Genomic DNA, 144179 nt, shown 5'->3' on the forward strand with positions numbered 1-144179 from the left:
TGGCCATTTCAAACTCATTTGTTCTCATCAGTTAGCCATACCCTTCTGAGATTCGAACCTGGGCCGATTGCACATTAGGCAATTGTTCTAACCTCTAGGCCACAGGCTCTTTCTCGCTTTGTTAGCTGAGAGGCAAGGAAGATATGTGTTAAGTGTTTGTTAAGTATTTTAGAATACCTTGCTAGGCCCCAAACACGGGACAAATCTTAGAAGGGTATGGCTAACTGATGAGAACAAATGAGTTTGATTCCAAAAAATTTACACAAATATGAGCTGTCACTGTTGTGACTACAGCCTGTGGATGGCCTTGGGTTAGGCTAAAACAGGCAATAAGATTTGTCCCGTGTTTGGGGCCTAGCAAGGTATTCTAAAATACTTAACAAACACTTAACATATGTGTGTGTGTGTGTGTGTGTGTGTGTGTGTGTGTGTGTGTGTGTATTATATTCAAAGTGATTTGGTCACATTAAGTGAACAAGGGTTTGGCCATAAGATTATGCAACTCTAACTTATTTCAAAGTACATTATAAGACATTTTGCCAAACATTATAATGGGATATCAAAAATGTGTTCCCTTAAAACGAGTGATTTGCGCTCTTAAGCTATTGAATCATTTTTTTATATATATTTTTTAAAATAAACAGGACAGCTTACAACAAAGGGATTTGAACTGCCCTTATTCCTTGACATAAGGTGACAATTAGGACCAGAATTTTCATCGCTAATCAAAGTGTTTGTTAAAAGAGTCTAGTCTGATTTTACAACCATTTTTGTCATGATTGTTAAGCAAATCACTGAGTTCTTAAGTGAATCACGTAGTCGTTAAGCAAATCTGATTTTCCCATTGACTTTGCCTGTTGGAAGCTGGTTTGAAAACTGCAAATAGTGATTGTGTGACTCAAGGACACTGCTACGTGCCTACATACACGCATACATACATGTACATACTGGTTGCCAAGTATGCAAATTTTGATCCTGTAACTATAGGGGTGCTGCAAGGAGTAGTCATAAATCACTTTATTGTTGGACTGAGTTACTGTTGTAACTCTGGTCGCTAAATGAATGGTTGTACATCAAGGATTACTTGTACTCTCTCTCTCTCTCTCTCTCTCTCTCTCTCTCTCTCTCTCTCTCTCTCTCTCTCTCTCTCTCTCTCTCTCTCTCCCTCCCTCCCTCCCTCCCTCCCTCCCCCTCTCTCCTTGGCAACACTAAGATATGTAGAATTCCACTCTCATGCTCACTGGGGAATTCTGGGAGTTGAAGTCCACACATCTTAACATTGTCAAAGTTGAAAAACACTGGTCTAAGCAAAGAAAGAACTCTGCTGCCGCCTTGTGGGTTTTCATGGGCAAATAAACACAGCAAGAATACAGATTTTCTCTGTTCTTATATTGCAAAGGTACTTTTTCAAAAGGCAATTCAACTGTTTTTTCTCTGAAAGAAAAACTCAGGGAAAAAGCAGTCCAGTTGCCTTTTGAAAAAAGCACCTTTGAGACAGCTATGACCTAGATGACTAAGAATCTCCACAGACATTCCTATATATTGTGCGTATATCTACCTAATTTCTGGCAAACTGGGTTTGCAGAATTTGGTACTCTTTTAAAAGTGGGGCCAGAAACAATAGCGGGATAAAAGAAACATACACCAAGCATCTTTTAAATGGTACTTTAAAGGCTATTTAGCTCCCAAGAAAGTAAATTGCCTCACATTTTAGCTTCAAGGCAGCCTTCCCTGCTTGGCAACTGCCAGTTATGTTAGACCAGGGGTCAGCAATCTGAAACAATGAAAGAGCCACTCGGAACCGGTTCCCTCACAAAAGAAAAAACTGGGAGCCGCAAAAAATGTGTGTGCATGTGGGTACATGCGCGCATGCGCAGAACAGGGTTTGACTGAAGAGTGGAGCCAAGGTGAGATAGGCACCTACCCTGCATATTTGAATTGATTGGTTGAACTTTTTTAGTCCCACTTTTTTTTTGGACTACACATAGCAGAAGACTGGGAGCCGCAGGAGACGGCTGAAAGAGCCGCATGCGGCTCCAGAGCTGCGGGTTGCAGACCTGTGTGTTAGACCAACTTTCCAGTCAATATTGACAGGTCAGTAAGATGTGGGTTTACAGAGCATTTAGTTGTGATCACAGTAGTTCTACCTTGTAAGTTTATGTTCTTGGTGGTGAATATATGAAATACTTCTTATTCTGCAGAGCATTTGACACAAAGAATAAGAAGCTATCATTATTGGCTCTCTATATTCTTTGGAAATCTGAATAAAGGAAGGAAATGACCAGAGGATATGAAAAACAAATCCTATGGAAAAAATTTGAGTCAGTCTGGCCCCTGTAGAAAAGAATGTATGCAGCAGAGGCAAGATCTTCCCCTACCAGAATGCTGAAACAGCTTCTGCATTCCTTGTAGTGTTGGGGGATTGGAGTCAATAGCTTCAAAATTCCATTCTATTCTTTGTTACCATTTTATGACTGTAGATTGTATGATAATATTGTAGCTCAGAAGATGATGACAAAAATGAAGAACGAGTAGTTCCTAGGACACTACCAACTCAGCATACCTACCCCTTGCTAGAAGCTAAATGCAAGGTCAGCTCAACCTCATCCAGCACTAACCACAAAGCAATTAGAAAAATTTTGTAATTGGCTCCAATCAGGTGCAAGTTGTTTCATTTCAATTCAAAGTTGGCTATCAAACTGCTTCCTGGGAGTGGCATCCCGCAATCTTGTGGAGAACTTCAGGCCTGTACTTGTTGCACTCAAAGATTACACTCAAAATCTGTGTTCCCAACCTTGGCAACTTTAAAACATGTGAACCTCAAGTCCCCAGAATGCTGTCTATGGAATTGTAAGAGCTGAAGTCCATCTATCTTAAAGTAGTCAGGCTGAAAACACAGATCTAGAGGAACTTTTTTGTGAAAGCGAATGGCCCATGTTGACTTGTCGTATAAATCTTATTAGAACTTAATTTTAGGAATACCTTTGGATGAACTCCATGCCTTTAGACCAACTTGACCCCTCTCTTTTTTTCCAGAAAACTCTTTGTTATTTGCCAATAAGAGGCAGAAATGTGACAGATTGCTATAGATCAGGCATGTAAGTCGTGACATCATGTGACATTGTGCGATGTATCGTGACTTTTTCCCCATTGCCGGCAATGGGGTGGGAGCAGTTTTAGTATGATGCATCCAGCCAGCAGTTTGACATGCCTCCTATAGATAGATAGTAATAGATTGTAGATTACTGAGTTTCTCTATAGAGGGTGTACAGTCTATGAAATTTATGCTTTAGGGGAGCTAGTTGAGATGTTAACAACAACTACTATGCCCACACAAAAACATAAACCACTTTGTAGGAGGATGAAATTATAAAGTTGCTGGGACACTGTGTAGTTATCAGGAATCAACTCCTGTTTGTTGGCACCTAAGTAACAATGAAATAAAAAAGAATATTCAAGGAGAAGGAGATGATTTTGCATTTGACAGCCTTTTTTTGGGTTGCCTGAACCTAGCCATATTTATGGTAATAATAATAAAGAATTTTATAGCATCCTAAATACAACTTCATTGTGGCATAAGCTTTTATGGATTACAATTCATAAAAGCCCAGAGACTGTTGTCCAGAAAATTTTGCCAATAAATAATTGCCACAAGATTCTGTGTGGTTTCAATTTATATTCACCAACTAATTTACTGGTTACTAAGCTGTAACCAGTTGCTACCGGGGACGACTTCCCATCGCCCATTGCGCTCACACAGAGAGGGCCTCCTCAGGGTGCCATCGGCCAGACAATGTCGGCTGGCGACCCCCAGGGGGAGGGCCTTCTCTGTGGGAGCACCAGCCCTTTGGAACCAACTTCCCCTTGAGCTTCGGATGGCCCCGGACCTCCGGTCCTTTCGCCGTGACCTCAAAACTTTTCTCTTCCATCAGGCTGACCTGGATTGATGATGGGTTTTTAAATATGTTTTAATTTTTAACTGTAGTTAATTTATTTTGGGGCTGTTATTTAATTCTTTTTTAATTTTTGTATTGTTGTTTTTATTGTTGTAAGCCGCCCTGAGTCCTTCGGGAGATAGGGCGGCATATAAGTCCCAAAAATAAAATAAATAAAATAAATAAATAAATATAGGGATGCGGTGGCTCAGTGGGTTAGGACGCTGAGCTTGTCGATCAGAAGGTTGGTAGTTTGGCAGGTCGAATCCCGAGTGCTGCGTAACAGAGTGAGCGTCTGTTACTCATCCCAGCTTCTGCCAACCTATCAGTTCGAAAGCATGTAAAAATGCAAGTAGAAAAATAGGGACCACTACGGTGGGAAGGTAACAGCGTTCCGTGCGCCTTTGGCGTCTAGTCATGCCGGCCACATGACCACAGAGACATCCTTGGACAAACGCTGGCTCTTTGACTTTGAAACGGAGATGAGCACTGGCCCCTAGAGTCGTAAACGACTAGCACGCATGTGCGGGGGAAACTTTACCTTTACCTTTACCTTAAGCTGTAATTATTGCCTTCCATGCTTCTAGACTTCAAGTCAAATTGTATCCACAAAGAGAATGTACTCAACCAGGCACTGAAATGCCAGAAGTTTACTTTAGGATGCTTTGGTTTTTGGCAATCCCACAAACATTGCCCAAACTTGTAAACTGTTCCTCTTTTAAATGGACTAAAAATTTCCTCTACTTTCCCAACATGAGCAAAACAAATACCAAGATTCTCATAAATTGTATATTGCCCTCAAGAAAATGTCTGTGCACTATGCAGCTGCCTAAACTGTTCCCATTATATATTGCAGAACTAGCAGTGATTCATACATTTTGAAATTCCACCCATTCTCATCTCCCAAAGACCATTAAAAACCAATAGTGTGGATGAACCAAATTTACAGTGCATTCCTGTGCATTATTATTCAAAAAATAAATAAAAATGCATTAGTTGTGCATGCCTATGGTCCTGGAGCTTAGCTGTTTTTCAGTTAATATGACAAGTCCTTAAATTGGCTGAACTCAATGGCTTTTTTGTAAGAAAAAAAATACAAATACATATTTAAACTCATTGCTAGGCTATTTTCCATTCTGCAGTAGGCTTGGCAACTTTTTAACTAATTCCTTCCACCAAATATATTCAATAGATGTTGTAAAGGCTTAGATCAATATGTAGGGGAAGGGGGGAACAATTCTTTTTGTTGCAACAAGCCCTCTTTACATGAGTACTTTCAAGTGTATTAACAGATTTATAGGGCTACTCAACTCAAATAATATTACTCTAGAGGTGGAGTACAACCAAAACAAGCAATAAACAGGAAAAAAGAATATGGTTACACAGCATTTCAAAAGCAACCCAATATATTAAATAAGAACTGGCAACCAAACATGGTAATTAATTTTGATAATTAACCAAAAGGGGACTTCTATCAAGCCCAGCACAAGAACATCATAGAACGATCCAGCAAAGTTAACTTCTTTATATGCTCACACCAAATAGACATCTTGACAGACTAAAGTATATTATTCTCACCCTAATCTTAACTCTGAGATATTCTAGGAGTGATATCCTATCTTCTGGGACTATCTTCTTCCTCTGTCCCTGATCCAGCTCTGGACTATGTTGCCTCTTGTCTTACCCCTCCCCACCTTGGAATGAGTTCCCTCCTTCCTGGGAAACTGCTGGTTTACTGGAGTTATCATATCACCTCCCCCTCCTTAGGCACAATCCTCACAGTTCCTCTCAAGAAGAAAAGTCTTATTAGATTTTTTAAACATAAGCAGAGTTGGGGCCCATTGTATATTAGGGAAATCCTTCTGGAGCAGAGGGGCTGCTATTGAAAAGGCAATGTTAAAAAGAGGGGATATGGAGCATGCCTTCCCTATCTAGGGGCAGATGTTCTTAGAAGAACATAGACCCACAGATTGTGATCCCATTCCATGAAGGATGATAATCAGCACTTTGAATCATACCCAGAATCCTGCTGAAAACTGGTATAGCTTATAGAGTAGAGTTGCCACAAAGTGCACTCATAATTATCTATACCACTATATTATTGACCAACTGAAGCTTTTGAATGGTCTTCAAGGGAGGTCTCATGAAAAATACATTGTAACAATCCAATCAGGAAGTAATCAAGGTGTGAGTGACTATGAACAAGGCCTCTGGTCCAAGAATGGGTGAATCTGGAGGACAAGATGCAGTGGTGCAATGACCCACTTTGCCACAGCTGTCATCTGCTCTTCAGGCAAAAGGTGTGAATCCAGGAAGACCCTCAGATTGCACACTCTCAGGACAACAGTGTCATACCATCCAGAACCAATTGGGGAAACACTTCAGTCCCCAGGTCAAGGAAATTAGAACACATCATCAGTCTGTGGGTTAAACCGTAACTTTCCCCCCCACATCTAATCTCTCCAAACACAGATCAATGTCACCCTCATCCACACTCAGCCTTCCAGGCATCCAAAGAACAGCTGACAGCAACCAGCTTGTTCAGCCCACAGACAACATGGGAGATAATTCCCTCAAGCTGGGCAGCAGGACGCATGCATGGAGGAGAATTTTATTTAAGGCCACCATGAAAGGTGTACCACAAAGCAGCCAAGAAGCAGCCAAGAAGAGTTTCCTAGTGATCAGCCAGCAGCTCCATACATCACTGTTGCTTTGCACTGGGCTCCGAGAATGACTTTGAGGAAGAGAAGAAAGAGCAACGACCAAGACAATGGTCAGATAAGAGAAATCTGAGTCCAAAGCAGAAATATAATTGAAAAACATCCCAGACATGACCCTCTCTAATTCTTTCATAGGTAAAAGCAGGGAGATGGAATCTTTCAGATTCACAAGATTCTGCAACTATAAGAGAATAACAGTAGGTTTAGTATTCATAATATTACTTGGTCCATCTCAAAGGGTTTACATCATGCCACCATTGTTGCTGCTGCTCCAAAGCAAATTTGTGGAGTTACTGCCGCAGATCCACAATATAACACTCTACCAAACAGCTTGTTGGTAGCAGCAGGAGTGCTCAATTGAATGGCGGCTCTACTTGCACAGAATGGGACAACGCTGCACAGTCAGCTCGGCAAGCCAGCTCACTGCTGCCAGCTCGCCACTCCGGAGTCTCCTCTGCTTACTCACCACCACAAAATGGTGTCCGCAGGGACAACTCTCTGCAGGCAGCCAAAGGGAGAGCTGGGCAGGCAGGTGAGTGACTGGCTGGGCAGAATGAAGAATGACAGTGGCATAATTTCCACCAGAGGGAGAGCGAGGCAGGCAAGTGAGTGAGTGGATGGGTGGGCAGAGCGCAGAACAGGGACTTCCCATTTTCACATACTCTGCCAACATCAACCCACCAACCTCCAAGCTGTTTGGAATTTGGTCCATTCAGTGATGGCAGCATTATTCAGGCCATTTGGCAGGGCCAGCAGTGGGCAGGGCAAGTGGCGGGGAAGTGGTGAAGGCTAGGCGATCTCATTTTCATACACTCCATCACCACTGCTGCCACCATCACCATGCCGAACTCTGGGATTCCAGGAGCTCGGTCTGGAGGCAGCAGTGGTAACGAGGTGTGTGTATGTGTGTGAAAATGGAAAGCCCTTGGCCACCGTTGCCCCTGCTCTGTGCTCTGCTCACCTGCTTGCTCACCCACCAGCCCACCCTGCTCTCCCTCTGGTTGCTAACGGCAATTTGTCCCCAAGGAAAATTAGCTGTGTTGAGTTGTCCTGCTATGACTTGGCAGTGGCTAATTGGCAGCAGTGAGCTGGCTGCACCAAGCTGACCATGCCAAGTTGTCCTAGACCTCTTCCAAAAAAGAGGTCTAAACAATTTCCAGACACCCTAAACCAATTCTAATCTCAACACCACACTCAAAAACTATTCGAACTCCCAGGTAACAAAATCCTACCAAACCATTTGCACACACTCCTTTATATTAATTAATTAATTAGCCCACCGGCCATACCAAGGTGCAGAGTTCCAAACGCACTTTATTAACTAAAATGTAATAAAAACAATTTAAAATGGAATAGGAATAAAATACAGTAATTTAATATGTAAATAAACATGGTAAAATTATATTTCACAATCACCCCTACAATCTACACCAGTCTCACATATGTCAATCTCAACCAAACAACTTTGCTCAGGTACTGTGCTGTATTAAATGTAATTTTCAAATTCTGGCCGCACATAAGGTAAGCTATTTTGATATGGGGATCCCAGTGGGTCATTTGTTTAGTGTATAGGCCAAGGTATCTGTCTCTCACCCTCTTATACAGACAGCAATCAAATAGGATGTGAGCCAGGTCCTCGATCTCTGCTGCTCTGCAGATGCAGAGTCATAACAGGGGTCCCCAACCGCCAGTCCGTGGACCAGTACTGGGCTGCGGCATGCCAGCAACCGGTTCACACAAACAAGCAAAGGCCCATCCATGGGATGGAGGCAGCACACAAAACCATGCACTCTCCATCCGTGGAAAAACCTTTCTCCATGGAACCGGTCCCTGGTGCCCAAAAAATTTGGGACCTCTGTTTTAAAGGGTGTAGAGTGGAATCTCCCATATCTGACCATTGTGTCAAGCTGTTCAAATCTCACTTGCGTAAATATGTTTTGGCAGGTGTAACTTCAAATAGTTGTCTGCTTGAAAAGTACATTTGTATTTGCTCAGACATTTCAAGTTGCCCACCTTACTAAGGATAAAAAGGTAAAGGTTCCCCCGCACATGCGTGCTAGTCATTTCCAACTCTAGGGGCCGGTGCTCATCTCCATTTCAAAGCCGAAGAGCCAGCGCTTATCCAAGGACGTCTCCGTGGTCATGTGGCCGGCATGACTAGACGCCAAAGGCGCACGGAACACTGTTACCTTCCCACTGTAGTGGTCCCTATTTTTCTACTTGCATTTTGTACGTGCTTTCGAACTGCTAGGTTGGCAGAAGCTGGGACGAGTAACAGGCGCTCACTCTGTTACGCGGCACTTGGGATTCGACCCGCCAAACTGCCGACCTTCTGATCGACAAGCTCAGCGTCCTAACCCACTGAGCCACCACGTCCCTTTTTACTAAGGATAGCTATGTCATTTTGTGCTTCTATGTCCTTAATTCTTTGGGCAGCTCTTTTTTTAGATTGTTCCCCTGTTACGCAAGAGACAGGAAGGCCACAGCTTCTTACAAAATTCCTCAGTTTAGTGAACCAGGAGGTTTGTGATTGTAATTTGATCTACTCTAGTAGATATAACTTGGGAGTCTATCCTAACCCTTTTTTATATGAATATGACACATATTAAAGTTTGAGTCCACAAGAAAAAAAATCTAGGCTAAAGATGGCAGAGAGTTAAGACTTACAGTTGCTCTTATGACATTCCTATGACAGAAAGGTTGTATAGTATGTTCATAAAACAATATACTATTTCATTTCCTTATTAGTAGTTAACTCAGTATCCTCAAAGAATGATGTAACATAAAGGCTAAATAAACTCTGAACCAGGAAATGCCTGACCAAGACTGCAGTTCTGACACAAATGTTATACAAATTATTCTTATCTCTGACCCTAATATTCAAGATAAATACAACACATCTTGCCTGGCTTGATAAATGTTAATATACATTGCTGAGGTACTAGCAGGAAATATATGTTTTAAAAGAACTGCTGCCATTGGTTTGGCACCAAATTGTTCTTCCTTCTTTCAAGCTCCCCCCCCCGTTTTTTTTAACCTTTCAGGCCCTCAATAGAGGGATCCTTGGCTTATAAGCATGCTTCAAAATATAGGCCTTGACCGTAGTAATCCAGGGACTTTGGCCATTGGTGATGTAGGAGTAGCATAAATCAGCCAAATGTCTTCTTTACAGTCAAAGATCGGCAATAGAAATAACCACATAACACCAAAAAAAAATTGAACGAATTGAATGATTATGAAGTTAATTTGATGTTAATCATTGCTTATTTGGTCATTGCTACAAAAATAACTTTGGCTACTGTATAGTTAGTCCTCGATTTATGACCACAGTTGACCCCAACATTTCTGCTAAGTGAAACAGTTGTTAAGTGAATTTTGCTTTGCTGTTAAGTGAGTCACTGTGGTTGTTAAGTCAGTAACACAGTTGTTAAGTGAATCTGGCTTCCCCACTGACTTTGCTTGCCAGAAGGTTGCAAAAGGGGATCACATGATCCTCGGGAACATTGGCAACCGTCATGAATACATGCCAGTTGCCAAGCGTCTGAATTTTGATCATGTGATCATGGGGATCCTGTAAGGGTGGCAAGTGTTAAAAATGATCATAAGTTAATTTTTTCAGTGCCATTGTGTAACTATGAATGGTCACTAAATGAATGGATATAAGTTGAGGATTACCTGTAACAAAGGAAAACCTTTAAAACTTGGCTTGTGTCACTGGCTTCTAGGATGTTTTTCTTCTTCTACGGGCCAAACCTTAGCTACATAAAATATTTTGTCCAGTGTTTTACCTTCAAAAACCTTTAATGCTGGAGAGGTAGTAGTTTACCTCTTTTGATGTTAAAAAAAATTTTTTTTATAGGTTGCCATTTGCTTCATCTATACATTATAAGATTTCCAGAATCATGAAAAATTACTTTTAGATATTTAAAGGGATATACTTGTTCTGGTTAATTACTTATATTCATTAATTTGGCTTTTTGGCAAAAACCACACAGTAAGATTTCTGGTAAGTATTTCCAGCCTGTTTTGAATATGATAATGCGCAATACAGACAGTCCTTGACTTATGACCCCAATTGAGCCCAAAACTTTCATTGCCAAGCAAGGCAGTTGTTAAGCGAGCAATGCACCCATTTTATGATCTTTTTGCCATGGTTTTTAAGCAAATTACTACAGTTGTTAAGTGAATCAGGTGGTCATTAAGCAAATCTGGCTTTCCCCATTGTCTTTGCTTGTCAAAAGCTCCTTGGGAAAGTTGCAGATAACAATCCTAGGGTGCTGCAACCATCACGGTGATTGCCAAGCACCCAAAGTTTGATTACGTCACTGTGGGGATGCTGCTATGGACATAAGTGTGAGAATTGGTCAAAATTCAGTTTTTTTCAGTGCTGTTGTAACTTTGAATGGTTACTAAACAAATGATTGTAAGTCAAGGATTATCTGTAGTTCTCATTGCACATTTAAGGCCAAGAAGTATACCAGAAATAACTGCAGCATGGTCCGCATAAAGCAATATGGGGACTTTGCAGCCTTCAATGTTAGGCATATGAAAACCTGGGCTGACCAGCAGTTCAACCATAGTTTCACAAAAGGGGAGTGAAGTGAGGGACAAAGTGCAGCCCTCTCACACAGAATTCTTATTAGCAGTATCTCCACCAGGTCACTGTCCTGTTTAGCTCCTGAAGGATGGATGGTCTTACACTCTCTGGATAATTGGGTTTCATTTTCAACTACTGAACTCTTACAAGAAATAATGCTTCCTACTGTTCAATTAGAATCTATCTTCTTGTGATTTGAAACCATCAGCGAATTTGCTTCGTTCTGAACTGCCTCATTTGCTCACAGAGAGAGAATGCAGCTCCCCCAAAGTCTCCCTTCAGATAAGAAGTTTATTAGTGGCAGCAGCTTGGGTTTCTCGGCTCCATCTGAGTGGAGGAAGGCAGAGGTGCAGCAGCAGGATTGCTCTCAATAAGGCTGGCGCATACAAGCAAGCACCGCACCCTGGTCTTATTGTTTGAGAGGAATCTTGCTGCTGCGCCTCCATTTTCCTCCACTCAGGCAGAGCCGAGAAACCCAAGCTCCTGCTGCCGCTTGAGTGAGGAAGACAAGGAGGAGGAGGAGAGTGGGAAGGATTTGTGGCAGCCGGCCAGCCAAGCGAGGACTAGGTTGGGCGGGGTGGCTGGCTGGCTGAGGAGGGGGAACATGGCCACTCAGTTGGTTGCCACCGGTGTCAGCTTGGATGTGGGTGCAAGGTACCTGGCCCCGCAATGCCTCCCCACTCATTTGAAGGCTTCGTTCCTGCTCTCAAACTAAGTCTGGCGCATGCAAGCAAGCCGCTCAACCGGGCCACGCAGTATTGGTTCCTGCGCCCGGCCGACTCCAATTCCATGCTTTGCCCCAAAGGCATGCAAATGAAGCAAACACTTCTCCCCCCAAGAGAATAGAAGCTTCTGGGGGCCATGATCTCTTTTGCAAAAAATGGATGTTTGAACTCGCGCAATATTATGGCACCTAGGAATTTACATTGTCAGCACAAAAAGCATTTGCAAGCTTTTCTCGTCTCCCTCAAAGGAAAGAAACAGCAGCAGAGAGGAGACAAATTTTGCAAGGTAAGTGACTGTGGCATGGCAGGAAGGGAAGGGGGAGCAGTTGTGAGGAGTGGGGAAGGGAATAGGGTGAATACTGCAGAGTCTCTGCGGTTGCTCGTAAGGGCGAATGACTGCCATGGTGCTGCAATAGTCATAATTTTGGAACTTGCTCGTAAACACTAGGGGACGCTGATCACATAACTTTGAACGAGTGTTAAGTGAACACTCATAACTCGAGGATTGCCTGTATAAAAAAGATGTTGAGGCCCTGGAAAGAGTGCAGGGAAGAGTAGCAAGAATGATTAGAGGGCTGGAGGCTAAAATTTTTAAAGAACCGTTGCAGGAATTGGGTGTGTCTAGTCTAGTTGAAAAGAAGAACTAGGGAGGAGACGATAGCGATAGATTCCAATATTTGAGGAGCCACTGCAAAGATGAGGGAGATAATCTTTTTTTCAAAGCACCAGAAGGCAAGACAAAAAAATAATAGATGGAAACTAATCAAGGGGAGAAGCAACTAAACAACTAAAGAGAAATTTCCTAATGGTGAGAACAATGAACCAGTGGAATGCCTTGCCTTCAGAAGTCATGGGTGCCCCATTGCTGAAGGCTTTTAAGAAGAGATTGGACAACCATTTGTTTGAAATGGTATAGGGCAGAGGTCCCCAACCTTTTGGGCACCAGGGACTGTTTCCATGGAAAGAGGTTTTTCCGCAGACTGGAGTATGCATGGTTTTGTGTGCTGCCTGCATCCCACAGATGGGGCTTTGCCTGTTTGTGCGGAATGGTTGCTGGCATGCCGTGGCCCAGTGCTGGTCCATGAACCAGGGGTTGGGGACCCCTGGTATAGGGTGTCCTGCTCAAACAGGGGGCTGGATCTCTCAAGGTCCCTTCCAACTAATATTGCTAACTATCACCAGCAGTCTTCATGCTAGTTGGTGCTCCTAGGAATTGTTCTGCAACATATGATAATACAGATTCTTCATGTTCAGGGCACTTCTACACACCACAACATGATACTGACCTTGCAGGGTTAATTCCCTAGAGCTTTTTCTTGGAAAGAAGAATCTTGGGAATTCTTGAGAGTTTAATGAAAGTCACATTCCTTTTTGCTGGATTACAGCTCCCAGTATTTCCTAAGAAGAAGAAATCACTACCAAACTCCATTGTTCTACGGTGCAGACAGGCGTATTCATTATTCAGGAGATTAACTGAACTTAGTTTTCAGGTAGTAGAATAATACTCACCAGTGAGAGTGGAGGCATCATGCTGATTCTGGAAGTGGCTGGAGGTTGAGTTAGATGTAGCTGGTTCTTTATGGAGAAGAAGTGGGGGATGGCTGCTGTTAGAAAGGCTCTCGCCTTTTTCAGCCTCTTCTGGGCCTGCTGCATCCAGTTTGGCAGGTGTCACAAGGACAATGCAGCTATTGTGCAGGAAAATATAGCACTGCAATATCTTGAATGTAGCAGGACTCTAAAGTATCAGAAGGCAGAATAAGAACTAAAGAATTCTACTTTAAACAATAAAGTTCCGAAACTTAAAAAGAGTTGAGTTCTGGTTGGTTTGTGCTGCTTGTCCTACTTCATAAGCAAAACCAGCCCTGCCATGAGCATTTTACATAGAATGGAGTAGCTGTCTGAGATACCAGATCTTAAGTGAAAAAGCAGTGAGGAATTATTTGATATTGGCACATTTTTCATGTTGGAGATGGAGGGGAAAAAACCTTGTGGGATTGTCTTTACAAATGCCAAGGTAAATCACGGGTTTTATTCAGGCAGTCCTCAACTTACAACCACAACTGAGCCCAAAATTTCTGTTGTTAAGTGAGACAGTTGTTACATGACGTTTGCCCCATTTTACCATCTTTCTAGTCACAGTTGTTATGTGAACCATTGCACTTGTTAAGTGAATCTGGCTTCCCCACTGACTTTGCTTTTGCCAGAAGGTCACAAAAGGTGATCACATGGCCCCAAGACACTGCAGCCTCATAAATATGAGTCAGTTGCCAATCATCTGAATTTTGATCACATGACCATAGGGATGCTGCAATGGTCATAAGTGTGAAAAACTGTCATAAATCACTTTTTTCAGTGCTATTGTAACTTCAAACAGTCGCTAAATGAACTGTTGTAAGCTGAAGATTACCTTACTATATTCTTTCTCATGGTATGAAATCATAAAGAGATTATAATGAAAAACATAATTCATATTTTTAAGAAGTTATGCTACATCTATATTATAAACTACATTTTGCTTATATTTTATTCCATTTATTCCATTTATATCCCGCCCTTCTCCGAAGACTCAGGGCGGCAAGTTAGACAAAAAAAATATATCAGAAGAGTTCTTACAAAGGCAATTAAGGTTCATGACCATAGACTTTAATAGGACAAATTGGCTGATGCCCTCTGGGACAACAAATTTATTTAATAATAATAATAATAATAATAATAATAATAATAATAATAATAATAATAATAATAATAATAATAATAATAATAATAATAATAATAAAAATTTTGATGGGGGCTGGACAGAATTTGCTATTTGGTGCCAGACAAACAAAATGTCTTGGGCAGGTAGTACCTCTCAAATCCCATTTCCTAATCCACAGCTGGATCCGGATGTTCTAAACATCAAATCTCTCTCTCACCATTTATTTGGAGCTCATTCTCTCAACTCTCATGTCACTTATATCATTTGAAACATGAAACTGAAAGTGGAGAGTTCTCACTATATTATCACATGCAACTAAAGATTGATTCAATGTTTAAAACAACACCTACCAACTTACTTGCACCAGCTGGCCACGCAGAAAAGAGATGAACTTTGTTCCCTTGGTCACCAGGTTTCAAGGGTGTGGTGTCGTAATCTGAATCGAAAGACAGAAAATGTTGTCTTCTTTGAACAACTGCAGCCTTATCCAGCCTGGTACTCTCCATGAAAATGGACTTCCTACCTTTTTGACTTCCTCAGTTCTATGCAAATGTTTGGTTGCACAGCTTACCTTAAGTGGTATAGGATCCATACAGCAGATTTTTGAGCCACCTGAATACAGCTACCATAGGAGAGCTAATTGGAATTAGGGATCACTAAGTGAGAACAAAGTTCTAACCTATTTCTCCCTGCCACAAATAGCCATTTTTCTCCCTCACTTAAACTTAGCAACTGCTGTTGCAATGTTGATGCCAATGTAAAACACCCTTCTGTGCCTTTCTAACAGTGGGTTATTGAAAGAGCTGGAACTCTAGTGTAAAACCAAAATGCCTATATCCCTTCAGTATTTATTAGTTTCAACCAGTGCTTTTTTTGTAAAAGAAAAAGGTGCCAGAACTCACACATGTCATACAATCCGCCTTGCCTACCCTACAAGGTTCCATCCAAAAAAGGTGCCGGAACTCCGTTCTGAGCGTTCTATGAGAAAAAAAGCCCTGGTTTCAGCAACATCTGATGGAAGCAGTAATCTCCAGCCAGTGAATAAGCTTAAGTATGGTAGAGCTGTGGGTGTTTTGATATGTTGTATGTTCTAGCTGCCTCAACTTTTCAGAAACAGTTTTTCCTATCTATGGTAAACCAGTGCCCGTCTTTTGGTCTTTTGAAGAGATTTCAGGAATGCCCACTCCTATGGCCAAACAGTAGAACGTCTACCAAGGAAGTGAAATATCTCCCTTGTGTAGTTTCTAAATTTTAGACAGTTTTTTCATCTTGCTTCTAAAGCACTTAGTGAAGAGTTCCTTATTCAAGGAATTTTGCAGAAGAAGTATGGCTATTGCAGAACCATCAAATCCTGGCTTTTCTGATTAAATCAAGCATGGACAACCTTTGAAAAAAAACTCCCACCACACACTTTGTTTTGTCTTGCGATCCTTTCCCAGAAATGCCACTATCATCACCACATTCCCTTCTCTAGCTCTTGAAGACCAAATTTTATTTTTAAAAGAAATGTGTTCTCCAGGATGCAGAAGACACTGGGTGGTCCTGGGCTAAATAATCAGGTAGAAGGAAATGGAGGGAACAAAGGGCTGGGTTTTGGAGAAGGCCTGCCAGTCAAAGCAGATGACACTGGGTTAAAGGGCAAATAACCCTAACCAGCTTGCCTTTATCCAAACCATGTCAGAATTTATGCTTGCATTTCTAATGTGCAGCTGGTAATATCTGTTCTTCAGCTCAGTGTTAAGAGGTCACTCCACCCCCAAAATCCAAGGGATTCTTTACATACAGGTAGTCCTCAACTTATGACTGCAGTTGAGCCCAAAATTGTTAAGCAAGATAGTTGTTGAGTGAATTTTGCCCCATTTTTCAACCTTTCCTGCCATAACTGTTAAGTGAATCACTACGGCTGTTAATATGGCTTTTAAGTGAATCTGGCTTCCCCATTGACTTGGCTTGTCAGAAGCTCGCAAATGTTGATCATGTGAACCCGAAACACTGCAACTGTCATAAATGAGTCAGTTGCCCAGCATCTGGATTTTGATCATGTGACCATGGGGATGCTGCTACAGTCATAAGTGTGGAAAAAAAGGTCATAAGTGACTTTTTTTCAGTGCTGTTATAACTTCAAGCGAACTGTTATCTACCTCTACTGCTAAAGCAGGGGAACATCTCTTGCATAACATGGTTACCAAAAAAAGTTTTGTGAAAACTTTAGGTTTCAGGCATTAAGAAAAAAGCTAAGATGGAATGCAGTACGGCAGGGGTGTCAAACTCAATTTCATTGACGGCCGCATCAGCACCACGGTTGCCCTCAGGGAGCCTGGTGGGTGTGGCCAGTGTGGGCGTGGCCTACTGGGTGGGCGTGGCTAGAGTGCGTATGGCCTACTGGGTGAGCATGGCCAGCTATACTGTACATCATTTGCATCAAGGGTGCCTATGGGGGCCTGGGCAGGAGTGGGATAGATCTGAGGGTCTCTGGCAGAAGAAGGGTCTCTGGGCCAGGGCCAAGGCAGTGGTGGCCATTCCCTCACTGTTTCCAGGATGGCTTCGCGGGCCGGATCCGGCCCCCCGGGCCTTGTGTTTGACATGTCTGCAGTATGGAAATTCTGATGAAAACCTACATACCTGCCATCAGCTTGTCTAAGGCTCCACCATTGAGATCCTAGAAACTTCAATGCTCTATAAAATGAGACCATCCACCTGGCCTTTGCTGCTGTGGGACTGCTATCTTTTTCTTTCGCTTACCTAGTGATTATTCCCTTCATTCCCTTCATGTTCAGGCATACAGAGCTCTGGATCTACAGATCCACTAGCTGCTAACGACTTCTTTTCAGCCCTACAAAGCGAAAACCTCTACCCAAATGTATAATGGGTTCCTTTCTGAACTATGGTCTGCTCCCTTCCATGCACTTACAAGTTTATATCTGAGAAAGTGCAATAAAATTTTCTATTTATATCTTGGAAAGTGGAAATGGGTAACTTCCTGGCAGATACTTTCTACTTTGGCAGAAGCACATGATAGAGAAGTGTACACCTATGAGGTATGCCACTTGTTTATTTATGCAGCCCTGTTGCTTTCTCTGCAATTTATATTAATCTCCATCCTGTTTTCCTGCTTCCTGTCTTCCCTTCAGAGTCATTACATATAGCATGGTGGCTCAGTGGGTTAGGACGCTGAGCTTGTCGATCAGAAGGTCGGCAGTTTGGCGGGTCAAATCCTGAGTGCCGCGTAACAGAGTGAGTGCCTATTACTCGTCCCAGCTTCTGCCAACCTAGCAGTTCGAAAGCACGTAAAAATGCAAGTAGAAAAATAGGGACCACTGCTGTGGGAAGGTAACAGTGTTCCGTGCGCCTTTGGCGTCTAGTCATGCCGGCCACATGACCACGGAGACGTCCTCGGACAAGCGCTGGCTCTTCGGCTTTGAAACGGAGATGAGCACCGGCCCCTAGAGTTGGAAACGACTAGCACGCATGTGCGGGGGAACCTTTACCTTTTATTATCTAAGAACCAAGGAGCACTATCTCCCACTTGAGTTTCCAGTGGTTTCCGCATACAGATAGTCCTCGAGTTACGACCACAATTGAGCCCAAAATTTCTGTTGCTAAGTGAGACATTTGTTCAGTGAGTTTTGCCCTATTTTACAACCTTGCCACAATTGTTAAGGGAATCACTGCAGTAGAAACTCAGTTGTTAAGAGAACCTGGTTTCTCCATTGACTTTTCTTGTCAGAGGTTCGCAAAAGGGGATCCCATAACCTTGAGACACAGCAACGGTCATAAATATGAACCAGTTGCCAAGCATCTGAATTTTGATCATGTGACCGTGGGGATGCTGCAAAGGCTGTAAATGTGAAAAACAGTCATGTCACATTTTTCAGTGCCATTGTAATTTTGAATGGTCACTAAGCGAACTGCTGTAGGTCGAGGAGTACCTGTATTTTTTTTTCTTTTCATTCATCGTCGCAGACTCTGACTTCTTGTTATGTAAATTACTACAGTTGGATGCTATTAAATCCACAGTTCCCAAAGGAGCTTCTAGGAGACAAGCTCTTTTAAGGTCATTTAATAATGGTTCTTCCCCTGCAAGTAGAATTGCAATTAAGTTCCCACACTTTAGAAGGCACTGTGCTTTTTCTATACGTAAACCTGCTTCGCTCCATCACACGTTAGCAGGTTTAATAGGAAAAATGTAATTTATCTTTGCAGCCACATAAAAATCCAAATCAATTATTTTTACTTTATTTTTAATTTATCTGTACCCTCACTTTATTATTTTTATAAATAAGTTAAAGCAATGCATGTACTAATACTCTTTCTTCCGCCTGTTGTCCTACAACAACAACCCTGTAAGGTAAGTTGTGCTGAGAGAGAGGGTATCTGGCCCAAAATCACCCAGCCGGCTTTCATATCTAAGACAAAACTAGAACTTGCCAAATTAGAGCAAAATATCTAGCAAGGCTCTAATTAAATTAATTAAAAATTCATTATATTTACATTAATTTACACTATAGCACTTGTTTAAAAATACATTCCCCCCCATGCCCACTGTGCATCTGTTTAATATTCATTTTGATTCAAAAGTATAGAAGGGTATAATTAAAACAATAATAAACATAGTAACTTAATTACTAAAATTGTAGGGACTAGAAAAGGTACTCAGCTTTTCTATTTATGTTTCAACCAACTATTACACATTGTTTCATTTATAAGACAATTCAAGGTATACATTTATTCAGAAGTAAATCTCACTGGTTTCATAAAGGCTTGTTTTACAGGTTATATGGATGCCTTATAGATTTTATTTTCCTGGGCTCCAAGATCACTGCAGATGGGGACTGTAGCCAAGAAATTAAAAGACGCTTGCTCCTAGGGAGGAAAGCCATGGCAAATCTAGACAGCACACTAAAAAGCAGAGACATCACCCTGTCAACAAAAGCTCATATAGTCAAGGCCATGGTTTTCCCAGTTGCAATGTATGGCTGTGAAAGTTGGACCATAAAAAAGGCTGAGCGCCAAAGAATTGAAGCCTTTGAACTATGGTGCTGGAGAAGACTCCTGCGAGTCCCTTGCACTGCAAGGCGATCAAACCGGTCAGTCCTAGAGGAGATCAACCCTGACTGCTCTTTAGAAGGCCAGATCCTGAAGCTGAAACTCAAATACTTTGGCCACCTAATGAGAAGGAAGGACTCACTGGAGAAGAGCCTAATGCTGGGAAAGATTGAGGGCAATAGAAGAAGGGGACGACAGAGAATGAGGTGGCTGGATGGAGTCACTGAAGCAGTAGGTGTGAGCTTAAATGGACTCCAGAAGATCGTAGAGGACAGGAAGGCCTGGAGGAACGTTGTCCATAGGGTCGTGATGGGTCGGACACGACTTCGCAACTAACAACAACAACATGGATGCCTTATAGAAATGAATCAACAAGCTGTTTCAATTCCATACCAAATGCCTAGTGTGGATACAACTGTAACTGAGCCCCAAAGTTGTAAAGCGAATACGGTGGTGGTAAAGTGAATGCCATGGTCGTTAAGTGAACACCACAGCCATTAAGTGAATCTATTGTCCACAGTGGGCAATTTTTGCTGAAAACTGGAAGTAAACTTTTTTTTTAAAGTCTTGGCAATTTTAAGGTATGTGGACTGGTTGGGGAATTCTGGAAGTTAAAGTTTACAAATCTTAAAATTGCCAAGATTGAGAAGCACAGTTCTACCCAAACAAGCCACAGGCAAGTAGAATATTTGACAAGAGAAGGTAAATCTTATGCACTATACATTCATAACATTTGAGAACTAGAGCAGAGAGGTAAAAGGTAAAAGGAAGTGAATCGCCCATGCTGGTCTTTATTTTCCAATAATCCTTTTTTTTCCAAGCCAGACAGGTTTCTAAGATTGGAATCCACCTAGAACAGGGGTGTCAAACTCAATTTCATTGAGGGCCGCATCAGCATTGCAGTTGTCCTCAGGGTGCCGGGTGGGTATGGCCTGGGTGGGCGTGGCCTACTGGGTGGGCATGGCTAGAGTGCATATGGCCTACTGGGTGGGCGTGGCCAGCTCTACATCGTTCGCATTAAGGGTGCCTATGGGGGCCTGGGCAGGAGTGGGACAGATCTGAGGGTCTCTGGCAGAAGGAGGGTCTCTGGGCCAGGGCCAAGGCAGTGGGGGCCATTCCCTCACTGTTTCCAGGATGGCTTTGTGGGCTGCATGAAACCACTTCGCGGGCCGGATCTGGCCCCTGGGCCTTGTGTTTGACATGTCTGACCTAGAATAATTGGTTTCAAGAAATGAAATTCGAGTGAGATGAATTCTGCAAGAATCATCGCTGGGACCAGAGGTTTAGTCTTCTCTAGCAGAGTGTTTCTGCTAGAGAGAGACGTTCTGGTGAGAGAGAGGTTCCCTGAGGATGGGGACCCCAGCACAAACTCAACCTCTGGTCCCGATGACTCACCCAGATTGGATCTTGCAATGTTATCCTGGGACACTTTCATTCATGGGATGAATTCTGGACAGTAAGAAGATTTTGCTCTTTAAGCTCTTCTCACTCCCTTTCTAACAATTGGGACAGATGCCCAGATAAATCCAATACTCTTGTCTCTTTCACATCATGGTTATGATTCAACCAAGAGGTTGCCCTTCAAGCACAGCCACATTGTAGTCATAAAGCAGGACATCGTGTAACAATGTCAATGGAGATTCTCAATCATCCAAGTCATGATTGTCCCAACATGCTTTTTCCAAAAAGGCAACTGAACTTTTGATTATTATTTTTCTTTGAAAAGAACCAAAGAAGCTTCTTGGATGAGAAGCGAAACACTTTCAAAGGGAAAAAAACGTTCAGTTGCTTTTGGAAAAAGCACCTGTGGGGCATCATGTAACCACATCACTTAACAACAGCAGTCCTCTCACTCCTCATTGCCATTATTAACCAAATTCCGCCAGTTATTAACTGGATCCACCCTAATCAACCTATTCTGGTGTTGATCCATTCCAGCCCTGAGTTTTGGCAAGAAACTCTGCCTTTGTTCTGCATCCCATCTTGTGGGGCAGCATACAGCCCAGAACCATGCAATATTGTTGCTGCTTGCCATGCTGCAGTTCAGGGGCTTCTTGGCATGCCATGGCTCTGGGGGGTGCAAGAAGCCCCTGAGTTGCAGTGTAATTTGAAGCTCTTCCTTCACATCACAAAGCCCTACCCCAGCATGACCCAGCAGCACAGCACAAAAACACAGCTCCCCCAGGGAAACACAGCTATCCCAGTCTCAGCTGCAGCCACCCTTGCCAGCTTGCACTCCGAGCCCTCTACTGCCTTGTATTCCACCACACCAGTGATCTTTCCCATCTCCTTACTTCTGCTGCTGATAAGGAAGGCCTGCCCTGGCCCTTTGTGAAGTGCCTTCTGGCCATGTGGTGCCTCCTTCCCCAAATCTCATGAAGAAAACACATGTCTGGATAAGGAAGCCTCATGAACCAGCAGCTGCCTCTTGAAGGGCCAGGTAGGGCACGCTTGGTCAGTAACAAAACCAAGAAGTTGGCAAAGGTCAGCTAGGGTAGCAGGGGGCATGGACTGCAGGAGGGACTAAATGCCAAAGGAGTGGAGTGGAGTGGAGTGTCAAAGGGAATAAATGGTGGGGGGAGAGTAGTTAGGTGGCTGTGAGGAGTTGAGGCACTCCTGTGTCATAAGTGTGGGCAGGTTGCCAAGTACCTGGATTCTGATAATGGGGGTAATACAAAGCCAGAACTTCAGGGACTGGTCATAAGGCCCTTGGGTCAGTGTTGCTATATCTTCCAATGGTCACTGAATGAATGGCTGTAAGTTGAGGATTACCTGTAATCTACTGAAACATGTAAGGAAAATAGAAACAAAAGCAAAATAAAAAAAATAAGCATTGCACAAGTACATACAAACACACACACACACACACACATTGCATAATGGCAAAACTATATGGAATGCTTTACCAGGCACACTGTCACTCCTTAAGAGTGCTGTATTTAACATCAAACTAGAATTGTTAATAGTATTTAGAGTGAAAGAAAAATGGATAAACAAAGGAGAATCATGGAAAATATGGAATAAACAAAAACATACAAGGTTCAGAAACTCTTGGCCCCACTAAACACACACTCAAACCTTTAAGGAGAAGCCCCAGCTTTGCATTGCAACTGCATACCCATACTTAGAGAGGAAGGCATGGAAAAATACTGTATTTTCTGGCGTATAAGACTACTTTTTAACCCATGAAAATCTTCTCAAAAGTCAGGGGTCGTCTTATACCCGGGTGCTGAAAATTTAGGGACAGGGCTGGCTGGAAAACCTGGAGCGGATCTCCCATTTAGTCTGCGCAGGGAAAGCAGGACCAATTGGAGAAGAAGCTGCAGTCTGTGATTTTTTACAGGGTTTATAGGGTTTCCTGCCTTAGCAGGGGGTTGGACTAGATGACCTCCAAGGTCCCCTCCAACTTCTTCTTCTTCTTCTTCTTCTTCTTCTTATTATTATTATTATTATTATTATTATTATTATTATTATTATTATTATTATTATTGTTTAATCCACTTGCACTGTTTTATGTTTACATGTTTGATGACAAACAGCCTTATGTTTATAAGTGACAGTTTTCCTACTAAGCACCTGCATGTCATAAGCATTTGAATTAAAATTACCATATTAAAATCAAATCTGATGTTTTTTAATTTTTATTTAGTGTGCGTTGGAAGAGGGGTAGTCTTATACGGCGAGTATAGCCCAAACCCTATAATTTAACAGGAAATGTAGGGGGTCGTCTTATACGCCCAGTCGTCTTATACGCCGGAAAATAGGTACCAATTATCAAATTACATCTTAACAGTTCATCTAGCTCAAGAATGTTGCATTAAATGCTTCATTGCCAAGAACAATGTTCACAGTTTCAAAAACATTACTATAATAAAAGGATTCCATAATGAATGGTGATGACTAGCAATGCTTTTCATTTCTGAATTTCCTTTAAACTATTTAAAAGACTGACACAAAACCTGTGTGTGTTCTCACAATTGGCTTGCCCATGGGACCGCACAAGGGATAGTAAGGAAAAAGTGAAATGAGTGGAAATAGGTCTTTTAATCGCCCCAGGGATGTGGATGGTATTTGGTAGATTTATTTGCAATAAATCACAATGGCAGTGGTGTGGGTTCTTCAAAGTAGCAAAACATACCTCTGTGCAAGCCCAGAGAGAAAGCTTATATTCAGATGCAGGCATCCTGTACCTGCATAGGACATGCTCATTGTTAGGCTGGGGAACACATGACTCTCCAACCCCTGTTGTCTCTAATCTGCTCTGGATGATGGAAGAGGAAACCCAGCAACATTGGTGAGGCCACAGGGCCCCTGCTTCCGCATGCTATGAGTGCACATGCTCTAAGCTTCTATTTCAGTCCTTGAAAGAATCTACCAGCCATAGCTTTCCAAGGGCTAAAAGCCTCCAAGAAGATCAGGGAGCAGGAGAAAGGGGTCCGTAAAGCAACAAGCAGAACAGTATTCTTTTGAATTCCCTGTCTTCAGACATGGTCATTGCAATAAAAAGGAAGCTATTTTTGAAGCAGATCCCAAATAATCTCTGACCAGAATGCTCTCTTTTAATGCAGGATATTTAGGATATTGAGCTGAAAGAAGCCAGCGATCCAGATGGATCTCCAAATCTATGCTGGCTGCTGGCAACTCATATCATAATTCTTTGCCTGGGTGGCAGTTATCTGCTAGTTTGGCTGCTATCCAAACGGAGGAGCAGTGGGCTGTCGCCCTCCACACTGTGACTGCTTCTGTCATTCCTATACAGCCAATCTGTAGTAATTATTATTTATTACATATATTTATCACCATGCCTCTCCAACCCTTTTCCCTAATCACAGGAGGAGATGGCTTCTTCTCAAGGAACTGGTAGCTTCAATGAGTCAATTCTCAAAGCTCAATGGTTGGTGCTATGTAGTAGCTTTGCAGATTTTCTTGATCTGGCCTCATGGCATAGTAGCTGTCTGGGAAAAGGGTCAACCCTATTATAAGGCCAGGCAAGGCAAGGCAAGGTAGCCAATATTTAGCACACTTCAGGCAAGTGAAAGCAAGAAAAAAATCCATTAACGTCTACAGCTTAGCTGGAAAGCCCTTTTTGTACAGATCTTACTAAAGTGGAGTCTTCTTTTACGGTTCTTAACTATCAGAATATTGCTTGTGCAAAACTTTCCACCTTTTATATATCCCTGTTATCTAGCAGGTGGTTTTAAAAGCCAAAAAAAAAGGACTTTGGCCAGACCATTTTTCATTGATAGTGGAAGCAGGGAAAATAGCTTCAACCGGAGTTGTTTTTTTAATAGTCCAAAAGAATTATCAGCTTCACCTCCATCATCTCCCTAGTTGCTCAAAAAATAGAGAACCACCTTCTCTCCCAGCTTAGGAATCACAATCTTGAGTGGTCCTACCATCACGGGGGCCACTTCGGCCTTTAGTTTCCACATCCTCTCTAGCTCCTCCTTCAGGCCCTGGTATTTCTCTAGTACTTGCTCATACTCCTTCCTGATTTCACTTGACATTGTCTATCACTACCACTAGTCTTGGTCTTTGTCTCTTTGATTGGCTATTAACTTTCTGTTTATTTGGGTCTGATAGTCCCATAGGATCCCAGCCCCTGTTATTCCCCATGACCTAGTTCCAGCTCATGCACTGTGTAGATATTCCTGTACACATTACCAGTTACTTGGTTGTGCCATTCACTGCATGCTATTCACACCTTGACACTGTGTTGGACTGTCTCTGAGTCTTCACTGCAAAATCTGCACCTTGGGTCCTGTCTAATGTGGTTGACCCCTGCTTCTGTGGATCTAATGCTTAATGCCCATTCTTGTGCTGCTATGTTTAGAGCCTCTGTGATGTTTTAGTCCAGCTCTTCCAACCATTGGTAGGATTTCCCAATGGATAGCCAACCCTGCTATCCATTGATGGTACATCCCATTCAGGGTCCTGTCCTGCCATGGCACTTCTTCTGTTTGATTTTCCTCCCATGTATGTCTGCTGCTGTCTCTCATATCTACCCACAAGTGCTTTTGCAAAAGACAACTGGACTTTATTGCTTTTTCTTTGAAAACATTTTGCTTCTCATCCAAGAAGCTTCTTCAATGCTTCAGAAATGTTTTCAAAGAAAAAAAAACCCAAGAAAGTCCAATTGCTTTTTTGGAAAAGCACTTTTGGGACAAGCATGATCTGGATGATTTCACAGAATCTCCATAAACACACACCTACCCACCCTCTTTCCAGCTGCTATACCAGGGCTGTCAAACTGCCGGCCTACGGGCTGGATGCGTCATGCTGAAACCATGCCCACCGCTTTGCCGGCAATGGAAAAAAAGTGATACATCACAACACATCACGCAACATTGCGAGTTTGACACCCCTGTGCTGTACCATTGGTATTGGACTTGGGATGGAAACCTCCATTCATTTTGTGGAGCTTCTAGGTTTTCACATCAGCACCCTCCAAGTAATGGTATGTATTATATACGTTACATTGTATAACATGCTTCATGTCACATAACATGTAATACACATATTAGCAGACTTGGGGATCCAATGAAAATAGGAAGCCTATCAAACGGCTGCTATATTCCATGCAAGAGCTTAAAGGCACTCTTCTATGGTTTTAGTTACATTTATATTTTTAACTATTTAATAGATCTTAAAGGTTTTTTCCCATTCACCTGGTCACTCTAAACACAAAAAGATACCAGAATTGTGAAGGAATTTTTAACCGATCAGTACTCCATACTCTGAAGGACATGCTAATATAAGATTTTAGACAATCATTCAATTGAACCAAGTGAAATAGCTGTTATGGCTTTTCAACTCTTGCAGACTTACAGGTATATATTTTGGACTCCAATTCCCACAGTCCATTCCCATTAGCCATGAATGCCTGGGGCTGAAAGGAGATGAGGATTCAACACACATGGAGAAACCCAGATTGCTGACTTCTCTTCTGCAATCAAAATGTAACTTTTGCTGAAAAAGATACTAAGCCCAAAGAGGCCTCAATAAGTGCCTGGCTTGTTGATCTTAACCAAATTTACAGTTTCTCGGTGCCAATTTCAGTAATCTATTGCTCATTAGCTGACAACAAATGTTTGGACATTATAAAACTCAGGACAAAAAATGGGTTAAGGGATAGGTGAGAAAATAAGTTTGTCCAGTTAATAACAAAGATGAAAAATAGGGCATTGGGTTGTACAGTGCATTGAAAAGCCACCACATCTGCTGAAGACTTAACTGTAATTCTGATTACTACTGTATGTTTCTAATGATCTGATAAAGTTGACCCTCATCCGCAAAATGTATCCCATAATAGTTTTCTTAATCCTGAAAACACAACACGAATCTGTTAGTTTTCCTGCAGGACACAACAGTAATGCAATTCTCCGCCATCTCCCCAGTGGTTAGAAACAAAGCAGAAACTCTCAAGACCCCAAATATTTCGGTAACATCACACATGTCCTGCAGAATCCAGACTACTACAGGTGCAGCTGGGATTTTAAATACTGCTAATCTTTGTGCTTGCAAAGTGGAAAACAGGAATAGTTCATCAGAGAAAACAATACATACTTAAAAAACAAGAGACTTGTTATTATATTAGAACAAAAAAAATGATGTAATAGAATTACATGAACCTGGTCCTAGCCATGCTAAAACAGAATGGGAAGTTGGAATATTTGAATCTATGGATATATATTTTTTTACATTTTGCTTTTTGTAACCACTTTGTGATTTTTGTTAACCATACTTTTTACTTTATAAGTTTTTTATCCTTTAATGTAAAAGTCTACTAAGCTACATATAAAAAATGTATGTTTAAAAATTTTCGTTCCCTATTTGTTAAATTGGAAACAATTTTCCATTGAAATATCACTTTGAATACAGCAGTACAAATTCAAATTATATGACCATTTTGCTACTCTATACATGTTTTTCCAGTCTCAGTGACTCAAATAGCAGAGATTCAAGTAGTGGGAAACAGCTATTCCCAGGTAAGGCAGAGAGACCACCAAAATCCTCCCAATGTTAACTTACCCTTCTTGTACCACCATTGGAGAAACATCTTTTGGCATGTACGCCCGCCTATATTTCTCAGAGGATTTGATAATGAATGTTACTAATGAACCATGAAAAGCTATTAACTATGCCCTGGCTAATTTAACTTTTAGCTCACAGTGAATGCAAAGCAGGGCTAGTACTTTCTTGAACTTCTTTCAAAAGTAGAATCAGACAAATGAAAACCAAAGCAGCATTTTAGTTTGTAGGGGGACCCATCCATTCTCGGGTTGTTTTGTGTTTTTTTGGCGCCCATTTCTCCGTAGGACAAGAGGGAGAAGCACATAGGCTAATCCGAGGCGCTGGGAGACCGGGAAGAGAATAAATTTCATCTTTAGGCTTGGTAGCCAAACCGCTGCTGAACCTTTCAAGTTTATATATTCCGTTTCCCACCCAGCCTTCTCTTCTTCAGCAAGGAAAAATTGGTGAAGTTGAAGGAATATCCATTCCCGAGTCATAAAGCCATACTAATAAAATAAAAAAGCCGCCACAGTTTTTCCCCCCGAAAATAATTTCCCGTGTCTTTGGCAGCCCTAAAAGCTGAAATCTTACGGTTTGCGATGGAGTTCTAATAAAAAAAAAGCTTTCACCATTTCTGTCCCCCTTGAAAGCTCCCCAAGGGAGACAGTCATACTTAAAATGCCAAAAACGATATAAAAGAGGCTCCAAACTGTACGAATTCCATAAAATGTGCAATGGACTCTCTTCCCCGCTTTTAAAAAGCATCCTTCCCCGACCCCACCCCCCCGCAGCAGAATTCTCAAGTTACTTGTTCTGCCATTTATAGAACAGCAGCCAAATCTGTTTACCTGATCTTTACTTGTCCTCAGTTTTTTTCGTCCTTCTAAGACCGACCGGCACATGCAGCCCAGAAGGAACATTGAGAAACTTTTCTTTCTCTTTTCTTCCTTTTTATGTTTCCAAGACAAAGCCTCTCCTCCAGCAGGTGCGAAGGCGGAGAGGGCTGGTCGCACTGCCAGCTGGGAACTGTAGTCCAATTTCCCTCCAGCTTTTTCGTTGGTATTTTCTTACTATTTTTCTCCCTTAAATCTCTACTATGACTTTTCTGAATCAGGACAAATACATTTAGCGCTGCAAAGTTCCCGACGCTTTGTAACTCTTCTTTTGTAGTATTTTTTTCTTATATTTTCTACTGTGCTTCCCCCCCTTCAATTGCATACATTTTAAATTTAAAGAATATATGAGATGCTGAGATCATTGTAAGTCAGTATATATTTTGAATGCATATGAATTGGGTGTTTTCCTTATTACTGTTATTCTTACTATTGCCACACTCAAACTTGAAATTTGCTTTCAATACTTTGAATATTACACAGAGAGAGGGGGGGGCTTTTTTGTCATAGAACGCTCAGAACGGAATTCCGGCACCTTTTTTGTATGGAACCTTGTAGGGTAGGCAAGGTGGGTTGTATGACATGTGTGAGTTCCGGCACCTTTTTCTTTTACGAAAAAAGCGCTCTCTCTCTCTCTCTCTCTCTCTCTCTCTCTCTCTCTCTCTCTCTCTCTCTCTCTCTCTCTCTCTGTTTGTGTGTGTGTGTGTATGTGTACACACACACACACATAAATATGGTTAACCCATGCATGCAGCTTTATTCACTATAGCATGAGTTCATTAGAAATTAGGAGAAGGCAAAGGGGCTATGCTAGATATTCTTGACCTAGTTCAGCAAACTCAAAAGCTTAAATACCAAGTGATATTAATCTTAATCTTGCATGGATTATTCTGAAATATTCTTCCATGTCTCTTTATTTAAATATGATTTCCACCATTCTGAACCAATATTGACATTCCAGGCTATGTCTTAACTGAGGAATTTTCCCATTTAAGACTACATACACTGACATCTTTCAGCAATGCTAGATTTATTGGAGATTGGAGATGTTTGTCATAATAGTCAAGGGTTGCAGATGGATTGAGAGATACACTTCTAGAAATCTTATGATTCTTGCAGACATTCAGAAGCTAGGGGCTGGTGCAGAGTGCAGTGGTACGGGCAGTTTTTGGGGCCCCAAGGATGGCCCATGTAACACCCCTGCTCCACAAGCTGCCCTGGCAACCAGTTTGCTTCTGAGTGCAATTCAAGGTGTTGGTAATCACCTTTAAAGCCCTTCATGGCATGGGTCCAAGCTGTTTGAGAGACCATCTCATCCCACTGGGATTGGCCTGCCCCAGCTATGCCAGCAGAGGAGGCGTGCCAAGGGCCCCATTGGATGCCAAGGGTATTCAGGCTAGTGGGGTCCAGGAGAAGAACTTTCTCTGCATTTGCAGTGTCCTTTGGAACATCTTCCCAAGTGAAGCCAGCACCAACCCTCCTTACTTTCCATAAGAATTTAAAGACCTGGCTCAGCCAGTTGACTTGCAGCTCCAGTGTAGAGGTTTTCAATTTGGTCATGGCTGATAGATTAACAATTGATCCCATTACTTCCCCTTCTCATCATACTCCCTCCCTCCACATCATTTTACCTAATTTGATTTTTATAGTCCTGCATTTGTATCATTAGATTTTGCCCAGTTTTATCTTTTAGTATTGTAAACCTCCCAAAGTTACAATGTGGTAAGATGGGCAGTTAATAAATGTTATTAATAGATAAATAAAATTCTACTGCAAATGTCCACGCAAGTAGAAACGGTCTGGCTTTCCAAGTCAGGCTTTATCATATATTTGAAAACTGCATTGATTAATATATAAAGGTGTATGACTTTGATATTATACTGTGTGTATCTGGTTAATATGGTTTGTTCAGCACACAATAATTACAAACAAACTATGGTATAATATTTAAAAGAATCCCTTTTGTTGTTTATAAGATTTATCAATCCTACAAACTAATCCTGAAGGGTATTGGCCAAAACGCAAAGACAGTAACAAAGTGATATAAGACCAGTGGTGGGATTCAAATATGTGAACTGGTTCTCTGTGTGGATTCCGCTTCCGGAAGTCCATTCTGGGCCTGAGCAACAAAAAAATTAGCTACCAGTTCTGCCGAAGTGGTGCAAACTGGCTGAATCCCACCACTGTATAAGACATACAATTATGATACAAAATAATCATGGAACCCTATCATTCTAGTGTTGATTGTTGCATGCAGCAACCTTCAGAGAATTCTTTTAAGAGACCCAGGTTTCACTTTTCTTTGAAAGGACTTAATATAGGGCTACTTTTGATTCTAGAAGGGAAACTGTTTCGAAGGAGAGGAATCTTCCACAGGTATTCTCTGGTCGCTCAACTTAGGCAGATACTGTTCCAAGCACCAAGTTATATAGGGCTTTATAGGTATTGACAAGCATCAAGTATTCCATCAAAAACAAACGAAAAACACCAGAAGCCAACACACTTCTCATAGCAATGATCTAATATTTATTTATTGCTTTTAAAATAACAAAAAGGAAAAAAGTTGTAATTATAATGAAGATACATAGATTCTGAAAAGATACTACATAAAAAGCACTTTTTCTAAAAAAAAGTGAAAAAGAAAAATACCAACAGAAAAAAGTATAACATTGCAGTATAAGAGTTACAATTCTATAGATACTTATCTAATGTAAATACAGGTGCACATATATTGATTTCCAATACATTTATATAACTATCATTCATCTTTAATCTACTCCAATTTGTAAAACTGAGTTCCATATTTCATTATATTTGTCTATGCAAAGTTCTACATCTATAGACAAACTACTCGTAGATGGCAAATTTAGCCAGGTCTTCAATCCACTGAATAAATGGGATCAATTACATTTTTATTTCCAATGCTGCTATATCAGTGTTTTGGCCATAGGAAGGGCACAAAGAATACATTTATATTCTAATGTCCATGTTGCAGGCATGTAAATTAAAATAATATCCTCTGAAAATTTAAGGAGGGATATAACATGACAATGGTGAGACAGTCCATCAAACATATAGGCTGTTGCTGAGTTTTAATGATATTAAGTGCAGCTGAAATTTGCAAGAATCAGAACAATCCTATTGCAAAATAACAAAGGGGAATAATGGGGGCATAAAACAAGTCAAGTCAGGGACAATGCTGAATCAGCACAACTATTGTGGAAAAAGAGCCTTGTTGACTTCCATAGCATTTTAATTGGGGTCTGTATTGTTTTCTGTAATAAATGCCTTAGCCCAGACATAAGGGGAAGTCTGAAATTAGATTCTAGCTATTACAAAGTTTGGAATTTGCTAGGTACTCAGATCTGCTTGTTTTTCTTTTCTAACTCTTTATTTTGGTTTCAAATCAGTAACAAATTTGGTTTTGTTCTGTTTTTAATTTGGTATTTAAGTTTGCTAAGTAGTTCAGGCAGAAGCACAACCACTTCTGTGAAAATGTATTTTGCTCCTTCGAGATTTTCTTTTCTTTTCTTTCTTTTCTTTCTTTGCAAAATATTGGCACAATATTTTGTGTGCAAGAATTTCATGTGGATCTCAGTGAACATTGAATTTTTCTCAAGAGAAATGGGGAGGTCCTTTTACTTAAAAAAAGCAGCAATAGATTTATCTCTTAGAAATAAAATTGCAATCCTTATCTCCTCCAAGCAAACTGAACCTTACCTCAAAAGATAGAGACTTAAGCAGTCAATCTTCCTCCCCTAATTTTAGAAAGAGGAACCCTGAAGATTGAAAAAATCTATTAGCCCTCACCACCAAAGGCTTCCCTGGTTTCCATACTCAACCATTTTTTAACCAGCTGCCCTGAGAGAAGAATTCAAGATATCTGTTAAAGTAATGTTTATTGTACTTTTACTTACAATTACTCATATAGTTTTAAGTGACTTTGTGTAGGCTATTAACTTTTAAAGGTGGTACACAGCCTGCAATCAGTTAAAATTTTAAAAAAGGGTGAACAACCTTTAAGTGGCTGGCCACAACATTTGGTTTTCTGTGTGGTGGTTTGTAGCAATGGGTAAGACTAATACAGGTGGGGCTGAAAGAAAAAATAGCACAACCCATCCCAAACTGAGGGGGAGGGAACCCCAAAATAAATATTAAATCAAGAATTAGAACACTTAAAGAATGGTTTTATCACACTGCCAAGTTTTCGCAGCCAGTTCTGCAGAGTCACTGTAGTTTCTTGGCACTCTTACAAAATGAATAAAAACATTCAAAGCTTTGAATATCTATAAAGAATTAAACCAAAATCAAACTGGCAGTGGCATAATTGAAGCACAACCTCTTTTTTGCATGATTTGTATGTTGGGAATCATTTGTTTATAGCACACCTTTATTTTAAATAATTCAAGGTGGTGAAGAAAAAGTGATCAGGAATGGCTACAGGCTGTAGTGGAAAATGTCAAGATGGCAATAGTCATGATGCAAAGAGCTCTCTTATTTTTATGTCCATCACATATATAAAATGGACAGAGCTTCAATTTCACCATTCTGGCTACCAGCTTACCCTTTTTTCAAATTATGACTTAACACTACTTGTGATACAGATGTAAGTCGGTAGCTTATTAAATAACTCTCCAGACCACTTCAGATAGATTATAGGTAATTAACAGCTGGCAGAAATGTGGGTATTTCCCATTCCCCTAAATATGTAATTCATATCACAGCAAGGCCATTTGAAGTTGAAGGTTAGACAGATGGAAGAGAAGCCTTCTGGATCTAATAATAGTCCTCTTGCTTCTATTCTCCTGACCCCAAGCTCAGATGTTTCCCCCCCCTCAAATGAAACAGTAAAGCTAACATGGTGACTGGGGGTTAAATTATATGATTAAAGAATATTAGTTTCAGGTGATTCAAAGAGAGGCTAGTCAAATCAGGAACATCTGGCTGACTCGGGGTGACCTTGAATTATATTCAGAAGCTATTCCTTTACAGGGAAGCAAGTGGGAATTACAACAAAAACATAAATATTGGCCTTTACTTGGTTTTGTTCTGTTTTTTATCCATCAGGGTTATCTTGGTAAAAATAAAAGCAAGGACAGTTGAAATGCATTTTCGTCACATAAAGCCATTAAGGTTGAGTTTCAATTTGTGTCAGCTGCAATCAAATTCAGTATATACCATCTTCTGAGTAGGAAGCATCAACTAAACTGCCAGAGCATTTGACATATTTACTTGTAGTGCAGCCACTTACACATGACTGGGAAAAAGGAAGAAAGGACAGTGCAAATTTGCAGGGAAAAATCAATCCACTTTAAATTTCTATATGCAAATTTAAAATAATGATACTTGTTGTCATTAGAAAATGATGTTCTGCATTGATAGGCAGATCCAAAATCTGCTCTCTTCATTTTTTTTCATCTTTATAATTAGCTAGGCAGCTTTTAAGTAGACAATTATTAAGAAGGGCTCATGCATCCTATCCTACCTTCCTATTCCTTTTTAAATTGGAAGAAAGTTTCATTGATAACAGAATTTGTTTGTCAATTTCTAAATGGAGACATTGATGCCATTTCAATTTGCCTTGATATTTGAATTAGATGCATTTTTTGTGAAGGGTAATCAGAAATGAATTCTAAATATAGCAGTACTAATTATAATTATTCATTTTTCAGAAGACCAAAAAAACAATAAAAAGGGGACCCCCCCATTTTTAGAAAAAACATAATGTCTATTCTTATAACATTCGGTGCCAAAATAATTCTAAGTTTAGAAAATTCCACAGGAGCTATTATTTTAACACAGAACTAGATACAGAACATATAATAATAGAGTTGAAAAGGACCTTGGAGTTCCTCTAGTCAAACCCCCTGCTTCTTGACTATTCCAGGCCAATTTCTGTCTAGCCTCTTTCTGAAAACCTCCAGTGATGGAATACCCATGACATCTTGAGGTAACCCATTACACTGATTAATTGTCCTCCTTAGGTCTAGATTGGATCTCTCTTTAATGATTTTCTGCCTCTTTCTTGTCCTGCTGTAAGGTGCTTTGGAGAATAGGTTGAGCCCTTCATCTGGGTCAGCCCCACAAGTATTGGAAGACTAGTTTCATTTCATCCTAGTCCACTCTTTGTTAGACTACACATACCTAGTTCCCTCAATCATTCATCATATGGTTTAGCCTCTAGATCAGGGGTGTCAAACTCAATTTCATTGAGGGCCGCATCAGCATTGCGGTTGCCCTCAAGGGGCCGGGTGGGTATGGCCAGGGTGGGCGTGACCTACTGGGTGGGCGTGGCTAGAGTGTGTATGGCCTACTGGGTGGGCGTGGCCAGCTCTACATCGTTTGCATCAAGGGGGCCTATGGGGGCCTGGGCAGGAGTGGGACAGATCTGAGGGTCTCTGGCAGAAGGAGGGTCTCTGGGGCAGGGCCAAGGCAGTGGGGGCCGTTCCCTCACTGTTTCCAGAATGGCTTCGCGGGCCACATGAAACCACTTCGCGGGCCGGATCTGGCCCCCGGGCCTTGTGTTTGACATGTCTGCTCTAGATCATTTTTCTGTTCTTCTCTGCACTCTTTTTAGTTTCTCAACATCTTTTCGTATCGTGGTGACCAGAATTGGATGCACTGTTCCAAGTGTGGTCTTATCAGTGCAGTATAAAGTGCTGCTATCACTTCATATGATCCTGAAACTTTTCCTCTATGCAACCTAGATTGCATTAGCTTTTTTTTTTTTGGCAGCCACAGCAGATTGCTGGCTCATATCTATTTAAGTTTCTGTCCAAACTAGCACCCAAGTTAAAACATAAAGTGTTGCTGAATCAGAACAAGAATAGAAAATTAGTAAAGAAAGAGTATTGCTGAGTATTCAGCTGAATCTCATGATTCCGTTCTGATTGGAATCAAATTTCAGACTTTTTGGTTATTGCTGTTCATAGTTAGTGTATTTATTACAAAAAAAACAACAATATAGGCCAAAATTAAAATGGGTTGGAAGCCAATTTAGGACCTTCTATTCATATATTTCTGCTAATCCAACGGTTACTGAACTGCTACACTGTCACATTGTTCCCCCTTGGCATTTAAGGTTTCTTTTGGTTCAGTAATAGCACAGCTTTTGGCACTGACAAGCCATACTTTTAAATCTGTGATGCTGCTGGGTTCTGCAGAGTGATATGCACTATTTTTCCATCTTGCTTACCAGATATTCCATGGAGTTCTTCAGTAGGGTCTATACGCAGCTGAGCAACAAATTCAATCTTATTCTTGTAGCAAATTTCACAATTTGGTAAGAAAGTGGCCTGATTTTCCTTGCTTCTATAAGCAGTCTATGCAAATTTTTGCTTCATCTCATCTCCCGGCTTTTGGACTTAAGCGAGTCATTTTTCTCTCTGCGTCTTTCCAAGCGCAAATAATGTTGGTGTGTTTTAGCTGTTGAAAAAGTGTCCAGTTGCAACGCTGCAGTGTCCCGCCATCATCGCTTTCAATGAGAATTTATTGACAACTGCGAAGTCTTGGTGGCCAGGGAGCTCATAAATTTGCAAAGTGAATGCCACATTTACCAGAAACAAAGTTATTTTTTATTTCTTTCTGAGTGGAGACATGGGCAAGGATTGTTTTCCAGAAGCTGCTAAGACATAGGCAGAGGGCAGTAACTGAATCCCAATTCCTGCCTTCTCTAACAGCTGAATGAGTTTATGGTACTCTCGGCTTCTTCTCAACTTCCATAGCTCATCAGGAAAGACAACAATTGATTGATCATCATCATTGCTGGTTTGAAAATCCTTTAGAGAGATTGGTTATGGGAAGACGTTTGTGTAGAAGGACTCTTACTCATAGATTACATTTTTTTGTGATTTAAGTCACTTAGATCCCAAATGGGTCCAAATAAGCTGTGCTCCTATATACTATTCTCCAACTTAACTTACAATGGCTGAGTGGCTGGAACTCAGTTGCTCAGCTGAGGTGATGCTGCTTAGATCCTTTTCAAAATCTTCCAAACTCAGACTCCAGGATTTGATATATTTTTACTGTTGTGTTTCAAAACAGCCACTATGTGGCAACAGCATACTATGGCTGAACTAATAGTTCAGAGAAACTGTGTCCATTTTTTTGCCTTTCTTGAGGAATTGGTTAAGAGCATCCATTACAAGATTATATCTTGAAAACCAATTTACAGATAGTCCTCAATTTACAACCATAATTAGGACTTGAACTTCTGTTGCTAAGCGGTGTTAAATGAGTCACACTCGATTTTACAACCTTTTTGCTGTGATAATTATGCAAATCTGACTGACTCTGCTTTTCAGAAGTCACAAAAGGTGATCACATGATCTTGGGACACTACATCTGTCCTAAGTGCATGTGGGTTACTAAGCACCCAAAATCTGATCACGTGACCATGGGGATGCTACAACAGACGTATACAAGGACAACTGTAGGTCACTTTTTTCAACATCATTGTAACTTCAAATGGTCATTAAATGAATGGTCATAACTTGAGGACTGCCTGTATCTGTATACTATCAGTGTCAACTAGTGGTGAATCCAATATTAAGACTTCCCAAATAATAATAATAATAATAAAAAACAATAATTTCATGTGGCAGGACTTACAGAAGCCTTCCCATCTTGGTACTCACCAGAGGGGTTGGACTGCAACTCCCATCATTCCCAAACACCAAGGATGGGGCTTGTGCTAATGATTATGAGATTTGAGATCCCACATATACCAAGGGCACCAGGTTGAAAAAGGCTCACCTACCAGATAGTAAAAATATCATCACACTTATTGGAACAAATCACAGAGCAAATGAGTACATTGAATCAAATATCTACTGTTAGTAAAGCAAACATAACTGGAAAAGAATATTAAAACAATAAACTGCAGCGTAAGTAAGAAGCTATCTGTATATCTATCAGAATTCAAACCACAGTAAGATAAAATTCTGAAATAATGCAGCTGTTTCAACTGGCTCCTAATCCAGAGATGGAAATGGCAACTCAGGCTTCCTTCTTGAGGTGACTGTATTAACTACACAAGTTTGAACAATGCTTTGAAAAGTGATGGATAGCTATGCTTCACATGCCAAATTTTACATAAGAGCTGAATCTAGCTTAAATATACAGTGACCAATCCTGTTTTACAGACCAATCATTGTTAATAAAAATAGAAAAAAACTAAAACAAAAGACATATTTTATAAAAAGGTAAAGTGGAAGATATATTTCAGTTTCACCTAAGGAGGAAAAATAATGCAAATAGTTAGGTTATAGGTGGCATTTGCAAACAGAGAGATTCATACATTGTAGGAACAACACACCTGATTAAGTGGACAATGAATACATAGCTCAAAGGGTTCTTCCAGCAATATTTAATTTCCAGTCTGTCCATAGGAGCAGGAATAGAAACAGCAAGAAGGCTGAGCCAGATCCAGGAATGTTAGAACTGCCCTTTTCAATATATTTTGCCCAGAAGCTGGAAGCATCTTGATTCAGCCAAGGTAACATATTGCTGATGGCATCAAAAATAATTCTTTCTCTTGCTGCCACCTGATTAAATGAAACTGACAAGACCTGTTGCTCAGGTGAGAACATAAAGTTAATAACTGGCAGGTCAAGTTAGAACAAGAGGCAGAGAAACATATTGATGCATATACAGGACAGTTCTGGATAAAGCTATAAATTACTGCTGTCAGAAAGAAGACAGCAGTGGGAAAGTCAACAAATAGGTCTGTGCATTCTTGCTGATCTGTCATGTTTATGAAATACATTATGTCACAGGAATATTACAATTTGTAAAAAAATGTTATTTCCCATGCAGCTACTGATGAAACCAGGAGTAACCTGAGGGTTGTGGGGGAACTTGGCATAATGCCCTCTTGCTCCTTAACACAACCTCTTGGTTTTGGGCTGCAGAAGTCTCAAGAATCAAGTTATAGACAGCCAATTACAGCTATGCAACTCTAGGGACTTCAGAGAATGGTGAAGAATTAATAGATGAGGCCATATCTTCACCACGGTGACTAGGATGCACAGGGTAGGTTATCAGCTCCAATGAACGTCAGTGGCAGTGTTTCTCAACCTTGGCCTCTCTATGGTAAGTGGACTTTGATTCCCAGGATTCAACAGTCAGCACACTTGCTGAGGAATTCCAGGAGTTGAAGTCCACATATTTTAAAGTGACCAAGGCTGAGAAACTGTTTGGAGTACTGGGAAACATGGTTTTCCCCAGAATAACTGATGAATGAGACAAAGCTTTTTAACTTTAGCAAAATTGCTGTAGCACGTTTCTTCACAAATTATAGTGCTAGCGCACAATTCATTTGCATTTGCACCTTCTTCAGTTGATGGCAATGATGTATGATCATGAATTTCATTCATAGATACTTCAACTAGAGATGGTCACAATAAACAAAACTTTCCACACAATGCTGTTCAGTAGTCAGTTCAAATATTCAACCTCGGTTATTGATCAAGATCACGCATGTTTTTGTCTGCATTTGTTCAACAAAACTGTACAGAAAAAAAATATTTCCTTTAAAATGTAAGAAATCTCTTGATTTAATGAACAAAAGTTTTCACTTGTACTAGCTAGCTTTAATAACTTCTAGTCAGCTAATACAAAGGCTTTGGGACAACTTACACCAGCTAGCCATATCTAAAATTTCTCATATTAGCTCTTGTTATTGGTAGTATGGAAGATGAATTTTGTTTTTTATGTGCAGATATTGGGATATAAAACATTGCCTATCAGTAATAACAAAACAGTTGCAGAAACAAAAGCACACCCTAACATTAGCTGAAATCTACATTGAAGTTAATTTCAGGTGAATACAGACCTCTTCAGGTCTTATCATTTGAAGTAATAAGAGTTTACCTTGGCAGATAAAATTCTGCTAGCTAAAGAAAAAAGCCACTAAAACAAACAAAACTCTAAACCCCTGCTACACTGAGAGAGCAGCAACTTGTTGACATAGTCACAATTTTGAGATCTGTCACTTTTGACTGAGTGTTGGTTATAAGCAAGCAAATTGTAAATAAATGAAGTTTCCCCATCTGCCATCAAATATCTCAACGGTGGGTTTTCAGTAGTTAAGCTAGTCACAAGCCAGTTACAGCAAACTATCTTGAATGTAATAATAGTCATATAGTTGAGATTTAGGGTATTTTGTAACCCTCCCTGTGTACAATCACTGGGTGGATTTTATATATCCAAAGAGAAGCCAAGAATAGCACAAAAGTATTTCCCTCCAAAATCTTATCTGACAATTATCATTCACACATTTATCTTTCCAAGCAGTCATAAAAGTAGAAGCCAACTGTTACCTCAAAACTAAAACTGGTTTTAGTAATTCTGTCAGCATAATTCTTGGTAGATAAAAGAACTGAGGACAATACTATTGCTTTCAAATCTACTATGTTGCTTTTCTTGTTTTTGTTAAAATTTCAACTTGTGGAGCATGATAGATAGTAATTGAAAAGACCACAGTCAGCATTATGATTTCTTTTAAGCAGCTTTTCCATAGTGGAAAGGAAAACCCTGAAGCTCTTCTAATCTTCCCTTTACTCTGTTATCCATCTTGCCATTCTCCTTCTACTTTTCGATTATACCATGTCTAATTCTGGAAAATCAAATTTAATTCATACCAGTAAGCTGGCAGGAGAGAGTAAATGGCTTGACATTGGATGGCAATGATTATACAGAAGCAACTTTGCTTCCTAGATCCCTTTGATCCTGACTCCTTTCATTTGTCATTCTAGAAAGATTAGTGGCTCACGGGATGGTATTAAAAATACAATTTGCTCCAGTAGACCCAAAGAATGAATCTCAGGAGTGGAGGTGGGGAATAAAAAGCTGGGGAAAAGCATAAAGGTCTACTTCCCTACACTTCATTTCAAGAGAACCAGGTCATTTAGAAGTATAGTATCAATACTGCAACTCTGCTTAGGTTGGTGTTTGATACTTGCTCTTCCCTAGGAAACAATCACAGAACCTTATGGCTGATGTAACACTGGCAGTTGAGGTAAATGTAGAGAAAAGCAAAGAATCAGGAGGCGTAAAAAAGAGATTGCTATCCTATCCCATTAGATCAGGGAAAACTATAAATATCAATAGGTAAAAATAGCTGTTTCATCATAGTAATTCCATAATTTACATAGTCCATATAGGATGAAAATCAGAATTTTCAGCCACCATATTTGACAATGCAGGTTACGAATTTTAGTCCCAAATATCTGGAAGGTATCATGTTGGAAAAGTTTGTTTTAAATAATCACATGTGCTATAGGAAACTGATATTGCAGTGTTTCTGCAAACAAACACAATTAACCCAGGAGAAAATTTTTCTCAAATACTGTGATTCCTATCCAAGGCACATTCACTGGGATTTTTAACGTACAAGTTTAGCACTTCCTTGTGCTTAACATTTTTTCCACTCTCAATAATGTTTTCATTGTCATTGGGAGACAGATGTCTGCTCAACAGGGAATGTTTAGAATAACTTGCTTAGTGTCAGGAAACAAAGTAGAAGTCCTGGTACAGATTTTAGGAGTGTAGGGCATGACAGATTAGTTTTCAGAGAAGAGATAAATTGCAAAGAAAGTTATACAAAAGAACTTCATCCAAATAGTTCCATTTTCATCTTTGCTAGATATTTTGTAGCATTCACAGGTAAGTGGCACAACACCTGAATCAATGCAGACTTCTGGGGTATAGATAATATAGATTAAGCCACATACTCCTGCAGCATAGAAGAGGCAGAAACCATTTGATAACAAGAGTGTCTCTTAAATATTGAAGGGATGGTGATAAAGAGTTACAGAATGGCTAGGGACTATGACATGATTTCAGACTAGGCTTTGGGATAAGTTGTATCTGCAATGTATCTCTCTTCTACTGCAGTTTCCATTTCCAACCTCAAAATAAAAGGGAACTAAGGACACTCTGAGGACTGCAAAAAGAATACACATGGCCTTGGAGCTATAGCTACCCTGCCACTACTTCACGAATTAAGACAGTGGAAAATGTGGGGCACATCCCATAGGAATGCTCTGCAGTCATTTTGGACTATACAAGTAGTCCTTGATTTATGACTGCAATTGGGACTGGATTTATAGCTATAAGTCGTTACAGTCATAAGTCAAGGTACCATGTGGACAGACCTGTTTTTATGACATTTTTGCAGTGGTTGTTAAGTGAATCACTATGGTTGTTGAATCAGCAGCCATTATGCAAACAGTGCAGTTTTAAGTGCAAACCCATTTTTTCAAGAGTATTTTTTGCCCATTGTAAAGGTGAATCAGTTGCCAAGCACCTGAAATGCAGTCACATGGCCCTGAGAAATGAAGGACAGGAAGACAATTTATGATGGCCACAAATGCTTTACAAGCCATAAAACACCAGTTGTGGGCTTGTCTTAAGTTCAAATAGTTAAGCAACCTGCCAAACGTCAAGGATTGTCTTTTGCCATTGGTCATACTCATGGTACTTATTGATGGGAATTGAAGTTGAAAGGATTGTGATAGTGTAAAGCTAGCCATCCCCTGCTATAGGATTAGCTAATCACATGGCAGCTTTCACACCTGGCTTCAAGGGCAAATATATGATTTCACATGTTGGCAACACATCAATATACCAGTTAATGTTCAACAAACATTAACTGCTGCAACATACAGCCGGGTATAGCCTTTCCATCATGCGGATGTATATCCGCATGAAGGAAGGATTTCAAGCTCTTGAACTTTGTCTTCAGTACAAAAGGTTCAGTCAAATATGTGCTGGATTCTTTCAACGCATTGTTGAAAGCTGCTTAGTACCACAACTTCAATAAAAGCTGTTTGGAAAGAGCAAAGTATAGAATTCAAAGAAATCTGAACAGTGTGACATAAGAATGTATAGTTTCTTTTTTATTCTGTTCCTTCTCCCGTCTGCAGTCCAGATCAGCCTTAGGAAATTGTGTGCTCTCACTTTTCAGCCTCTGTAATTAAAATTGAACACACCAATTCAAACACTTACAATTTGGTCTTAAACATTGCAAACACAGACATTGTTCTCTCTCAAGGCCCACCACTTTCATGAAAACACTGGGTCAAGGAAAAAAATTCCCCCTTTTCCCCTCAGTTTAAATATGTACAATTTAGTTTGAACATACATTTTTTTATTTCGCTCCCTCTACGCATCTCCTGTTTCTCCCCCCCCCACTCATTCAACAGAATTTTACTACGTAAACACAAGAAAGTAGTTCATTTGCATTGCAAGTTTAGGTTTAAAATTTTATTTGTTTTTGTTGGGTTTTTTTAGCTTTGGTCTATACAAAAAAAAATCCCTTAGAGAAATAATAATAAAATGTTCTAAAGTACAATTGCAGCTACATCGATCCCTTTTCCAGTGGAAGCCTCAAGCCATCACATTGAGAGCTGCTTTTAAAAACGCATTAAGAAGGAGCAAGGAAATAGGAAGAACAGAGCATGCCAATCACCAGGAAGACTTAGAGAAAGGAAGGGACCAAAAAGAAGGATTGGATTAAAAAAATATGGAAAAAGGTGGTCTGGTGAGCAGGAAGAGAGTTTACCTAATTTTTTTTTAGTTATTCTGGTTTATACGGCAGTTTAAAAAGCCGATTGGGTCGAGGTCCCAAATCTACAGATGTACCTGTTGAGCTAAAAATTGGAAGAAACTGGACAAACGCAAAACTGTTTATTTCTTGGTGAATTTACACCCAGTGGCTCCTTCTGTTTTATTTTTAAAAGTTAAATATTTAAAAAGTGAGAGCCGTGGAATAGAAATATTTTCATTTTGTCTTATTTTTTTTATTTAGTTCTCGTTTATGTTAAAAATGCAAAGAGGCAAATAAAATCCTATCGAATGGAAAACTCTGCACCAAACACACAATCTATGTATGTATTTGTGCTCTTACGTTCTATTATCAGTGTGTTAGTTTTAGTGTATAGATTTAAAAGTACTTTATTAGGATCTCATGGCAGTTTAAGGATACTGCTCCAATTTGCAAGGAAAAAAAATATATTGAATGTTAACAAAGAATATTGCGGGAAAGCGCAGAAAGAGTAGCTGACTGCTAATAGTACAATGTTGTTAGATGCAGCACAGATTACGGACTGGGAATCTTTCCCATAGGCCCACAGGAGGGAAGCATGAAAATGAAACCGCCTCAAAGGGAAAAGAAGAATTTTGTCATCATCTTTCTCAGGCACTTCTGTCTCCTGAACGCCCAGAACTTGAGCACTGGGGCTGCCCTCTTCTGTGTTAAGGAAACATCTGCTGATTAAGAAAAACAAAGGAAGGGAAAATTAGATTTACACCATATACAGGAAAGCAAGATTTCCCTTTAGGATGGAGGAAGCTGCTCTGAATGCATCAGGTCAGGCCACTGTCCATCTAACAAGCTCTGTCTACTTTTATGGTCCCAATTTGTGGGGTGGGGCTGCCTGGTCCCTGCAAAGAAAACAGCCACTTCTCCAGTCTCAGATCACCAAAATATAATGTGCCATATTTGTTATGTTGGCAGAGAATGATGAGAGTTTGTGATCATATATTATGTAAAAGGCAAGGCTGGCAATGTTCCAATCTTTACTTTTTCCTATGACCAGAAATTATATATTTTAGCATGAGCTTAATTAACAGTGCAGCCAGTCTGTGTGCTCAGTAATATAGAGTACCCCCTATTCCTTTCTTAAGCATTGGCTAGTTTCTACACTTTCTTTTCTCTTTCTACCCAAAAGTGGAAAACAGCCACAAGGACCTCACAGCTACTAGAAACAACTCACTAATAATAATAAAAGAGAAGTAATATTTAGCAGAACACACAAAGGGCATTTATAGCATTGAAAATTGAGGTTCCATTTCAAAATGTCATATTTTTTCAATCCATTTTACCAGGTGGTTTCAGAAAATCATGGGTTGGAGACTCAGATGCAGAAAGCTGGAAAGGAGGCAAATTTGGCTTCATCAAATACAATAATTGAGTTCTGTCAGTGATAAACCTGCATGACTTTTATTTTGCTTAGTCTAATCTACAAGTTGCCCTTCATTTACTGAGTAATCATTATTGAGATTTAATTTTTTTACTAAAGAAAGGCAAGACAGAAATCTATTTTCCTCTGGAATGGGAAGCATGGATATTTTCTACAGGTCAATGAAAATTGGAATACGTTTGGTTATAAAGAACAAAAACATTCATTTTATCTTCTTTTATGTTTTATTTCCATTAACTGGCCAATTCCTAAATGTACTAAATTAGATGCTTTTACCTTGAGTCCTGCCCAACATGTCCAAGGGACATATTAGGCGAGCATGTGGCCTGGGTAAGGTGCTCGCACACCATCGCTATATGTATCCATGGGGTAGTCTCCATCCATGTCCAAGTGCATGTCCATGGGATCCATAGGGATTTCCCCAGAGTACATGCCACGATACCCTGCATCCACATCTATTGAAGCGCAAAAAGAAGAAAGGGATATATCGTTCATATTTGGAAAGACAAGCAGTAAGCTGTAAAATAAAATGGTTTTCTAAAGCAGAACTTCCCCAAATGAGCCTTTTCAGATGTGTTTAGACTTTTAGTTTAACTATCATACATGTTTCCATGAGCAGCTTCCAAGAATAAACAATAGCTAAGCCAGTAAGAATAAAGAATTTTAGCAAAGCAGCCTGGTTATATATCATTATTCCCCCTCTCATCTGAAATGACACGCTCTCTATACTCACCATCTGCATATGGTTCGTGAATGGGTATCATACTCTGGGCCTGTGGAAAGAAACCCAACAGTTGTCAGAACAATGATAGAAACTTGCAATGGCTGCAAGTTAAACCAAACTTGCCATAAGAGGTCACTACTGAAGGATGCTACCGATGCATCTGAGCTTTGGTTTCCCATGGAAACTTAAGTATCTAATTAACTTTGATTGCCTATAAGCAGGATAGCAAAAATTTCAGAACTCAGGCAACCAATCCTAAATGTTTGACCAAGACAGCGTACAGACATCCAATCTGCTAATTTCTGGAATGATCCATCCAAGGGGAATGATTAAACCTACCCCAAGAGCCAATAGTTTAGATACTAAGCTTACTTAGGCTGGGATACACAACAGAAGGCTTAAGTCTTCTTTTATGCTTAATTAGCTTATCCCAATAGGCTACTCCTTTGCTGTCTTTCCCAGGAGTGATACTGGCACAGGAATGAATAAATGAGAGAAGGGCATTTTTTTTCTCAAGTTCTCCCTTAGTTATCCATTGACAAAATTTGTGTAGATGTTACAGCATTTACCACTGCTATTAGCAGTAGTACTGCATTTAATGTAAAACAGATGTCGGATTGTAATCTCCATATGATATGTATTTGTTTCCATACATGAAATAAAGACTTATAATGGTTTTCCTCAGCATCTTGCTAAAGAGTCACTTCTTTAAAGAAAGTGGAATATCAGTCAGCAATGATTCAGGTGGACTTTAGATAAATTTGAAATCAGGTCCACAAATTTTGTTTCATTTTGGCAGATTTCCTGATGACTTCAAGTATGCCAAGACTGCAATTTTCTCTCAGGAGATTATTTTAGACAGAATTCCAGATATCTGCAGTTCTCCTAATGATACACAAGCCCCCCTTCCAATTATGGCCAGTTTCCTTATAATCAAGGAGGAAATTGCTTTGACAGAGGACTGAGGTACTGGGGAGAAAGATTTCAATAATTAGGATCATTCTTTCTACCTTTTTAGTATCAAAAAGGCCTAGACATGAGGATGGCAACAAACAAAATCCGAAAAGTACTACTCTCAGATCTGAAAAGAATTCTCCTAGGCATGTTTGAAGTCATCTTGAAATGTCTGACTTCCTTAACATTTCCAAAGTTCTGCCTTTGAAGTGAAATGGATGGTGAAGGTAGCAAGGGGTTGGATTTCCAGGAGGGAGAGGCTGCATTCCAGAGGAGTAAGAGGCAAGCTCAGCCCAGATATCATGTGTGAGAGAAAGAGGATGAAGACAGCCTCTCCCTAAAAATTCACAGACAATACTGTAGATGCAGATACTAGAGTCCTCAACCTGGCAGTCTACAGGTGTGAAAAAAATAAAGAACTCAGCTTGGAAGAATTGCCATGTTCAGTCTTGGTTTGGGGACATACATGGTTAAATTCAGAGACTTTAAGCATGTACACTAAACCCATACTATCTAAATAACAGAAAAACTCACAGCTTCCCAAGCAGCTGGGTCATGTTTAAAGAGTGAGTTGGTGAGTTCCACGGAGACGCGTTTCCGATAGTCTGGGTTCTTGTCTTCAGAGATGCGGAACAGCACAGCAGCTGCATATGTAGCTGGAGAAGTAAAAAAGGGGACCGTAAGGTGCTAGCTAAAAGAAGCTGCCCCTTGATCTGTTGTTGCAATGGCTACTTTGAGAAGTATGTGAATGGCATTGATTCCCCAGTTTTCTTTCCCATACTATAACAAAATCCACCAGTTTCTGATAAGAAATCTTTTCATTTTTGCAAGCATTTTAGGGGCCAGTTTTACAAAACAATTACTTCTGGCCTATATCACATTCTAGGTTTTAAGAGAAGAGCTGTATGTTAGAATACTCTAGTATTGAAGGAGTTAGTGAATATCTGGTAATGGAAACTATCCAGAACTTTAATATTATCATCATGAGCTTTTGGAGTCAATTCTTATATAATTAACTGCTGTAATAAAAATAATTGTCTCTGGGCTCCAGCATTAACAAATGAATATATAAAGGAGGACATCATTTGATTTCTAAATTAAAAAGGACTAGAACTAAGTTACAATCTTTCTCCTAGATGGTGATATTCTGTTACTACCAAATGGTTCAACTACAATATAGGGCAATCCATTTCCTTTAAACAGTAGTAAGTTTAATAGCCGGACATTATATTATTCCTCCACCTCACCTAATTTTCTCAATCCTGGAAATGTATGAAAATATAAGAAGTTTCACTGGGGTACTGTGGAAAAGTACATACTGTAAACCCAATGGTTAAATTAAGTTACGGTGATAATATGGTGATAAAACATGTATACATGGACATGTGTCTATAATCCTTACCTGTGCCCTCATTCCTAGAATGCAGAAGCTCCATCAATGGTGCTGAGGCACCTTCTGCGTCAATGGCATCAGCTGCCTCTTTATCCTGAGCCAACTCACACAGTACACCAGCTGCCACACGCTGGATGTTTTCCACTGGAGAATATAGGAGCTGTTCCCCCAAATGAACAGGAATAATAAGTATAAGCAAGGGATTAGTTCCCTCTTGGTAAATTACCTATGCACAAGTCCAAAAAAGTTGCCTTCTATTAGCCGTGCCTATCTCCTTCAGAAGGTCAGTATTAATCATGATATTCCGAAATTATTAAGAACTAATGCAAATTGAGAGGAGCGTAAGCAATACCTTGACAATTTTAACAAAGCTACTTTAATGAATATGCTTGCCAGTCATGATTACATGTATTACATGGGTATTGCAATTTTTCTATATTTTATCTTCACATGTGACAAATGTGGGGCCATTATGCAAGGAATATTTACTCACTGCATTGTCATGGGTATCAACCTAACCTAGTATATCTGAATTCTCACCAAATAAGAAATAAAAAATGGGTAATTTTTTTCATGAACACAATATATATATATGGACATTAAGCCTTGGTACCAATATTCAGAAAAGCAAATAAATGAAATTTACTCTTTGGGAATTATCCATCTACTTAGGTATTATAATTCTGAAACTCACATGGAACCCATGGGCTTCCCAATTCTGTCACAAGCCTTGGTTTACAAAAAACAATGATTGAATTCGCATGTTCTGCTTTGCAATCTTTATACCTATTCGCTATTTTACTTCAGAGAGAAACTGAACTCTCTGTTCCTACCCACATTTAACCTTGAATGCTCTTCCCTTACAACTTCCATCTAATCAGAAATTCCGACCTGCACAAAGAGAGGAATGGTGTTTAGACGGAAGATTTCCATTCTGTTCATAGGGTCTCGGGCTAAAATGTGTAGTGCACCTGTGCAGCCTTCCACAATTTCTTCCATCTTTACTCCATCCTGAAGAAATAAGGCAATCATTAAAGAATGGAAAAACAGTACTGCTCATTCCTAGGCTAGCACCCTATACCCAGGAAGGCATCATTCCTTTTTATAATGATTTTAATAAAATAATTAAATATTAAAATAGATAATAAAACACAATTTAAGAAAAATATAAAACATAACAAGAAAAAAAAGAAAAATATGAAGGAAAAATAGAAAATAAAAATATAATGAAAAAGGAGAAGATGATGCATTAAAAAATAGCTTCCCCCTTCATCAAGACAAATATAGACAATTTCGGTAACTTGTCACCTTTTCTAACATTTCAACCAAAGATCTCCTCTTCAGACAGAGAAGCCACCTCAGAAGGCATCAAGTTCAAATTATAGTTGGGTACCTAACCCTCCAGGAATCCTAAATAAATAAATAACTTCTAAAGCCAATTAAGATCATAAATAGAAGTTGCTTTTATCCAGCTGACATGATCTGGCCCTCTTACCGTGTATGGTTGCTGTGTGCCTGCAGCTGCATGACGCTGAGCATCTTGATGAGCCTTCACCAGTAGCTGGACAAGGCGAGGGATGACAGCAGCTTCTTGTAGGGGGACATGATTGGCCGGACATAAAGCGAGGTTACGGATGAGGCCAATTGTAGCCTGTGAACAGGAAGGAGAAGGCATGTCTTCAAAACACTGGTAGATGAAAAGCTGGACAAACTTTCAGATAGTTTAATTAGTTATGGCGTGTGATTTTTGTCATTTGGGTCTACCAAGGAAAGACACGTTCAATCTAGGATATTTTACACTAAATTAAACCTAAAATACAAGAGCATCACTGTAAAATTCCATCTCTGACTAGCACACAGAATTATCCTCCCCCACCTTCCATCCAGGCTTATTCACACGCTGGCTTTGTCTTTTCCTCCACAAAAGAAGCTTGATTCTCAAACTTCTACCAGTCTCTTGGATACTATACTCATTAATAGTATCTCCTAAGCATTATGGGGGGGAAATGCAATTATATGCTTAGAGTACTTTACATAAATTATGTAAGCAATTTTTATTGCATGCATGCCATCGTGGCTGGTATTATCATAAAACCATATTAAAGATAAATGTCTGGGTGAAAGCAAAAGGAAGTTTGCTTTAGGCTACCTAATCTGCACCTCTGAACTGTGATCTGAAAGTAATGCTATCGTGGCTTGCAGCTTAAAGACTTAGCCACTACATCTCACAATTATTCAACGTGGTAAGAGGTTTTTAGTGCTAGTAAGATTCTTTTTTCATAGAGAAGTCTGTGAGGAAAAAAAATAACCATAATTTTTGTCCCGTGATCTGGAGTTTTATCAGAGAAGTTTCACTATGATCATCACTTCCCCAATAAGCATTCTGATGGGTATAGATTCCAAAATTATGATATACTTCCCTGAACATAGTGATCACCTCAGAAATGTGCTCAAGTCAGAAATATGAGCCTCTTGTGGTAAAAAAAAAAGAATAGAAATGCTTATGCCTACCCTTAAATACCTAGCTATTATCTCCCTATTGCTGTACCTTGATCAATGGCCATTGGTTGGGCTGATTAAGCAGCTTAACAATGGCAGGAATTCCATAGTTAAGCCGCACAGAGTTCTGTGCCATTTCAGCCTCTGGATGCCGACTGGTGAGGTGCCTTAGAGCACACACAGCTGGTTCAGTGATGTCTTCTTTGTCTCCAGCTCGGAGAATAGTGTGTATGAGGGCTTCAACTCCATTCGATTGAGTCACCAGGGTTTTGTTCTTGCTATTGTTGCAAGTCAAATTGGAGAGAGTACCAGTGGCACAGGTCAGCACGTTGATATCATCTGAACTTAACTGGTTGACCAGAATCTTCAGGACCCCATCAAGACCCTCCTTTAAAGACAATAAATAGCACAGAGAATTACTACCTCAAACAGAAGCTAGGTCAACATAAGGAAGTCATCAGACAGAGCCACTAAGATAGTACCACTACAGAGTTATTGGAGCAAACAATCCTTAATTTTACTTCAATAACTGTAACACAGTCAGGGAAGGCTCAATAGCAGAATATGCCAGAACATATTTGGTGAATAAATCCCTTTACAACCCTTCCTTAATTAGGTCTCCAAGAAAAGAGTTACTGAATAGAAATCTTAAGTAACCAGATAAAAAAGGCTGGTTGAGGCTGAAGAATTGTTTAAATAAAGGAGACTGGGAAAAAAGCACTGTTCACCTGCTTTGTAGCCACATCGGAAAGGTTTCTTAGCGTCCACAAACAGTTCTGCACAAGTCTTGGACTGGAGCTAGTCAGGTGCTTTCCCAGAGCTTGCATACCACCTTTTGGAAAAGAGGACAAAAAATTAACCATGGCTGAACAAAAACAAAAGAAAGAAAATGGGAAAGATGGAATTTAAATGGTTTGAAAAATGTCTTCAGAGTATTATAACCTCATTATAATAATCTAGATGTAAGTCGTGCTTTTAAGGGCAAGGCAAAGTATGACTAGTGATATGTTCTGTAATCAGCAAGACTTTTATGGCTAATCACTGGTCTGCTTATACTATAACTAAAGAAGTAGAAAAACATATATTTTTAAGAAACAACATAATGTAACAAATTATCTTTTGATGGTAATGAAAGTTAATCCTTTTTTAAAGTGTACAAATTATGCATATTTTCTATTTATTTACCCAATGTTCAGTTTTATTGTGTGGCAGAGTAATATATTTAAATAAATACATAAGTAACTGTAATGTTTGGGAACATATACATGTATTACTGAAAGAATACTTACACCTAATATTGATAAATTAATGTACATAACTTAATTTTAACTACCTAATTATTTGCTAGACCTGAACTCCCAGAATTGTCATAAAGAACTCTATTGTTTAGGCAATTGGCCTACAGAATATTACATAATAAGCTAGTCATACATGTCTTTATCAGATTCCATTCCAATTCTGTCTCAGGTGTCACCACTCACCAGCTTCCACAATGGCTGGCTTGTTGCTGGGGCAGACAGACAGGACTTTGAGGACACGGCTGGTAGTCCACAGAAGTTTCTCATAGGTGTAACTTCGCATAATTTGAACAAGAGCTTGGGGACCTCCATTGGCCAAAATTATAAGCTGCAGACACAAACACAGAGAATAGAATTCTTTTATTTCTCTGGGCAAAGGCAAGATAATTGCAATTCATGTACTTTCCCTTACTCCTGTCTTCAGCTGATGACTCCCAAAATAAAGCTCTTCCTTGGGAGAACAAGGAAACCTGCTTCTTAGGTGTGCCTAAACTAATACATAAGGTGTGATGTGTCTCACAGGGGTGATTGCTTATACTGGGATGGTTGCCTGTATTCTATGAACAAGGGTAAATTTAAGTTACTGGAGTTTTCCCTACCCCCCAGCCCCAGTAGTAGTTCAAGGATAGAATATAAGTCAATACTTTGCTTTCTTGATTTCCATAGGCAAGCAGCTGCAAACAGTCAGTGGTGATAGCCAAGAATTTAGGATTATTCTTTGTCAGCAAGGGGACCATCTTCTGAAGACCATCAGCAAGGCGAACAGCCATCTTGGCACCTTCCTGGTACAGCAGTAGGTTGTGAAGAGTAGTGATGGCATAAAACAAGACTGACTCCACTGGAGAGCTATGGATGGAGAGGTGAGAGGATAACAAAGAAGATTTTTGTTACTAAAGACACATAACAAATGGTATGCATGTATGTGTTGCAGCCAGAATGAGTTACAACTGAAGTTAGCTGACATCATAGCGTTTAAGATAAAATTATCTTTATTGTTATGTACCCTAATGCAAATCAACCCTAGTAAAGAGGCTAGAGAAAATGGCATTTTGTACAGATAAAACAACAACAAAAAATAGTCCTTGACTTAAAAGGCAGTCACTTAAAAACGTTCAGTTACAGAAGATCCAATACAAGTTGCTTACAACCCACCATCAAAGTTATGACTCAAAACTAACTCTGATATGATCACATTTTGGGTCCGTAACAATTGGCTTGCATTTACAACCTGTGCAGAGTTCTGTGATCTTATAATTGTTTTACAATCTTTTTTGCCATCTTCTGGCAAAATAACGACCTGTTGAATAAACTGTGTTTGGGCTTACAACTTTATTTACTTAATAACCATGTAATTTATTCAACAACTGTAGTGACTCACTGTAAAAATGTAATAAAATTGAGTCTGGTCACATGGTGATTCAACTTATAACTGCAGTGACTTATGATCAAAATTCCAGGCTCAGCTGTGTTTGTAAATTGAGGACTACCTCTAATTCTTTTAATCTAATAATTACTATATTAGAAAGCAATATGGTATCCCCACAACCCAGCCAACATGTTTAAGGATCATGGAAATTATTTTCTAAAATTAATTATTCGAATTTATACTGAAAGTAGGGCCTGGTAATGCTTTTTTTTGCCATTGATCAAATCTGAGACCTAGTATATATAAAACTGTTGTTTCATTAAATTGTGAAAAAGTTGTTTCCAAACTGAACGTTTGTACTATAGAAGAGCATGGAGCTAATTGTTCTTGAATTCCTTCATCAAGGTTAAGAGAAAGAAAATGAAAATTTAGTAATGGAAAAGGAGAAGGCATGAGGAGGAACCCAAAGTGACTGCACTTTGCATCTGTTTGATATAAGAAGGGACAGAAAGATTCTCTAGTAGGCTTTCAAGATTTTGTTATTATATCCTAAATGAGCCAGGTTCTGAAAACTTTGCTGTTTCTCTTCCACAATAATACTTCTCCTAAATTTCCCACAGAATTTTTTCTTGAGTCTGAAGCAGCATAGGAAGCTACTAAGCAAGAGATGAAATGAATAGTTTTTTGCAATCAGAACACTTCTGCATATTTAATTATGAATTCCCTCACCTCTAATATATTTTCCTTCTATTTGTCAAGGTAAACTGAGGCTGAAATCAATGATAGCGATCTGTGAAAGAGTTAATCCAATTATGAGTCAGCCACTAAGAATTTATTTTTATTTTCTGGGGGTTCCAATATGGTGGTGTCAGAGGTACAACTACGGAATTTGTAAGACCTTTTCTACTGCAAGAAAAAAGCAAGAGTGAGTATGACTCAGCCATAGCTTGCTGAGACTTGTGTTCCCACAACAAAGCCAGCTCCTCCATGTCAATGCAGCTGCTCATCAGCTCCATTTTGTGCCAACTGGGTGTGGACTTGCAGCAAGATCTGCCTGGCAAAGGAACAGGAGAGACAGAAGAGTTGTGGGAACAGCTGGCAGAAATATTGCAGAGATTAATTTCCTGTTGGACCTGCGCTGAATAGCTAATGTCAGCATATCTTAAACAATTGCCCTTCGTGTGTATTAAATATTAAATTTGGCCAGTACTCCTAAAGAAATGTTCTTCACACATAATAGCAGTAAAGCAAGTTTTGAAATGGTTACCACTAGGTACACTTCAAAGTGTTGTTTTTGAACTACCGAGCCCTATTTAGTTTGCCACATGCAATATTCTCTACATTAGGTACAACATAACCATCCAGCCTATAAAGAATGCTAAGTATTCCCTAGCCCTGTGATAATGAGTATGAGATATAAAGGAGAGTTAGAAACTTTTTCATTTTGGCACCAACTCTCTGGAAGAGATTTCCTCCAGAAAGCTGTATGATACCCATCTTCTGATGTTCAGTTGACGATGTTAAAATCATGGTCACTGGGATGCCATATTATAAGCATAACAGCAAGAGTAAGGATTTTAATGATTTGAATAATTCTACTATCATCTTTTATTTATTATATTGTTTACTCAATGTATTTGTTGTGCTGGATTTAGCTGCAAACTATGGGTTCTCCAGAAATATGGCACTATAGAAATGTAATAAATAAATGCTAAAGTGTCACGGTTGGAAATTATGTTAAGTATTTTCTTCCTTTTTTTGGTCCCAAAGTCCCAAGATGAAAAAGCTTTGAAAAGCCCTACATTAAAGACAAAATGAACATATCAGATGATAGTTCTCAATGAAAGCTAGGAGAAAAGGTTAAATAAAGTAGTAATAGAAGCAGTTACCGTGTTTCAGGAAAATGAGACAAGTGAATATAACAAATCAAAGTCCAGTTAAAAAAATCTGATTTTAAGGCTTACATTTTTAATATTGTAATCAGTGAAGAAGTAGTCTGTTACTTATTCTTCAGTGTGTTCTGAATAGACTTTAAGATAGACAGCAGTTCTTTGTAGTGCCGAGACAGACTTTGGGAAATAGTTGTAAAGGACTGAAAATAATGCATTTTCAAGATAGGGATATTTTCTTTGTTATTTATTTCAAAGCAGTAGTCACATGCAAAGCCAAGCTTGGGACAATGCAAAATATACCATGTTCAGGAAAGCTTAAGACTTTGGCACAGCATCATCATCATCACCATCATATAAAAAAGTTGGAAGGGACCTTGGAGGTCATCTAGTCCAACCCCCTGCCCAGGCAGGAAACCCTATACCATTTCAGACAAATGGCTGTTCAGTCTCTTCTTAAAAACTTCCAATGTTGGAGCATTCACAACTTCTGGAAGCAGGTTGTTCCACTGGTTAATTGTTCTAACTGTCAGAAAATTTCTCCTTAGTTCTTGGGTTTCTCTCCTTGACTAGTTTCCATCCGTTGCTTCTTGTCCTGCCTTCAGGTGCTTTGAAGAATAGCTTGACTCCCTCTTCTTTGTGGCAACCCCTGAGATATTGGAACACTGCTATCACGTCCCCCCTTGTCCTTCTTTTCATTAAACTAGACATACTGAATTCCAGCAACCGTTCTTTATATGTTTTAGCCTCCAGTTCCCTAATCATTTTGTTGCTCTTTTCTGTACTCTTTCTAGAGTCTCAACATCTTTTTTACATTGTGGTGACCAAAACTGGATGCAGTATTCCAAGTGCGACCTTACCAAGGCATTGTAAAGTGGTATTAACCCTTGATTATATCCTTCAATGCAGCCTAGCACTGTGTTGGCTTTTTGGCAGCTGCAGCACACTGCTGGCTCATAGTTAAGTGATTGTCCACTAGGACTCCAAGATCCCTCTCACAGTTGCTACTGTTGAGCAAGGTACCACCTATATTCTACCTGTACATTTGGTTTTTCTTACTTAGTCCAAAACTCTAGGAAGAAGGGATGGAGCTTGCGAAAATTTGCAAAGCTGATCAGTTTGATCAGAGAAAAAAACAACCCTTTTTAAAAAAAGACTGGAAAACTTTTATGGGTTTTTACTGAAAGAAGCAAAGAATGATGACTTATTGATTTAGGCATTAAAAAGATCAAAGAGGAAGAGGAAAAATAAGATATCAATTACTCAATAGAAAGAAGCATACAAATAATTCTACATTTTCTGTTTTCTTTTCTTCTTTTCTGTATTTTCCCCTTAATCTTCCATTAATTCTGTCTGATTTTACTGTATTGAAAAATTCTAATAAACAAAGCTCAAAAAGATAAACCTAAAAGAGAAGGTCAAATTACACCAAGCCGCATATGAACTATAATATTGAATAAAATGGACAGGAGGAGTGCTTAAGCAAAGCTACTGCAATACTTCCAGTGACAAAACAGTTCTTAAAAACCTTGTATCTTCTCTTCTTGACACAACCTCCAGGACATTACCTAAGCATGCGCACAAGAGCTGGGATACCCCCAGACTTAAAGATGGACAGCAACCCTTCACGATGGTGAGACAGGTTGTGGAGAATGCTGGTAGTGCAGCGGGCTGTATCCAGGTCACTGGTGTTTTGCATGGTGCGCACCACAGCAGCAACAATTTGAGCAGACTGCATAAGAGCCCGGCGTGAGGCTTCTTTCTTAGACAGCTGGTTCACAATCATGGCTGCTTTGCTGACTACCACCTGGAGGGAGAAGAAGAGGAATGGAAGTTGTAGAATGGAACAATTATTACAGCACTCTTCAGAGCATCAGGTTCTACTAAACTCCAGATTCCATCTTTCAGTGTTATTTATAATATTAATTTACTACTTCAGAGCCAAGGAATTCTACCTGGTATACAAGACGGTTAGTATTATCATCATAGTAAAACAGTAAAACTTATTTTGGTAGCAATGATTCAAACACACTCTCTGAAACTTTCACAAAGAGCTGAGATTTTACTAGCCTTTGGAAGGTCATGAGAGTCAACTTTATCTTGGGGAGGAGGGAGATGTTCCAGAGAAAGGGAGCCTCTTACAGGGATGGCAGCTGTCAAACTGTTTCCCATCACATCTAACTTCAGAAGGCATTCCCTTTTGCAACATGCAGAATCTCTCCAGAAAAGGTGTTATGTTAGACACCCATGCCAGGAGCTATGTAGGATTTAATAGGGAAAGTTCATCATTTTGAATTTGCGAACTCAAATGTACTAATATTAACAAACTAATGCAAAAGCAGTTTTGTGAGCATTCTGCATTAAAAAGCACATATTATTGTGTGCAGCCAAATTCTGAGTCCTGAATGAATTGATAGTTAATGTTCACGTATCAAGTCTCCTATTCTGAATAGTGGAACAGTTTTTGTGAGCTGGATAACATTTTTTGAGTCCTATGGAAAAAATTACAAGGTTCAAAAATATTCAAAATGACAATCTTACTCATTAGAAGCAAAAATTGTTTTAAACCCCTCCAAACCATACCTCTCTAAAAAATAACAGAGCTTTCATTTGAGTGTACATGATAAATACGAAGAAAGATCAAAGTTCTTCTGGGCTGATAACAATGCATTCTGCAGCTTCTTTGCATTTCCATGGAAAGTATCACTTTATGTATATTATAGGATTATTGAAGCATTAGCAATGCTTAAAATCATAGCAAATCAAGCAATTAGCTCTATTAAGTCCCCCAGAAACCTTCTGAGACACTAAGGGCCTAACTGCACTGCCATACCGGATCTTCATCGTTCAGCAGTTTGGTGAGTTCAGGGATAGCACGAGTGGCTAGTTCAGCATCATCTTGGTAATTGATGAGGTGCACAATGGCTGACTTGAGCATTTGAGAGGGCTCAGCCAATCGCTGTACATTTGTCTGCTGCCCCTCAACTTGGGTAGTCATTAGAAGTGTGTGGTCTTCAGCTGTCTCTGGATACATGGCTGCCCGGATACGCTGGGCACGGGTCATTGCAAGTTGGGACTCCAATTCCGCTGCAAGAATGATTGACAAGATAGGATTAAAGACAAAGCTCTAATCAGAATTTTTGACAGTCATATTAGGAAGTTCCTGGAGCTGCTTCAACTCTATGAGGTATAGGTGACTTCACATCTGAGCAAAGAGATAAGGCTGGTGTTAATTAACCAGCATGATTAGGCAGCTGCAATACAAAGCTGCTTAATTAAAAACATGAAAGTGAGATGGGAAATGGGAACTAGAATGCATAAGGACCTGAAAAAAAATATGTATACATAAAGACACACACACACACACACAAAGAGAGGGAAGGATGGAGGGAGGGATTGGAGTGAAAAATCTTAAAGTTTTTGCAGCAACCTAAATTTCTTTGCAGTTCTGAGAGACCTCTCCTGGGTGCGACCCGCCTTTTTATATCCTCCTAACCTCGATGAAGGGCCCGAGTGTTGGGACCCTGAGAGATGGCTGGGTAGGGGCAGGGGCCGTCAACACAAACTTAATAAGAGGCCCCTGATTATTTTTTTATCAAATTTTTTTAGGGGGTTGGGGAGAGGGGTGGGAGAGGGGGGTTGTCTGGCTATGGGGGGTGGCCAATCAACCATAGTTCAGGCCAGACTTGGGTCTGACCGCGCGGGGGGGGGGAGAACGGGGTGTCGTTGACTCCGGGGCTCATGAGCGGGTCGTGGGACTACCAATTCCCACGACGGGGAATGGCAGCAGGCGGATAGACAGGGGGCCGTATCGCTACCGGGAGGGCCGTCTCCGCTACTTGCAAGCGGTGAGGCGCTCCGACCCTCTGCTCCTTCCCCGAGGTCCTGGGAGCGAGGATGTGCAGCCTCCTGAGCTCCGGCTGGTGTACCTGAATGCCAGGTCCGTGGTTAACAAAGCTCCCCTCGTCAGGGATTTAGTTGAGGGTGAGCATGCGGACCTGGCTTGCATCACGGAGACTTGGTTGGGCCCAGAGGGTGGGGTCCCTTTGGTTGACCTCTGCCCACCAGGTTTCCGGGTGCTACACCGGCCACGAGCTCATGGTAGGGGTGGGGGAGTGGCGGTCACTATTAGGGAGACCTTATGTCCGCGGGAGACCACCGTTTCTCAGATAGTCGGGTGTGAGTCTCTCTTGGTGAGATTTGGTTCTGGGGCGCAGTTGGGCTTGCTGCTGGTGTACATTTCGCCTAGTCGCGCAGCGGCAGCCCTGCCTGAGCTGCTTGATATCCTCTCGGGGTTGGTGGTTGAGTTTCCCAAACTTATAGTTTTGGGAGACTTCAATCTACCATCCCTGGGAGGTTCATCTGAGCTAGCTCGGGAGTTCATGGCTTCCATGACGGCCATGGACCTGACGCAAGTAATTTCTGAACCAACTCATGAGGGAGGCCACACCCTTGACCTGATTTTTTTATCTAGACGGTGGTTAGATGATCTTGGTGGGGGCTCTCCATTTATTATGCCCCTGTCATGGACCGATCATCATCTCCTGCGGCTGGTCTTCCGCTTTGCCACCCCCCGCCGTGGGGGTACGGAGCCAATTAGATGGTACCGCCCCAGACGCCTAATGGATCCTGATAGATTCCAAGCAGCGCTGGGGTCCCCACCTGCCTCCATTGCTCACAGCTCGGCGGATGCCTTAGTGGAAGCCTGGGAAAGGGCAGCCACTGAGGCACTTGACCGGGTTGTACCCTTGCGGCCCCTGACCCGGCGCAGATCCCAGTGAGCTCCATGGTTTTCCGCGGAGCTCCGGGAGATGAAGCGTCGGAAACGGGGCCTAGAGAGCCGTTGGAGGTCTAGCCGATCCGAACCCGACCGGTTGCGGTTAAGAACCTATATTAGGTCTTATCTCGCAGCGATGAGGGTGGCGAGGTGTAATTACTTCTCCACCCTCATCGCGTCCGCAGGTAATCGCCCGGCCGCCCTGTTTAGGGTGACTCGCTCACTTCTTAATCAGGAGGTGAGGGAGGATCCCTTGCAGGGTCGTGCCGAGGAATTTAGTCAACATCTGTCGGATAAAATCACTCGGATTCGGACCGGTCTGGACTCCAACTGGGCAGAGTCAGGCGATCAGGACACGGGCGGTCTTGTCAATGTTACCTGGGAAGAGTTTGATTCTGTGACCCCTGATGAAGTGGACAGGATTATGGGGAGGCTGAGCTCCTCCACATGTTTGTTGGACCCGTGCCCTTCCTGGCTGGTTTATGCAGCCAGGGAGAGGACACGAGGCTGGCTCCAGGCGGTTATATCTGCTTCCTTGAGTGAGGGTTATTTCCCCACCGTCTTGAAGGAGGCGGTGGTGAGACCTCTCCTCAAGAAGCCTGCCTTGGACCCAGCTGGATTGAACAACTTTCGTCCAGTCTCCAACCTTCGCTTTCTTGCGAAGGTTGTTGAGAGTGTGGTGGCGCATCAGCTCCCTCTGGTCCTGGATGAAGCGGATTTTCTGGACCCCTACCAATCGGGTTTCAGGCCCAGGTACAGCACAGAGACGGCATTGGTCGCTCTGGTGAATGATCTCTGGAGGGCGCGGGACAGGGGATATTCCTCTGTCCTTGTCCTATTAGACCTCTCGGCGGCTTTCGATACCATCGACCATGGTATCTTGCTGCGGCGTCTCAGGGGATTGGGAGTGGGAGGCACAGTTCTTCAGTGGTTCTCCTCCTATCTCCTGGGACACTCGCAGTCGGTGTTGGCAGGGGGGCAGAGATCGGCCCCTAGGTCTCTCGTTTGTGGAGTTCCTCAGGGGTCGGTTCTCTCGCCTCTCCTGTTCAACATCTACATGAAACCGCTGGGTGAGATCATTCGTGGTTTTGGAGTTGGGTATCATCAATATGCCGATGATACCCAACTTTTCTTTTCGACCCCAAACCACCCCAGTGATGCCCTCGCTGTGATGTCCCGTTGCCTGGAGGCGGTTCGGGTCTGGATGGGGAGGAACAGACTTCAACTCAACCCTGACAAGACTGAGTGGCTGTGCATTCCGGCATCCCGGGACATTCAAAATGTTCCATCTCTTTCTATGGGGGGTGAGCTCTTACCCCCCGTGGATAGGGCTCGCAACTTGGGAGTCCTCCTAGATTCACGGCTAACCCTGGAAGACCATATAGTGGCCGTGACTAGGGGGGCTTTCGCCCAGGTTCGCCTGGTGCACCAGTTGCGGCCCTATCTGGACCGGGATGCCCTGTGCACGGTCACTCATGCGCTCGTGACCTCTCGCCTTGACTACTGTAATGCTCTCTACATGGGGCTTCCCTTGAAGACCACTCGGAGGCTCCAACTGGTACAGAATGCGGCCGCGAGAGTTGTCTTGGGAGTTTCCCGGTACTCCCATGTTACACCTTTGCTCCGCGAGCTGCATTGGCTACCAGTTGTCTTCCGGGTGAGGTTCAAGGTCTTGGTTATGATCTTCAAGTCCTTACATGGCATGGGTCCGGGTTACCTCAGGGACCACCTGCTGCCGGTGTCAACTCCCCTCCGCCCTGTGCGTTCCCACAGAGAGGGCCTCCTCAGGGTGCCTCCGGTCAGAGAATGCCGACTGGTGGCCCCCAGGGGGAGGGCCTTCTCTGTGGGCGCTCCGGCACTTTGGAATCAACTGCCGGTGGAGCTCCGGATGACATCAGACCTCCGAACCTTCCGTCGCAGCCTGAAGACCCATTTATTCGAATTAGCTGGTCTGGCCTGATGGGGGAATATGGGTTTTTAAAACAGTTGTTTTTATTATTGTATTATTGTTTTTATTTGGGCATCGGTTTAATCTTATTTTAACTTTTGTATCGTAATTATATATGCCCTGTGAACCGCCCTGAGTCCCCAGGGAGAAGGGCGGTATATAAATTAAATAAAACCTAAACCTAAACCTAAACATTATAAAGAAGCTGGTGCCTGCATTTGCCTATTCTTGGTGCCTGAATTTTTTTTATTGTTTCTCATTAAATGTTTTCTCTGCTGCATTCCCTGCTCTTTCAATATACAATATGAAATGTTTGTAAATTTTACTCATCTCTGTGCTATCCTTGGCATTAGGGATTCCTTACAGTGAATCATTTTAATGTTAGCTTTCGTCTAGCTTCCAAAATATGGTTGCACATGATCATATCATTTTACTCAATCACAAAAACATAATCCTTTTTTTTCAACAGCCAAGATATTCTGCTTACACCTGAAGATATTGATTCCCAGGAAAGCAAGAAGCAGTAATAATAAAAAAAAACCATCCTAAACTTCTCTGGATTACTTTTGTAATGTTTGGAAGACTTTTATGTTTCTATACTTTATTTTGAAATAATCTGTTTGCATGGGCTTTTTTTCACTTTACAGAGAGTGTTTCTATACTTTATTTTGAAATAATCTGTTTGCATGGGCTTTTTTTCACTTTACAGAGAGTGTTTCTATACTTTATTTTGAAATAATCTGTTTGCATGGGCTTTTTTTCACTTTACAGAGAGTGAGCTAAGTCTTAGGAAAAGTGTCATGACCACATTTGAACTTAAGTCTAGAATAGATCTCCCAATTCATAAAATAGAGGATCATTTCTAAAAGTTCACTGACATTGATAAATGACAAAAAGAGGCAGATTATTATTCCTTTCTAAGCTAATAGCTTTATTGTAACCAATTATATCAGTGGCTTCTAGCATATATGATGTGGCTCTAAATCAGGAGTGTCAAACTGCCGGCCCATGGGCCAGATACATCATGGCGAAACTGCGCTCACCCCATTGCCAGCAATGGGGGGAAAAATTGTTATACGTCACAAAAGTACGTGACGTCGCAAGTTTAACACTCCTGTTCTAAATCTTTTCTTTAAAATTAAAAACTGACCAAAGCAAAAGTGTTAACTTCAAAGGGTATGCTGGTAATTTCAAAGACACTGGTTTAACAAGCTCTACACAGTCAGGATTCAGGAATTATTAGGACAATATTACCTTTACTCATCTGTCTAAAAATCACTATTGAGTTATAGACCAACAGTTCAATAGTGGGTTATAGCAATTCAATATTGTAGTCAGAGTCTATGTTTAAAAAAAATAGTAGTAGATATAAGCCGGTAAAACAAAAATAAGCAAAAGATAGGCCTGCGTACCAGATAGCTTCAGTTTATAGTATCTGTTTTAATGCAGATTAAATAATGTTTCTTACATTCACACTGATAACCACTTGAATATATTGTAAAATTGTTATCTCACATAACTTTGAGTTAACAGAATTAAATGTGAACTAAACTAAATGGCACAGAATTTGCAGTGTAGCAATATTACTATGGCATACTGCAGACATGTCAAACATGGATCCGGCCCGTGAAGTGGTTTCATGTGGCCTGCGAAGCCATCCTGGAAACAATGAGGGAACGGCCCCCACTGCCTTGGCCCTGGCCCAGAGACCCTCCTCCTGCCAGAGACCCTCAGATCTGTCCCACTCCTGCCCAAGCCCCCATAGGCACCCTTGATGCGAACGATGTAGAGCTGGCCACGCCCACCCAGTAGGCCATACACACTCTAGCCACGCCCACCCAGGCCACACCCACCCGGCCCCCTGAGGGCAACCGCAATGCTGATGTGGCCCTCAATGAAATTGAGTTTGACACCCCTGGCATACTGTGATTTGATCAAAGACCACATTACTTTAAGATGGATATTTTTCCAGACTAATAATCTTGTGATAGAGGAGTGCATGATCTAGGGAGCTGGGAATTCTGGACTTTCTATTTCCAGTGCATTAGAAAATACAAGGTCTAGCATAGACATTGTTTTTAGTTTCTTTATGGAATAAAAACAAATTGTGCACTTAATCAAATAAAAGCAAATATTACCTTGACTCTGGGCCTGCCCCGATCCAGGTTGGCTGTAAGTAGTAGTTTTCTTAATGGTGTACTGCTTGCCATAGAGGTCATCTTCATCCATCAAGCCCTTGCTGCTCACTGATGGCACTTGGGTGTTCATTCCAGAATGGATTCCTGAGTCATAGGTGTATGTTTGCTGCCATTCTGTCACCTTGATGGGTTGATCTATTATGTTCATCATGTCCATGGCTATTCTGTAAAAACACCCATCTGGATTAGACCCTCAAACATAATGCATGCCATTAAGAGTCAATCTTCCCCAACGTCCAATTTTCAAGAAATCTGCATTTGCTCTAGGAAACTTTTCAGAATGCAGTTTGCTAATAAAGTCTGCTGCTTCCTAACATTTGCTTCTAATAGTTTGGATGTCAAATTCCCCACATCAAAACTAAAGCTGTTCAGCTTATATGTTTTTCTTGTCTCACACATGGACTCCCATCAAGCTATAACTTAATAGTCTTTATAAAGCAAAAGGCTCCTATTGCTCTGCAGTTAAGACTGTTTCCTGATTTAGTCCAATGAAAGGATTGTGGTACAATAGTTTCAGCTCCAAAAATGTCCGAAAAATATATAATCCTCACACTGTTACCATCCTCATAATACACAGTGCCCCAAATGAACCATTAATGCTCCCTTCAGTTGACTAATAATTGAATGTAACATTCAGTATCCAATTTGCACCCAGGAAGAAAAACAACAACAACAACCAACTTGGTCGCTTACTTAAAAGCATCATGGAAACAAAGCAAGACATTATCCCATTTTGCATTCAGCACATTAAAATGGTGACGAATTTCCTTCTAAACTGCAACTAAACTGGATGTTAAGTTAAACCACACCAGAGCTGCAACACTGTGAGAACATGGCCATGAAACAACAGATGTTCTTCCTTCCGTGCTCCTCTTCCCTTTGCTACTTTTCCACTTACATCCACACTTGGCCCCAGCAGCAGAAGTCCACCATTGCATCTAGTCCAAGCATGTATCTTTCCAAGGGTTGTGATTAGCTATGGCTGCTCTTTGGGGATGCAGTAGTATTCTCTCACAAGTGCAGAGATGGGGAAGGGATAGCAAAGGTGAAAGGAACAGGGGAACTGTGCTTCATTGGAGGTGGGATGTGGAGAAGGCAGGCAAGGCAGGTCAGGGAAGAATGAGGGAATGGTTGTCACTGATTTGTCTCAGGTTCTTCATCCATGCATCATAGAACATTTACATAGAGAAGGGCTTCTACCTTTGGAATGGATTATTTTTCTGCCAAACTGCTTCAGCAGCATGCTGGCCCTGATATAAAGACTCCAACACGAAGATATATCCTTATTACACAGCGGCTGAGTTCAGAGCCTTGATCCGTCTTCTATTTTAAACCCCAGGATTTAAATGATATACTGTATACTCAAACATGTTTTTCTCTTGTCAAGTTTATTTCATATGTATACAGAAACCAGCTTTTTTTTTTTAAAAAAAAAAACTTTTCTCTGCCAGGGGAGCAAGATAAATATATCTGCTTGTTTAGAACAGCTATTTTACAAAACAGGAAGAGAACAGCTACCAATACTGGAAAATAATCTTTAGTATCATTAAGGTAAAAAACAGTGACAGCTAAGGAAGGAATTGGCAGCATTTGAAAGGCAGGACAACAAATATTTTTTTTAAAAAAGATTTAATTTTTCTAGGGCATTCTCAAGAAACTTAAAAGAAATGCTGCCAGTTGTAGTCCTCAGCATGAAATGTGCTTTTAGTATTTTATTTGCTTTGGTAAGTGAATGAAGAGATAGAAAAAAATAAATAGTGCCTACTGAAATGGCATCAGTCATTCCTAAATAAAGGGTAGAAATGGAAATCTAGCATAAGAGTTGCTTGGTAGCAGCCTTCTGTCCCAGATAAAATTTGCTAGCTTGTTTTCCAATGGGTAGGGACTAATAACAGGCACCGATTAAGTGCTGCTCCTTGCCCTTGTACTCTAAGCCAGGGGTAGGCAACCTTGGCTCTTTTATGACTCACGGACTTCAACTTGAAGTCCATGAGTCATAAAAGAGCCAAGGTTGCCTACCCCTGGTCTAAGCAATCCATTGCCTTCTATTAAATCTGCAGAGAATAACTTGGGAAGAAGAATCAACTTACAGGGTGTGTATGTGCAAGGAAGGTAGGGAAAGCTTAATGGTAGCAGTTTCAACAGCTGCCATTAACTAGATGTATTTGAAAAACAGTTTTCCCCAACTAGATTAAGTTGTTGAAAATGCTAGTGTAGTCAAATTGGAGATTTATTCCTTTACCTCATCTCATCTGGGGACCTCACAGAAACCTTACTCATAAAACCTTGACCAGCTGTCTGCAGTCAAGCAGCTAAATAATGTGTAGCTCTAAATAGCAGCTGACTAAACTAACATGTTGAAAAGCTATGCTTCATTCTATGAGCTATTTGATTATCATTTTTGCAATTGTTTCTACAGAACAACCTTCCCCCAATCTGACTTCCTCTAGATATTTTGTGGGTACTACTCCCAGATTTCTCAAAATTTATAGGTTTGTGTGGTACAGATATATTTTTTTTTATTTTTTAAAGCATTAGAAGTAAGAATAGGAATATAGTTACTGGCATGTCAGAATTCATTTTATTTTGGAATATTATAACAGGGTGGAAGAGAAGTTAATTTACCACATGTCCTCTCATAGGACAGAAGTAACCATATATCATCAATCCCAGGTTTTCCTGTCTAATTTTTTTTCCTGACACTGAAACCAAATCAATTTTCATCACAACATTTGTGTGGCTGTCTTCCTTCAAGGCATTTAGTGCAATATATGCAGGTTTATCCTAGTTTATAGTCACCACAACCTTGTGATTTTGACAAGGTAGCTTAAGTCATAGGTCAGGTATGCTTTCATTTAAATGAAAGTTGTTGTCTGCTTAAAGTTGTCTGCTTAAAGTCATACAAAACCTTCAAAATAGCACTTTAAGACGGATAAGAGTCAGCTTATACAATTAGCAAAACACAGTGGAAAAGTTTTGATGGAAGTACATCAGGTTCTTATATTTTAGTACTTACATGAAGCTAAAAATAGTTTTCTTAAATATGATTTGTTGATTTGTCATCAATAAATCACAAAAATGAGTTATTACCATTTGTTAAGGTTAGCACAAGGTTAAAAGCCAAATCACAGAGAATAGAATAATCCTATTCAAATGAAGAAGAAAAGTCAGTTATGACTAGTTCTCATTCAACATTACTAAGTTTGGAGGAGAATTCTAGGCAAACTGTGAATATTATACATATTTAAATATTCTTCTGCAAAAAACTATTTTAACTTTTGAAAATTAGCATGCTTGCCCATATACTTTTATATTCAATGTTTTTATATACTATTTGTTTTCTATATAGTAGAATGGCTGAAAAATGTATAATTTAAAAAGAAATTCTTAGTATATAAAGTAACTTAAATAAAAATATATTATTAATTGTTGGTATTGGAAGTTCTTGAGCCAAATGTATCATTACCCTGAAAAATCCTTATCGCCTTCTGCTTTACCCCCAAACACCTTGGAGATTTCTCGTTTTGCAATGATGTTATGAGCATAAGAATCATAAACTACAACTTTCTTCTGTCTCATCTATCCAGATGCTACCCTTTCAACTTATTTATTTAATTTAATTTTATTTAATTTAATTTGTATACCACCCTTCTCCCGAAGGACTCAGGGTGGTATACAGGGCAATAAATACCAAAAGTACAAAACACAAAAATTAAGAACAAATTAAACAATTGTGCCCGAATACAATAAATTAATTAAAAACAATAATTAAAACCCCAAACCCATCAGACCAGGCTGGCTTGTTCAAATAAATAAGTTTTTAGATCACGTCGGAAGGAGCGAAGGTCGGGAGCCATCCGGAGCTCAACCGGTAAACGGTTCCAAAGGTCTGGCGTGCCCACAGAGAACGCCCTCCCCCTAGGGGCTGTAAGTTGGCATTCTCTGACCGGTGGCACCCTGAGGAGGCCCTCTCTGTGGGAGCGCACTGGGCAGAGGGAAGTTGACGCCGGCCGCAGGTGCTCCCTTAGGTACTCCGGACCCATGCCATGTAGGGCTTTATAGGTCATCACCAGCACCTTGAATCTCACCCGGAAGGCAACTGGAAGCCAATGCAGCTCACGGAGCAGAGGTGTAACATGGGAGTATCGGGAGACCCCCAACACAACTCGCGCGGCTGCATTCTGCACCAGTTGAAGCCTCCGAGTGGTCCTCAAGGGCACTTAGGTTGCCAGCATAAGCTATTGATTGAGAACTGTAATATCTATAAACTAGATGGTATCACATTCAGAAAGAATGTACCTAGCTTCATAGTGTTGGCTTGTCCAGACAGTATTGACTGAGAGATACACCCAAATACTAAGCAGATTACACTGGGAACACTGTAGGTCTGATGTCAAAGCAAAGTGGTTCTCTAATGTCAGGAGAAGGGGAACTGGGCCAAGCACTAACAAAGGATGCATCAACCACGTTGGTGATTAGGAAGAGAATCCCTCAAGCAAAAGGAGAATAACTGCCACACCCAAGATAGGAATGGCAGTTAAGTTGCTTCTCATTTCTATTCCCCAGGGAAGACAGTGACAGGTTTCTTCTGCCAGATGGAAATGAATTGAAACTTGTGAAGGAAGATATATTCTTCCAGAAAATGGCTTCCTAGCTTGGCATTCCAACTGCTAGTATAGCATGCAAACCAATCCAAAGTAATTATCAATGTGTTTGCTTTATATCAATAACTGGCCAGCATGGATTTAAATATTTGCTTGAACCAGATGGTTTTTTGCCATATATTTCTGGAATGCTTCAAGAACTACTACTGAGATTTTTAAATGAGTGTATAGCTATCACACTTTCCTCCTAATTCTACACATAAACAGTCTCAGAAGTTGTACTTCGAAATATTCTATCAAGTGTGAATGGAAGAGGTAAGATTTCTAAATCCATTTAGAAGACAGGAGAAAATTAGGTTACCAGTCTCATCCAACAAAAATTATCTGGCAAGTTGAGTAAGAGAACATGGGGGGAAAAAAGAGAAAGGTAAGCATAAAGTGGTGCTACTTTCTGATTGTCTGAGTCTTTAGAATGTTTCAATCAGTCCTAAAAGTAGACTCTGATTTCCAGATGACAACGGCCACTGTGCTCAAAGTGGATACACATCACACCCTCAAAATCTATAAAAGCAAAATCTATAATGACTGTATTGTTGATTTGTTGATATTGTCAACTAGTTGGGTATCAGCACTTGGTTATTCTTGGGTGATCTCAAAAAGGTAAGCAAGGTCATACTTTAATACTGGAATGTGAAACCATCAAGGTTTGACTGGGAAAATGAAAATCGTCCTCGAAGAAGGTAGTGATAAACCCAGTTCTGTACTGTACCCGCATATGGTAAGAAGATGGACAGGAATGTGTCTATAAAACCACTAGGAATTGAATTTAGTTTAATTTTACATTAGAAACTAGTTTGAAAGTCCAGTGCCCCAATGTTTCCATCCCCACTCAAAAACAGGAAGGACAAACCCTGTCTTTTTGTAAGAGATGACATGGCCCTTATTAAAAGAGGGGGAGGGAAAAACAACCTTTTTGATTATCATTCTTTTAGGGCTCCAAAGGACCATTCTCTGGCAGAGCTGTTGCTTCCAGAATGAATGTCCCAAAATATATTGTGAGTTGGGAGAATACATGAATTGCTGCACAGTGGTAGGGCAGGAAATTCATTTAATTCTTTTTTCAAGGAATTGTGCTGACACATTTAAAATCACTACATACGTATACGTCCTTCCTGCATTGTTGAGCATGATGGCTGCAGTAGTTAGCGTAACACAAAAGTAACAAGAAAATGGAGCCAAATGCTGTTAATTAAGTCAGCCAAGCTCTCCGATTTACAGTTTAATAAAACTAGAACTGCATGAAGAGTTATGGTCTCTTACTGCAGATAATTCTTTACTTGCTGTGCACTGAAACCATATGGATCTCCGGCATAATGAGTGAACCCCAGCAAAGAAATCTGTAAAAATCATTAATTTTGGGTTTTCTTTAATGTATACACTAAGCACAAGAATGTTTTGGGGTACAACTTCAATTTTCCATAAAATGTATTTTTAAAACCTGCATTGTTCACAAAACAAAAGAAAGTAAAATCAATTATGGATAAAGTCTTAAAAATAAATGGATCATATGAATTTTAAACCAACCTGTTTTAAGCAGCAAGGGAAAGTTTAATGTTTTTTTTTCTTTTAAAACATTTAGAGAATATTGCATGGAATTTGTATTTTTCTTCTAGCCTTGCCTTTCAAACAATGTTCCAGATATAACAATTTATTGTCTTAGGTTGACGGATCCTGATTTTTCCACTCCTTTGTAACATATTTACATATAGTTATTTTCAATATTTTAATAACTAATTTTAACCAGTATATAAAACATAGATAAGAACATGAGTATCAAAAACACAGGACAAGCATTGCTGAATTACAGTGTAAAGTATTTTGAGAAGTGAAAAGCATTCAATGATTCTCATTTGCTTCTCCACAGGGAGTATTTTTCAAGCATTCACATTTCAAATATTTTTATGGATCCCCATGCTACTTTAAATTTAAGTTTATTAATTGCATTTTAATTTCAAATACTATATGTACTCTTATGAGAGTCTATTAAGTAGTCTTTTAATAAATTCACAAAAGTAGCTAACAAAGGCCTTGTCTTCCATCTATAGCTTCTCTGACCATTTGTGGGATATTACAGAACCATTTTCTTGCCTGTCAGATAGTTCAGAATAAATTCGGATTGGTCATTGGGCTATTAATTATTGTGACTTTTTTCTGAATATAGTTTAGAATATAAAAGCTATTGTTTACTATTGGAAGCAAGGATGATCTTTCATAATCACATCAACAATTTTTAAAAAGCCAAATAGATTTTTAAAGAAGTTAATTAAATCAGGAAAATCAAGGCAGAAATATTAGAATGGATTAATTTTTCTCTGATTGAATGCAGTAGTCCTAACAATTAAATATTGAAAATGGGCACGCAGTGGTACAGGATTGCCTGAAATATCTCTGAATGATCTGCAGTAGATCAGCAGGATTACCAATTTTTAATTGCCATAGCAATATGATCTTTGCAGATGCCTAATTTATGGGAAAATGAACAAAGTATCTAAAAAGATTCTGAATTCAGACTTGTCTAATTAAAAAAGAAAGAGGTGGAGATATCCAGAGATTCGACTCTTTAAATGTACAACCAGATTCACGTATTCAGTTGAAGCTAAAAATATATGTAAACCATGTCATCATTAACACAAACGTCACCATTATTTGTGCACCTAAATTTAACTGGTGTGAATTGGACAATATATAAAGCAAAAAGTAGATCTGCTCATCCCTGGCCTAGATCAGCTCAAGCTGAGCAGGAATGTGCTTTGAATTACATTAGGCTTCATTCTCCACTGTGCTGCTGCATAAAGTAAATACAAGTTTGCCTAAGTTTGCTGATTCTGCCACCTTCTTCAAGCAACTATAGCTGAGGGAAAAGGCTCGTTTCTAATCCAAGTCTGAGCTATGAGAAAATGAGATCCCTTTTGGTGGTTAGGGTGGGTAGTGCAAGGAGAACAAGTTTCAGAACCCCCCCAGGAATTTGTGTTCTGTCTCTCTGAATTCCACTGGGGGTCCTGATTAACCAGTTCAATGATGGGAGCTGGCTCTGTGCGAGGTGAGAAGAGGAAACTCCCACAACTGAATAAAGCCAGAGTGTTTCCTTTTATGGACACACCGAGACAACTGAACACATAATTTGTTCCTGTTTAATAGAGAGAAGCACATTCCAGCTGCCTTCCTTCTTCCTCCTCCCACTCATTTCTAACAAAGGAGACTAAATCAAAAATCCAAACCTTGCAGAGAGAAAAAATACTAAGAGGTGACAATATTTACTTCCACACAGATATGGATATTTTAACTCTCACAGATTACTAAACTAACTAGCAGAATTTCTGCAATAGCTAGGTTATGGATTCAAGGTTCAGACCCAATATGATCCAATTTAAAGGACTACCAATGATTCTTTATCCCATTTCCTCAGTGGAGGAGAATTTACAAGTCTAAATCTACTGCCACGCCAGCCCAAAAATTATTTTCTTCCCCTCATAATTATGCTGCAAAAGTTAAAATGGCTACTCTTCTCCAAAATATAGTTAATTATAATGTAATTAATTTACAGTCCTCTATACAACATTTGACTTTTATTTAAAATGAGAGACGTCTACCCTTATGATATATTATTTTTTTATTTTATTTTATTTTAATCCCATTTATATCCCGCCCTTCTCCGAAGACTCAGGGCGGCTTACAATTTAAGCACAAATCAATGTGCTTAGCATTAGCCTTCATTCTATGTAGATGCCTGCTTATTAGGGCTTTCGCCCCCCCCCCCAAGCGGCATTATTACAAAGTCAGCTTATTGCCCCCAACAATCTGGGTCCTCATTATGCAAAAATGCACCACACAACAGATTAAAAAATTAGCAACATCAAGTACTTTGCAAAATGAGTTATTCAGAGTTATTGTGTCCATTCTTTGTGAACATAAAACTAAAGTATGTCATATAAAATAGTGGAATTATTAATGAAAAGGTATAACATCTTACAAATAAAAAGCCCACTAAGCAATATGCAGATTTTATATAGGTACAGATAAAACTAATGTGCTCCATTTAGCTTGGTTTTCAACTCAGATCAGTTTCAACCTGGGTGAACCATGGCAAGGGAATGTAATGGTGATGGGGAATAGTCCAAAGGAGAACACAAAATTGCCTACTTCTAATTTACAACATTATTAATATCAAGGTTTTTTTCTCTGCTTCAGAGTTGTGAATTGAATGCAATTCTGCACATAAGCTCATCTAATAACTAGCCCATTTTTCTCCATTTGCATTTGCATTCCTTCTGCTATATTATTACTGACTAAAATAATACAACCCTATCCCTAACATTTCAAGAATTGCTATTACCTACCCGTAATATTTGCTTCTTTTCAATCTATTGGCCCTAATGAGGCCTGGAGTTGCCATTGATAATTCTGAAATATGTGCAGGGAGGTGTTTTTTTTTTTAAAAAAAAAAACCTTAAATGGGGACATTAAAAAAAATTGGTACATGGGGAAATCCTGAATACCTGATCAGACAGCCATAAGGTTAAATGTTTACATTAAAAATATATAGAACTTTCCCTTCCTTATTCATGCAGAGATAACAATTAAAATACTAATGTTAATATTTACAGGAAGATATTGAGTCCATATTAATAAGATGGCAAATAGGCTGATATATACATGTCAAAAGAAGGTAGCAGCTGTATGTCAGTAAATATTTTTAAAAGGTTCAAGTTTTTTGACACCTTGGGCCTGCACAAATGCTGGCTAGACATGCAGGAGGAAGCATATGCCAACAGTAGATACTACCAAAGAAAACGAGGGAGGGATTTATTTATATCTGACTGGAATAATTTATCCATTGAGTAAAGCAATCAGTTTAAAGAAAACGAAAAGATTATTGTAGAGAAAATCTGTAGAACAACTTCATTCTCCCATGCATGAAATTAAAAATGGATCAATAATGCATCCTGTTAGCATTCTGAAAATTAAAAATAAATGTAATCTTTCCTTCCAATTGGTGATGACCACATAGACACATCCGTGCAAGTGACATATTGTTTTTGAAACAATAAAGAAATAATTTTCCATTGCCCTCATCCAAGATATTTTTACTTCCTAGTTTAGCCTACAGTTCCCAGTAATCCCCTGCCCAAATATTAACCAATTCCAACCAGGTTCAGGTTTTAAAACCAGTTAAGATATATACAATGTAATATTTATGAATATTAGACATTATTTACAGAATATCTACAAATGGCTTGTCTAGACCAGTGTTTTTCAACCACTGTTCTGCGGCACACTAGTGTGCCGTGAGATGTTGCCTGGTGTGCCGTGGGAAGAATTGAAAAAACACTGACCTAGGAGACAGCGGTGAGAGGAGGAGGAGGAGGAGGAGGAGGAGGAGGAGGAGGAGGAGGAGGAACAGCCACGGGCGGAGCGGCGCTGCAAGACTCTCTGGCGGGGAGCCTTGGCTAAGCTGACGGCCCTACTTTGCTGGAAGCAAAAGCCCGGGAAAAGAAGTGGGCTCGACCTCTCTAGGCACCAGGGCTCCAAGGCAGTGTAGCTCCGCCCCCTTCTCTGGCTTCGGAGGGTCTCTTGCTGAAGAGAGAGAAGCTGGGGAGAGGCGACCAGCTCGCTTATCGGAAGAGGATGGATGGGCGGCCAGCCCGGCTCGCCTGAGCTGTCGCGTGGTTGGTTGCCTGTAATGTTCAAAAAAGCTCTTCTTCCCCAGCACGTGCCGCTTACTCCTTACTCCCCGCGCGGCTGAGGATGCGAGACTCCCGCCTGGTCGGCTGCCTGGTTGCTCGCCGCGACCCCTCGCCTCAGCCCGAAATAGAGGGATCTGACCGCTTCACTCTTGGAGGCTTCGCTTGCGTCTGAAAAATTACATGGCTGATTTTTTTTTAACCTGTCCTTTTGATACGTTGCATAATAAAATGTCCTTTGGACCAAAGCAATTAAAAACCTTTGGGGTTTCCCCCCCCCTCTGGAGTGAAGTGCTTTTGATGGTAAAGGTGAGAAAGAAAGAAAAAAGGAAGGGAAAAAAGGAGAAAGGGGGAAAGGGAAAAGGGAGGGAGAAAGAAAACAAAGGAGAATAGAAAAGAAAGAGAGAGAGAGAGGAAGGGAGGAAGGAAAAAAAGCAGGAAGAAAAATTAAAAAGAAATGCAAGTAGCTTCCAGTTTCCACAAGTAGAAAGCAAGAAATTGAGAGAGGGAGGGAAAGAAAGTGGGAGAGAGAAAGGCAGGAAAGAAAGGAAGATAGAAAGAAAGAGAAAAGAAAGAGAGAAAAAGAAAGAAAGAAAAAGAAAGAAAGAAAGAAAGAAAGAAAGAAAGAAAGAAAGAAAGAAAGAAAGAAAGAAAAATAAATGAAGGAGAAAAATGCAGAAAGAAAAATTAAAAAGAAATGCAAGTAGCTTCCAATTTCCACAACAAGTAGAAAGCAAGAAATTGAGAGAGGGAGGGAAAGAAAGTGGGAGAGAGAAAGGAAGGAAGGAAGGAAGAAAAAGAAAGAAAAGAGAGGGAGGGAAGAGAGGGAAGAAAGGAAGAAAGAAAAGAAGGGAAAAAAGAAAATACAGAAAGATAAATTAAAAAGAAATGCAAGCTTTCCTTTTCCTTCACAGCAAAAACAAACAAAAGCCCCAAAATAAAATAAAATAAAATAAAGAGGCTAATAATAATTAATAATAATAATAATAATAATAATAATAATAATAATAGAAGAAGAAGAAGAAGAAGAAGAAGAAGAAGAAGAAGAAGAAGAAGAAGAAGAAGAAGAAGAAGAAGAAGAAGAAGAAGTTGGAAGGGACCTTGGAGGTCATCTAGTCCAACCCCTTGAGAACACAGGCCATCCTTGACTTACGACCATTCGTGTAGCGACCGTGGGGAGGTCCAACGGTGTGGAAAACGGTGGAGTGCCTCGTGATTTTTTTCATGAAACAAGTGTGCCTTTGCCCAAAAAAAGGTTGAAAAACACTGGTCTAGACATATAATCTCAGATATAAAACATTTATAGCTAAAACGTTTGTAGCTAAAAATTATGCATTATGAAGGAAGACAGAATAAAAACTGAAGTCTCTTTTGAGTTGAGTTTGATACATCCATGCAGTTTTCTTGGCCAACTCAAAGTCTAGTCTAGCAAGTGTTAGGTTTTCATATTCTACCTCTGGAAGATACATTGCAAGTCGAAAGAACAATGACTTATTGGGCTGGGAAAGGATTGCATAGAACAGAAACTAATCCATTTTTCTATTATCTGTTTTTCACTTTAAGCATGTTTCATCTACTGAGAAGTTATTCAATGAGACAATCAGCACACAATGTGCAAAGCACCTGCACTTATCCCATTTGTTAGAAAAGGTAGGGGCATCCCAGGTATACCTGGCTAGGTATATAAGAGGGGCTAATAGCCCTTTGTCCTCAGTTCTGTGCTAACCTCAATAAAGATCTATTATGCTGAACCCTGTTGTCCGGAGTCATCCATGCAGTCCAGAACCCACTACACAATAAATTTTATGTGTCAAGAATGAGTCAGGCTATCTACGTATTGATGGTATTGCCTTGGAGGATGTTGCCACCCACTGTACTTTGTCTTATTTTTATCTTCTCTTTCTCCAGGCCCTTTCTTGTTCTAGTTCACTATTTAATTCTTGCCAAACAAACATCTGATTGGCATCTATTCCTTTCCTAACTGCAGATCTAGGTTTCCAATATTATTTTCCTGAATTGATTTGGATAAGGCATAAATTTCTTTTCAAATTCTCTACCATGAAAGGACTACCATAGGATTCATTTTAATGATACAGATTTAAATCTAATCTGTAGGTCTTAATTATAAAGGGAGGCTCAGCCAATCTCAATGTTCAATTCATTTGTTTGCGGTCACAGACCAAAGTACAAATACAACAAAAGAAAAACATAGAAAAAGTAAAATCATAGACAATTGGACACCGGAAGCCTTGGCTGAGGGGAATTGCAACATTCTCCTCTAATAGTTACAACTCTTAGAAAAAATTTAGAGACCTGAGAAGTAATATATGAGGAGCCATCCCTTAAACAATATAAGACCAAATTACTAGCATTGGGACCAGAAGGGTCTATTTTAAGGTGAGACAGTAATTTAGTTCTGCCTGCGTTATACACAGGGCAGTATAAAAAGACATGCTCCACAGTTTCAACCTCAGCCCTATCACAGGGGCATAATCGCTCGCTAATCGGGAGCCTCTTAAATCGCCTGTCGAGTAGTGCTGAGGGCAAGACATTAAAATGGGCGAGAGAGAAGACTCTCCTATACTTGGGGATAGTTAGAGTGTAGAAGTATGAAGCCATCCTCAGTCCATAATTATTAGATTGACTGAAGATCAGAGGGGAGCAGGTTTTGTTAGCTCTGGCTCTTAAATATTGCAAATCTATGTCTACAAGCCGTTGGACTACCCTAGATTGGGCATCTTTAAGGCCATAATCTCCCAAGGCACCACCTGAAAAACCCAACAAGTGGAGTTTCTTCATCAGCTCCCTCTCCCAACGAGAAGTATGAGGGTCAGCAAACACCAGGGAGAGGTAGCTACTAGAGACTCCCGAGAAGAGCACCCGAAACTACCATTTAAAGGTGGTGATCCAAGCCATGCATTCGATTGAACGAATGCCCAGTTCCAGGTACATCGGAGCAAAGCAAACAGGGAGGGAGACCCAGAAGTTTCCTAAGAAAAACAGCCTGGGTTCTTTCAATACAATCCTTGAAGCCCTGTATCCATATGGGAATTCCGTAAAGAGTTTGGGCCAAGGTTTTGGCTTTATATATACGCAGAACAGAAGGGATGAACTGGCCTCCTTGAGTAAAGAAAAATCTTAGAATCTGCTGATGGCTACAGGAAGCCGAATTCAGCACCTGGGTTCGATGTCTGGTCCAAGCACCAGTGTTCTGAAATTGAATACCTAAATACTTGAAGTGGAAGACCTGCCTAACAGCATTACCATTGATAGCCCAGTTGTATAATTTCCGGGCTCTAGAGAACACCAATACTTTGGATTTGTCGTAATTAATGGACAAGTGGTTCTCGGCATAGTAGGACCCAAATGCAGAAAGTAATCTTTTCAGACTGAGCCTTGATAGTGATAGAAGGACCGCATCATCAGCATATAGGAGAAGCAGGATCTTCATAATTGACAGCTTTGGGGCATGGGACTCAATATGTCCAATGTAAGAGGCCAAATCAGATAAGAATAAATTAAACAAAAGAGGGGCCAGGACACAACCCTGCCTTACTCTGCTCTTAAATCGGGATAGGATTTGAGAGTTCTCCCTGAAAGCCGCACCTGACCTGGCTGGAGGTCTGATTATACAAGGATCTAAATTAGGAACAAGAGACGTCTTATCAATAGAACTTTGGTGCAATTTTGACCACAGCAGTTCCCTAGGGACTGAGTCAAATGCTGCCTTTAGATCAATGAAAGCAGTGAAAAGCTTGCCACCTGGTGTGATAGTGTATTTGTCAACCAGGTGCACTAGGACAAAGCAGTGGTCCAATGTGGCACAGCCCACTTTAAACCCGATCTGTTTTGCACCAATAATGTTGGACTCTTCGACCCAGGTGAGGAGTCTACGTTGGAGGTATTTAGCATACAGTTTTCCAATGATGGAAAGCAGACTTATAGGGCGATAATCGGCCGGGTTGTTCCTATTTCCTCGTTTAAAAACTGGGACAATAATTGCTTGGCTCCAGGAGGTAGGAATCCTGCCGGAAGTATTAATATGGGTGAAAAGTGTTGCTAAGAGAGGAATCCACCACTTGGAATTAGATTTTAACAAATCAGGGGGTGTGGCATCAGGGCCAGGGGCTTTGCCTGACTTGAGTTCAGAAATAAGCTCAGTAATCTCAGCGTGAGTCACAGGTTGCCAGTTGCAGGGGGCAGTTGTGGTCCAAGCTCAGTAGGAAGTGTTGAAGCCTGGAAGATTGACAAGAAATGATTTTCCCAATCTCTGTTGGAGATACAGCAGAGAGGGGGTTCTTGGTGGCCAGGCAAAGAGCTGGCAACAATTTGCCAAAATAATCGGGTGTTCTTCTGCTGGATGGAGAAGAGAAGTAGATCCCACATCTCTCTCTGTTTAGCCCTCTTTTTCTTAACAATTAGTTCTTTATACTCCCGCTTCAGGCGATAGTATTCCTCTGGTGGGCGTTTATCACCTCGATTACGATAGAGCAAGTAAACCCAGTTAATCTGGTTCCTAAGCATCAGACATTCTTCGTCAAACCAGGGATTACTTCTTAAATGATATGGACCACTTGGCCTACGGTCAGCTCCTAGCTCCCTTTGGACACTATTAATTAGTGATTCAAAGGTCAAAATTATCTCTGAGCCGCTACTTGTTAGGGCCTGATTGTATAGGATGAGACACTCTGGAGATGATAAAAAGGAGTGGAACTTTCTTTCAGTATTAGGAGACCATTTGATCCTCCTTGTGTACGAGGCCACATAAGGATCCAATATCTGGGGGCCTTTAGACAGATGTATATTTGAGGAAAGCCCAATGATTGTCACCAGGGGATAATGGTCGCTCTCCGTAAGGCAGTCCACATAGAAAGCATGTACTGTCTTTCTTAGTAACTGGGAAACCAGCACAAAATCAATAACACTACTCTCACCTGAGGAACTAAAAGTAAACTCACTGGCTATGTCGCCTGGGGTACTCCCATTAAGGATTATCTTATTGTGTTGGGATGCTAAAAGGGCTAACTGAATACCAGCAAAGTTTGTTAGTTCATCGTGCCTAGCTGAAATCTGGTGACCTATTGCCTGGAGGATTTCTTGGGAGTAAAGTGCCTCAATCAATGGAGGAACTTGGACTCCCAAACGGGCATTAAAGTCACCCCCTATAAAAGTGAACAGCGCTGGGAATTTAGTTTCAATGCAAGTAATATAGTTCTCCAGTTCGCCCCATTGAGCCTTAGTATTGGCTTGCCTCACCGACGGGGGGGGGAGGTAGACATCAAACAATAACAAATTGCTGTGTCCTCTGTTAATTAGGAGCGCCATGGCTAAGGAGCCACAGGAGGGCAGCTCCACTGACTCTACTTTTAAAGAGGTAGAGACCAAGCAAGTTAAACCACCCTTGGGTCTTCCCGTTGTAGATTGTTTGGTAGCGGCCAAGGAAGTGACCGTAAACCCTGTAAGGGATATCTTATCACATGCCCAGGTTTCCTGAAGCAAGACCACATCGAATGACTGGATATAGTTGGTAAATTCTATGGTGCCGCACCTTTTCCCCCAACCTGCTATGTTCCACAAAAGGCATTTGAGAGTGCAGGGGTTTTTTTTTTGCCAGGTTTGATAGTCATTCTGTATAGTTAATTTTTTCCAGAGAACCCTTCAGGTCCAGAAAGATACACCTGTTGTTAAATGGCAGTGTCACCCTCTTGGGAGACAAAGGCAGGGAAGAGGGGAAGGGAGGTGAGCCTTGTTCATGAGGTGTAGGGCTCTAAGCGTGCTCCAGTTCGTACATGTAGCATTAGTTGGTTGCTTAGCTGGCAGGCATTCAGTGTCCCCAGCAGAGGGAGTCTGAGATAGCCCAAGATCTTCAGATTTACGAATTTACGAAGGGCCAAGGAAACTTCCACTGATGAATCGGTATGGACTCCCTGAAATCCAAGGAGATCCTTGTCAGGTAGTGAAAGACTCCAGAGCTTAGATTTAACTGCAGCCAGATGCTTTATAATTTGGGCCCTTTCTGGTTGTGGGATCACACGAAGAGTCGAAAAGCTGTGTCTCCTCCATGTTCCAGAAATTATCTTGAGATGAGTCAATCTCATGGATAGGTGGAATCCCAAAGGCACTGGCCTGAGGCTTATTCACTAAGAAGCCTTGGATGCCCTGGGCAGGTGTCACTTCCGTTGTGGGCATTTCTTCCCAGCTGATCAAGTCAAGGCAAGCTTCCTGATGAGATGTTACTCGTTGAGGGGGGTTGGTTTGACCGGCTGTGGGAGGATCAATCAGGCTACCATATGAGAGGACGCCATCAGGGGATTTTACAAGAATGGGTGTGTAATTAGTAGATGGTCTAGTGTCAGGAATGACATTCAGGGTTGGCACATTAACATGTGCTGCTGAAGGACTTTGGAGGGCAATAAATCTCTGGACGCTCACAGATTGTCGATTGCTTAAAAGAGGCTTAGTCGACATGTCTTTGAAGACTCTTCTTGGCAAAATGCCGAAGGATCTTAGCAGAGATCTTCTCCTGAAGAATAGTTTTGGAGTGTTGGGGTTGTCAAAACTGAGTAGCACTCTAGTGCACCATATAGGGGAGGGTAAAAATTCAACCTCCTTCAAATCATCAGCTTTCAGCCCCAATAGCTGTAGAATATGGCCCCTTGCCAGCCGTATTGAGCCCCAACGAGGCAAGTAGCAGTTAATGGGATTGATATTAAGGGCCACCTGTTTTGGCTGTAAAACCAGGTGACTGTTTGCGTCTAAAGGTGTAGAGTTCGAACTATTAGTAGGGTTGCATTGAACAGATCTTTTGCTGAGGCTTGACAGGGAAGACCCTGCCATCGCATCAGGCTGCCAAGCAGCCAGTCCAGGGCTACTACTGGCAGCCCAGGAAACTAGATAGTTTAGAGTACTTATAATTTTATCAAGCTGTAGCTGTATGCTCGCTGTTATATCTGCAACCAGAAAACATTGCTGGGCCAAAAGTTCTGTGAGGGTGGGCTCATTTAAAGATTGGTTAGGGACCGTAAATATGGGGGAGCCTTTGTTCTCAACTCGTGGGGCAACACTCTCAACCGTCGAAGGATCACAGCGACCGGCAGCAGCCAGATGAAAGGGAGCTGGAGTTTTCAAGCAGAGAGGCCGAGTTAAAACAAAGTCCTCAATCTTGGATTGCTTCAGAGGAGGTTGAGAAACCAGGTCAGTGAGGGATTTGCTCCTTTTCCTTGACTTCATTATGTTAAGTAGCACAATAGAGGAGGAGCAAAGAGTAATACAGCAAAGAGTCCAATCCCTGAGACAAGTCCTGGATCCAGAGGAAGAGGAATCAGGAGCCGAGAAGAAGCAAGTCCCGATGCAAACAATGGCAGAGCTCCTCGCAAGTAAGGCAAGGATCCTACCCTCCTGACAAGCAGGGAGTAAATAGAAATGATAAAATAATAAAAGGAAAAAGATAAAAATAGTAGAAAAATAGGAGGAATAAAGTAAATAAATAAATGTCAAATAAAAAGGTCACATCAAAGCTAAACAGTACTAGGCTTCCTGGCTAACGCAGTAAAACCTATGTAACAGCAACAACAACAACAAAAACAGCAGCAAGGCATTCCCATAGCTGAGGCCCAGCTCGGGTAGTTACAAATACGGTTGAACTGTAGCTAAACTGTAACTGAAGTATGGCTGGGGTGGATTAGTGGCCACACTGCATAGAATTTCAAAAATATAGAAGGTTTAAAAATTAGAAGATTATAAGGCTAGGATAAAATAGAACAGTAGCCTTAAAATCAGATAGTAGGTAAAATAGGTTGAATAATCTTAGTTAAAAGCAGTGAGCCTACTTGCCTACTGCTGCCGCTCCAGAGCCTCCAAGCATATCTCCAGGGTTTAAAAAGTTAAAAAGGGGTAGGTTAAAATACAATATTAAAAGATTAAAATATTTAAAGATTAAAGATTAAAAATTTAAAAGATTAAAATAAAAATAAAGTAATTAAAGTAAAATAAAATAAAATAAAACTTTTACTTTTGGAGGAGCTCTTTACAGCCTTTGCTGCCTCTCCACCATCTTGGCTCCGCCTCCTAGTCAACCAATCTCAATGTATACATGTTGTACTTTGACAATAAAGGTTCATTCATTCATTCAGATATATATATGCCGACGGTTTATTCCCAGAAGGGCGTTCTCTGTGGGTGCACCTGCCCTATGGAACCAACTACCTATGGAACTTAGGACTGCCCCCGACCTTCGCTCATTTCGCCAGGACCTGAAAACTTGGCTCTTCGAGCTGTTTGGCCCAGACTGAGGGGTTTTTAATTTTAATTGGGTTTTAGATTTACTTTTGGGGCTTGAATATAATTGTTTTAATTGATTTTAATGTTTGTATTTTATGGTTTTAACTGCCCTGTAAACCACCCTGAGTCCTACAGGAATAGGGTGGTATACAAATTCAATAAATAATAATAATAATAATAATAATAATAATAATAATAATAATAATAATAATAATAATAATAATAATAATAATAAATAATACAAAAGATATATACTTAACAAAAATAGTCTCCTTTATTTGTTTGGATGTTTGTTTACTGAATTTATATGCTACTCTTCTCACTATCCCAAGCAACTCTTTGTGGCTTTTGATCCAAATTCTGCAATTCAGAGTTAAGGGGTGTTTGGTGCTCTTTAAGCTTCCTTATTTTCTTGCAGATGTTTCATTAGCTAAACTGGTAACATCATCAGGGCTAGTAAGGTGTGCAAATTGCTGTCAGTTTATAGTCTAGTGGCTTGCCTGTCAGTGTTGATAGGGGTGGTCTTAGAGATTCTTTGGTTGGCCTGTTTGCTGTTGGCTTCATTGGCAGTTTCTTGATTGGGGTGTTGTTTACTTGATTGTTGGTCTGATATTAACCTTGGTGTTAATCTATGCTGATCTGGATGCTGATTGTTGGTGAAGTGGTGCTTGGGTCTTTTTATTCCATTTTGGGCTGGATGATAGTCCCTTTTGCATAGTCTGTAGATGTTAATGCATACATGTCTGGATGGCTGATTTATCAGAATGCCCAGCTTCTAGAAATTTCCTGGTGTTTTTTGACCAGGCTTGGTCTAGGATGGTCGCATTTTCCCAACTGAAACTATGGTTAAACATGTCTATATGTTGTGAAATTAAACAATTTTTATCATGTCTTCTGACTGCTAGTTGGTATTCATGGGTACGTTCCGCCAGTCTTCTGCCTGCTTATCCTACATAGTGGTTGTTGCAGTTCTTACACTGTATGTTGTAGATGACTCCTGTTTTTTCTTCTGGGGTTGCTGGGTCTTTTGGTATGCTTAGGATGTTCTGAAGGGCTTCAGTTGGCTTGTGTGCTATGCTAATGTTACCTATCTGCAAGAAATATCTGCAAGAAAACAAGCAAGCTCAGAGAGCACCAAGGATCTCTCAAGTCAAACCTGAGCTACAAATATTCTATTTTATTAATTCAAATATTCTATTTTATTAATTTATATTAATTCTATTTTATTCAGACTCAGTTGAATTTCTGCCCAAGGCAGAAATCCTTATACCATCCCAGAAAAATTGTTGTCCAAAGTTTTCTCGGAAACCTCCAGTGATGAAGTATCCACTACTCCAGAGAGCAAGCCATTAATCACTCTCACTATCAGAAAATTCCTCATTTCCAGATTGGAAATCTGATGAGCTTCTACCATTGTTTCTTTTCCTGTCTTCAGGTGCTATGGAGAATAAATGAATACCCCTTTTCCCTGTGACAGCCCTTCAAGTATTGGAAGGCCAATATCACATTGCACTTTTCCTCATTTGACGAGTCCTGTGAAATTTAGAGCTAATGATCTGAAAAGGAGACAGCTCCTAACACAAAGTCTTGCAGGTCAGAAGGGATCATTTACAATTCTCAGGACAAAAAATGGGGACATACAATAACAGCTTTTTAAAACACCAAGCCATGAATTATAATATATAATAATATTATAATAATATAATATAACCAGTTCCTATATACCACCTTATATCATTTTATAGAAAGAGCAGTTCAAAAGAAAAATTCAGGCTCTCAGAGAGGCAGCCTGAAGTTCAGAAATGAACTAGGCATACAGATCCATGTTCTTTATATACTGGAAAGAAAAATGTTAGGCTTCAAAAAGACCATTTCAATACAGAAATTGTGCTGTAGAAATGAATTCCAAAATGAATTATGTCCTTGATAACACAAAACCACTGTTAACAGTTTTATTTGCTCAATGCATTTTTAAGAAAACATTTACAATTTTTGGATGTATAAAAATACATATTCCATCAGGTTGGTTAAGCTTCTTTACACTGCCAGGGTTATCTCCACTCTTGTTGGAATCCTTCATTCAGTCTATCCCTTTTCCATTAATCGTATGTATGCATGTTGACATTTATATTGGCATAAATTATTTTCCTTCTTTGTACAATGATTCTGTTATTCACAGGACTCCATCCTCAAAGCTAGAGGTTTTCAAACCGCCTTGGGATGCAGAACCTATTAGTTTGAAAAAATAATTTCCAGAACTACTGATCGGAAGACAAAACTCCAGTGATAGAATACCGAACACAGTTTGTCTCCTCTTCTCTTTCCTTCCAGTTTCTCACAGTTTGAAAAATCCTGCTCTAAGAAACACTATTGACAAGAGAAGTTTATTGAAAAGAGGCACGTGTCCATTGTAAAAGTTGGAGCTCAAAATGTCTGTCTAGTGCCGTGGATATTATGATAATATTTTACATAATTACGTAATTAAATAGCACTGTTTCTCAATCTCAGTAACATTAAAATGTATGGACTTCATCTCCCAAAGGACTCCACCCAGCATGCTGAGGAATTCTAGGTGTTAAGGTTAAGAAGCTGATTTATAATATTTTTTTTAATTTGAAACATGCAGAAAGACACAAAATCCAAACATGCACAATGAGAATTACTACTAAAAGGATATATGTAAAATAAGAATCAAGATGTTTCAAGTTTTGATAAATGAATAGATTAAGAGCTTGCAAATTGAAAAGATAATTAAAAGGATTTTTGAACAGCCCTTCCCTCAATAATTAAATTATGCATCACTAGATTTTTTTTTAGAAAAGTTGATAATAGCATAATGGAGCTTTAATCCATATCCTATTTTGAAAACCATCCAAACAAAAAGCAGGTAAAGTCTTTTGCTTGTTTGTCTGATGTTTGATGTTACGTTACTGAAATAGTTCTAGCAAACAGGCTCTTACATACTAGGAGATAAAAATATTTACTCAGTAGAGTGAAGTGATTTTCACACAAAAAGATTTAGATGTACATGTCAAATGAGTAGGGATAATGAATACAAAATAGATATCTACAACTAAATCCATTTATTTATGTTTTTGTATTAAAGAGGTAGGGCTTAAATATATTTGTTAAGAGTAGTAACAACAAACATACGGTATTTGGATATTACATTCTAAGCTGCAGTTCTGGCCTATCCCCAGATATATAAAACTATTATTCAGAGAAATGAATCTATGATCTTCATAAAAGTTTATTCTCTTACCAACTTCTTATATTTCAGGGTTGGTGTGGTCTTAGTAGGCCAGTTGGAGGCAAGGCAAATAGCCAAAAAAAAAACTAAGGAATTTCTTTGGCAAGTAAGAAAAAAATAACAAGCAGTAATGAAACAATGCAGTTTAAGGTTTCTAAGAGTACTGTATTACGTACATATTTTAAATCAATATTTATATTCATCCCTTTAAAGATGAGCTGGTAATGCTATTACCTTTCTACAGATGGGAGGGCAGGTAAGGTTACAAAACAATAGCATGTTTAATGCCATTCTGCAAATCAATAGCAAAAATGGTTTAGAGCAGACATGTCAAACACAAGACCCGGGGGCCAGATCCAGCCTGTAAAGTGGTTTCATGCGGCCCGCGAAGCCATCCTGGAAACAGTGAGGGAACGGCCCCCACTGCCTTGGTCCTTCTCCAGAGACCCTCTTTCTGCCCGAGACCCTCAGATCTGTCCCACTCCTGCCCAGGCCCCCATAGGCACCCTTGATGCAAACGATGTAGAGCTGGCCACGCCCACCCAGTAGGCCGTACGCACTCTAGCCATGCCCACCCAGTAGGCCACACCCACCCTGACCATACCCACCCGGCCCCCTGAGGGCAACTGCAATGCTGAAGCGGCCCTCAATGAAATTGAGTTTGACACCTCTGGCTTAGAGTCATTTAAAACCCACTGCAATTTAACTACTGCACAGTATTATGAAAGACTCGCAATGCGGGACTTGGGATGAGATAAGTTAACCTAATATCATGAAAGGGTGAGGTTCAGCCTTGAAATGATTCTGTTAATCTGATTTAAAATGAGTAATGGACCTATGAGATCCAGCCCCCATCTAGATCTAAAGCCATTCTGAAATGAATGAGATTCCACCATCTTCTACACTAGGGGTCCCCAACCCCTGGTCCCTGGACTGGCACTGGTCTACGGCATGCCAGAAACTGGTCCGTGCAAACAAGCAAAGCCCCATCTGCAGGATGCAGGCAGCACACAAAACAACACCCCCTCCAGTCCACGGAAAAACGTCTCCTCACAGAACCCGATCCCTGGTGTCCAAAAGTCTGAGGACCTCTGTTCTACACCACTTATTCCATTGTTAAGTTACTATTACTGTACAAGCTGCTCTTGTTTAATCAAAAATACATCCTTCTATGCAAGCAAAATGTTAAGCTCATTACATTTTTTCCAATATCTGAGGTCAGAAGAAAAGCTTCCTAATAATGTCTGTCCCAACATAAGCCTTAATATACCCTCCAAAAATTGTTTAATTCTGCATGGTGCCTAAATACTGTGAAATAATTATTATACAGTAATTACTTTAGTTATAAGTTCCTTTTTAGAAAGCAAGGAATTAAACTTGTTAACCAGGTTCATTAGGTATCAAGACCTTTCAGAATTCACAGATACCAAGTATATTCATAAAACTTACTGATATGCAAGAGTAAAATAAGACCCAAAACTTACTGATATGCAAGAGTAAAATAAGACCCAGTCTATTAAAAACCTTGTCCCCTTTCCACCCAGAAGACATGACCCCTTCTAACAGCAGTTTGCTTTGCTCAATTTACAGCTCTCTCAAGAGCTTATCAATGAAATTCTGAATACAAACAGTCTCTGCATAACTTCATTAAGTATTTCCTCTATTCAGAGCTGGACTATTCTGGTTTACAGAATAATTTATTTTGTTCCTTTCACTGCCATTCTCCTTTCTACCACAGACATGCCAAGCTGCTTTCTTAAAGCTTTATCTTAAGAGTTATTATGCAGAAAACTTGGGAATGGAGGAAGACAGTAGAATTCAGAGTAGGGGGAAAAAGAAACATGGAATTAGTTTGCATTGGATTTCAATCAAATCAGTTCAGAATCAGAAGGATTTTATAAAGCCCCAACCTTTCTTCCCACTCAAAAACCACGGAAATCCAGTCAAGCCAGCACCTCTGATAAAAGAAACATGCATTTTTTCCCTTACCAGGAAAACTCAAAATTGTGTTAATTTCACAATAACAGCCATATTCTTTTTAAAAATCATAGAAAGCAAGCACTAATATCCAATTTTATAGACCTTCTTTATGTGCTAAGTGCTCACCATTTCCAAGTTGTCTATTTGATACTTCAGTCACCATTTTCAGTCAACCATTTTTTCCACCACTAATCATTTAGAAAAACAAACCCATGAAAATATTTGGCACTAAATAAAAAGATGTTATTAAAAGAGGACACTTAATTAAGTAGTAGTAGTAGTAATAATGATGATGATGATGATGATAATGATAATAATAATAAAGTTGGGACGGACCTTGGAGATCATCTAGTCCAACCCCCTGCTCAGGCAGGAAACCCTATACCATTTCAGACAAATGGCTGTCCAGTCTCTTCTTAAAAACTTTCAGTGTTGGAGCATTCATAGCTTCTGGAGGCAGGTTGTTCCACTGATTAATTGTTCTGTCAGGAAGTTTCTCCTTAGTTCTAGGTTGCTTCTCTCCTTGATTAGTTTCTGTCGCTTCTTGTCCTGCCTTCGGGCGCTTTGGTGAATAGCTTGACTCCCTCTTCTTTATGGCAGCCCCTGAGATATTGGAACACTGCTGTCATGTCCCCCCTCATCCTTCTCTTCATTAAACTAGCCTCCAGTCCCCTAATCATGTTTGTTGCTCTTCTCTGTACTCTTTCTAGAGTCTCAACATCTTTTTTACATCGTGGTGACCAAAACTTTAGGCAGTATTCCAAGTGTGGCCTTACCAAGGCATTGTAAAGTGGTATTAATACTTCACATTATCTTGATTCTATCCCTATTAATGCAGCCTAGTACTGTGTTGGCTTTTTTGGCAGCTGCAGCACACTGCTGGCTCATATTTAAGTGATTGTCCACTATGACTCCCAGATCCCTCTCACAGTTACTACTATTATGCAAGGTACCCCCCATACTATACCTGTAGTTTTGATTTTTTCTTGCCTAAATGTAGAACCTTACTTTTTTCACCGTTGAATCTCATTTTGTTAGATAGAGCCCAGTGTTCAAGTCTCTCCAGATCCTCCTGTATCTTAAGCTTGTCTTCTGGAGTGTTGGCTATTCCTGCCAGCTTGGTGTTGTCTGCAAATTTGATGAGTTTCCCATCTATCCCCTTGTCCAAATCATTGATGAAGATGTTGAAGAGCACTGGGCCCAGACCAAAGCCCTGGGGCACCTCACTACACACTTCCCTCCATGTAGATGCAGTTCCATTGAGGACTACACGCTGAGTATGGCTGATCAGCCAGATACAAATCCATCTGGTGGTGATGCTGTCTAACCCATATTTTTCTCTCTTAATAGTAGGTTGTGATCTACTTTATCAAATGCCTTACTGAAATCCAAGTAAATTATAAACACAGCATTCCTCTGGTCCACTAATTTTGTCACTTGGTCAAAGAATGCAATAAGATTTGTCTGGCATGATGTTTTTGACAAACCCATGTTGGCTTTTGGTAATGACTTTGTTTGCCTCTAGGTGCTCGCTGGTTCATTTTTTGATTATCTTCCCAGAATCTTCCCAGGTGTTGAGGTCAGGCTGATAGGTCTGTAATTTCCTGGATACTTCCCCCCCCCCTTTTTTTTGAAGATGGGAACTACATCAGCTCTTTTCCAGTCCTCTGGTAGTTCCCCAGTGCCCCAGGATCTTTGAAAAATAATAGTTCAGTGGTTCTGAGATCACATCTGCCAGTTCCTTGAGAACCTTGGGGTGTAAGCCATCTGGTCCTGGTGATTTGAACTTGTCTAGGCTGGACAGGTGTTCACTTACCATTTTCTTGCCTACCTTAACTTGTGTTTCTATTCTGTTTTTTATGGCACTATTTTTGATAGGTTGGTCTGTTTTTTCCCTTTCTGTAAAGACAGATGCAAAAAATGAGTTAAATAGTTCTGCTTTCTCCTTGTTGCTTATCACCTTCTTGCCACTTACACCCACTAATAGACCAATCATTTTCTTCACTTTTTTCTTGTTTTTTACATGTTGAAAGCAGCTTTTTTTCTTATTGTTGACTTAGTTCATTTTGAGCCTTAGCTTTCCACACTTCATCTTTGCAGGCTTGGGCTATTTGCTAATATTCTGACTTAGTTATGTGCCCCTCTTTCCACTTTCTATACTTTTCCTTTTTATCTTTCAATTTATCAGAGCGTTCTTTATGCAGCCATGCTGGTTTCATTTGAGAGCTGTTATTTTTCCTCTTAGTTGGTATTGTGCTAGACTGGGCTTTTATTATCTCACTTTTCAAAATTTCCCAAGCTTGAGTTGTTTTACCCTTGAGGATTTTCATCCATGGAATCCTCTCTAGGTTTATTGAAATTAGCTCTCTTAAAGTCCAAGACTCTAGTTTGACTGTGTTCTATTGCTTGTGCTTCCATAATGTTGAATTCCAATATTGCATGATCACTTCCTTCCAAGGTTCCTGTGGCTTCCACACCTTCTATCATTTCATCTCTGTTAGTGAGAATTAGATCCAAAATGGCTAATCCCCTAGTTCCCTTCTCTACTTTTTGGGTGACAACGTTGTCTGCTAGGTTTGTCAGGAATCTGTTTGATCTTCCACTTAGTCCAGTTTGTCTCCCAGTTGATGTCGGGGCAATTAAAGTCCCCCATTACTATTGTGATGTGCTTCCTACATACCTTAGTCAGCTGACTAGCAAAAGGTTCATCTATTTCCTCTGTTTGGTTGGGTGGCCTATAGTATACACCTATGGCAATGTCATTTCCCCCCCTTTTATATTGACCCAAATGCATTCAGGTTTAGAGTTTTCATCATTGTTGTGCTCTACTTCTGTAGAGGTGTAGTTATTTCTTATATAGAGAGCAACTCCACCTCCTCTTTTATTTGGTCTGTTTCTTTAAAATAATTTAAATCCCTCTAGCTGTGTGTCCCATTTGTGGGTTTCATCCCACCATGTTTCTGTAATGGCAACAATTTCTAGTTCACCCAGTTTACTGTTCATACTGTGTTCTGGTATATAGACACTTGAGTCCTTTATGACTGACCCTGTTTACTTTCTACATAACCTGTGTGGTGCCTGAGTTCCCCTATTGTCTTACCACCTATTTGGTTAGTGCACTTCGTGTGGCACTCGCTATTAGAAGCCTGATTTTGGTTGACAGCAAGGTTGATATTCTTGTCCACACACATATCTATGTTACATGCACTGATAGCCCTATCATTTTTAGATTGGCTGGGACAGGGATGTTCTATATCAATTAACTCATTGTCCCCGCTGTTTAAATATTCCTCCAGAAAATCTGTGAATTTATAGCCGAGTAACTCAGTTCCTTTCTTTGATGGATGCAAACCATCTATTTTGTACATTTTTTCATTGGACCAGCTAATGGTAAGACAGGCATCGTGACTAATATATCCAAAGCTTTCCCATTTACACCACTCCTTTAGCCACATATTGAATTGTGCTATATGCTGGCCTTTTCCAATTTGCTCCTTATACACTGGTAAAACCTCTGAAAAAGTAAACCTACAGCCTATTCTTCTAAGTTCCTGCCCCAAGCTCTGGAAATCATTCTGCACAGAGTGTACATCTATTTTGGGACAGATCGTTAGTGCCAAGATGTACAATAGCCTCCACATCACAGTCCTTGCTGGCATTCTTATTCTATAATGTAATTAAATTACTAAGCATTTTAATAATGAAACAACACTGTTGAGTAATTATTGCACAGACTGGGACCTGTTTTGGTGGAGTGCTCATTTTTAAAAGGCAGTTGCCTAGTTTTGTGGACATAAATGGCACTATTCTTTTCATCATTTCTGGACTGATAACAGTGGGTAAATGTGCAGTGGGATTCTCTCCCTTCCATTGAATTCTAGGACACTGAACATCTGTGGCTTTTCAGCTTCCTACCTTTGCAAGTCTTTCCAATTCTTCTGTGCAACTCAGAATTTCCCGCCCCCCTTGCTTCTAGAGTCTACACAGCTCTTTTTGGAATATATAGATTTTCAAGCAGTACAATGTACTAGCAAGAATTGGAAAGGTTCATATTTTCCTCTTCTTTGCAGTCAGCAATGTCTAAAGAAAGATATTAAAAGTAAAAAGTAAAATGTTTATGGCATGACAGCATACTATTCAGGTATGAAAGATGCCTTATCATCTATAACTTTCCATTATTGTAAATGTTAAAAATACATTTCTATTCTGATGTTGATGTTTTCTAGAGCCAGGTATAGAACCGGAGGAGGAAAAAGAAATGTTTATGAATACAAGTGGACTTTTCCTACTGTTTATAAAGATTTCCCTTACCTCCTCCAATTTTATACATGGCTCCAGATAATATCAGATAGAGTAAAAGTACAAGAATAGAAGAAAACTATCAGGAAAGTGTCCTGTTTCTTCAACAATAAAGGGACAAGCACTCAGGAAATACACTGCAGACTAGCACTTGTAGAGCAGCCATGAACTCCAGCTTTCATTTCCATAAAGTGTCACAGGCTGTCTATTGTATGCACTATTTCTGATGCATCTGTGGAAGTAAAAATTGGATGCTGAGGAAGCAGGATAAGAAGAATATTGACATTTTTAAATTTTGGCCAGACATACTGTCATGGAGATAATCTTTCTATGTAATTGCTAAGAATTGATACCAACTTGATGGCACATAATCAGTCAGGTAATCAATCAATCAAATCATTCTTTTTTCCTTATTTCTCTATTAGGTCACAAAATTCCCAACACCACCTAAAGATCTCCATTATACATTCATAAACATCTCTATCCAGAAGTAGCAGAATACTGGAAAAGCTTCATCAGTTGAGTCTGCTATTGCACAGAATATTGTTACATGGAATGCTTCCAAATATGTAATGGTAAGTAATAGCCTCTAATCTTTAATCCAATATAATTTTTGTAAACATTTTTTGGCAAAGGATGCAATCTGAGGGATTGGGTATTTCGTAAATTCAGTTCAGATATAAAATTATGGATATAAATATGCCTAGAGTATCTGCCTAGCTTCTGGTTTGGTTTCTTTTATTATATAAGTGCAACAGCCACTTATGTAGCTAAAACCTGGCAGGGGCTTCTTCAATATCCCTGTCCAGTTTGCTGAAAAGAATGTACAGAGTTATCTTCCTCTCTTAAGGAAAAAAAATGAACTGGGAAAAAGCAAAATGCATTAGTAAACAATTGTGCATTTATCTAAATATAATCTGGAGAACTGGAGGATACTTCAGGCAAAACGTTTATTACTATTATTTCATGCACACCTCATTAGAGAATTAATAGGGATTTCTTGCACACATAATACAGAATTGGATTGTATATTTTTGACTTGCTAGATGCTCCTAATATAAGACTTACTTGTACTTCAAGCCAAAATCAGAAACTGATTTTGCAAAAACAAGACTAGCTCTGACAGGATGTACGATATTAAGAAAGCTTGCTGTGTGGAAAAAAATAAAACAAAACCTACAAGTCACATGTGTGCATCATTTCCACAGTTTCCTATCAGTATCCTGCTATTCATAAATGTTTGCAATAGTGGTGAATATCTTTAGCTCAGGTGTAGGATGAGAGTAAAGGTTTGTTCTCAGAACTTGTGGATTGGTTTCTGAATGTTTCATTAACAGGCTAGGTAACATCTTCTGACATCCCCTAAACTCTGCTGAAGATGTTACGTAAACTGATAACAAAACTTTCAAAAACCAATCCACAAGTTCGGAGAATGAACCCTCACCCTCGTTCATAAATGTCTCATAAATGTAAAAAGATTACATTTTAAGCTTCAAAGTTGTAGCAAATATTTCAATACCTTTTGCATACTATCTACACGCTCAGCCTTCTTCAATGTTCTTCTGATGTACCGATTGCAGTACACCTACATCAGCACTCAATCCGGCCATTGGCCACTATCTCACAAGTCCCAGATTGTCTTTTATATACGGTCATCTTTTCCAATATTGAACTTCACCCCAACTCACCTTTATTAACTTCTGGAACTGAGAAAACCATGTAGATTAAACAGCTTAGTTCAAGTTACATTCAAACTATGATTTTCTTGGCAAGATTTTCAGAAGCGGTTTGCCACTGCCTTCTTCTCATGGTTGAGAAGAGTGACTGGCTGAAAAATTCACACTGGAACTAGAATTCACAATCTTCTGGTTTATAGCCTGATGCCTTAACCACTACATCAAGTAAGAATTAAACACTTCCCCTAAAGATTTCTGCTTTGGATTTTTTCCAAAATACGGCATCAAAATAATAGTTCTGTTACATGTGATTAAGTTCTGCTTAAGAAGACTTTAGCATCACATCACAGTCAAGGAAGGTGATTCTATTTCAATACGACCGCACAATTAAATGGCAAACCATGAAATTCATTTCCTGCACCTCAAAGGGCTGGCAGACCCTGGGGATAGATTTGAGCAAGGCTGCTTCAGATACTTTCCTCACGGTTGCCTTACAGGGAGGCTTGAGATGATATAAATAGGAAACACATGTGCAGGCTTCATCAGCACAGGGAGTGAACATCCCACCCCTTGAAATATGTCTTGAGTGTCAGTGCTTGGAAACAGCATTACATCTCTTCAAGCAACTGCTATTTCAGGAATGCATGAGTGAATTCTGTATTTCGATACTATACAGCAAAGCATTCTTTGCTAAAACTAGTAAAAGAAAAAGGACCTTTGATCCTTATACACAGCCTCACAGTAATCAGCAAGACATGTGGGACAGACTCTGATGATAAATTATTAACTTGCTATGGCAGGCCAGCCACTGATAGGTGTTGCTTTTAATTCCTTGTGAAGCACTTGAACTTTCCTAATGCAATTTGGCTGGAAGAAGAAATTAAGTTAGGACACAAAGCCATGCAAATGAATCAGCTTGCATTCATTTCTCTTGTTTTCAATAGAAGCCCCATATTGAAAATGTTTAATTCCAAAAATGCAAAATTTCCAAAATTCAAATATATGCATAGAGAATACATTTACTAAATAAATGATATTCTACCTCCAACTTTGTACAAGGAAATGCTGTAAGAGAAACAAAGGCGAGACACACAAGCTGTAAAAGGCATTAAACTAGAATTCTCCATTATGAGGTTAAGATAACCTCATATTAAAATGTATTGCAAATATGCATTTTTACACTTTGAAGCACACAAGAGTTTTGCACACACTGATAACCATTGTTGCATGCTGCACAGATCAATATTATTGTCATTTTGTAGACAAGAAGGGAATTGAAAGATTTTACCTTGCTCAGTATCACCCCATGAGAACATTGTTCAAATCTCACCTCTCCTGTGAACTTTAGTTATTACTATGGCAGCTGTTGCACATCTTAAGTTTTTTTTTAAAAAAAATTAGCATTATACAAACTTACCACCTCAGTAAACCTATAAAACATGGATGTAGCTGTTGTTAGTACTGTTCTCCATATCATTAAAAATATATATTGGAAGGAGAAAGAATATTATGGCAATCCTGGAATCCTTGACCAAAAATGGAAGCAAACCTGTAGAACCTAGGATTTACGTAGAACCAGAAACAGAGATCCTGTTGATTCTGAGTTATAAAGACTAGACACCTACAATGTTTGGCTACAAGAAAAAGCTCTTTTAAAAATCAACTGCACCCTGGTTGTCTATTTCCTGTTACATGGCTGAACCTTTGGCTTCCTGGATTATATTTCTTGCTCATACCCCAATGCTGCCATTTACATGGTTGGCCTTTGTTGTTGAACTTCTGACTACCTTTGTTGTTTATCCTTTAGACTGATTTGCAATTGTTCCTGTGAATTGACTTTAGTCTTTTGATGCATGATTCTGCTTTTGTGTTTTCTGACCTCAAGCACTGCAGAACATAAAAATGACAAGATTTTATAGTCTTGCAAGGAGAACATTGTAGTGCAGCATAGAAGTTTTGTACTTTGAAGAGATTGCTTATTTAACAAAACTATTCAGCTTAAATCCAGACAAGAGTTTTGTGATGATTATAATCTTAGCCTAACATTAACCTCTGCAATCCTTCTCTATTTACAAATGAAAAAGGAGAATTCTGCAATCTGCCTAATACCATTATCCAATATGCTTTGAATGGAACAATGTCCATGAGAAGAAGAGTGTCTAGAGGACATTTGCCCACTTCTATTGGTGCCATATATTGTGTGTGTTATAATAGAACAATGAAGTCATTATCATCAGAATCCTCATTATTCAGGCAACTTGGCAACTGACAGAAAAACAAAATATATGAAAATTGCAAATGAATTGGACATCTCTTTTAATCATCATATAGACAAAATGAGCCATATCAGAATAAATTAAGAATTTGGGTGGTTGTATACCACACTGATATTTTGCTATAGAGATTCTGATTATACTGATTCAATTTAGCATCTACAAAAATCTTAGTTGTTATACTCAAAAGACATGCTTTTTCACCAAGAAAGCTTGGTGATTACCTCTTCACCAGCAATTTTTGAGAATTTTTAAAAAGGGAGTTCCACAAAGATATGTAGACTGGGTCAATGGTACTTAAATTACAACTGAGCCAAAAATGTATTACATCTAATGGTTTCCAGTCCAAGACCCTACATTCAATGGACTTTGGCACAAAGATGCAGTTTTGGAGGGTTAAGGCTACATATGGCCTTTCAGTGCTATACTAAGAGCCCAAGCAAGAGGTGGTGCCAAGTTATTTCAAACATGTGTTCAATTAAATGGGGCATAAGTTTTCTAGTTACAATATTAAAATGACTTCAACATATTAAGGAAGAATGATTTCAACTGTGAGATTAAAACTGGCCACCCAAAATCTATGGATTACTTAAAGCTGAATCTTAGTTGTTAGACTTTATTATTAGAAAACAAAATAAAATGCAAAGAATAATTGCTTAATTTTATCTTGCATTCATAAGTGTGTGGGACACTCAGGCTATTCAATCTACTTAATTTGGGGGAGGAAGTAATGGTGAAGTCTACCTAGATCTCTAACATCTGTACAAACAAAAAAAATGCAATCTTGATTTAACAGAATTCTCAATCCAGGTTACTTAGATCTATCAGATCTATGGATGAGCAAAGATTTGTATTTGTGTATTTATCCCATCCCAGAAGAGTACAGTGTATGGCCCTCTCTTCCTTCGGGACTACTAAGAGATATCAGAATTTACCTTCTGCAAACCAGCTGAATTTGTCTGTCAAATAGTTTGGAGATTTTAGCTATTTCTCACTGCAAATATTTCAGATGCTAAAATTATACCAAAAAGATGTATTAGAACATATGTGAATATGCCAGAGAATATTTATGTCTTGGGGGGAAAAGAACCATCAGATAAAGAGAGAGAGCAGTTTATATATAAAATGCTTTCACAAGAAGCAAAATAACACGTTTTGAAGTTATGATGAATGTCTACACATGACAAAATCTAATTCACAATGGAGGGTGGGGGAGGAATTACTAGAACAACACACCCAGGTTAATTTCTAATATTACAAATGGTTGAACAAGTTATTCTTGAAATGATTAGCTTAGTAACATCCAAACAAAATACTAATCCAAATTAAAGGACTGGTTAGACAGTAGGAGACAGTGGCTCTCCAATTCTAAGTGTTGACATTAAATAAAAAGCATTGCAGTTTACTTTCTAAAATTATAATGTCTGAGTCAACATTCATTAAGAATTTTTGAACACCTTTTAGAGAGAAGGACAAACATTACTTCTATATGCATAGTAAACTTTTCCTTAATATCTTTTTGTTCCTGTAGGATTATTACACTGATAGGCTGCCACACTTCTCTTCAGACAAGCATCTCTCTTTATATCTGGGAGGAAAAAAAAGACATGACCAACAAAAGAAATCTTTTCTGATAATGTTCCTGTGAACAAAAGGATTCATTAAAAGCCCAAGTTTAAAAATGACTTTATTTCTTCTGTGATACCTTAAATTCCTCATTAAAAGAAAAATATAAAATGTGAACTAAAAACAGCATGAATTTAAAATATTTTGTTCACCTTCCTGACTTGGGCAGGGGTTCGATCCAACGATTTTCTGCACCCCTTCCAACTGTGTGATTCTATAATCATGGCCAAGGTTAATTCCTCTACTTAATTTAGACTTTTTCAAATTAAACTTGCCATGTCATAACTGAAAGAGGTCAAAGAGGTGATATAGCTATTCAAGTAAACACAGTCCTCAAATTTCAAGCATTTCTGCATTCTGCATGCTTTAAATGTTTCAAAAAAGAGGCAGCATGACAATTCACAAAATGCTACTTACCACATAAAGCCATTGAAGCAGCAGGGAGGACTGTTTAGAGGACTGATACGTATCACCTCAACCATGAATGTGAACTGAAGGGCTACAAAAATATGTGTTCCCTACTATAAGTTACAAACATCCTGTAGCTCAGTGAAACACACACAGCAAGCAGTTCAGTCACAATGATCTTTCAAACAACTTACAGGACCACCAGATCCTGATATTGCCTTCTAAATCTTTGTGAAATGGTTCATTTTAAACAACAGCAAATATATATATATATATCTAGATTTCAGACCCAGGGGTGATTCTGTGTTTGAATTCAAAGCATTAGGCAATTTTCTATATGAAATATAAATGATATTAGATTTTTATAGGATAGTAAATAGTTTAAGAAAGTAATGGAAGAGAACCAAAATAAGCTCATCTGAACAAGTACAAAGCCACTATAAACCTGTATCATATACACTGAATATGCCCTAAGCAAAATGCACTTAATTTTCAAACAACTATTTCACACACACTGCTAAACCACAGTATGAGTTGTTTTGGCTTAACACAGGAACAAGCGATTGACCTCAGACCATTCTCAAAATTATCCCACTGAAATATTTTGTCAATATTTTAAAATTCTTACATTTAAATCTCTCCACAACTTACAATGAGGAAAGAACTAGTAAAAATAATTGCCTCACCACATCATCACACAAACCACCTGTAGTTCTTGAAGACTAAAATCATTTTAATATATATATATTGTTGCCTTGAGGCCAAAAAAGCTTGCTTACCACGCTGCCTACCGTGGTTAAAAACTCAATTTGGTGCTGTGTGTGAACATGGCCAAAGCAAATGACACAAGGAGGATGTCAACCAATCTAGCCTTAGGATACATCTAAATATGTCACCCACCCTCTAGTTAATAGCATATTGAGGAAATGCAGCGGTGCAAGGAGACAGCAAGCAAGGGTGTGATATGAAAAGAGTTGGCTTCATAAATTAATCTTTAGTTGCTTCTAGTCACAAAGTCAGTAAATAAAGAATAGAAAACATTCCAGTAAACTACAACATTAAGCAGCCATGGCCAGCCTCATTAGGGGAGAAAGATGTTGAGAGTCTGAATTCATTGGCATCTGAAATATTATAGATTCTCCCTCCCTCCTGCTTTAAACAATTACTGAGTGGGGTTTGTTTAGAATTTTTAGAATTATAAGGCTGTGCTTTTTAGAATTAATTAAATACAGACGAAAAAGCAAAATAAAGTACTACTTTCTGTTTTTAATTACATGTTTTTCCTTCTCATATGTAGTACAGTACAAACTAGCTTGATGGAACTTAAAGAACTATACATGTAAATAAAACTATGAGCACTTGTATTTCTGGAGATATCCCTGAGATTTCTGCTACAGTTCTTATTTGGCTTTCCAAACCTTGCAGCTGATAATAGTATTTTGTACTGAGCATCATGAATAGCTAAAGATAGGAAGCCTTGTAAGAAAAATAGAAAAAGGGAATCAAGAAAAAATGTGTTTGCTATGTCCTATTCTCTGTAAGACAACTGGGAAAGAGTAAAAGAATTCCTACAGTTAGGTATTTTCTTTAACAAAGACAACCTAAGCTCAATAAAATATGAATATTGCATATATTTCGGACCCAAATTCTTTTTTCTTAAGAAAAATACAGAGAAAAACTTGCTTCAACTCATCCCTTATGGTTTCAAAACTTAAAAATATTACATCTAATTTTGTGGCTAGTTGTTGAGGGAACTATTTAGTCTCCACATTTAAAGTTGGAAATGTCACTTGTTCCTTTACTTTTTTTATTAGTCAGACATGATCTATTTCTGGAATCTGATCTAAGCAAGTTTGATTCTTCAATTATACAAGAACTGTCCAAATATTACAGTGAAATTGTAAAGGCAGGTAGAAAAAGAAATCTCCCAAAATGCACATGATCTAGCTCCAAGATCATGACAAACATTTTAGTTCACCCATTGTGAACTAAAAGATATTTATAAGGATATCATTGCTTCAATCAGATGAAAGCACAGAAACATTTTTAAATGGTCCAAAAATGTTATAAATTAAATTAAAAGACCCTACCATATTTAACACATAACACAGTCCTGTCACAATACAGGCATTGAATCACAGCCATTCATTTAGCTATCATTCAAAGTTATGTAGGACAAACAGGCAGAAGATTGGTAGAATGCATTCATGAACACCAACTGGCATGACAAAAATTCTTTAATTTCACAACATACAGACAGATTTAACCATAGTTTCTATTGGGAAAATGTGACAATCCTAGACCAGGCCAAATCCAAAAATGCCAGGGAATTTCTAGAAGCCTGGCACTCTGATAAATTAACCATCAACAGACACGTAGACATTAACATCTATAGACTATGCAAGAGACAATCAACTAGCCCCAAAGAGAAAAAGACTCCAGCACCTGCCCACCAGTTATCAGCATTCAGCTCAGCATAAAATTAACTCCAAGGTCACCTTCAGACCAGCAATCAAGCAAACAATTCCCCAATCAAGAAACTGCCAAAGAGCCATTAGTAAACAGCCCAAACAAAGAATCCCTAGGACCGCCCCCACCCACACAGACAGGCAAGACCCCAGAATATAAACTGATAGCAAACAGCACTCCTTACTAGCACTGATGATGTTGGGATGGGACATGAGGCTGGATCCAGGCAGTGATAACTGCTTCATTGAGTGAGGGTAGTTTTCCCGCCGCATTGAAGGAGGCGGTGGTGAGACCTCCTCCTTAAGAAGCATGCCCTGGACCCAGCTGTATTAAACAACTTTCGTCCAGTCTCCAACCTTCGCTTTCTTGCGAAGGTTGTTGAGAGCATGGTGGCGCATCAGCTTCCTTTGTTCCTGGAGGAAGCTGATTATCTGGACCCGTACCAATCGGGTTTCAGGCCCGGGCACAGCACGGAGATGGCATTGGTCGCTCTGGTGAATGATCTCTGGCGGGCTTGGGACAGGGGTTGTTCTTCTGTCCTAGTCCTATTAGACCTCTCAGCGGCTTTTGATACCATCGACCATGATATCTTGCTGCGGCATCTCAGGGTGTTGGGAGTGGGAGGCACTGTATTTCAGTGGTTCTCCTCCTACCTTCTGGGACATTCGCAGTCGGTGTTGGCAGGGGGGCAGAGGTCGACCTCGAGGCCTCTCGTTTGTGGAGTTCCTCAGGGGTCGGTCCTCTCGCCTCTCCTGTTCAACATCTATATGAAGCCTCTGGGTGAGATCATTCGTGGTTTTGGAGTTGGCTATCATCAGTATGCTGATGATACCCAGCTTTTCATTTCGACCCCAAACCACCCCAGTGATGCCCTCGACGTGATGTCCCATTGCCTGGAGGCGGTCTGGGTCTGGATGGGGAGGAACAGGCTTCGGCTCAACCCTGACAAGACTGAGTGGCTGTGCGTACCGGCATCTCAGGAAATTCGGATTGTTCCACCTCTTGCTATGGGGGGTGAGTTGTTGCTCCCCATAGATACGGCTCGCAACTTGGGTGTCCTCCTAGATTCACAGCTCTCCTTAGAAGATCATATAGGAGCTGTGACTAGGGGGGCCTTCGCCCAGGTTCGCCTGGTGCACCAGTTGCGGCCCTATCTGGACCAGGATGCCTTGCGTACAATCACTCATGCGCTCGTGACCTCTCGTTTAGACTACTGCAATGCTCTCTACATGGGGCTGCCCTTGAGGACCACTCGGAGGCTTCAGCTGGTGCAGAATGCAGCCGCACAAGTTGTGTTGGGGGTCTCCCGATACTCCCATGTTACACCTCTGCTCCATGAGCTGCATTGGCTCCCAGTTGCCCTCCGGGTGAGATTCAAGGTGCTGGTAATGACCTATAAAGCCCTACATGGCATGGGTCCGGATTACCTACGGGAGCACCTGCTGCCGGCGTCAACTTCCCTTCGTCCAGTGCGCTCCCATGGAGAGGGCCTCCTCAGGGTGCCACCGGTCAGAGAATGTCGACTGGTGACCCCCAGGGGGAGGGTATTCTCTGTGGGCGCGCCAGACCTTTGGAACCGCTTACCGGTTGAGCTCCGGATGGCTCCCAACCTTCGCTCCTTCCACCGTGATCTGAAAACTTATTCGAACAAGCTGGCCTGGTCTGATGGGTTTGGGGTTTTAATATTGATTTTAATTATCTATTGCATTGGGCATAATTATTTAATTTTCTTTTAACTTTTGTACCTTGTATTTTTGATATTTATTGCCCTGTACACTGCCCTGAGTCCTTCAGGAGAAGGGTGGTATATAAATCAAATAAATCAAATCAAATCAATCAAATGTTACCTAGTTAGGGTAATGAAACTTCTGCAAGAAAACAAACAAGCTGAGAGAGCACTAAGGACCCCTGCAAAAAAACAACAAACAAACTTGTCCATTATTTATAATGTCCATCACAGTTTATAACAACCTAGTGTGTTCTCTAACTGTAAAATATACTCAATATATTTGGAAGGAATCAGTTTAATGAAAGTTAATCTAATGTATGGTTATTTAACTAAACCTATTGTAACAGTGAGAATGACCTTGAGAATGACCTTGAGGGACAGGATAAGAGAGGTTGCCCAGGAAAGGCAATGACAAGATGGAGGGGTGGGAACCAGTAGTTAATAGTCAGAAAGAGAAACTTAGGAAACATTCCCCGCTAATATATCAGCCAGTTAAAAGTGATTGGGGGAAACTGGTACTTTAAGATTTCAAGATTTGGTTACAATAGCTTTACAATAAAGTAGAATTAGCTTATCTGGTCATGTATCCTGTCTGGTTTACTGGGGAAGGTGACACCTAACTGGTTTTATCCAGGATTACTCATATTTCCTTTTTCTAACCTTTAAATGAAAATAGCAAGATATGTATGTGTATTACCATAAAAACTACTGATGGGCCAAAAATTTGTCAAAATCTATAACTTTGTTATATTGTATTTGTAAAGATAATACTACCAATCAGATCCTTTAAACATCCTTTCTTCCAGTATGTCTAATAATTACTAGACACCTTATTTAGCACCTAAGAAAAGCAACATTATACCTCTGTATTACAAGGACAGAATAAAAAGACTGCATATAAACAGAAACGAAACAAACATAAATTTCAACATCTAACAGCAAGCATACATGTTTCTGCCAAATCTAAACCCTGGAAGTTATTCTGTCAAATTAGATTTATTAAACTCAAAGTAAAATTATCTCGAAGACATAAATCTTGAAAAGCCAGAAATTTCAACTCCAAAATTTTAGAATTTCAACAAATTAATTTCAATCTTCATCTTCTATTTTAAGATTTAATTTTAATTTAATTTAATAACATTTATATACCGCCCTTCTCCCTGAGGACTCAGAGCGGTTCACAGGGCAGAATAAAATAGCAAATACAAACATTAAAAAAAGATTAAACAATTGCCCTAGTTAAAAACAATAGAAATACAGTGCTAAAAACCCCAAGAAAAATTAAAAAACCAAAGATAAAACAACCCCAGCAATCCCCATCAGGCTAGGCCAGCTTGTACAAACAGAAATGTCTTAAGATCGCGACGAAAGGAGCGAAGATCGGGCGCCATCCGGAGCTCTACCGGTAGCTGATTCCACAGCTCCGGAGCGCCCACAGAGAAGGATCTCCCCCTGGGGGCCACCAATCGACATTCTCTGATCGGTGGCACCCTGAGGAGGCCCTCTCTGTGGGAACGCACAGGGCGCAGGGAGCTTGATGCCGGCAGCAGATGTTCCCTGAGGTACTCCGGCCCCATGCCATGGAGTGCTTTGAACACCGTTACCAGTACCTTGAATCTCACCCGGAAGACAACTGGCAACCAATGCAGCTCACGGAGCAGAGGTGTAACGTGGGAGTATCGGGAGACTCCCAACACCACTCTCGCGGCTGCATTCTGTACCAGTTGGAGCTTCCGGGTGGTCCTCAAGGGCAGCCCCATGTAGAGAGCGTTGCAGTAGTCCAGACGAGAGGACACGAGCGCATGAGTGACCGTGCATAGATCATCCCGGCTAAGATAGGGCCGCAACTGACGCACCAGGCGAACCTGTGCGAAGGCCCCCCTAGTCACAGCTCCTATATGGTCTTCCAAGGTGAGCCGTGAATCTAGGAGGACCCCCAAGTTGCGAGCCCTATCTACGGGGGGTAATAGTTCACCCCCCATAGCCAGAGGTGGAATGTCCGAATAAACCCGGGATGAAGGTATGCAAAGCCACTCAGTCTTGTCGGGGTTGAGTTGGAGTCTGTTCCTCCAATTATCTTCCTACAAGATAATGTATTGTATATCATTACCGCTTTTAGTAAATGCATTCTTAGTCGTATTAGCTTATAACTATAACTATGGACACATTCTTCATGGAAGGATAAATTATAAAAATTATTTAGAAATAGGTACTGTGCAACATTGGCACAAAGTTTTAGGGGTTCCAAATATATTTGTGAGGATAAAGCCTTTAATTGCCATACTTAATAAACTCACATTTACTTGAGAATGAAAAATCTCAAGCAAACAAACAACCAAGCTCAATTACAAATTTCACAATTCAACTACAAATGTTGCAACAAATGTTCTCTTTTACAGAAAGTTAACTTTTACTATAAAGTCACAATATTTTTAAATTCCTTGCTTGATAGCCCTGTCTGCCATGTACATCATCCAACAAAGCAAACATTAGACTAAAAAGTGTTATTACATCACCTAGAAATGCATCCAAGTTCATTTAAGCCAAATTTGTAGGGAAATTGATTTTTCATGATATTGTCTGGAAGCTTTCCAAACTGAGGAATTTACAGGGTCCATCTTTCCAGGGACAGCCTAATTGAGTCATTGGAGTTTTTTATGACTAACGAATAAGACTGGCTGAAAGCTTTCATTTCATTCAGTGTTAAATCTATCTATTTATATATAAACCATACACATTAAAACATCAGAGGTTCTTTTCATTTTGCTTTCCTGAACAGAACGTTGAGCATCAAGGCTATAGCTCTAAGATATACTATGTACCTCACGTCAGGCAATGTGTTTCAGGTTTGCTAAACAAATGGACTTCTGTGGCTATTTGGGGAAAGGGCTTACCGGTAATTTTATTCACCATCCTCTGTACAGATACCAGTAGTAATTAAATACATGAGAAAAATTAAATACATGAGATTAACAACAGGTTTAACTTTTATAACTGAATATCAAAGAGATGTTCTTGTCTTTCACTATCTCTGAATATTGCTCAGGCAACCTTTGTTGCCAAATGTCATTAAGGACAACACCTGTAAGGGAGAGGCCTAGTTCCTGTCCTACAGCTTCTGTGTTTTTGCTCATGGTTGCTTTTTAACCTACCTACTGAAATCCAGTGAAACAGAAAAACTTGGGACCTTTTGTCTAAGACAAGTACATATTTGAATCTTCTTGAGGGAACTTGCTACTCAGGGACATTAAAAAAAGAACACACAAAAGACAGAGGTAGGGACACATGTTTTAATACTGAATAATAGAAGAATTGTACTAGCCCTTCAGAAAGTTACATGCAAAATTGAGGAAAGAAAATCCAATAGGCTATTACCGTAATTTAGAAACTGTTATCAAGTTTGGCCAATTTATTATTTTGCTATATCTTTCAAGAATTTGTTGACAAATCTCTATATTCATATTGAAAATTCTGTCTAATTTTAACCCATTCAGATAGGTTTAAGATATTTGCTAACCATCTTCTTGATTAAACCAATAATACATCCCTGATGTTAGGTTTAAGAATTTTGTGTATTTGCCTCATGGCTGCTTTTTAACTTACCTATAGGAATCCAGTGAAACAGGAAAACTTGGAATCTTTTGTCTAAGACAAGTACATACCGGTATTTGAATCTTCTTGAGGGAACTTAGACTGAATACTAATGTATGTCACTAAAACTTCAGGAAACAAATTTTAATATGATTCCAGCACAGATAGCATAAATGGGCAAATCAGCTAATGCCAGACCTTTAACAGTATCAATTTTCATCCCAGGCAATGAAAGTTGTGGCGTTACTTCAAACTACTAACATCATTCTCACCACAATAAACCTATCCCATCCACATGGGACAGCTGTACTATATTTCACTCCCAAGCATAACCAACATGAATCTGGAGAAATGCATTCTAAATAATGTTTCCTCTAAGACAGGACCCCCCATTCCATGTAGAATTCTAGATTGTCTAGAATTACTTCAGGTGTATAACTTGCTATCTACCAATCACCACTGTCCAAATTAGGTGTCCTCACCATGTGTGGTTTTCAATTCTCATAATAATCAACAATGCCTATGCTGGCTAGAGAATTCTGAGAATCAAATTCCAGATGTCTGAATGCCATACACAGGGGAAGGATATAATAGACTATTCCTTCAGAATTAATTCAATATATTTCCACAACTTAAAATAAGAATTGTTTCCATCATTATTACTTCAAGAGAAATACAGGAGTAATATGCATTATGAATTCCACACCTTGGGAAACAAAGTTTTTATAGTTATACCTACAGAATTTCATCTTCTCTCTTTCATTCCAGCCAATAATCTAATTTATTTTAAGAACTAATCTAGTTTTATTAAGACTTCCCAAGAAAACTAAAAATAAGCCCAGCAAGCAATAAGTTTAAATTATTTTAAGTGTATTTTCCTATATACACTCACAGATGACTGATCTGGGAATTTCTGGTATGAATGGAATCAGTAGGAATGAAGTGAAATTAAAGCTTTCTTATATAAACATAATTTAGCAAGGGTAATCATACCACCTCTAACTTCTGATAGTTTTTTGCTATAGCAAAAAAAACAAAACACCTTAATTGAGTTTAAGAATAACTGGAGTGGAGAAGATGGATTGATTATATACAGAATAAATATGGGACTAAAAAGTTTCATTTAGCATATGAATGAGTATTACTATAATAAGATGTGTTATTATTTAGTTATGTTTAAGGGAGTTAAAGTGCGATAGGATTTGAAGTTTAATTATAGTTATTTAGCATATTTTAGTTTAAGTTTGTTAAAGGCAATACCCTGTATTCAGCTCTGGGAAGTCGGGGGGGGGGGGAGGGGGAGAGAGGGGAATTGGGGTTGTGTTTTAAATGTATTGGATAATGTATGTTTATGTTTAAAAATGTATTGTAAAACTTTAAAACTCTTTAATAATAAAAAAGAATAACTGAATCATTCCCAAATCTAGGAAAAGTTTATTTAAGCAAACCTGTCAGAATTATTTATTTATTTATTTATTTATTTATTTATTTATTTGTTTGTTTGTTTGTTTTATATACCGTCCTTCTCCCGGAGGACTCAGGGCGGTATACAGAGAAATAAAGTAAGAGTACAATAAAAATAAAATTATTAAAGCCCAAATCCATCAGGACAGGGCGGCTTGTTGGAATAGATAAGTTTTTAGATCACGCCGGAAGGAGCGAAGGTCGGGGGCCATCCGGATTTCAGCTGGTAAGCGGTTCCAAATCTCTGTAATCTTTCTCTGCAAACAATTATACTGAAATAGAGACTAATATAGGAGAATTCTAGCATTTAATTTATAAAACATTCACAAAGTACAAAAATTCTCCATGACCAAAACCAAAGCTTGGCTCATTGAGCTGACTTAGAAACATAGCAAATATGCATATCCAGCCTGGATACTAAGCATTTTACCACAATTTTTTCACCTTTTTTCACCTTAAAGCACTGAAGTGCTGAAGGACAGCCTTCAAATAGGCATTAAAAGGTGGTGGATATGGACAATAAAAAAGGGAGAAAGATCTTAGCAGTACTCGGGCACACAATCTAATTAGTGATACTAAATGGAACATTCAAGGAAAAAGGAAAGGAACAGTAAGAAGATCCACCCAAGTTTCTTACCAATTCTGAACTAAATATAATTGTAGCAGTTAAATATAAGCAAATATTTTTATATACTGGCTGGGCCTGATGTTGGAGTCACATTTAAAATATACAGTACAGTACTTTATAGTACTGTATACATGTCCACACACATTACAATGAATTTTCAGCAGAACTGGATCTCTCACTTGTTCTTTTTTTTCCAGCATTTTATTAGAAGCAGCTTCTCCTTTCCCAAGCCAACTCCCCACACTTATCCTTTCATCTATGCTGCAAGGCTGATTAATTAAGCAAATCATTTGGCTAATATAACGAGAACACCCTTTGCCTCACCCTCGGCTAAGATTAAAAGGCAACTGAAAGAGAAAAGAATCTTCAGTTCAAATTCATCAGCTTCTGCCAAACATTGAATGGCTAAACATGCATATCAAATTCAAACATAATATCTTTCAAGAAGAAAATATTTGGGAGAAGCTACTTTATTTTTTTTATGAAATAAGTTCTTATTTTTTTTTAAAAAAACCAGCTATGATACATGAGCAAACTAAAAAAGCAAACTTCAAGTTGAGTTATACACCGATGCATTCACACAGAAATCTGAATCTTTACAGATTTCTCCACTCAAGTTCTTAGAACAGGAATTCATAGTGTAGTCTACCAACTCTTTTTGCAGCCTCTAGAATGGAGAAAACAATTTGTAGTCCCTCAGAAAGATGGAGCTTTTCAGTTGCAAGTAATGAAATCCTTCCTGCATAATATCAGGACATCAGACACATAAAAACAGATCTTAACTTTTGAATATCTGCTCCATACAATTTGGTGTCACTATACTACATGAGGGCAAACAGCAAAAAAGTAAAACAGGAAAAATTTGTTGACTGCAGTTACTGGGTAAAGGTGAGGCCAATTTCCATATTTTCCATTCAACATTCTTAGTTTCAGATTCCCAAGCTTGATTTTTAGCAAGGATTGATAAATGGCAATAAAAATTCACACAGAAAAAAAAGAAAGCTAATCTAACTGCCAACTGACATAATTTTTAAAAAATAATTCATTTTCCACCCATAAAATATAGTTTTTCTTGAATGTTTAGCTGTTATTGAACATTTTTAAATTAAAAGTAATAATCCTGGCTCCTTTCAGAACTTCTGCAGAATCAACAAGAGAAAAATTTAGCTTCAAGTACTCCACTTCCTTTTTTCTAAGCATAAAGTTGTGCTTCCCATTTCCACGGAAACACTATTCATTTTTTTAAAAAAAAGAAAAGTTGCTATTACACTGAAATAGCTGGGAGGCAGGGAGATGGAAGAGACATGACAAAATGCATGCATGAGAATCCTTTTCCTTCCTACTACCCCCCCCCCTCTTGTGAAACTTACCAAGGTTCCCATATGACTCACTCAGTACACAGACAAAGCAGTAAAATGTCTGGCATTCTGGATCGTTTATGAAGTAATAATAGAGCTGCTTCAGAAGCCAAACATGAGTTTAAGTATGAGCAATGAACACAAAGGTGAATGTCCAATGACCCACAATTCCATGTACAAAATCCTTTTTAGGCTATCTATAAATGGGTTATTATGGGAAGAAATTAGTTCATATTCTTACACATGTTGTTGTTGTTGTTAGCTGCAAAGTCGTGTCTGACTCATTGCGACCCTATGGACAACATTCCTCCAGGCCTTCCTGTCCTCTACCATCTTCTGGAGTCCATTTAAGCTCACGCCTACTGCTTCAGTGACTCCATCCAGCCACCTCATTCTTTGTCGTCCCATTAGGCTCTTCTCCAGTGAGTCCTTCCTTCTCATTAGGTGGCCAAAGTATTTGAGTTTCAACTTCAGGATCTGGCCTTCTAAAGATCTGGCCTTCTTAAACATGTATCTCCTCTTATAACATCATATAGTTACTGAATAGCTACATAAAAGCAACATAAATAATCAAACCTAGCCTTAAGAAACAGGAAAAAAATCAAGAACTAATTATACTTCTCTTGTAGTGACTGAGTGTAAATCAAGTTGCAATCACTAATTTAGTACCATTCTTTGTAACTTCCCTTGTGTTTTCAATCAATCAGAAAAGAGCTGGAAGGTACCTTGGAGATCTTCTAGTCCAGCCCGCTGCTCAAGCAGGAGTCCCTATATCATTTCAAATAAGTTTGTCCAGTCTATTCTTAAAAACCTTGAGTGATGAAACACCCACGGTTTCTGAAGGCAAGCTGTTCCAATGGTTAATTGTCCCCACAGTTAGGAGGTTTCTCCTTAATTCCAGGTTGCTTCTCTCCTTGATTATTTTTCATCCATTGTCTTGTCTTCTAGTGCTTTGGAAAATAAATTGATCACCTCCTCCTTTTGGCAGCCTCTCAAATACTGGAATATTGCTATCATGTCCCTCCCTACTCCTTTTCTCTAGACTGGCCATTCCCAAATCCTGCAACTGTTCTTCATATGTTTTAGTCTCCAGGCCTTTAATAATCTTAGTTGCTCTTTTTTTGCACTTTATCCAAAGTCTTAACATCGTTTTTGTAATGTGGTAACCAAAACTGGATGCACTATTCCAGATGTGGCCCTACTAAGGCTTTATAAAGTGTTACTAATACTTCACATGATTTTGATTCTATGCCTCTGTTTATACAACCAAGGATTGTATTGGCTTTTTTGGCTGCTGCTGCTGCACAGTGCTGACTCATATTTAAATGATTGTCCACTAGGACTCCAAGGTCCCTCTCACAATTACTGTTTTTGAGCCAGGTTTCACCTAAACTATACTTGTACCTTTGATTTTTCCTGCCCAGGTGTAAAACCTTGCTTTTCTCTACATTAAACATAATTTTGTTAGATAGGGCCCATTGTTCAAGTCTGTCAAGAGCTTTTTGGATTCTGAGCTTGCCTTCTGGGGTGTTGGCTATTTTAATTAGCAATACAAATTTCCACAGCAATAAGAACTCTTTGCTCTCCTCTCCCCAGCCCATAAGGGCCGTCTTCAGGTTTGTTCCAAGTCATATAACCCAGTTAATTTGTAGAGAGAGTCAATATATTGGTTGCTGAATTATCACAAATATGCCTATTGAGTGAAAAAATAGTACTCTGCAGTTAACTATTCTAACAATGTGTATTATCTTAATCAACAATGCAATTCTAAGCAATGCCGTTAGTCAATTAAAAGCTTTTACACAGAGGCCAGCAAAGACTTATGTTTTTAATCACATTTTATTTCTGATGAACTGATTAGTTTTTAAAAGGCAACTTTTAAAAGAATACATACCACTTACACGTCCATACACATTAGCCAAAATTATGAATTATAAATGAAATAAATATAAAACTGATATAAGTACTAAATTAGCAACAATGACCAAAAGAATGTACCTATAGATTAAAAAGAAATTCTGTCCATACAAATAGGCTTGAAATCCCATCTTCATTCCACTTATTATAGTATTTATACTTCAGGACATTGCAATCTTTTTAAATACAGTAGATAACTATTAAAATGGCTGAAGGATAATGAACAATTCGTTTTGGGACAACATAGATTGAAGGGTGTGTCTGGGAGAGACAAACTGGATTATGAGACTTCTAAATGCAATAGCTCAAGTTGAGCAAACAAGAGCCAAATTTAATTAGCACACTTCGGAAATCAAAGTATGAAAGAGTCAAGGAGTATGCACCCTTTGTTCACAAATCAGTCACATAAATGAGCACACAGCACACTCTTCTATGAACCAGCATTCATGCACAATGCTTTTTCCTATCAATGCTACAGAGAAGGAATGCTATTCACCCATAATTAACACATGTTAATTATTAACACTTAACTATTTTATCTATTTTTAATATGTACACATTTTATTGAATTGCAAATTCATTCTTACAAATTCAAAACTAAGCAAAAAAGCAGGTATATTTTGACCCTCAAGAGTAGACATATAGCTATTATGGTTAGAAAAACTGAATCCATAAACTAGTAAGCCAATGAGGTTTCATTCCCTAAACCCAATAACTTGATATTATTCTTGGGCCAAAACATATGGCATCTTTTAAAAAACACTGACCTTGAAACAGAAGCAGAACAGCTGACAACTAGAAATCTTTTGAGATCAATGCCAAATTTCCAAGTATTTTTCCACCTCCATTAATCAGAATGGTCTCTTTTACTGTCTTCATTTCTCCATTCCCTTAATCTTATTCTATAATGTTTTGCCCTGCCCAACTTCACTCAACAATTCCTGGAATGTATATCAAGGATTCACTGGGGGGGGACTCATCTTGAAGGTTTTCTCTCCAGAGCTAGAATCAATGTCCCACTCAACCTTATCTCATACCTACCACTTCAAAATGGTCTTTGTGCTACTATTTCCACGACGCTATTACAGCTCATTTCCACCACCTTCTCCCTAATCTCTTGGGCCAAAGTCTTGTTTCTTTCAGCTTGGATAAATGCATATGAAGACTACATAAACTGGCATGAGCTTCCCACTCCACTCACCACCATTTCCAAACCACCTTGGGCCCAAGAACAGCTCCCCAAATCTTGAAAGCATAAACCACCGATCAGCGAGTTGTTCAAACGATTCGCAGTCCCATCCTAACAAGTTACCCTCCGTTTATCCACAGGGCTCCGTACCACAAGTTCCCGCATTTCCCTCCAGGCTCCAGAGAAAACCCCACCGAATTTCATTCAGGCCCTGGCGTATTTTTTTTTTTACCCACGACCCCAGGGCCGCTTCCTTTTTACCCACCCCTTCGTTTCTTCCAACCCACCTCACGGAGCTCCAGTTTCCCCCAAGCCCCCCCCCCGCCGGCGAGCAGGGAAACACCACCCTCTCGACATATGGTAGAAAGCGGGGGGATAAGTTTGGAATGCGGAGCTCAACTCGCCTCTTATTCCCTTTCCCCGCACGAATCCCCCCTCCATGACACTTCACCGCTGTGGGGCAGCGCCCAAAGCTTCCTTCAGCCGGAGGGGTCTTCCCTCGCCATTCCCGTTAAGCATACTTCTTTACTCGGGACTGTCTTCCCAACTCCCTTCCCCAGAGAAAACGCATCCCTTGCTTCCCCTCCACGCCCCCCCTTCCAAAACGACCTCCCAGAGCTTGCCCGAGGGTCCCTTCCCTGGTCCTTCTCCCCCTGCAGACCCACCTGCCGGCCCCGTAGCCACCGCCTTGCTTGCCTCTCTCCACTCCGCCCCGCTCCAAGTGACTCGTTCCAGCGAACAATGGGGGTGAACAGCGAGCTTGGCAGAGCCCATCCCTGGTCCCCATGGACACAGACCACGCCCCCAGATCTCTGAATGGCCTACTCCGTCTTGAGGAGGCGCGGTCACCTCTCCGCTGCCACGCCCAGTTTCGCCCTGCCCTGGAATGGTGTTTACCGATCAAGTCTCCTGATTAGACGCGGAGAGCAGGTGGTCACAGGAGGCCGGAAAGGAACTTTCGCGCAATTTAGAAGGGCGAGTCGACGACTGAGGGACGGGCAGGTGTGGGAGGGGCCGGATACAAGGTGGGTAGGGTTAATGACCGCGCTTGGGGGAGGGAAGCTGGTTTTGAAGAGAAGCAATACACATGTGCTCAACGGACGGAAAGTCCCAAATTCAGTCGTAGGTAGCAAGCAAGGTAGAAAGCCTCTGAATTTGTGGGCTCCTTTCTGTACGAATTCCTTTTTTTTTAAAATAACGCTTTCAATAACTAGTCTCCTAAAATTCTATTGGGATCTCAATCCAGCTCCATAAATATTGCCCTTTGCTAATTCTTCTAGCAACTCGCTGTATCAGAGAAAAGCAAATCCAGTTCAGGATGTTGTTCCTACAGTGGTCAGCCAAGGGTTTCTGGAAATACCTGGGCAGAAGTAAAAGCAATCCCACGCCTCTTTCTGTTTCTCAACTATCTGTATTCAGAATCTGTAACCTTTGTGACTTACTCATTATTTTTATGTTCTGTTCTTTGAATAACTCTTGCTGACCCCAGCTCTTTCATTGGTTTTCATCTTAATTTCCTTTTTTCTTATACATAAACCTCCCTCCCCCATTTTGTTTCCCATTTTCTTTCATCTGAATTCAGCTCTAAAACTATTGTCTTCATCCTTCAGTTTGTTGACTCCTGGTAACTGCCTGAACAAGTCCCTGCAATTTTCTTGGCAAGATTTTGGAAATGGTTTACCAACACCTTCTTTCTGAGTCAGAATGATGTGCCCAAGCTTACCCAGTTGGCTTTGTATATAAGGCAGGACTAGAATTCATGATTGCCTAATTTCTAGTCTAATGTTACATCAAATTGGCTCTTCATTGTTCAGTACATTTCACAGTCTGTCCTCCATCACCTCCTAGCTTTTCTCATTTAAATATTTATATCCTGATTTATTTCCAGAAAGAACTCAAAAGAACACTGATCATTTAATATATAACAATACAGACAGATGTAACAGTCATAAAAGCACCACTTTAATGTAACAAAAAGGAACATTCCCAAATTCTCCCCATTGAAATTATGTTTACAATTTACTCCCCAAATATTATCTCACTAGGTTTTTCCTTGTAAAATTCCTCATCCATTTCTTTCTAAATTTTATTTTTTTCTATCTCCTCCTCCCCATAAAAGCTCTTCTTGATGCTTCCCCTCTTTAAAGTAGGTGGTTATTCTTTCCATTAAGAAAAATCAAACATGTTTTCCAATAGAAAGTGAATAGAATCCTTGCAACTATCAACACATATAATACCAGTTCACTGCATTTTGAGAAAATGTATGGATTAGTAAAATTTGATAAGAATATCTCAGGATTTGTTACATAAAGAATAAAACTGCCTTGGTTAATAACCAGCACTTAATTTGGAAAAAGAACGAAACTTCAATTACTTCACAGAACAGACAGTGGCAGTTGAAGCTTATTTACTATAACACCTGGACCACTTTGGAGGATTAAGGCTGGATGACATGACACCATATTGTATTATTCAGATCCAGTGTGGAAGATAAGCTTTGTAAGGTTAAAATAGAAGGCTAGTGTTTGATTAATATCTTTCCTGCTGCTAATAATATTTACAACTTCATTTAAAGGCTTCTACTCTGTTTCATTAGCAATCTCATATTTCTCAGATCTGGGATCTGCCTGGAGCCTAAATATACCTTTACAGAGTCTCTTTTTAAAAAACTTTATACCGTATATATGTCTTCTAGGACAAGATACTGATAAAGTGTAGCTCCTGAAAGCTTACACCTTAATAATATGTGTTAATCTGAAAATGTGCTACCAGAGTCCTTTTGAACTTTAGCTTCTTCCGAAGAATCAGATAGATGTTTGGGGGTCTCCTTTTACCCTGAATGTGACAATGACAACAGTAGATTAGACTGTTGTTATGTTACTGTGAGAGGGGCTTTAAGTATAGCCTCTTCTGCAGATGGTGGACTTGGCCACATTTTACAAATTAGTGTACTGTAACAACAGGGCTGTCTTTAAAAATCTTTGGAAACTGCATTTGGTATCAAATGTTGCCAAAATAGTACCAGACGTCAATAATATGAAACATATTACTGCTCTCCTTATAGTTGCTATTGTGAAATTAACAGTTTGATCTACAGTAGCATACCAAAGTGATATTTTTTTAATACGATGGCTCCTTTTGAGAACTTTGTTCTCTATAAGTTTCTCCTTCTTCCAATTTTTCATACAACAACCCTGTGAGTTAGGTTGAGCTAAGACAAAGTAACTGACATAAAATCTGGATTTGCACATTTCACTCTGCTACATCATTTGTTCAACTTGGCACATGTATTGTGTGTATCTAACCATTATGATTTTTTCTACAAATCATGGTTTAAACAAACCACAATTTAGCATAATGTGCAAATCCAGCTGCAGAATGACTCTGAAAAAGTAAATAGAAGATTTATGTTTCAGCTGGTAAGGTCAGTGCACTACAGTAACCATCTGGGGAGGTTATGAACACTTATTAACCCTAGAAGAGTTAATATGTGCCTTTGCTATTTTGCCTGCCCCTTTGCCCCAAACACAACAGTAATTAGAAGTAGTCCAAAACTATTATTTTATTTGATCACAAGTATGTTTCAAAAATAACTATCTGTATTAGAAGCGTGACATATCGTAAGCCTTTTACTGACTTTCGCTTACTATTACAGAACATGAACTGAGAGAACAAAGTATACAATGATGACTGACAAGAACAAAATTGAAAACAAGATTGGCTTTTTTCACTTCAGATTCAAAAGCAACAACAGAGAAATGGACAAAGGCAGTTCTCCGAAACCAGGTACAATGACAACAGATTTCCCATTTAATGGCAATGAAGTAAAATGAAACCTGATCTGGAGGAAGAAAGGATTGCAAGCTGGTATGAACACCTTGAAGTGCTAGAACAGGGGTCTTCAAACTCTGCCCTTTTATGACTCATGGACTTCAACTCCCAGAATTCCTCAGCCAGGCACACTGGCTGAGGAATTCTGGGAGTTGGAGTCCATGAGTCATAAAAGGGCTGAGTTTGAAGACCCCTGTGCTAGAACCTGCAGCTACCTTCTTGGAGAAACTGATTGTATAATCAAGATTGCTATACTGGAGCCTTAATGAGGACAAATATTATCTCTTCCCATCTGAGGTCTTTTCCTTTATCTGACTGTCTTCTCCTAAGATTCATCTGTCCATGATACAGGAGGATGGGATATACTTTTGCTTTATAAAGTCAGATTTGAAATAGAACAATAGGTTTTCTGACTCATGAAAAAAAAATCCTCAGGATTAGTCACAGAACAAGGAGAAAATTCAGATACAGTGGGCAGCATAACATTGTAAGAAATGCACAGTTTGCCAATATGTCGCAATTAGAACTTCCCTGGTTAACATTCTTCTTGTTATAAAGCTGGTCCTTTCTCTTACAGTAAGTAGATTAATCCAATATTTAATTCCAACTGCATCTGCATTGTAGAATTATCATGTTCCTTTTTGTTCTATGGTCATAAGGCAGGCATATACATAGAATGAAGGCTACTGCTAAGCTTGTAAGCCGCCCTGAGTCTTCGGAGAAGGGCGGGATATAAATGGAATTAAAACAAAAAATAAAAAAATAATGCTATGTCCTGAATTTATAGTGAAAATCCAGTCTAATAATACAAAAAAGTTGGAGCAGCATAATTCGGTATACTACATTTCCATCAAGTTTCAAAAAACCCCCACAGAGATTTATCTGCTCACCAGAAAATCATTTCTGAGGTTTGGGTAGTTATTTAAAGCAGTGGTCCCCAACCTTTTGGGCACCAGGGACCGGTTCCGTGGAGAGAGGTTTTTCCACGGACTGGAGGGAGCGTGGTTTCATGTACTGCTTGCATCCCACAGATGGGGCTTTGCTTGTTTGTGTGGATCAGTTTCTGGCATGTTGTGGCCCAGTGCCGGTCCACGGACCGGGGGTTAGGGACCTCTGATTTAAAGGATGAAGTTCAAGCAAGGCTTTATTATTGTTCTTCTTGAAGATACCCTTTCTACTTATAGAACATTTGTTTAAATAAGTATAGAGTTTTAATACCCAGCAATTTTCCTTGATGGTTCATCCACCATAGTATTTTCTGGATAGGTATTCAAGCTACGGAGGCATCTGGTTTCTTTTTGCTTCCAAATCAATACAAAGTGCTGATTACTAGTTTACATTAAATAGTTTTGGCTCCCATTCTTATGGGTCCCCCTTCCCTCAATAGTTTAACAGAGAAACAAGGCCTGCATTTTCAAAAGAGAATCATTACAGTGCAGCAATGTTGGTATTTGTTCTGGACAGCTGGGATCTATTTCACTGTCAGCTATGGAAACTCACCAGAAAATCTTAACCCAACTTATCTCCCAGATTTGTTGTGGGCAGTGCTTTTTTTGTAAAAGAAAAAGGTGCCAGAACTCACACATGTCATACAACCTGCCTTGCCTACCCTACAAGGTTCCATCCAAAAAAAGGTGCCGGAACTCCATTCTGAGCATTCTATGAGAAAAAAAGCCCTGGTTGTGGGGGAAAATAAAAGGGAGAAGAGCTAAGTATGCTATCTTGAGCTCGTTATGAAAGGTGAGCTATAAATCAAATAAGTAAATAAAAGAGATGCCTTCTTTTTGATGGTATTTTGACTTTGCATGATAATTTTGCTTTCCTTTTAGTACAGCACCAAATTAAAATTATCCTTTTTAAAAAAGCCCATATCCATTGCTAAAATATGATATACTTGACCTGTTTATTTTTTTGATGTAGTTGTGGGGCTTGTGTGCTCTGAGGAAGATGAGAGCTATGCTAGAGGTTCAATCATACTGGACAGGTCTCATCAGAAGAGTCAGACAAAGAGTGTCTCTCCCATAAAAAATATGGTGAGATGCAAATTTCAGAAAGCCAAAGCGGCTGGGATGTTGGACTTCCTGGATATCTGATGAAAAATGGGCTACAGGACTCAGGACTGTTGGCTGAGCAGTTGCATAACCAGCAGTTGCAGAACTACTGGAAGAAAAGAAATATACAGAGATTGAAAACAAAGAAATAATCTGTTATTACAGATCAAGTCCAACATATCTGAAATGAATGCACCAGTTCTGGAAAGAACAACATCCAGAATCAGAAATAATAGAACAGAGACTAGCAGATCAATGTCAATTTACAATATGAAATAAAGTATTCACAGAAACAGAATTGGACAAACTGCAAAGATTATTCAGGGCAAAGAAATCAAAGCCTTGCCAGAAGTAGAGGAATCCAGCAGAGATATACAACTGTTTTCATTTGGAAACCAGGCACCTCTTCCTCAGGAAGAACAAAGTCCTCTAACTAAAGAAATAAAAGAATTGAAACAAAGAATAAGTGAGCATCTAGAACAACACAAAAACAAGCGAATAAGGCTGCCTGCATTGAAGCTTGTTACAAAGAAACAGCTAGCACAAGCATTAAAAGATGCAAATATTGCAATATCAAGCATAAGCCCAATTCATTGCAAGAAACAAATCAACTAATGTACAGCACAGCTGCAGTTATAACTGAATACCTGGGATTCAAAATCAACAAAGAAGAAAAAAAATCAAACAGTGCACCACAAAAAATGGAAAATAAGATGAGCAAGTTAAGATCAGATGCAAGCAAGCTAGAACTGATTAAAGAAAAGAAGCTGAAGAACAAAAAACCCCCAAAGAATACCTAATCAAGAAATACCACTTAGAAACAAGGAAGATCAAGAAAGCGCTGGAAATAATAAAGCAGCAAATAACAGCTATAGTCAGGAAGATCAGCAGATACAAAGCTCAAATTGCAAATTATAGGCAGAACCTCCAATTTCAATCCATCAATGGAGAAACTGCAATGAATCAGTCAGTATCTTACAAAGAAGAAACAGTGCAGTTCTGGATGCAGATATTGGATAACCCAAAGAAATACAATAAGGACGCAGCTTGCTTAAAAGAGGTGGATGAAATGAAAGAACTAATAATAACAGCAGAAATGGTAGAGAAAAGAGAAGGAAAATCAAGAATTGGTCAGCACCAGGTGAAGATGAACCGCATGGTTTTTGGTTGAAACATCTAACTGTTCTATACCCACTCATTGCCAAGCAGTTCAACAACATACTACAAGGAAGAGAAATTGAAAAGTGGCTAACAATTAGGAAAACCTACCTGATAATGAAAGATTCAGGAATGGGCAACACCAGGCAACTACAGGCCAATTTCCTGCTTACCAACAACTTTCAAATTGCTAACTGGTGTGGTAGCTGATGCAGTCCAACAGCATCTAGTTGAAAACAATCTCTTCCCACCTGAGCAAAAAGGAAACCACCCCAATAGAGGAATAAAAGATCAACTCCTAATAGACAAAATGATCTTGGAAAACTGCAAGAGAAGGAAGACCAACCCAACGTGGCATTGATTGACTACAAAAAGGCATTTGACTCTCTGCCACATGACTGGATAATCAAGTGCCTAGAAATAACAGGAGTCAGTAGAAACATCAGAAAGTTTGTGCAAAGATTGATGACACAATGGAATACACAGTTGCAGGTCAATGGTGAAAGACTGGGAGAGGTTAATATCAAGAGAGGCATATTTCAAGGAGATTCATTATCACCACTACTATTTGTTATTGCACTGTTCCTCTGTCAACAATACTGAATAACTCAGGCCATGGCTATCAAACATCAAAAACACCTGCCAGACTATCCTTTACATGGATGATCTGAAGCTGTAAGGAAAAATATTGTCTAAAATAGAATCACTGCTCAACACTGTCGGTATATATAGCCAAGATATTGCAATGGAGTTTGGCTTGGATAAATGTGCCACACTTACTATCAAACAAGGAAAAATAGTGAAAACTGAAGGAATCAAGATGCCCCACAAAAATAACATTCTGGATGAGGAAGATTACTACAAATACCTGGGTATCCTTCAAGCTGACAACATCAAGCACACTGAAGTTAAGAAAAACATTATACATCGAGAGTGAAGAAGATCTTAAAGTCCAAACCCAATTGAGGAAATACTATGAAGGCAATCAACACTTGGGCAATTCCAGTCATTAGGTACACAGTTGAAATAGTGGACTGGACTCAAGCAGAACTAGAAGCAATGGATAGGAAGACCAGAAAAATAATGACAATGAATCATGCCCTTCATCCACACAGTGACATTGACAGACTACCCTTGCTTGCCTTTGCCACAGTCATTCTTTTTCTATTTCTAGGTCTTTGTATTTTGTTATCTTCTCCAGTTCTTTCTCTTCAATTCTGCTGTCTCCAGGCATTGCCACGTACACTATCCAGACTTTTTTTGTCTTTTTGGGGTGTTATGTGGCAGGTGCTTGTCTGTTTTGAATTCTAAAGTCCCAGAGCAATTTAACATTTTTATTTTCTATGACTTTCTTTATTTTATGGTCCGACCAGTTCTTGCTTGCAGGCAAATGATATTTTTACAGATCTTCCAATGCACCGTTGTTCCTACTTTTTCATGCAGCTGCTTGTAGTCAGTCCAGCTTACCAGGTGGTCCACTGTTTCTTCAGCTTCTTTGCATAGGCAGCACTTACTGTCGCTGTCTTCTGAATTTTGACTTTGTATGCATTTGTTCTTAAGGCTTGGTCTTGTGCAGCCGGAATTAGTCTCTTGGTCTCTTTCTTCAACTTTCCTGCTCTTAGCCATTGCCAGGTCTTGTTATTATCTGCTTTCAATGTTGGAGCATTCACAACTTCTGGAGGCAGGTTGTTCCACTGATTAATTGTTCTAATTGTCAGGAAATTTCTCCTTAGTTCTAGGTTGCTTCTCTCTTTGATTAGTTTTCACCCACTGCTTCTTGTCCTGCCTTCAGGTGCTTTGGAGAATAGCTTGACTCCCTCTTCTTTGTGTCAACATTGCTCTCATGTCACCCCTAGTCCTTCTCTTCAGACATATCCAATTCCAGCAACCATTCGTTATATGTTTTAGCCCCCAGTCCCCTAATCATTTTGTTGCTCTTCTCTCTACTCTTTCTAGAGTCTCAACATATTTTTTACATGATGGTGTCCAAAACCGGATGCAGTATTCCAAGTGTGGCCTTACCAAGGCATTATAAAGTGATATTAACCCTTCACGTGATCTTGATTCTATCCCTCTGTTAATGCAGCCTAGCAATGTGTTGGCTTTTTTGGCAGCTGCAGCACACTGCTGGCTCATATTTAAGTGATTGTCCACTAGGACTCTGAGATCTCTCTCACAGTTAGTATTATTGAGCAAGGTACCACCGATACTGTACCTGTGCATTTGGTTTTTCTTGCCTAAATATAGAAGCTTACTTTTTCACCATTGAATTTTGTTTTGTTAGATCACGCCCAATGTTCAAATATGTCAAGATCCTTCTGTATCTTAAGCCTATCTTCTGGAGTGTTGGCTATTCCTGCCAGCTTGGTGTCGTCTGCAAATTTGATGAGCTCCCCAACTACCCCTCAAACAAATCATTGATAAAGATGTTGAAGAGCACTGGACCCAGAACAAAGCCCTGGAGTGCTCCACTACACACTTCCCTCCATGTATATGCATTCCTTTGAGGACCACATGCTGAATACAGCCAGTCAGCCAGCTACGAATCTATCTGGTGGTGATGCTGTCTAACCCATATTTTTCTATCTTATCAAGTAGTATGTTGTGGTCTATTTTATCAAATGCCTTACTGAAGTCCAAGTAAATTATATCGTCAATATTCCTCTGGTCCACTAATTTTGTCACTTGGTCAAAGAATGCAGTAACATTTGTCTGGCATGATCTGGTTTTGACAAACCCATGTTGGCTTTTGGTAATGACTTTGTTTGCCTCTAGGTATTTGCTGATTCATTGCTTGATTATCTTTTCCAGAATCTTCCCAGGTTTTGAGATCACATCTGAACCTTGGGGTGTAATCTTTCTGGTCCTGATTTGAACTTGTCTAGGGTGGACAGGTGCTCACTTACCATTTTCTTGCCTATCTTAACTTGTGTTTCTAATCCGTTTTTTACAGTACTATTTTTGATAGCTTGGACTGTTTTTTCCCTTTGTGTTGTGTTGTGTTGGGACTATTTGATTTCATTGAAGTTCCATAACTTAACAGGCATTGCCCTGGGATCCCTTGGAGCTGAAGAGTATATATTTGTTAAACAAAATTATTAGAAATAAAAATAAATTCAGCATAGAGTAGTTGCTTTTTAAGCAAGATACATGGACATACAAATATAGAATTATATAACTTACATTGTTCCTGTTATTTAAAAAAAAAACAGTTTTTTAGTTTTTACTGTAGCTTTAAGTTGTGCTCTCTTGCAGAAATACTCTTTTGTACTTATTGCTTGCTGGTCTGTAGCATTGCTATTTTTAAAAAGCTCAGCACTTGAAACATTCCTGTTGTGCCATATCTCTTTCCACCCCCACCTTCTGCAAACAAGTCTAATCAGACCATTCTTCTTTGTCCAGTAGAAACATTAGTTCATCACAATGGACTTTTATTTTAAGCAAAAGAAGTCTTTTTTATTTATTTAAACTCAGTGTTATGTTGAAAAGAAATTATATTCAGTAAGAGGACTCCAGGTTCTATCTGTTTCTCCACCAGCAGAATAATTCTTCAAAAACAGAATTTACCTGGCCAAAGAAAGATCATGTTTGACTAGGGCTTGATCTGGCTTCAAGGTACAGAGAAATCACTTTCCCTAAATAATAATAATAAACCTTTATTGTCAAAGTACAACATGTGTACATTGAGATTAGCTGAGCCTCCCGCCCCCCCCCCGTGCTCTCTCCCCCCAACACACAGTAACAACAAACCCTCCATCCCACCACACTATGTGAACCAACTACACCACACACCGGCCTCCCAAGTCAATTCTGCATAAGATTATGTCCCATTTAAAAGCCTAACAGCCCACGGATAAAAGCTATTTTTCAGCCTGTTGGTACGGATGGCTATACTCCTATATCTCCTACCGGATGTTAGGAGAGTAAAGAGATACCGTCCAGGGTGTGAGTCACCCCTGAGAATCTTCCTCACTCTTCCAAGGCAACGAGTCCTGGCGATGTCATCCAGTGGTGTCAGGGGACAGCCCACAATGTCTTGTGCTGTGCTCACTACCCTCTGTAATACTTTCCTGTCCGCAGCTGTCAGAGCAGCATACCAAACCACAATACCATACGAGAGGACGCTTTCTTTAGTAGACTGGTAAAAGAGGGTCATTAGCTGTTGTTCTGCCCTGTTCTTCCGCAAGAAGAATGTTAGGGAGGAGGGTGGTAATTTAGAATGTTGCCATTGACTCTAGAACAGGGGTGTCAAACTCAATTTCATTGAGGGCCGTTTCAGCATTGCAGTTGCCCTCAGGGGGCCGGGTGGGTGTGGCCTACAGAGTAGGTGTGGCTAGAGTGCGTATGGCCTACTGGGTGGGCGTGGCCAGCTCTACGTTGTTCGCATCAAGGGTGCCTATGGGGGCCTGGGCAGGAGTGGGACAGATCTGAGGGTCTCTGGCAGAAGGAGGGTCTCTGGGCCAGGGCCAAGGCAGTGGGGGCCGTTCCCTCACTGTTTCCAGGATGGCTTCGCGGGCCACATGAAACCACTTCACGGGCCGCATCCGGCCCCCGGGCCTTGTGTTTGACATGTCTGCTGTAGAAATTACTCTCCTGAAAATCGCTTTAAATCTCATTAATAAAAACTGAGCTAAAGACTACCCAAAATAACCACACAGTAAGATATGTAGAATTTAAACAAAATATTTGTTTATTATCTAGTGTTTTCCATACTAAAATATTTCTTTATAATGCCTAAAAAGTATAACAGTATTCATAATTAGGAATGTTAAAAATGTTTTTCCTATTATATGCAATAGGAATATTATGTCAAAAAAGAGTTTGGCTGGCAATAATAGTTCAGGCATTTTGTGGCACTGAGCAATAAACTACAATTCTTGAATTACGGATTCAAATGTTAATTTCTAAAATGGCATAGATGCAAAAATAGCTTCATGTTTTACTAATATTAGATGCAATTTAGATTCAGTTGCTAATTAAGGAAATGTGCTACATGCTTTGCTTAACTAATTATTGTACCATAACTCAACAGCAAAAATATTATTTCCTTTTTGTTGGCTTAAAATGAATTTTGTCCATGGGTTTCAATTTCTTCATACCTCTATTGTAAGCTGGTCTGATTGTACTAAAATTAGTATATAATTATATTTTCTTAAAAAATTATAATAGATGGCTTCTGACATTTCCAGAGACACACATTTTTTCTTTGAAATATTCCCGTGACATCTTGAGACCTTTGTCTTTAAATATATGCATGCATCCATATTAAGCAAGCCAGATATTACATGTTTATATCTTTTCAGCCTAATTATGGGAGTCTATAAAAAAAATCTGGCTGCTCTCCCAGGGCTTGGGGCAGGATAGTTATTGAGCCCCTGGAAATTGTGTTTGGATATTATTTATAGTTATAATGACTAGAGATACATTTCTCAATTTTGGGTGTTTCTTACTTTCAAATTGTAAGCTACTTAGAGACATTTGGAGTTTGGTGGCTCCTAAAATCAATAACCCCTTCGTGGATTACTGCCTTGTCGTGGTGAAGGGGCTTGCGTAATTCAATGAAGCTATGAGCTATGCCGTGCAGGGCCACCCAAGATGGAAAGGTCATAGCAGAGAGTTCTGACAAAACGTGATCCACTGGAGAAGGAAATGGCAACCCACTCCAGTATCTTTGCCATGAAAACCCTATGGACAGTACCAAAAAGCAAAACGATATGACGCTGGAAGATGAACCCCTCAGGTCGGAAGGCGTCCAATATGCTACTGGGGAAGAGCAGAGGGCTAGTACTAGTAGCGCCAGAAAGAATGAAGCGACTTGGCCAAAGCTGAAAGGACGCTCAGCTGTGGATGTATCTGGTGGTGAAAGGAAAGTCCGATGCTGTAAAGATGTTTTCTCCATAGGAACCTGGAATGTAAGATCCATGAATCAAGGAAAGCTGGATGTGGTCAAACAAGAGATGACAAGACTGGGTGAATTTAATTCAGATGACCATCAAGTATACTACTGTGGGCAAGAATCCTTCAGAAGAAATGGAGTAGCCTTCATAGTCAATAAAAGAGTAGGAAAAGCAATACTGGGATACAATCCCCAAAATGACAAAATGATCTCAGTTTGAATCCAAGGCAAACCATTCAATATCACAGTAGTCCAAGTTTATGCCCCAACCACCAGTGCTGAAGAGGATGAAATTGACCGGTTCTATGAAGCCCTACAGCACCTTATAGAACTAACACCAAAAAATGATGTCCTTATCATCATGGGGGATTGGAATGCTAAAGTAGGAAGCCAAAAGATAACTGGAATAACAGGCAGGTTTGGCCTTGGAGTACAAAATGAAACAGGGCACAGGCTGATAGAATTTTGTCAAGAGAATACGATGGTCATAGCAAACACTCTTTTCCAACAACCCAAGAGACGGCTCTACACATGGACATCACCAGATGGTCAACACAGAAATCAGATTGACTATGTGCTCTGCAGCCAAAGATGGAGAAGCTCTATACAGTCAGTAAAAACAAGACCAGGAGCTGACTGTGGCTCAGACCATGAGCTTCTCCTTGCAAAGTTTAGGCTTAAACTGAAAAAAGTAGGGAAAAGCGCTAGGCCAGTCAGGTATGAATTAAATCATATCCCTGTTGAATATACAGTAGAGGTGACAAATAGATTTAAGGAATTAGATCTGATAGACAGAGTGCCTGAAGAACTATGAACAGAGGTTCGCAACATTGTACAAGAGGTAGCAATCAAAACCATCCCAAAGAAAAAGAAATGCAAGAAAGCAAAATGGCTGTCTGAGGAAGCTTTGCAAATAGCTGAGGAAAGGAGGGAAGCGAAGGGCAAGGGAGAAAAAGAAAGATACGCCCAATTGAATGCAGAATTCCAGAGAATAGCTAGAAGAGATAAGAATGCTTTCTTAAATGAACAGTGCAAAGAAATAGAAGAAAACAATAGAATAGGGAGGACCAGAGATCTTTTCAAGAAAATTGGAGAGATGAAGGGAACGTTTAATGTAAAAATGGGCAAAATGGCAGGGACCTAACAGAGGCTGAAGAGATTAAGAAGAGGTGGCAAAATTACACAGAAGAACTATACAAGAATGAGCTTAACGTCCCTGATAATCACAGTGAGGTGGTCACTGACCTTGAGCCAGACATCTTGGAATGTGAAGTGAAGTGGGCCTTAGAAAAGTTGAGCAACAACAAAGCTAGTGGAGGTGACAGTATTCCAGCTGAGCTATTCAAAATCTTAAAAGACGATGCAGTAAAAGTGCTACACTCAATTTGCCAGCAAATTTGGAAAACTCAACAGTGGCCACAGGATTGGAAAAGATCAGTTTACATTCCAATTCCAAAGAAAGGCAGTGCCAAAGAATGTTCAAACTATCGCACCATTGCACTCATTTCTCATGCTAGTAAAGTTATGCTTAAAATCCTACAAGCTAGACTCCAGCAGTATGTGGATCAAGAACTACCAGAAGTACAGGTAGGATTTTGAAGAGGCAGAGGAACTAGAGATCAAATTGCCAACATACACTGGATCATGGAGAAAGCTAGAGAGTTCCAGAAAAACATCTACTTCTGCTTCATTGACTATGCTAAAGCTTTTGATTGTGTGGATCACAACAAACTGTGGCAAGTTCTTAAAGAGATGGGAGTACCAGACCATCTTATTTGTCTCTTGAGAAACCTATATGTGGGCCAAGAAGCAACAGTGAGAACTGGACACGGAACCACTGATTGGTTCAAAATTGAGAAAGGAGTCTGGCAAGGCTGTATACTGTCACCCTGCCTATTTAACTTATATGCAGAGCACATCATGAGAAAGGCAGGGCTAGATGAATCAAAAGTTGGAATTAAGATTGCCGGAAGAAATATCAACAACCTAAGATATGCAGATGATACTACTTTAATGGCAGAAAGTGAAGAAGAACTAAAGAGCCTCTTGTTGCGGGTGAAGAAGGAGAGTGCAAAAGTTGGGTTGAAACTTAACATTAAGAAAACCAAGATCATGGCATCCGGCCCTCTCAATTCCTGACAAATAGATGGGGAAGAAATGGAGGTAGTGACAGATTTTATTTTCCTGGGCTCCAAGATCACTGCAGATGGGGACTGTAGCCAAGAAATTAAAAGACGCTGCTCCTTGGGAGGAAAGCCATGGCAAATCTAGACAGCACACTAAAAAGCAGAGACATCACCCTGTCAACAAAAGTGTGTATAGTCAAGGCTATGGTCTTTCCAGTTGCAATGTATGGCAGTGAAAGTTGGACCATAAGAAAGGCTGAGCGCCAAAGAATTGAGGCCTTTGAACTATGGTGTTGGAGAAGACTCCTGCGAGTCCCTTGGACTGCAGGGCGATCAAACCGGTCAGTCCTAGAGGAAATCAACCCTGACTGCTCTTTAGAAGGCCAGGTTCTGAAGCTAAAACTCAAATACTTTGGCCACCTAATGAGAAGGAAGGACTCACTGGAGAAGAGCCTAATGCTGGGAAAGATTGAGGGCAATAGAAGAAGGGGATGACAGAGAATGAGGTGGCTGGATGGAGTCACTGAAGCAGCAGGCATGAGCTTAAATGGACTCCAGAAGATGGTAGAGGATAGGAAGGCCTGGAGGAACATTGTCCATAGGGTCGCGATGGGTCAGACACGACTTCGCAGCTAACAACAACAAAAAAATAAAAAATAAAAGTGTGAGCCTTTGTTCCCTTGGGTATAATTCTTGAATTATTATTCAGTGTCAGGACAATGCCAGGGAAATGTGTAGCAAAAATAAATAACACTTGTTCATGAGTATAGTATGAAGCATGGTCAACCACTATCCACCTGTGCAACAAAACAGAAGTTAGGATTCTCAAGGAGGTACAACTTCTTAAATTTCTTATTTTGAAATTTAAAAAGTCAAAATCTCATTCGAGTCAGGCTCAATTCCTGGTGATTATTGGATATAATGATGCAACTTTGTTGCCACCAATTAAGAAAGGTTTTGCCATTTTTTGTATGATCTGTTTTTGACATCTGGATCTAGACTAGAACTGCCATTTCATGGTGGTCACCTATCCATGTATTGGTCAGGCTCAATCCTGTTTTACTTTTAAAAATCAGTGCAACTAAGGTCAGGTTATATAGTTTAAGTGGTCTTGTTTAAACATTAAACATTGTTGCTTTCATTGTTCCAGTCTAAGTCTTGCGTTTAGTACAATTTTTTTAAATGGGACTAAATCATCTGGAAGCTTAATAGTTAGCCATGATGTACTGCACAATTGACATTTATTGAATCAATTATATGAAAAGAGTTATTCTTTTTCTAACATTTATTTCTTTTTAATGAGAAATCAAAGAGATAGTAGCTGATAACCAATGTCTAACATTTCTCTTTGTCTGTCTTTTAGTGTATAGTAACATGCTCTGCCAAGGGTTGGTGGAGTAGGCAATAATTATCTTCTTCAAACACCTTCTATATTAAGGCATTGGCCAAATAATGACAATATCTGCTAGTGCACTTAGCTGCTGGTATCTAGACAGCTTTTGGACTGAGCTCTGATTATAATTGCATTTCTTAGCAGGTTTTAGTTCATATCCCCATTAAAAAAATATCAATGCCCAGAAGCATTTGCACAATGCAAGCTCTGTCTGCTCTTCCCCCTGTGGAATTCAGTGGAAATGGCTAAGCCACACTGGGGAACAAACTCTTATCTTTCCTATATCTGAGCCCTTTGAAGATGCAGCTTCAAGCAATATGCATTTTGCCAGCTATCAAGGGCTTAGATAGGGTCAGGTCATCTCTGTGGAATGTCTTATGAATTAGAAGGTTTTATCAAACAGTTTTTGAGGTCACTGGGCTCATTTTGCTATCACTAACTGGATATAAATGATAGGCAAATGTATGGTCAAGAAGCAGTGCTTTTTAACCTATCCCAAAGTATCTTGAAGTTCCAAATGGTGGCACATTTCTATTGCATTCTTGTTTTGAAGACCCAGGAGCTTGGTTTCAGACTGTTCCAGCAGATTTTAATTATATTGGCACATAGAGTAAATAATGTTTATGGGCCTTGATACTTTGAATATATCTTGTTTTAAATTCATGTGTAAAGTATTTGAAATTGATTCTTATTATGCCTCTATGCCTGCAGTGTAAAGTAAGGGTTAAACCTTTCAACAAAAATAAAAATGTCTTGAAATAGCGGCATAATGAGGAATATCAAACGTCCAAATAAATTAGAATTTGAAGCAATATCTCCTGAAAAGCCACAGATATGTCTCAGTTGGGAGTCATATCTAAAGAGCTGAGTTTTTTCTCTCTGTTCTGTTAGGAAGCATATAGAAACACAAAAGCCATCATAAATTCTTATTTGCTAAGAGCATCTTAAAAAAAAATTCATTTGTTGATGACTAGCATGTTGTTATATTTCATCTAATGTTCAATTGTTGTGCTTGTTGGTTTTATTTAATTTGTTTAACAGATTTATCTACAGTAATTTTCCCCCAACCTGACTGCCTCCAACATACTGGCATTGTAACTCTGGCTTGCATCATAAAGTAGGCTAGAGTCAGTCTTCCCAATCTACCTTTCTTTGAATTCCCATGCTGGTAGATATTTATGAGAGTTAGAGTCTGGGTGTGCTCTGAAATAAGGAATGTGTTTCTGACCCCACATCCTAAAAAAAAGGATTCATTTCTAAAGAACACATCCCTTTTGCTTATTTGCTTGTTTGATTTTTGTTCTACTGTGTAACGGTGCCAGAAAACATAGAATTATAGAATCTAAAGGCACAGTCCCACCAGAATTTGGTTGACTGTATTTAATCATTTGATGAATTTAATAACTTTAATTATGTGAAAAATGATTACACTGTGTTGAATTGTATTTCTTTTTCTTATTACATGAAAATGTTGCTAAACAGTAACATTTCCATTTGATTATTTCTGTAGGATCTCTGGATGATTCTTTCATTTTTTTCCCAAAGCTTCTGCTTTTTATCTTCCAGTAGAGGGATCACTGGCACATTGACAAAAATAGTACATCCGAAGACCCTGTGATATGTATGTATGCATTCATGCATATATAAACACAGAGAAATGTAAACATAATCACTATGCTAACAAAGCATCTCTTCATGAAAGAGGAAAACATTGAATTAATTTTTAATGGTAGCCTTCATAGCCTCTTTCATTTTTAGAATCTTGAGGTTTAAACTGGATTCTGAACAAAAGGAGTTTTGAAGCACAGGATTGTCACCTTTATATCTGAGCATCTGTCAGCCCCCTAAGCTCAAGTAGGAATCAGTTGTTCATGAACAAGAGACAGATTAATCTTCTTTAAAGATCCAATCACATCAATGTCATACACATACATAATGAAGCAATACCTCAAATGGACAGATGAACATGTTGGAACAGGCAAGTTGAGCTCAGTCAGCTACATAATAAGGTGGCAAAAGTTAGAGAAGCCAAGAGAGATGGTCCATTAATCAAAATTAAATATAGAACCAAAGATAACTCTATGAGGAATATTTCTATCAAGAAGAATCCATTCAAAAAGCATTAAGATGTCCTCTAACCATAGTCAAGAAGGTGGGATCTCTGCTTAAGATACAAGATCTTAGAATCTAGAAAAGGATATTAGAGAAAGTTACTAGAAAATGTATTTCCTTCTAGTAAAGGATAATTCCAATCACATGGTAAAGAAATCCCAGGTGAGACTGAAGGGGTCAGCCTGGAAGGAGCTGAAGTAGTAAATCAGTTGGACAAGAAGACCTTCAAAGTTCTATTCTGTTCTATTCTATTCTATTCTATTCTATTCTATTCTATTCTATTCTATTCTATTCTATGTATTCTATTCCATTCCACTCCACTCCATTCCACTCCACTCCACTACATCAACAGGTGCTTCTCACCCCCTCATTTTCATGCTGCTATGCTGTGGAACTTCTAACCAGAATCCTTTTCACACTCTTTCTCTTTCTCTCTCCAACCATAATCCCTGACATGATTCTGAAAGACCTAGTGAAGATCTGGATCCTCAGTTTTCCATGCAGTTTCAGGACAGGTTTACTTTGTATCTCCACCTCCTGTCCCAGCTCCCCATTTTCTCCATTAGAGATTTTTTCCCATAAAAAATGTAGTTTATATTTTACATGCCTTCTTACCCATACTCTACCTTGCTCAATCTCTTTTCATATTTTAGTGCTATTGCCAAAACTATTTGAAAAAATTACTTATTTGCCTAATTTAATTCTAATTGAATATACTTGTTAAATAAAGTAAAACATGTCTTTAGCTTGCATGGTTGTGCATCCAGCCTATGTCACAAGAATCTCCCATTACATGCCATAAATATATGCATAGTTAAACTCAATACAGATAAAATATCCCTTGTCTTTTTCCCATAGCCATTGCTTAGTTTTGTAATGTGCAGAGGGGTGAGTGATATTCCTGCAAACTGTTTTGTCTGCCTGACAAAAAGACTGCCCTCTTCCATTGTTAACATTGCCTTTTCTTGCTGTTACAATACAATGGACAATGCAGGCAGCATGATCATGAGACTGCCAGCACAGCAACCTGCAGGGAAGCGAAGTGCCAATGGCCATCCCCCTCCACTCTCCACTAAAAGCTTCGATTGTTTGGTTGCATTAGCAAGAAGAGGCAAACCACAAAGCCCATTAGCATCAAGTCCTCAATCATTAATGGAAAGAAATACTTTGAGATGTCAAATCCCAATGGCACCCTTAAGTCATTGGGCATGTTATTCTGTGGAGATGTTCCATGGATACCACCATTACTTCCTAAAGCCCCAATATTTTCTCACCAACCTTGTTTTCCTATGTGTAATACTATGTAGTAAAGACCTTAGGAGATGGGGCAGTTTTTATGTCAGTCTTACCTGGTAGACCACAAGAAATATGACCAGAGAAGCAAATTCAACTTTCTTGTAAAGCTACATTAACAGAATCTTGCAAGTCTGAAAGTGTAATTCTCCCACTGTCTCCTTTACAGCTCGAGAAAGTAGGAAGGGTCCCTTCTGAGCCTCTTGTCCCATCCACTATGTAGCTATGGGCTTTTCTGTCTCTTATCTGACCATTCCCCTAGGCAGTTTCTTTTCACCCTATGTCTTTACCACATACCATTACCTCTGACTCTCATTTAACTGCAACAATAGAATTTCATGCATTTTAAAATATCTAGTTGAAATAGGTTCCTAGGTTTCATTCTGTGTCATGGTGTGCTGCCCCACTCACTTGCGTATGCACAAACAGTTGTTTAGTTTAGTAGGTTTATTAATTCCCTTCACCAAAACCCCAGATCTATCCCAATTAAGTCCAGCCAAAAGCAGACCAATGCTAGTCCACAGAGCAATGGCCAATGAGCCTTGGTGGAGCAGTGGGCTAATGCCTCCTTAAGTAACACCAGCTGCCTGCAATTAGTGCAGGTTCGCATCCCACCAGGCTCAAGGTTGACTCAGCCTTCCATCCTTCCGAGGTAGGTAAAATGAGGACCCAGATTGTTGGGGGCAATTAAGCTGACTTTGTAATAATGCCGCTTGGGGTGTGTGTGAAAGCCCTAATAAGCAGGCATATACATAGAATGAAGGCTACTGCTAAGTTTGTAAGCCGCCCTGAGTCTTCGGAGAAGGGCGGGATATAAATGGAATTAAAATAAATAAAAATAAATGAGCCCACTTGAAAGTTTCCCAAACAAGGCAAATTCATCAGGCAAAATTAAATCCTCAACATAAGAGGGTCATGAGACAAGAAAAGTTCAGTGTCACAAGGCACAATCCAAAGCAAGACAGGAACCACAATGACCAGGATACAGCCAGGAAATGAACACTTCTCCATCTGTCTGCTATGCTAAACAACCAGCTTCTAGTGCAGCCCATCAAGAGGGAAAAGGCTGCCTCCTCCTAAGTAATCAGGCTGACCTTCGCTGCTCCTGCCTTTTCTCTGCCCTACATGTTCTTGGATTAGGTGCAGAAGGTAGTTCCTCCTCCTCCTCGTCCTCCTCACTAACTGGTTGCAGCTGCATGCTTTTCCCAACTGCAGCTTCAGGACTATCCTGCTGCAGCTATGCTTCAGCCCAAACACTCTCAGATGGCTGCTTGGAGCCATTGACCAATTCCCATCCTGATGTGCCTGGGACTGGCTCACCCTCCTCAGAACTGACATTGGTAGAGACATCTGGGGATGCATCTGGGGGTGTCATCACACATGGATGTTGTAGATTCTGGCATAGAACTTCCAACTGTGGCATCATGCTTGAGGGAACTCTGAATAAGATGTTTATTTGTCCACTCTTTCAGCCCATCTGCCAACCTCTTTTTGACTTAGTACCTCAGCATCATCACTATCAACAACACTTTGAACAGGACAGAATCCATGATAAGCCCAATTTTATTTTTATTTATATTTATTAAATATTTATTTATTAAATTTGTTTGTCACCCATCTTTCTGCAAGTTGGCTTTGGATAGTTGTTGCTTTCATGCCCTCTTTGCCATCCAGTAAGTAAAACTGCATCTGATCTATCCGGCTACTGCTCCTCAGTTTGGAAACTTTATTATTTAAATTGAATCGCAACCCAGATATGGTTGCAGGCCTGGCTGTACGATATTTACAATCTATTACTTGATTCTAAGGTAGGTTTCATTTGTTTCTGAGCCCTAGGTCTAGCTGTAATAATGTATTAGGGCAATGAAGCTCACCAAACATGGGTAAAACCCTTTCTGTTTCTAGAGACACATTTTCCTTCATATTTTCCCACTATTGGTTGCAATCTGGCAGTGATGTGTCCTGATACTAAGAACCAGATTTTCTTTCCCCTAGTTACATTCCATATATATAGCTGGATTATATGTTCAAATGAATAAATTAGCCATATCCTTTTGTTATTTCATGTCTACAGAATAAAGTACAACAAAGTACTGGCTGGGTATGAAATGAACTTATCTCTAGAAGGTTTAAGTAGAGTTTCTTGATCCTCTAGCCTGGGGATGCTGCTGCTTGGAAATTGAGGTTGGTTCAGGGGGATTTAAACCTAAACAGAAAAGTAGTCTGATAAAGCTTACTATACATTTTCCCATGGCTATGCTGGCATGAGCAAACAGCCTTTCTCTGAGGAAACATCCTCTGTAATGCATGGAGCTCTTCTAGACATCCCTTGGGAACAGATTGCTTTTGTAATGGCCACTACCACAGACTCCAGCCAGAAGGTGGGATGTCATCTTTAACACCTCTAATGCTGATTGATGCTAATTCAAACTAATATTTTAGTTGCATCTATCATTTCTTCAGGGTATATACAGCAGGGTTTTCAACTAAGCATCTAAGCACTCCTGTCTAGACTCAGATTTATTTCTTTTCAGCAAAGATAGCTGCTCTGTTTTCATGGTTGAATTGTAAAATTGTACAGAGCCCTAAGAATTCTGCAATTCCACACTATATTTACATCTTATTAATTGAATTATATTTTTCTTTTAGCAGAGACATCACCCTGCCAACAAAAGTGCGTATAGTCAAGGCTATGGTCTTCCCAGTTGCAATGTATGGCTGTGAAAGTTGGACCATAAGAAAGGCTGAGCACCAAAGAATTGAGGCCTTTGAACTATGGCGCTGGAGAAGACAACTGTGAGTCCCCTTGGACTGCAAGGTGATCAAACCGGTCAGTCCTAGAGGCGATCAACCCTGACTGCTCTTTGGAAGACCAGATCCTGAAGTTGAAACTCAAATACTTTGGCCACCTAATGAGAAGGAAGGACTCACTGGAGAAGAGCCTAATGCTGGGAAAGATTGAGGGCAATAGAAGAAGGGGACGACAGAGAATGAGGTGGCTGGATGGAGTCACTGAAGCAGTAGGCGTGAGTCTAAATGGACTCCAGAAGATGGTAGAGGACAGGAAGGCCTGGAGAAAAGTTGTCCATGGGGTTGCGATGGGTTGGACACAACTTTGCAACTAACAACAACAAATTTTTCTTTTTCTTAGTCTGGATTTTCCAGATGTGTGGACCAAGTACTAAAATTTCTCAACCAGTATGGCAATTACTGAGAAATATAGGAGCTGAGGTCCACTTGTCTTGGAGGACATTCAGGTTTGAAAAGGCTTTTCTACTGTCATCATAGAGTTCAGAGACTAGAGACAAGGAAGCCCCCCCCCCCGGGCAAATGTGGATTTCATAACTGTATTTTGATATTGCGTTATAACCATGGGCTGCCTGAATGTTGTACATGTAGGTTGGGCTTCAGGCAGACTAGGGGGAAAAATCCAGAAGAAATTTCAAAAAGAGAATATGAAAAGCAATGAGTATTTGTTAGAAAAATGGAATGATTTAGGACGCTGAGCTTGTTGATCAGAAGGTCAGCAGTTTGGCGGGTCGAATCCTGAGTGCCGCGTTACAGAGTGAGCGCCTGTTACTCATCCCAACTTCTGCCAACCTAGCAGTTCGAAAGCACGTAAAAATGCAAGTAGAAAAATAGGGACCACTACAGTGGGAAGGTAACAGCGTTTCATGTGCTTTTGGTGTCTAGTCATGCCGGCCACATGACCACGGAGACGTCCTCAGACAAGCGCTGGCTCTTCGGCTTTGAAATGGAGATGAGCACCGGCCCCTAGAATTGGAAACGACTAGCACGCATGTGCGGGGGAACCTTTACCTTTACCTTTACCTCATCTCTGAGGGTTCAAAATAGGTTGAATATACCCAACCGATCTACATATGATACCTTCAATAACTAATGGTCTCCATATCATCCCATTCTATCTTGACACTAGGGGATCAGCAGATTCAGATTTGACTGATTGATGATGTGCCATCAAATCAGTGTTGCTTATTAGTAATCACATAGCTTGATTTTTCTCCATGAAAATTCTGATTAAACTATAAATAAAAATCCCACTCCCCTTGCAAAAAATGAAAAAGCAGAAAAACCTGTTAAATTGACAATTGCAAATGCAGTTTGATGAATGTTTGAAATATTTACAGTAATTTTTTTTTAAAAATCACATCTTCCTGCAAATAGGATGGATTGTGACCAGAGTGCAGTTTGCTTAGTCTGCTGCCCAGATGCGAAGGACCTCAAAGCAGCATTCTGCTTTGTGATTCTCTCCCTGCTTCCTTGACAACACTGCCTCCCACATTTTATTCTTACTGCAACCTCCTGAGATAGGCTAGGCTGCAAGACAATTTCTGATTCAAAATCATACAGAAGATTATGGTTGAGAGGGGATTTGAATACTGAGTTTTTCCAACCCTGCCTTCCCTAAAACAATATCTACAGACTCCTCCTTTGATGTTTGCAAATTCCTGATGCCATTTATTAAAATTTAACTTTGAAAAGATCAATAGGAAACCATCACATTTGAAAACAAAGTATAATCTTTCTTTTATGCTTTTACTGCATTTGTCTAATTAAGCAAAAACAAGAAAAAAATACATGCATGAAAAGATTATATAACATCAACATTTACCACCACTTTCTCAAAGGTAGGATTTGAAATTTATATTATGAACAAAATAAGCAAATTTCTTTGAACAGATGGCTTGAAAGTCTTCCTCATTGCTCCTTTGTTTATAGAAAACAAAAATTCAGCTATGTACCTAATTCAAATATTAATCAATTACTGCAAACCAGATGTAGAATTTGTCCTTCAAATATTTTTTGAGTATCCCCCATGCATGCAAAATCCACAATCTTTGATGTCTCAATATATTTAAAATGCTTGGAATATAGCCAATTATAGGCATCCTTAACCAGTTAATGACCAATCTAAAACCATGTCAGCAAACCTGTGGATTTCAGCCAAAGATGTGACAATAATAGCACAAATACAGACTATGAGGTAATGATCCAAATTCTAAATTATATCACCAATAGTGAGACAACTATATAAGTGGAATGTTCTTTTATTATATCATTTTAAGAGAAAAAGGTTAATTTCACATTAAACTTATCTTAAAGAGTTTCCACTAGTTTCAAACACATGCACTTGCCCATTTCTTTATCAAATTTAGGTAATGCCCATCTCACTCCTCAATGTTGCTATTCCAAAGTTCACTATTTATGTATAAAATATATGGCCACTTATCTTAAGGCAATAATCCTGGGTGACCCATAGCACAAAACAACAAAACAGCATAAATACAAACATAATAAATATAAAATATAAAAACCAAAACCCAAGGCACCTTAGGGGGAACTATCATTCACAAACTCATTAAATATAAGGCTCTAAGGATTGTGGGAAAAGCCAGATTTTTACAGCTTTCCACATGGCCAACAGAGTAAATATCAATGTTATATATTCCTTCAATATCCTGTGAAAAGAACTTCGTAGCTTAGTGACAATCCCTGAATCCCAGGCATGATGAAAGAAGCAAGATTCATGAAGACTTTGATAAGAAAATGGAATGTAAGAATTAAAAGATAAAGTACAGAATCTTGGAAATGTGATAGGAATTACCAACCCTTATTTATTTATTGGAATGTTTTAGATGTCTTCTTTTGAGGCTTTTTGTAAGAGAGCAACTATAGAAGAGATAAGCTTCTAACAACTTTCTCTTCCATCGTTGGCTGTTTATGTTTAACATTCCACCCATCACTTTCCCATTTATCAGAAGAACTCTCTAACTATTTGAAATGTCAGAGTTATCAATGGCATCAGAACCAAACAGCCCAAATGATTAGTGCTTAAATGGAAGAAACTGCCAAGCAACAATCTGGTTCAAAGAAATTATATTATGAAAAAACCAATTTATCCCATAAACAGATTTGTCAGCTACTTTAAAACTTACTTATGTCATAGTGTATGTTTTTCATAGATAAAAGGATTAAAGCTATATCTGCAGCTCAATATCATTTATTATATGCACAGGTATGTGCATATACTAGCTACAATTCAGGTCAGTTCATTTTATTATGGGCATAGATCAGTTCAAAATTAATTCAAAAGTAAAACATATAATTCTAAATAATGACTAGTGAAAAGGAATAATTGTATACAAAATTTTGAAACCTATATATGGCCAGTTAATCAAACATAATAAAACTGAAAATGAGTTATTAATTTGTTTGGTCAGAAAGAAACACAAAAGCTGCTAAATGATATGCTATCATGGATACTTCAGTGTTCATTGAGACAGAGTCAGACTGATTGTTAAGTAAACATAGAAGGAATCTGAGCAAGCAAGATACTGTATTTGTCTGAGAATGGGGGTAACAGATCCTGGAATGAAACTGTAAAATAGGAAAGGTGCAATACAATATAGTCTCAAATCTCAGTGTTTTTGATTAAATAGAATGTCTTGATATTAGTGACAGCTGTTAGGAGGGCGTTAAATCTAGTTAAAGAGAAAGCCTTCTGACTTATTTAATTAATGTCATATGTGTTAGAATGGGTGAAAGAGATTCTCAAAACACAGACACAGTTACACATAGAGATATTGAAGGAAAGTTTAAAACTGCCACCATTTCAATGTTACAGAAAAGTGTTCAAGCTGAGCCCCAACAAGAAGTAAATTCTGAAGTTCCGTATTGCAATAAATAACCAAGATAATATCCATTATGCCTGGTTGCCCCTATTATGAGCATAAACCACGAACCATTTTTGAAAGGCAGATGTTAACTTCTGCTTATTTCCAGACTGCTGCAAATGCGGTCTCCACATGTATTTCTATCAATACTATTTTCCAGCTTGTGTTGACTCAACAGCTACTATTTGCATTTTGGTTAAGTACTTGTAAAGCAGCGGCACCCAACCTTTTCTATATCCTGCATCCCTAGAACACTTCTGATATATTCTCATACCCCTTACAAAAGTTTGAAACAACGGCAATGAATTATGCATATACACAGTGCTTTTTTTGTAAAAGAAAAAGGTGCCAGAATTCATACATGTCATTCAACCTGCCTTGCCTACCCTACAAGGTTCCATCCAAAAAAGGTGCCGGAACTCCGTTCTGAACGTTCTATGAGAAAAAAAGCCCTGCATATACACCATAATTTTGAAAACCCAAGTTTTTGCACCCCCTGGAATATCATATCGAACCCCCAGGGTTTGTGAGCAACTCCAGTTGGGAACCCCTGTTGTAAAGGAATGCAGAGATGACCTTGTGAAGGAATGGATGAACCATGAAGAGATAAGAAACATCAACTGAGTCCCAGGAAAGTAGGAGAACCTCAAAATAACCACATCTTGATTTTGTTGGTATAAAATGGGGAAGAGAGAAACTGACAAGTTTGTAAGATTCTGTTATTATATCTTACAGCAGGGGTGTCAAACTCAATTTCATTGAGGGCCGCATCAGCATTGCGGTTGCCCTCAAGGGGCCGGGTGGGTATGGCCAGGGTGGGCGTGGCCTACTGGGTGGGCATGGCTAGAGTATGTATGGCCTACTGGGTGGGTGTGGCCAGCTCTACATTGTTCGCATCAAGGGTGCCTATGGGAGCCTGAGCAGGAGTGGGACAGATCTGAGGGTCTCTGACAGAAGGAGGGTCTCTGGGCAAGAGCCAAGGCAGTGGGGGCCGTTCCCTCACTGTTTCCAGAATGGCTTCGCGGGCCACATGAAACCACTTCGTGGGCCGGATCTGGCCCCCGGGACTTGTGTTTGAAATGTCTGTCTTACAGCAATAAATTAGCATTCCTGGTGCCCTTGCAATGTGTGTTTCCTAACCTGGCATACTTTAAAGGGCTGATACTATTGGGCAAAGTCCTTCACTTGCCATCTTTTGTTCTCAGAGCTCTATTGCAACTACTACGGTGACTCCAGAGTCTCAAAGCATAGTGGTTATAATAGTTGCCTTATGTAGAATGTCACTTATTCACTACTTTGTACAAACTTTCTTAATTATTATTTTTCTTTCCCTGACATTTTTTTAATTTTATTTTTTTGATTCCCTAAGCTTTTCTATTAGCTTTTTTTCCCTTTTTAGTAAAGTCACTGATGTACTGTTTGATCATTTTTCCAGCTAATTGAAACTGAAGCATTTCCCACTGGAAAAATGAAAGAACAGAATTTTTATTTTCAAATTGTTGTGCATTTTGAAGCTTCAGACCCGTAAAACTGGTTAGAATAGAATAGAATAGAATAGAATAGAATAGAATAGAATAGAATCTGAAAGGGACCTTGGAGATCTTCTAGTCCAGCCCCCTGCTCAAGCAGGAGAACCTATACCATTTCAGACAAGTGACTGTCTAGTCTCTTCTTAAAAAACTCCAGTGATGGAGCACTCATAATTTCTGGGGCAAGCTCTTCCACTGGTTAATTGTCCTCTCTGTCAGGAAGTTTCTCCTTAATTCCAGGTTGCTTCTCTCTTTGATCAGTTTCCAACCATTGTTTCTTGTCCTGCCCTCTGGTGCTTTGGAGAATAATTTGACTGCCAGGGGCTGCCAGAAAGAAGAGGGACTCAAGCTATTCTCCAAAGTGCAGGACAAAAAGCAAAGGATGGAAACTAATCAAAGAGAGAAGCAACCTAGAACTAAGGAGAAACCTCCTGACAGGTAGAACAATTAACTGGAATTACCTGCCTCCAGAAGCGGTAAATGCTCCAACACTGGAAGTTTTTAAGAAGAGACTGGACAGACATTTGTCTGAAATGGTATAGGGTTTCCTACCTGAGCAGGGGGTTGGGCTAGATGACCTCCAATGTCCCTTCCAACTTTTATTATTATTATTATTATTATTATTATTATTATTATTATTATTATTATTATTATTATTATTATTATTATTTACTGGAATACTGCTATCATGTCACCCCTATTTCTTCTTTTCTTTAGACTAGCCAAACCCAAGTTCTGCAGCTATGGCAACTTGTAGTCTGGATTGAATCTCTTGCAAACTTGCTGCCAAAGTATCACAATCTGGACAATTTTTTTCTTAGACTTTAGCTGCCATTAGCACAGGACAAGAGTAGCTTCAGTGTGCAGTGTCAATTTGCTCCATATCAAAACAAAGTCCAATGATAATTTTTTAAAAAATTAAACCTTCCTTCATCAAAAGATAATTGTACGGTAATTTATATAATGAATTCCTGAGGAATGCTCCATCACAGAACTTTGTTTACAATCTTATAAATTCACTCAAAATCATATAAAGAGCAAAGCAGAAAAAACTCTTACCTCCGAGTTACGTTCTCAACCACATTTATCCTGCCTCATATAGTAGAGGGTTCATTTATATTTTCTTTCATTTGCATTAATATTGAAAAGTTCAACTTTACCAATGAGGAAAGCTTTCTAGGAACCTCATATCAAATTAAACAAAGGGGTTACACCCCCCTCAAATAATTCACCTTGAAATATTACTGATATGCAGTGACATCTACTATGATTTATTTCAATGTATAGACTATCAGAAAGGATACCACACTCATATATTAGCAAAATGAAATTAGGGAAGCATTTATGGCTAAGATTCTATTCTATTTTCAGATTTAATTATAGGTATAGTGGTCTTGAATAGAAAGATAAAATAAGCTTAATAACTGCTTCTGTAATAACTATGGTAATGTCATGTTCTGATAATAAAAATTGTCTCATCTGTTGGTGAAAGGTTGGAATTACACAATTTATAATAAGAGTATAAATATAATATAATAATAATAACAACAACAAAACAACAACAACAACAACAACAACAACAACATAATAATAATAATAATAATAATAATAATAATAATAATAATAATAATAATAATAATAATAATTTGAAAAGGACCTTGGAGGTCATCTAGTCCAACCCCCTGCTCAGGCAGGAAACCCTATTCCATTTCAGAAAAGTGGCTGTCCAGTCTCTTCTTAAAAACTTCCAGTGTTGGAGCATTCACAGCTTCTGGAGTCAGGTTGTTCCACTGGTTAATTGTTCTAACTGTCAAGAAGTTTCTCCTTAGTTCTAGGTTGCTTCTCTCCTTGACTAGTTTCCATCCTTTGCTTCTTGTCCTGCTTTCAGATGCTTTGGAGAATAGCTTGACTCCCTCTTCTTTGTGGCAGCCCCTGAGATATTGGAACACTGCTATCATGTCACCCCGCACCCTTCTCTTTGTTAAACTAGACATACCCAATTCCAGCAACTGTTCCCTATATGTTTTAGCCTCCAGTCCCCCAATCATCTTTGTTGCTCTTCTCTGTACTCCTTCTAGAGTCTCAACATCTTTTTTACATTGTGGTGACCAAAACTGGATATAAAAGCCATTGATTGATTGTACTAGAAGTATATACTTTCCTATATATATCACAAATAAAAGAGACACTATTACACTGCTTAATTTGTTGAAATAAGCAGTTGCTTATTAGTTGTCTTTCTCTTTACCTAGTATTGTCTGGTGCAATGTAATAATAGTTCTGTTTTCTGTCATTTCATGTGTTAAGTTCATATTTGGCAGAGGCCAAATATATCTATACTCTAAAAGATAAATGGGCTATATAAAAGTAATCTTTTTTTTAACTTTCTCTACTCTCGTGGATAAGGTTCTTTTCCATGAGTAGTTCAGGGCTCCACCTATATCACAAAAATGTTCTTAGAGAATAAAACCAATAGAGGCTGAAACTTTTCTGGTAAAGCAAAGGTTGTCAAACATTTTGGTCTCTGGATCTGTTTATATTCTTAAAAATGATAAGGACCCACAAAACTTTAGTTTGGGTGGGGTATATCTGTCAATATTTATTGTTTTAAAAATAAAAACTGAAGAATTTTAAAATATTTATCTATTTCACTTATTGAACCTCCTGAAAGGATCTCAGGAACCATACTTCAGAGAACCTCTGTGCTAGTAATGTCTCCACTTTGCTTTCTGATAAATCAGTATTTTATATTGGGCCGAGCCTATTGCACAACCACTTTATGGAATTAATCATAATTTGCTAAATTCCAGCTATGCTCACTGGTTTAAAAATGCTAGAAGCTCCAGCCCAAACAATGTACATAATGTGTTTTGGTGAAAAGCGATGCTTAGACATCTTCTGTTTGAGGTCCTTTGCTTCCCTCTTCAAACCAACTATTCTAGAATGGGCTTGGAGTCACCAAATTGATTGAATCCAATAGTAGAAATATAACTTTGCTCTGGATTAAGTACGTAAAATATACTCATGAATTCTGGTGAGGCAGACTGAACTAACTAGGCAAAAAAAGAGTTAGATTGAATCACACAGAATCATTTTAACGATCTATTCTGTTAACCACTGTTTCCAGACTACAGTTGTACTGTAGATAGTCATGAATAGCCATAAAAAGCATCACGAAACTTTCAGCTTCCAGTCCTCAACAACAATGGTATTCTTATGCTACAAATTAAAGATTGCAAGGGCTTGCCATACAAACTTAAAAATTAATGAAAATTAATTGCAAGGACAATCATGTCACCTTGGCAGACTCAAAGTCTACAGGCAAAAGGCTGACCTCAACATAAGCAAGGAAAGAGATTAATCCAAAACATACAGTCAGCATCAATATTTCAACCAGCCCATTAGGTGCAGTCATTTGGGGCTGTTCTACTCTAATGCATAATTCAGTAGTGCAGCCCAAGCAGAGGGGTTATCTTCTCTGCAACCTTATGGCCTTTTAACAGAAGCAGTTCATGCAGTAGGATGGGTGGCATGATGAGTCAATGTATAAAACTCTAGATTACATTAAGCAACACATTTTGTGAGTAAACCACATGGCATTGGGGAGATTACATGCTGCCTTTTTGCCCACAAAAGCCATTCCAATCTCTGAGCAAAAGCTTGCCTAGCTTAGTAAAAAGCACAATTGTTTGATGACTAGCTGTGCACAAAGAAAATTGCTGCCTTTCTTTCATCAGAAAGAAATGGTTCTTCCTCCAGGGAGATTTGGTTTGATGGTTAAGGGTGGGAGATTTCTAGAAGGGTAGAAAATGTCTCCCTGTGTGTGCAAGTGATAATAATGATGGCACAGAAGAGGTAGTGTTAGTCAATGAGGTGGATCAATATATTCACTGAACAAAACAAACTAGGAATGGCAAGAAGATATCTGAATTCTGAGAAATAAAATAATTGATT

General features: G+C 39.5%; 1 protein-coding gene across 1 annotated transcript; it reads right to left on the reverse strand.

Moving 5' to 3' along the window:
* Positions 1–30818: 30818 nt before the first annotated feature.
* Positions 30819–112915, reverse strand: LOC310648773 (junction plakoglobin-like; the record flags this gene model as incomplete). Its single annotated transcript, XM_083376809.1, is given in 16 exon segments — positions 30819–42599; positions 44890–45068; positions 45347–45386; positions 46826–46947; positions 47694–47844; positions 48576–48695; positions 49180–49335; positions 50233–50571; positions 50912–51015; positions 51665–51809; positions 52126–52327; positions 56305–56543; positions 57570–57823; positions 63600–63823; positions 112807–112894; positions 112897–112915. Coding segments are annotated over 15 exon segments (2349 nt in total). The 3' UTR covers positions 30819–42599; positions 44890–44922.
* Positions 112916–144179: the final 31264 nt, after the last annotated feature.

This window comes from Vipera ursinii, assembly GCF_947247035.1.
Source record: "Vipera ursinii genome assembly, chromosome: Z".
In the NCBI taxonomy this organism is placed as follows: Eukaryota; Metazoa; Chordata; class Lepidosauria; order Squamata; family Viperidae; genus Vipera; species Vipera ursinii.